Genomic DNA, 144,179 nt, shown 5'->3' with positions numbered 1-144,179 from the left:
TATAGACTTTTCGCGAAGTTCGAACCCGCGAAAATCGAGGGAACACTGTATTTGTTTTCATTCTTTCCAAGAACATATGGCACAAAGGCAATTTTGAGCAGAGAGAAGTGTGCATATTATTTGGCTCATGGAGGGGACACAGGCAACCACTCTATTTTGTTTAGATGCTTTTAGGGACACACTGCAGAAATTTAAATTCTCCACTGAAAATTTGACAACACCCTGGGAAACAGAAGCCTTTAGGGAAAAAAAGCAAAGGAGCCAAATCTGTAAAATCTGTGTATTCCAACAAGCTTATTTTTTAAAAGTTAAACTAAGCTTATTGTGCCATCTCTTTCTGTCTTGTTTGGAAGTCATCAATATGCTGTACAGCTTCATATTCACAAATGCTTTCTTGTTACACATTCGCAGAACAATTTATTTAGAAGAGGTGTAGCGGAAAGTGAGTGGGTGCCAGTTGAGAAGAAGCTACATGCATCTGGGTTTTGTTCTTTTTTTCACACGAATACATGAATAAATGACTAGAAAACAAACAAATATGGCAGAAATAATAGCCATGCTTTTGTAACGATTTTATCACCACAAAATGTCTGCTTAATCCAAGGGCCACAATACAACTAAGAGAGAAAGATTCCCAAGCCCTAAATTCTATGCTTGCAATCAATGCCCATTTTCTCTAAGATTCAAATTCCTACAGAACATGGCCTCCGATTTGCTATTTTCAAAGTGTCCTTAAATTTTGGAATCAGAAAATGGGCATACATTTTTAGAGCACTGAATAGATCCCATTGTGCTGTTTACTTTATGTGCTTATCTCACTCTTAGTAATAATGTGGGAAACAAGAGGAGTAGCAATGGCTCAGCTAGGAAATAGCACAGACATGATAACGAAGCACAACATTAAAGATTATCTTCATATCAAAGAAGACATTTTAAAAATATTAGCTAGGTATGATAATTTATGCTAATAACCTGAACCAACTGAGCAAGAATTCAGATTTAAACTGAATTTTCCAAAGTACTGTATTACTTATTTTTTTCTTTCTTTGCTACAAGTATTTCCCCACTTGTAGATAACATGGCAAAAATCCCCATATTTCATCTTGGTACCAAAGTTCCTCCAGTCTTAACAGTACAGTACCAGAATAAAAATAGTCCCCTGCCCCTTCTAAATCAGCACTGCCCTGCCATATTTTTGAGGCATATATTTTTCTTCTCCTTCCATTCAATCATCAGTTCCCCTGGCAATGTTTTTAGATGTAATTTGCCACTGCCTGCTTCCTGGGGCTGTGAGAAAGAGAAAGTGACTAGCTCAAAGTCAGCCAGCTGGCTTTGGGCCTAAGGCAGAAGTAGAACTCACAATCTTCTAGTTCTAGCCTGATGCCTTAAACCAGTGTTTCCCAACCTTGATAATGAGTGATAATGCTACCATAAATAACAGAGAGACACTATACAGTATTTGTTATAAGAGAGCCAGCTAGGTGTGGTGTTGAAGGCAGTGTTTCCAAACCTTGGCAACTTGAAAATATCTGGACTTCAACTCCCAGAATTCCCCAGCCAGTGAATGGGGAATTCTGGGAGTTGCAGTTCAAATATCTCCAAGTTGCCAAGGTTGGGAAACACTGGTGATTTGGACTGGCTGACTGACTGACTAAATAAACAAACAAGCAAATAAATAAATAATAAAATAAAATAAAATTCCAATCCTGCACCTATTGGGAAACACTGCCTTAAACACCACACCTAGCTGGCTCTCTTATAACAAATATAGTGTCTCTCTGTTATTTATGGTAGCATTTATCACTCTCTTGCATTTTAGTATTTAATGACCACCAGCCTCACAGTTTAAAGAGTGATATTATAAGTTTGATAATACTTAGGCCACGCTGTGTTTTGCTCATGCGCAACTGGCAGATTGGATGCCAAATTGTGGTTTTAATACCATATAGAATTTATATGTTATCTGTTACTTTGTTCTATATTTTTTTACTGGCTATTCCTTGAGTATTTTTAACTTGCTCTGATCTCTGGTCTTTGGCTGTAATAAACAAACATAAACTGTTATAGGTATATTACTGTATTAGCTGTGTTTTGGGAAGCCTTTCTTTCCGGCCATTGTCCAGGATCTAGTATACATGTTATAACTTCTTTCCAGTCTGTTTCCTTTCCTAGTTGTTCTCCCATTTTTTAAACTCAAATTCTCCCAGTGTCTTCCTCCCAACTATACTGTGAGAAGAGGAGAGCAAAGCCACAGCAAATATAATTCTGAGATAATCATATTAAAGGAGAAGATAAAAGTCTCTATAGGTAGCTTCTTCAACTTCTAAATAATGTCAGGGTAAACTCAGAGGCCCAGATCTTTGTGGTGGCTACAGCATTCTGAAAGTAATTCAGAATTGAACAGGTCTTTTACAAATAATTGCCAGTACCCATAAATTGGAAGTAAGGAAGTAAGATGCTGCATAGTCCGTGGATTGTTAGTTTTAGTTTACCAACTTTATAGGGTCTACTAGTCATACATCAAAGGTTGTTTCCTTCCTCTGTGGGGCTTTTTCTGCCTTGGGTCTCCCTCTGTATGTCAAATTATATCGGATAGAATTAGAAATTGCCTGATGCTGCTCTTAATCAATTAAATGATTTTTTTTGGAGGGTAGACGTGTGTTTATCACTGGGAGCTGTTTCTCCATATGTTTCTTCATTTCACATTACTTTAACTTCAAAAAGCACGTGAGAGGATGAGAAATCAACTACTGGAAATTAAGGTGGAGTCTTACAACTGCTCAGTGTTCCATTTGTGGATATTTTCCCATTAGCTGGTGATTTGTCCAAGAGAGATAGGGGCAAAACCAGATGAAAAGACTAAACATCACACAAAACTACTAGCATGCCTGCCAATGAAGAGAATGTGATTTGGCATTAAATTTCAACTGGCAATGTAGGTTTTGGATAGAGAGCTGTTGATTTTTAGACCATTAACTTTGATAGCAGTTATGGAGAAGTGGTTTTTGGAGAACACAACCAAGTAACTAAGTATTCTATGTACTTGCATGAGTTACTTAAAATTAATACCATTATACATCCCACAGTTGTCACAGACTAATATATTTATCATATAAAAATAGAAATTACGAAACTATCAAATCAGTCAAAATATGAGGATCGCCCAGAAAGTAAGGTGTTATGTCCTATTCGACCTATTGAAAGCTGATCGCTGATTGGATAAGCCGCCCCGAGTGTACGGAGTCTAGGCGGAGAGGGGTGGCATACAAATATAATAAATAAATAAATAAATAAATAAATGACGCGGCAAGTCAAAAAAGACTTGCCGCCAAAAACAAATCACTGTCAAATGTTTTCCCGTGTTTTAAAAGGTATAAATAGGTGCGGCTTTCGCCGCTGCCTCAGTTGAAGTTTGTTAGCAGAGCTGAACACTCCTGGTTATTCTCTTCAATAAAATAGCTGTTACCAACTTGTGGTTTCCAGCCTCTGATTTAACAGTGGCGAGGAGGGTGCCCGACCTCCGCATTCCAGATGGCTTCCTCTATGGTACAGGCACCCACCTTCTTAAACCTCAATCAAAACACTTGGACAGCATACATGTCCAAATTCAGAATATTCCTCCAAGCCAGCAACCTCCATGATGCATCCGACGACAGGAAACGTGCTATTTTCCTGAAATATTGTGGCCCCGCCATCTACAGCCTGTCCACCACATTAGTCGATCCTGAATCCGTGGAGACTGTTGCTTGGTCCACCTTCCAGACGAAGCTGGCCGCATATTTCCAGCCTACCACCCCTGCTCGTGTCAGCCGCAACTAGTTCGCCTGCATGTGGCAGGGTGACGGAGAATCCATCAATGACTTCACCACCCGACTCTGAGTCCTTCTATCGAAGTGCAAATTTAAAGACCCAGAGGATCGTTTGTCAACCACCTCATCTTCGGCATGAGCAACATCACCTTGCAAAAGAAATTATTAATAGACGAAGATGCTACCCTTCAAGACATCCTTAAAGCTGCTGAAGCTGCGGAGATTTCAGACGTCTCAGTTTCCGAAATCAAGCACTCTAGCTCCTCTGTAAACTATCTACCAGACGACATTGACACCATCCATGGGGCCATGGACACCCTTGACGACAGACAACATGACCCCCCCGCTGAGGACGACTCCTGCCTGCAGATCTACTGACCCTTCGATCACAATGGCTACGACCGTCGCCAGACCGCCAAATGCAACAACATCAATGGCAACCACTCCCGAGCAAGATGCCCCTTCCGGGATTCATACTGCCGCTGCTGCCAAAATAAAGGCCACATCACCAAAGTCTGCCGAGCAGTCCTCTCCAGAGATTTTTCCCAAACCAACACACGCCCGCCGATGACGTCCAGAAGCGCCAAGCCGTGCCAACTTCAAACCGGCCGCAGGACTCAGAACTGTCAACCACAGAGGTAATTCACCAATCTATATTAACTATAATTCCTCATTGACACAAGGCAAACTTTTTACCTCATTGTTTATTAACAAACAGCCTTGTAAAATGGAAATCGACATGGGATCCAAACATTCAATTATGCCTTGACATAAGTTTTGGCTTTACATGCCTCACATTCAAAAGGCGCCCTTGCGCCCTTGGACTTCCGGGTTGTCTGATTTTCAAGGGAAATGTATTCCTGTAGTGGGTTGTATTGATGTAACTGTTTCTTGTAATTGTTTCAATGGTTCTTTACCCCTCATTGTGGTTGACGGTCCCAAGCACACCTTGCTTGGCTTAGAATGGTTTGCATCCCTAGGCCTGAGCGTCACGGGCATAAATGCCATCGATGGCTCAGACTCTTCCCCTACCTCTCTTGTAAGGGACTTTCCTGAGGTTTTTGAACTGGGTCTAGGCACCTACAAAGGAACTCCTATTTCGTTTAACCTCGACCCATCGGTCACTCCTATCCACCTTAAGCCCCACCGCGTCCTTCTTCCCCTATTACCTAAAGTAGACAAACAACTTGACAGACTAATAGCCCAAGGGATCCTTGTCCTCACCGACCATGCCAAATGGAAGACCCCCATCGTCCTGCCTCTTAAACCCGATGGCTCAGTACACATATGCACAGATTATAAAACCACCATAAATAAGGCCCTGCACCATAACGCCTACCCAATTCCCGTCGTACAGCATTTATTGCACACGTTGAGCAGTGGCTCAATTTTTGCAAAGATAGACCTTGCCCAAGCTTATCAACAGTTGCCCGTGGACGCTATAACAGCAGAAGCCCAGACTATTGTTACCCATAGATGTGCTTTTAAATGCACCAGATTGCAGTTTGGCGTCTCTACCACCCCAAGCATCTTCCAGAGCCTCATGGAATGGCTCTTTAACAAAATTCCAGGCATGGTGCCCTACTTTGACGATGTCCTTATTTCCGCCCATTCAGAAGCCCAATTTTGGGACAGAGTTCGCGCCGTTCTTAACAAATTTAAAGAAACCAGGCTGCGCATCAAACCCGACAAATGCTCTTGGGCAGTCCCAAGCGTAGAATTCTTAGGATTCTGCATAGGCAAATCTGGCATCCACCCCACAGAATCAAAAATAGCAGCCATCCAAAGTGCCCCAACCCCCCAAAACAAAACGGATTTACAAGCATTTCTTGGCTTGCTAAATTTTTACTCCGTATTTCTTAAACAGAAAGCTACGGTGGTGGGACCTCTGCATCGCCTTCTTAAGAAAGGTGAAGCCTGGACGTGGGGACCCACTGAACAACTCGCCTTTCAATCTATTAAAAATGTACTTTCATTTGATAGCGTCCTTGTGCAAAATAATATTACTATGCCTGCTACCCTAACCTGTGACGCTTCCCCTTTCGGCATAGGAGCTGTCTTAAGCCACACTTTTCCTGACGGCACCGAGGCTCCTATTGCCTTCTACTCTAAAACACTTTCTCCCGCAGAAAGGAACTACTCGCAACTCGATAAGGGGGCTCTAGCCGCTGTTGCTGGCGTTAAAGGCTTCCACAGCTACCTGTTCAGCTGTCCATTCATCCTGGTAACTAACCATAAACCATTGTTGGGAATTCTAGCCGAGGACAGACAGATTCCCTCTTTTCTCTCCCCTCGCATGACTAGTTGGGCCATTTTTCTGGCAGGGTACAACTATGTCCTTACCCACAGGGGGGGAGGAAAGAAATAGGACATGCAGATGCCTTAAGTAGATGACCCATACCAGAACTAGTAAATGATCCCGCGCCAGCGTCAAGTGTATTCCTTATTGAAATGTATGAGTCTCCCTGTTTAACTGCTATTGAAATTGCCAGTGAAACAGCAAAAGACCCATTGCTATCCCAGGTGAAACAATGGATTTTAAAAGGTTGGCCAAATGAAAAACAAAATGATGTTTTACAATTGTATAAGAACAGACAAATAGAACTAAGTGTTTTAAGAGATTGTATATTGTGGGGGGATCATGTGGTAATTTCTCAAACACTTCAAAAAAGATCTCTGAAACTTTTGCACCAAGGCCACCCGGGCATGGTGAAAATGAAAAGCCTGGCCACTTATGGTGGCCAGGTTTAGATAAGGACATTGAGTCTTGGGTGGCTGCCTGCTACCCATACCAGCAAACACGTCCAGATCCGCCGGAAACCAAGCCAGGCAAGTGGGAGAAACCTAGGGGCCCATGGTCCAGAATACACATCGACTTTGCGGGCCCCATAGATGGACAATCATTCCTCATCATTGTAGGTGCCTATTCAAAATGGCCGGAAGTCGTCCTAATGAACTCCACCATGACAGCAGCCACCATTAAAGCCCTACGACACCTCTTCTCAATGCACGGCATCCCCAATGTCTTGGTCTCCAATAATGGCCTGCAACTGACCGCTCACCAGATGGAACTTTTTTTGGCCAAACGAGGGATCAGGCATGCCCTGATCTCGCCTCCCTTTCCAGCTGCCAATGGTCAAGTGGAACGAATGGTGAGGGTCACTAAGGAGGTCCTCAGCTGCTCTGCCCCTGGGGACAGGCAAGAAAGGCTGGATGAATTCCTCCTAGTCCAGCACATCACGCCTTCAGCAACCACCAACAAAAGTCCAGCAGAGCTCCTCATGGGAAGGAAGCTCCACTCTCAACTAGACAGAGTACACCCCGAATACACTGCAGAAAAATACAAACCCAACCACATTCCTGAAAGACATTTTAAGCCAGGTGACCCAATATTCGGCAAAGACTTCAACTCTGACCTACACTGGAGAGAAGGGCTGGTCGAGGAACGAACTGGCCCCAAAACATATTTAATAAAACTAACCAATGGCAGAGCATGGCGGAGATACATAGATCAAATAAGGAAACGAGTTATACAAAAAACGCATCTCTCTTAAGCCAAAACTCTGCCTTTTCCAGATCTCGACCTGCCTACTAACGAAGAAAATCAACCATCGTACTCACCGAGTCCTCTTCATGTCTCCTGCGATGACTATCCTGGACCCCTGGAGGCCAGCGATGGTAAGGCTGCATCAACACCCATAGGCCAAGAAAATCTTGGCCAGGGCAGAGCACAGGAGCCAGCCTCACAGGAGGACAGCTCACCTGCAACTGAACTGCGCAGGACCCAGAGGGTAACTAAGCCATCAATGAGATTGCAAGACTACGTGGCTCAATGATTGACAGATATCAGCCACCTATGAGGGGAGGGGTGTTATGTCCTATTCGAACAATTGCAAACTGATCGCTGTTTGGATAAGACCTGGCAAGTCAAAATAGACTTGCCGCCAAAAACAAACGACTGTCAAATGTTTTCCTGCGTTTTAAAAGGTATAAATAGGTGTGGCTCTCGACGCTGTCTCAGTTGAAGTTTGTTAGCAGAGCTGAACACTCCTGGTTATTCTCTTCAATAAAAGAGCTGTTACCAACTTGTGGTCTCCAGCCTCTGATTTAACATAAGGCACCACATTTTTTCTCCACCCACAGTAATGGTATGAATGCGAAACTTTAGATTATTATTTGAATTGTCAGGAGTGCGTGTGTAAATTTTGCGTTTCTTCAGACAGATAGTGTAGCTGCAGCAGTGTTTTGAAATGGCGTTACTTTCTAGGCGACCCTCGTACATATGAAAAGTTTTTGTTGCGGGGAGAAAAGCCACATCTTTACAGAAATATTAAAGAAAACTTTTCTTTTTTCTTTTTAGATGCCAGGTCTTGTTTGTTTCCTATTAATTTATTTTATGGTGGTTGTTGTTTGTATCATGGTGAGATATTTAAATTGAAGATGTTCTATATATGTGTGCATATATTTTCATAGAGGCTTCACTCTTTGTGCTTTGAGTATCCCTCAAAGAAACTACCATATTAGTGATACTCTAAAAAAATGGATGAGATTTGACAAATAATATTCAGCACCAAAGTAGCTTTCCAATTAACTTTCTTTCCCCTTTAAATTATATTAATTTAGAAGATTCAGAATTATTATACTTACTAGATGTACCAAGTGCTTGTTTGGGTACTACACTTCCTATTATGCTTAGAGTTATTATTTTTTTTAAAAACCAAAAGTTCTGAAAATCATAGCATTTGGCAACTGAATATGCATGACACTAGAAAGAAATATATTAAATATATTTAAGGAAATAGTCATTAGGAGGCAAGCTGTCAAAATCTGGATGACTCTTTGCAAAGCAAGATTAAAGCACTCATTTTGATCCTAAAACTGATAAATGCATGCTTCAGTAGTGATCATCTCATTCAAATGCCCATTTTATTTCTGAAAAATGGATATTCCTGTGCTATTTAAATGCAGCCTGAGTCCAGTTGGGGTTTAGCTTAACATCAGAAACAGCCTTAAGACTATTTAAAAATGAGTGTGATATTTCTCTGCAAATGGAACACATCAATTTCCTAGCATGCTAAGCTGTGTATCTTCTGTCCATCTATCCTTTTTTTTTTTTTGCCCATCTGGCTTTTCTTTTGATTTCACCAGAAAACCAAATAGAACAATTTTCTGGTTTGTTCTGCTCTTTCCCCTTGACCCCCTAATCAATTCCAGTTGGGAGACCCTGAAAACCTTTAGCCGGAAGGCGACCCACCAAATCTTCTCCAACAAATGGGGGAATTGGGTAAGACAACTGGTGGAGAGAAATGTTCATAATCCCAGCCTTGGGCACAGGCCCACTTTGCAAAAAATGTAGCAAAGGAAGACCTGCTGTGCATGGAAGAAAAAACCACGCAGTTTTATGTATGCATAGGGAACTGCTGTTCGAGGCAGAAGGGCAGGCCCAAAGCAAATTTGACCACCTCTTTTGGGGAATAAAAATAAGGCTCTGTTCGGTTTCAAGGTTGCTGATATGCGCGAACACACAAACCTTGTCAGATTTCATGTCAAAGGCAGACTCTGAATCATGGCTTATATTTTTTGTGCTGTGACCAGACCATGGACAGGGAACAGAAGCAGTGAGCATCTTCTTCTGGGCAATCCAGAAGACAGGATCGTTACCATCATTTCAAGAGCTAACCAATTGCAGCCTTTTTCTAACCAGATTTGAGGCCGCTGCCTCTTTTTTACCCAAGAGCAGCACTTGAGCCCCAACAATCCCAGTTCGTGTGATAGCACTTGAGGTCGCAACTGTGGTACATGACCTGGGAAAGCTCTTTGATAAATGCTCACCAATAACATCCTTGTATTTATATTTGTATAATTAGTATAATAAATTATAATAATAAACTATGCACTGCATGAGTCAAAAAGAGGGCAGTGAAAATATTTACTAACCACTCGCATCTGGAACACAAACTATTTCAACTCCTACCCTCAAAACGTCACTGCAGAGCACTGCACACCAAGACAACTGGACACAAGAACAGTTTTTTCCCTAACACCATCACTCTGCTAAACAAATAATTCCCTCAACACTGCACTATTACTACTAGTTTTTCCCCATCATTCCTATCACCTATCTCCTCCCACTTATGACTGTATGACTGTATGTAACTTGTTGCTTGTATCCTCAGGATAATATTGTTTCCTCATTGCTTATTTGACCCTATGACAATCATTAAGTGTTGTACCACATGATTCTTGACAAATGTGTCTTTTTCTTTTATGTACACTGAGAGCATATACACCAAAGACAAATTCCTTGTGTGTCCAATCACACTTGGCCCATAAAGAATTCTATTCCATTCCATTCCATTTCATTCCATTGGTTAGTTGCAGAGTTAGTAATAACCATAATACTGTAGTAATAACGCTCTGGTATCACAGATGAAGGAATAGCAGCCTGTTAGTGGAAAGACTGCATTTATAGGCAGACAATTGTACCGTGAATTCTTTTCCTTCCTTTTAGACAAAGCGGTGCTAATTGGAGAGATTCCTTTCTGGAAAGCCGGCCTGGCTGGGACTCTCTAGCTGGGGAAACTCGGCAGGATCAGAAAGATCCACGCGTGTGAAAGAGAGGGGCCCCGCAAGAGAGCAGGGCGGGCCACCCTCTTTCTCCTGTGGCTCATTAATCGCGTGACATTCGGATCAAGTTTGCCAGGCACTGAGAAGGCTAAGACACGTTCAGGTAGCTCCTCTTTTCCTCCTTGGGGGGGGGGGGGGGTTTGATATTAAATATCTCTCTCTCTCTCCTCTCCCCCAAACCCAGAATGTTATATTATTAATTGCCAATTTGCATATGTGTGCAGCTGCTGTTTTGGCATCCGATTAGCTTGCTGGAGGTATCGCGGAGCATTTGGCAGCTTTCCTCTTTCCAAGGGAAGAAAAAGGAGGGAGAGAGAGAGAGAGAGAGAAAGCAAAGGAAGAAGGCGGCCTCCCCTAACTACAGAACAGCTGATAGTCTATCAGCCATAGACCCTGATGGCGTGAATTACAATTACACTACTTTTCACACTAAATCTGGGTGATAGCTAGTTGGAGAGAAGTTTCATCTTTAAAAAAAAATAACAACCGCAAAGTGAGTGTGTGTGTGTGTGTTGGGGAGGCGGTTTGCAGAGAAGTAAAAGGGGGGGGGAGAGAAAGCATGGTCATGCTGTGCTTTTAAAGGCGGTATGGGTCACTTTTGTCTCTTTAACACCTCATTCCGAGGGTCCGTAGGCATCTGGGAGACGCGAGCGGCGCCTAACGCGGCTTGAGCTGCTCTCTTTTCCCCCCGCCGCTCCGCCTCTTTTAATAAATCTACCTCAAATTACATTTATTAACAAGGCGACCGGGAAGTGTGAGAGTTGTGTTAGACGCTTCATTGATTAAATAATTTGTAGGGATTTTCAGTTGTCATCTCCAGAGTCACGGGGGTGGTTGTGGCTTCACTTGTTGTATTATTATTACCCGTGACTTTAAAACAAGGTTCCAGCGATCTTCGCAATTCATCACCCGTCGAAAGCGGGGCTCCCGGCTGCCAGCCAGCTGCTAATGGGAGTGGGGGCTCGGGGTTGGGGCTCTTTTGCAGCCCAGCCTGATTAGCTGGAGCTCCTGCTGCCCCTTACCTGGAGAGAGAGGCTCGGTGAAGTCTTACTTCTGAGTGAGCGCCTGAGAAGCCAGTCGTTGTGCGGAGAAAGACCAGGTTCACGTCGGTAGTCTGTCTGTCTGTCTGTCTGTCTGTCTGTCTGTCAATCTATCTATCTATCTATCTATCTATCTATCTATCTATCTATCTATCTATCTATCTATCCTCTACGCATCATCTATCTATCCATCCATCTATCCTGTATCTATCTATCCATCTATCCATTATCTGCCTGCCTGCCTGCCTATCTCTCTCTCTCTCTATCTATCTATCCTCTATCATCATCCATCCATCCATCTATCCTCTATCTATCCATCATCTGTCCATCATCTATCTATCTATCTATCTGTACATCCACCCATCATCTATCCGTTATCTGTCTATCTATCTATCTATCTATCTATCTATCTATCTATCTATCTATCTATCTATCTATTCTATCCATCCATCCATCATGTACAAGGCAGCAGGTATTGGTATAAATATAAACATTAGCAAAGTAGATGTAGGTAAATTAGATCTGCCCCACCTCCGACTAAGAAGTTGCCCGAAAACTTAATACCGAATAAAAGATGCCCAACCTCGTTTACCCTGCGGTGTTTAATGGGACTTCATTTGGTAAGTTATGACGCATCCAGCAGTTGAAGGATGGAGCTTTCCCAAAGCACAGGTCCATTGATTTCCGTTTAGATTTACACACAACTTTCCGATTGAAGTCACTAAGGAAAGACTTGCGGTGGATTTGGCTGGATCATTCATAGCTATTTAGTGCCGTTTTGGTTGGCTTAGTTAAATTTCCCACGAAGCTAACGAAGCTTGAAAAAGGGTCCCTGGTCTTTCCCCCTGCCGTTTCAACAGTTATGCCTCGCAAAGTGGCTGGAGTGATGATGACATCTCCCACAGGTGTTAGCCAGATCCTTGGTCTAAAGTAAAAGGTGTTTGTGGGTACCAATTATCATCCTTAACAACAGGTCTAAACTCGATGCACTCTTCATAGAAAATAAACCCTGCAGGAACCAGATTCGCGTCCCTAAATTAATCTCCAGGAGCCGGGCCCACCAGCACCAGGTTGGGAGGTCCTCCAAACTTCCATCCTCCAGCTTCAAGAAAAGGGAGAAAAGTGCGCGGGAAAGCTGTTACAACAAGCATGACAGCTCAGCGCGTAAGGTGCCATTATCGCTCCGTCCCTGGACCACAGAAACGAATAGCCTTTAGCAATAGCATTTAGACTTATATACCGCTTCATAGTGCTTTTACAGCCCTCTTTAAGCGGTTTACAGGCTCAGCATATTGCCCCCAACAATTTGGTCCCCATTTTACCCACCTCAGAAGGATGGAAGGCTGAGGCAACCTTAGCTTCTCAGCAAAAGGGTGGCGCCTCCGGCCTCCAGCAGACCTTCCGGACACAACTACAACCCACCCGCCTAAATCGGGCCAGTGGGCTGTCAGACAGGTTTTTCCCTGTCACCGTAGCCGCCAGTTGAACCCTGCACCCCCTTCCTTCCATCCATCCATCCTCTCTGCCTTCAGCAATCTGCCACCCACCATTTTATTCGTAGTGCTTCCATTAATGCAGAATATGCCATTAAAGTTATAAATTTCATATGCTTTTCGTGCGTCGGTAAAAATAGCCATATGAAATGTGTCTGTGTACGGGCGCGCGCGCGGATATACACACACCACCAAGACGCGCGCTAATTTTCTTGCATACGCGGTTCTGGTCCTGGCTCTGCTAACGTAAGAGAAAATAGACTGTTTTCCTTTTCCGAGTTGCTTGCATTATTAGATTTCTCACTCTCACAGATTATCCAAAAACTACCCATTGATTGATCGCCCGTAGAGCTGCATTTGGTGTAAAGAAAAACTTCACAGCTTTATTGGCTCCCAAGAGACAAAACAAACAGAACAAGATAGTCGCATTAATACAAACAATGCAACAACCGGGAGAAACCGTCCTGCGGAAAGCAGCGCAGCCAAGGCCGTCCAGCGCGCCGCAGCCCCACAGCTGACGAGAGAAGCCGGCAGGGCGGCTCCAGTTAGGCGGCTGGCGCGCTCGGAGAAAAGGCCCTCTGGGATTGGCACGAGCGTTCGCAGCGTCTCTCGGAGGGATCCCGGTTCAAAGCGGGGGAGATGCCGCCGGAGGAGCGGGCCAGACTAGGCCAGGGCTCCTCCTGCTCAGGGAGGCTTCGGTGCTACGACGGGCCCGGCTCCAAAGAGTGTCCTAGCAGCTCCAGGTATCTGCTGACACCCGCCTCCCCCCATCTCCCGGTGCAATTTGGACTAGGTTTCTCGCTGCTTTGGTTTTGAAGTGGCCGCGGGCTTCCAGGCCAGACGCCTTGTACTACACCAAGTAGTCTCGGCCGGTTGGTATTATGGGAGTGGTAGTCCAACGCGTATATTGAGAGACGTGATAATTCCTACACACTTCGAGTCCTGCTCCCGAGCACGTCCCCTTGCATCTTTATTCAAATTAATATCCGCATAATTCGACGGGATTTACTCCCAGAAAAAAAACCACAGTCCAGAATTGTAATCTGACCCCAAGTAATTTATTTTTTTGTACAGCATCGCCGTCTCAGATCGGTAGGAATCCCTAGCGCCTCGCAGCTAGTTGCATTTCCCAACTGGAAAGGAGCCGTACGTTCATTTTGCGCCAGGCGAATGGCAGCTCCGCGCCAGAAACCGGATTCTTTAGTTTTGCAGCTGCTGACTAAAGCAATATTACTTAATTCCCTGGATGCATCAAGGATCAAAGCATTACCAACAAAGCGAGCAACCCAGAATACGCATTCAGCTGCACCCTTAGGTCTCAAAGTGACCGCAGGATAGGGTCAAAAAAAGTTAAGATGGAGGCCATGATGGCAGAGAGTTGACGAATCTCCGCCCAAAACAGGCGGGATGGCGGTCGCCATCTTGCCTTTTCTTTTCAACCATGGCTACCGGGTACCCCTGGCTTCCTTGCATTTAAAAAGGTTTTAGAAAAAACGCCTGCCTGCGATTCTACAGGTGGAGTTTGGAGGAAGGTCGCTTTCTGTGAGAGCTGTCAGATGAACAGGGTCAAGCTATTAATAACTCTTTGAAATACTGGGGGGAAGTTGACAGCACCATCTGAGGTGACTTCTTTTTGGTGCCTCTTAATTATTGTTGACTTGTGGTAACTGCTTGGACAAGTCCCTGCAGTGCTCTTTCCAAGTTTTCTTAAATCGTTTGCCATTACCTTCTACCTAGGGCTATGAGAGGGAGGCTGGTCCAAAGTTATTCAGCTGTGTTTGTGCTTAAGGAAGAACTAGAACTCACTGTTTCTCAGAGTTTCTGGCCTCATGCCTTCAACCACTACACCACAGTTTGTGTAATTACCCATCTAAATCAGGTAGGTCAATTTCCTAATTTTTCTAATTTCACTGGATTAGAATTGGGACAGGTAAACAAAAAAATCACCCAAGGTTGCAGACTGGGTGGGAAGGGAATATCAGCTACAGTACTTCCATATTAAAGTTGCCATCAGTTACCAGGAGTCAAGTGAGATTTTCCTCCCTTCCAAAGCTGTTAAAACAGGTTGGCTGGAAGAAAATATCAACTCAGTGGTATGCTGTATAAACATATTAATTTATTTATAAATAAATAAACTTGTGTATTTTCCCAGGTCATGTAATAAAAACTAAATCTTGTATTTTAAGTAGCTGATGACACTAGTAGTAAAGCGAAATCTGTAAACGTAGGCATGCAGCATATCTTCTTGAAAGTGAAATCTGGATTTTACTCTGAAATCTGGATTTTACTCTATTTTCAAATGGAAAATAGAGAGGAAGGCGACCACCCCCACTTAGAGCAGGGAAGTAGGCAGCTTTCTGGACATTTTCAATTTCACTCTCCTCCTTCCCCCTCAAGGGCCAGTGATTGGAAATGGGGGAAGCTGAAGATCCTAAAAAGCACTTCTTGGGCCAAAAATTACCCACTTTATTTTAATTGGAGATTTTGGGTAGTTGAATCCAGTGACCTTTAAACATGTACCCTCAAAAGGTGAGCAGCATGTCTTGAGTAAGTGTTCATACATATATTTTGATTGTCCAGTCATAAGATGGAGAAAGTTTGTGTAGAGATGCTTTGAAAGCTAAAAGATGGATCCCCTAAGAGTTGGGAATCCAGAAGTGGGGTCAATTTCCTCAGGGGGTAATATTGGAGCTCTGCTTTTAAGCATAATTTTGCTGGATTAGAAAGTCTGATGCCATCTAGATACTTTTCATGACATCCAAGAGCAGATGGCAGAGGTGGGTTCCACCTGGTTTGGACCGGTTCACCTGAACTAGTAGTGACCGGCTGATGGCATCACAATGATGTTACAGAATTGGTTCGGTTGGTGACATCAGTGGGCGTTGCCATCTTTAAAAAAAATTACTTTGGGCGGAATTTATTTTCCCATGTTTTTCTTTTGAGTATGCACAGAAGCTGAGTTTACAGCACTGCACGTGTGTCACCATCTTGTTTTGGGCTTTTTAACCCCCCCCCCCCCAGATTTTTCAGTACTGCGCATGCATATATACATGTGTGCCCCCGCAGTGTGGGAGAAAGCGAATTAACAGCAAGGTAAGTCAGAACCCACTCCTGGTAGATGGCCAAGATTTATGGGAATTGTATTTGGTTACAGCTCCAACTACTGCTGCTCCCCTATTTCTTTTAGATATTCAATCTTGTTCATTTTTCATCTCTCTGGATTTGTCAAACAAAAACTGCCTCCTTTTCTATTTGTGTACATCTGCCACTGCCAAATTAATTTGATTTTTCATTCCTTACCCACTTTCAAAATATATTTATGTAGCTCCAGGCTCTTTACATTGAGGCCTTCAAACAGTTATTGAAAGGCAGGTGCAGCTCTTGATTTAACAAAGTTTTCCAGCCATTGACACAAGAAAGTTGTTGCACACTCCAGTTGTTATAGGAAGCTATTGTTAAAATCCATGGGCAAGTAGTGTTTTATAAAAATGTTTAATAATGGGAAGACAGCATCTGAGTTCAAGATATTTTAATAAAATATTTTTCTGTAATAATTTTAAAAGCGTAATACATTTTAGTTCACATTACTGGTTATAGAATTTTGCTTTAATAAATATTTTAAATTTTGCTTGAATCTCTGTAATTCTGAAGTATTTGAGCTGGTTAGAATTTTTTAAAAATCTTACCCCAAAATTTAGCTTTTTCATACACCTTGTCAAGTGCTCCTTCTATTGCACTGGTGTGCAGCCATTATGAGGCTTGTAGCTGCAAATCTAATTCCCCAAATATCAAAAATGGTCATAATAGCAGAACGAGCATTGCTGAACATTTTGTATGAAGGGTTAATGGGGAGGCAGTTTTAAGTACAGTATGGTAATTAGGATTCATTAAATAATCCTGTGCTCACACTATCTGCATAGCTAAATCATCTCTCTCTAATGTGTAAATCTAAAAACCTAATTAATATTAAAATAAATAGAATTAGTTCATCTGGCCATATCTCCTGTCTGATCTACCAGATCAGGACAGTCGTACAAATCAAAGTGTAGCTCTTCTTCCATTCCCTTTATAGCCTAATAAAGCTAAGTGTCAGGCAGTAGCCAGATATCAGAAAATAGGTCTTTTGATAGTAAGAGTCAAAAAAGACATACAATATTGCACAGGTTTTAGGTAATTGTGCAAAAATAGTTTTGTTTATTTCTTTGAGCAATCGTAATCAAAATCTAAATCAGATCACTCTTTGGTGTGACTTTTTTGATTCCAAACCAGCACAAAGTCAGGGATTTTGTAGGATTAGAGACAGGCATAGGATTATCTATCATACCAAGCAGGTGCCAATGATCATCAATTTTATGTGTGGATTGAAACAGTCATTAACTGAAACAGAAACAGCTGTGTAAGATGGGGAGGAATAGCCAAACTCTTGCTACTAAGGTGAGGTTGTGAAGACAATTTCATGTCACAGGTCATACACCATGGCAAAACTCAACACAGGAACAAGACAAGGTAGTTATACTGCATCAGCAAGGTCTCTCACAGGCCAAGATTTCTGAGTAGACAGCAGTTCAAGGTGTTTTGTAGAAGCACAAATATATGGGAAAAGTTAAGGAACTTCAGTATAGTAGTCAGAAATTTAATGCTGCATATGAAAGACACATCATGCTAAATTCCCTTTGACTTCAGAAGGGAGTCCAAGCAATGCCATCACCACAGTGGTACCTAGGTATACCCACCTATCTAGAGAAGTCTGTCCAAAAGTGATCTTCATGGAAGAATTGTGGCCAAAAAGCCAAACCACTAATGTGGTTCCCACATTGCTAAAGCAACTCAACTATACATGAAAACATAGGACTGGGGTGCAGAAAAATGATAACAGGTATGCTAGACTGAAATATGTGGCTGTAGCAGTAGGCAGTTCATTGAAGGGCTGGGAAAATAGTACAGTAATGAGTGTCTGAAGGCAACAGTGAAACATGGTGAAGATTCCTTGCAGGTTTGGGGCTGCATTTCTGCAAATGGAGTTGGAGATTTGGTCAGGATCAGTGGTGTCCTCAATGCTGAGAAATACCAGCAGTTACTTCATGCCATACCATCTGGAAGGCAAGTGATTGGTCCCAAATTTATTCAGTAGCAGGACAATGACCCCAAATACAGCCAATGTCATTAAGAACTATCTTCAGTGTAAAGAACAAAGTCCTGGAAGTGATGGTTTGGCTCCACAGAGCCCTGATAGCAATATCTTCAAATCTGTTTGGGATTATATGAAGCAACAGAAGGATTTGATGTATCCTACATCCACAGAAAGTCTGTGGTTAGTTGTCCAAGATGTTTGGAACAACCTTTCCGAATTCCTTTAAAAACTCTGCAAGTTTCCTAGAAGAATTGATGCTATTTTGAAGGCAAAGGTGGTCACACCAGAATTGATTCGATTTGGATTTCTCTTATGTTCATTTGTTTTCTATTTTGTTAATTGATAAAAATAAACTATTAATACCTCTATTTCTGAAAGCATTCTTAACTTGCAGCATTTTTGTACAACTGCCTAAATTTTTTTGCACAGTACTGTACTGTATATGAATTGATGACCAGACCTAGCAGTAAAGAACCTGTCTAATAAACACTTGATTAGTTCAATGTTTCAAGCCACTCCCACTTTTTCACATTTGGCCAACTTCAAAGGGACAACAATACAGGTAGTCCTCCACTTAATCACCACAATGGAGCCCAAAATTTCTGTTGCTAAGTGAGACATTTGTTAAGTGAGTTTTGCCCCATTTTATGATTTTTTTTGCCTCAGTTAAGTGAATCACTGCAGTTAAATTAGTAATATGGTTGTTAAATGAATCTGGCTTTCCCATTGACTTTGCTTGTCAAAAGGGGATCACATGACTCTGGAATACTGCAATTGTCATAAATGAGTCACTTGCCAAGCATCTGAATTTTAATCTGTTTTAACACTTACATCACAGCAATCTTAAATGTTTAGATAAATATATATGAAACAGCCTATCAATTTTGTGTCTTGTAGATAAAATTGCCCACTGAAAATACTGTGATCACTTCTAATCACTAAATTGCAAAAGTGATTCTGGCATAGTCAGTAGATGGCAATGAGCATGTGACTGGATTGGCTTCGCACATTCACCTTTATTCTGTAATTCTATTTTGTGGTTTTGCAGGATGCACAAAAGTATGAACTGCTATCAGACTTCTGACAAACTTTTCTAGGTTAAAATATGGCTGGCTACTTTATTTCCTGTGAACACACTCAACATGTTACCCTTCCATGTCCAATCTCTGAACCTATTCCCTAGTCATTGTGGTTAGTAATCTCAGTCAATAAAGGTGAAATTACATCCTGAGAGAGGCTAAGATTTGTCAAATAACATTCAACAAAAATCTAGCTTGTGAAAAGAGTCCTGCCTTCTTTCTCCACTCCCAAATTTTAGCAATGGGTTTTCTTTCCACACCTTCACTCAGAATCTCAGCATTAACTCCTGTTGGCTAAGGCTTGTAAGTCAACTGAGTTTTTCCAAAATGGCCTGAAAGGGAAATGATCCATCTTAAAACAGTCAAACAAGATTCAGTTGAGGGGGGGAAGGTGCTGGGGAAAGAGTGGGGGATGAAGATATGTAGCTTTCTATAGGATGGGAGATTTTTCCAAGTTTATCCCCCAATGTTCTCTATCACTGAAAACAGATAGCCTCTATCCTGAATGTATTCCACCCTTCAGTTCAGTCACACCCCCATAGCTGGCTTGCAACGCATACAACTATGGTTTCTTGAGTTAATATAACTAAGCACATGGAGCTGGCTTGGTTTATGTAGCATGCTAAGCTGAAAAATGGCTGGCTTTCTGCTTACATATAGTAATAATTAAATTAGTTCATTGAATTTGGGGTAGGAGCCCTTCCATATAAACAAGTAGCTAAAATCTTTGCTTTGCTACAAACTATGTGATGGGGCTTGATAAATTGATACTTAAAGCTTAAAAATAATGAGTAGTTAAAAAGGGGACTTATTTCGTTAGAGATGATAACCTAAGTTTCTGTTACAGATGAAGACATTATTTGCATAGCATAGAGTTTCAATTTGTCCCTCAAATGAATTTGTCAGGCCCTCCCTGTAAACAACTTTCCTGGTTTTGCTCTCTGGCTGGAGGATGAGCAGGCTGTCAGGTAAACTGACTGTGGAGAATGCCATATAGAACTGGCCATGAGAAAAACAGACAGCTTCCTTTACTTGTGTTTTCCTAATCCCATGTATAACTCTTTTCTTGTGTTTTTACCTCTTCCCTTTAACTGGTGTTATAGTAGAAGGAACAGAGGAGGAAGATAAAAGGGGAAATATGTCTGTCTATTAGTATCCTTTGGCATTAATCCTGTTAATGTGTGAGAGAGTTGAGGGGTGTTTGGAAACTCAAAACAGTATTTGCTGTGTGAGCAAGAAGGAGACAGGAAGGAGTCTGTGGGGCTTAGCTCAACAGTTCTGTAGTAAAGCTACTTGCTGCTGTGAAAGCAAAAGTGAAACTGAAACTCCTCTGCTTGTGTTTTGCATTTGGATCAGATTTCTTTTCAGGTGAGGAGGGGGGAGTAAGATAGATAGATAGATAGATAGATAGATAGATAGATAGATAGATAGATAGATAGATAGATAGATAGATAGATAGATAGATAGAGTTGCCTCTCAGATTATCTTCTGCTTTTACTTATATTAGGAGATTTCTCGGTGTGAGTCTAAAAGCTTTTGGTAAAATTCAGTATTTATGGAAATAAAGATTTGGATCACACCCAATGAGACTGACTATTACTTCCCCAATTCCAAGTTACACAGCTGATCTTGAGGGGGGGTGTAGAATAAGGCCCATAACATCCTTAAAACAATTCAAAAGGAAGTGAGATCTTATGGTGAAAGCTAGTTTCATTGTGGGCAGAGCAATATGGGTTCCTTTTTAGCAGCTGGTACATCTTTGCCTTCCAGAGTCTATATTTTGCTTGCTTTTTCAGAGTTTAGTTTGTAGGAGAGGGGGAAAAAGCATATGAGCTTTCCTACTCCATCTATATGGAAGGGGGAAGAGAGAAATCTCACATGTTAATCTCATCACTCCCTCAGGTATTATTGTCAGCTGCAGAAATTTGGTTGTAAATGCAAGCATTGGTCAGAAAATATTTGAAGATATATTATTGCATAGTTGCAAATAGTTCCTAAATCAGGTATCCACTAAAGAAGAGCTATAACAAGCTTTGCTCACCCAAGACATTCAGCCACACACATTACTGACTGGGTTCAGAGAATAGGCCAAACCCCAACATGCAAGCTTGTTATTTTTTTGCCCACAGCTAACTTTACTCTTCATGTTCACGTATTTCAGCTATTTCAAACTTTCCCACCAAATGGTTTAGCTAGAATAATTGATCAATAGTTAATAATTGTATCTGCAAATTTATGTATTCATACTGTAATACGGATAGCATATCAATCTATTACATCTGTGGCAGGCAAATTATTGGGACGCTAATGGCAGATTTTAAAAAAAACCTCAGGAGCCAACAGGCAAACTACCTTTGTGTTTGGGTTATGGATTTGTAAATTGTGCAACACAATCCTAGAAGAGAAAGGTAGGGAAAGACATACAGATATTGTATCCTGCAACCTGCTGCCTTGCATGTAGTTATCACACTAAACCACAGAGGTGCTTGTTTTGATTGGTCAATTGTATATCCAAGCCCATTGTGCCTTAATTATTTTTTTATTCAGTACTTCTTGGTTACTCAGAAAATAACTAGGTCTTGTAACTTGAGCCCCAATTTGTATTTCCTGTTGCAAAGAGATGAAAAGTTAAATATTGGGTGGCCCTTCACTTGCAAAATGACTGGAAGAGTTCCACAGCAGCTGGGGATTTATGTGTGAGGTGCTTAAGTGAAGTCAAAAGAAACTAGGCTGGTGGCTCCTCCCAGTTGGAGAACAAGCAACTCAACTCAGAGGCTCATTTCCATGTGCCAACAATGGTGCTGCCATGTGGCTTCAAGTGGCCTTTGGAAAACACCTCACTACTGCATACAACTGGCCTCACATCTGGTGGGAGACTGGGGCTCCCCTTTTTATTGTCCTCACCTTTAATACAGAGGTTTGTGTCCACAAACGCTAATATACTTTACAGCTTTCTGGTGTATCCTCCTTAGGACTTCATTGTTAAGGCTGATCTCCAGGGGCTTCCCTTTAAGAGAAGGACCCCACAGAAATACCTACATTTATTGTTTAAGAGCATAACAAGTTTATCTCTTAGATTCCTTGGAGTCCCTCTTGCTTAATTTTAATGTAATAATCAAAAGGGGTACTTAAATTTTTAAATATCCTTCATATCCTTTGATATGAAATGCTTCATACTTCATTCAAATATCCTGAAATGCATTGAAGAACAAGTAGTTGTCTCACCTATGTGTTTACTTCAAAATCAAAAGGGATGTGAAGCTAACTATAACTTAACTGAGTAGTTAAGCAGCCAGCTGAAAAGACAGGCTCCCTGTTCACTAAGCAATCTGGACCCACTGCCTGTTCTGAAGTACGCATTACAATAGGAAAGGAGACGATTGACTTTGGCTTATGTAAAACTGCCCCTTTGTTTTAGCCCTGGTGGATTTGAAGACTTTGGAATTGAGGGCAGAGGAAGGTAGGTTACATTGCTGCCTCAGTGAAAGATAGTTGATGTCACCTATTAAAATCACAGCTCATCAGGTGGGAGGAAATTCCCCAATTGGTCCACTGGTTTTCTGCTGGAGCTACTTTGGGCAACAGGGATAGGCAGTTCCCCCACATGGCTATCAGCTGAGCACAGCCTTTCTCATAGGACTAGGAGTATTTGACACTCCCCAAACTAGCCAGAATTCTAATCCACAAAGTGTTGGGGAGCATTTCCCTTCTAGTACGCTATTCACTCTCATTAAGCTAGTACTAATAGTGCTTTGTGGACAAATGAGTTTTCTCCTATCTGTGAAATGGGAATAATGTTCCATTCAGGACAACTATAGGTTTGCCTTTTATGCTGCATTTTAAGGATGTAATTTAAGGTATTGTTTCACTTGTGCAATATTTAAATATGTAGTGGCAATAATTGTAAGTAATTGGAAAAAATACTAATTTCAAACATTTTCAGATATGGTGGATGCAATTTAATGACATATTGGATGCCATTCAAGTTACACAATATCTCTTTTTGAATAACTCAGTTGGCAGAATTTAAATTTAAAAAAGGTTGTAACCCTTGTAACTGAGACTGGGTTGTATCTAAACACATAGTAATTTTTAGGCAGCTTACAATTGGTCAAGGAGCAGATTGTGTACTGTGCGTGCTGCCATGCATTCTGTGGGGAAAGTTTTATCAGTTGAGCTATTTTTCAGACTGTTAATAGTAATTTTGCTGGGAATACAAGTTTATACCTTGAATTAGAGCAAAAGTCATTATGAACATGTTAAACTTACTCAGAAGCAAAATACAGTTATGGGTTGTGTCAACCAGAAGTGAAAGAAACATTTTTTGGGAAAACTTATTAACTGCTGGGTGGTAGAAGGAATGTTTTCCTTTATTCCAAGTCCTGCTTTCCTGTTAGAATAAAGTAAAGCCCTTCCATCTACCACCCAACAGTTATGACCCCCCCCCCCCCCAAAAAATGTTGCTCTTTCACTCTGGTTGACACAGTCCAAAACTATTTTGCTTCTGAGTAGATTTTCTGCCTTGGAAGGCTGTCAGGTGCATTAGAAAGCATGAAAAGGATGAAAAAAGCCTTTTTTAAATACATGTTTTAAAAAGTTATGAGTATCATCAAGATTAATAGAATTTCAAAGTCCTTAAATTTCAAGAATTAAGAAGTCTGAAACTCTACATATAATGGCTTGTGAGAAAGCCATATAAAACTAGTGAGGGTATTTGTGAGCAAACTTCTTAAAATCAAGTTTGCTCTTTGCTACTAGAATCAGTGGACTGTGCAACCTGGACCTGTATCAAAGGATTTGGTGATTCCTGCAAACAATAAAACCGATGCAGCTTACTTCTACCTAAATACAGCTGTTTCTTCAGCAAAAAGTACACATTGTGTGTGAATTTGTTGTGGCATGCTTTGGTTTCTTTTATTGTAGTCTTGCAATAGCATTGTATATATGGTAGCTTGATGCAGAATCAAATCCCACTGAGTTTACTCCCAGTGTCTTCAGCTGGCATATTTCAGGGATCTTTTCTGCTTACAAAAATAGGGTTTGAAGCAAGAGTGTGCAAAGATGCCAAACCAACAAGCTTACCAAACTTTCACAATGCTGGATAATTTTTTTGCTTGACCAAGCTCAGCCCTATAAAACATTTTTCATTTTGGTTATCAATATTTGCTTGCCTTCTTGGCCTCCATCTCTGACATTATCTTCAGCTCACTATGAAGGAACACGGTCTCCTCATTCCTTTGTTTTAGCAAGTAAAATCAGAAAGGAACACTAGAGCTGATAAACGTATGGGGGGGGGGGGGCGGGACAGCTCCATTTTTCATTGTGTCCAATTGATAAATGGGCTGCTCTTTCTTATTCCGCCTCTTACCGGCTTCATAGAGAAGCAAATGGCCTAGGCTTAAATAAAAATATCCCCAAAGAACCAATGAGGACTTTCAGTATCTAAAATTTATTTCTCAGCATCAGATTTGGTGGACTGTACAGTGGAACCCCGACATAAGAGCTGCTCTACTTAAGAGCAACTCGAGATAAGAGCTGGGAGGGGAGAGATATTTTTGTTCTACTTACAAGCCCAAATTCGAGATACAAGCGCCAAGGAACTGTCTCCTGAAGCCAAACGCTAACTTCCGCGTTCGGCTTCAGGAGACAGCTGCGAAGCGGCGCGCATGTTTTAAAAGGTTGCAGCCGGCCTGGGGGGCTTTCTTTCTCTCTTTTACCTTCCCTTCCTCTATTTCTTCTTTTCTTTCTCCTTCCCACCTTCTTCCCTCCCTCCCTCCCTTCACTCATTCCTCTCTTACTCTTCCCTTTCATAAGTTTTCTTGCTTCCTTCCTCTGTTCCTGTCCCTTCCCCCTTTCTTTCTTTCTTTCTTTCTTTCTTTCTTTCTTGCTCTTTTTCTTTCTCTCTTTTACCTTCCCTTCCTCTATTTCTTCTTTTCTTTCTCCTTCCCACCTTCTTCCCTCCCTCCCTCCCTTCACTCATTCCTCTCTTACTCTCCCCTTTCATAAGTTTCCTTGCTTCCTTCCTCTGTTCCTGTCCCTTCCCTCTTTCCTTCCTTCCTTCCTTCCCACCCTCCGTCCATTCATTCACCCATTCCTCTCTTGATCGCTTAAAGCCGGTCCCTGGTGCAAAAAGGGTTGGGGACCTCTGTCCTACAGGATTGGGTGGCAGAGAAGTTGAACATATGTAAATTTAAAAGTTTAAGAAAGTTTACAAGTTAAGTGAAAGAAACTTCATTATTCATTTATATGTACATGTACATTTCTTCATTAAAAACATGTCTTTCTGCATAATTTAGACTAACTTTGTGAGTTTTTTGAGGGCTGGAACCAATTAAAATTATTTACATTAATTCCTATGGGGAAAAGTCGTTCGAGATAAGAGCTGCTCAACTTAAGAGCCCAGGTCCGGAACGAATTAAACTCGTATCTCGAGGTACCACTGTATAGTCCATTTCATCCGCTCCCCTGAGTGTCATCACTTTTCGGACACGTATAGAAAGTGTTCGATAGAATCCCCTGTCTGGAAACGCGTTCGGAGGCTTCTCAAATCGCTTCGTCTCGAGGTTAATTCCCCCGCAGTTTAAACGCGCCGTTTTCCCGCGCGCTTCACCAGGCCTAACTTAGGCGAGGGGGAACGAAGTGACGTCCCTGGCAGGCGGCTGCGGATCTGCCGCCTCTCAGTTATTTCTCTCTGTTCCCCGGAGCATAATCTGGTGGGATGTCAAGAAAAGCCGTGGGCAGACGATCCAGAGGCACCAACAACGGCGATATTCAGAGCCATCTGGTCAGGGAACGGCACCAGAGTAAAAAATGCGTCAAGTTCCCCCTTCTGTCAGGAGCGGACGATTCGAGAACAAGTTCGACGGCCTTGCTTGTTTTCTGTAGCTCTTCCCCTACTTCAGTTGTTGGATTTAGGTTTTTTTTTTGCAGCCTTCGAGTTCCCGGGCCGCCGCCTTCCAAAAGGCTCGAGCACCTCTCTGAAAAGTATTTCTCCACAAGTAAAAAGACTGAGGGAAAATAACCCACCGACTATACTAAAGCAACCGGATCCCTTCGGTTTTTACACTCGCGGTGCCCTTGGTAGAATGAACAGAACGAGAACTCAAATCAAGGAAGGTGTGCCTTTTTTTTCCAACGGGAGGGAAATGCCCACGGTCTTCCCCAACCTCCCGTGGGGCTTGTTTTGAAGGGGCTTCGCCAGTTGCAATAAACGCTGGCTGGCCGGGCCTAGCCGCTTCGCTTCCCCAAGGGCGTTGGCTTTGCGGGGCTTCTCTTTTGAATTATGCCGGGGAACGCGAGGCTCTCAAGCGCTTCGTTCCCTGGCTATTAATGGTGGATGCCTCAATATGTTGCTCACTCCACAAAACCAACAACAACAAAAACACCCGTGCCGTTTGTGTAAATCTGTAATAAATAATATTTTAATGTTAAAAGAAAGTGTATAGTAATCAAAATCTTTAGGGGCAGGATGGAATGGAAACTGAGAAGGATTTGAAAGTAAACAATCCAACGCTCATTCCTCTGCCTCGCAAGATGAGTAAAAGGCACCGGGTGCTTCCAGTTGCCATGGAGGAAGGATGTGGCTTTTAAAAATAAATAAATGCTAAAACATAAGGAAGATGTTATATGCAGGGATAGAGGGATAGGGATAGCCTCCCAAGGTGAGGCCAGGGGTTGAAAGAGGAACTGGGGCTGCTTTGAAGAAGTGGGATCCTAGTGCAAGCATGGTACCTGTACCATTTCCCACAAGGTCTGATTCTCAGCTAGGTTGCCACCCTTGTGTTTTCATTGTTCTGCCGATTTGTGTAAGTCCTCTGTCATATTAGGCTGCAATTTTTGAGCTCTGGGACTAGAGATCTATCCTGAATTGGGGAGTTTATCAGTGGAAGACTTTGTGGTGCTTGATCTGGAGGAACAGCAAACCCCACCCCAACCTAATACAAGGTACAGGAGCCAAAACCGATCAAATTATTTTGGCAGAAAATTTTACAAGCCTTTTCTTTCTTTGGAAGTTAAAACAGAATAATGACAGATCATATAACTATTTGGTGCCCTTTTCTGACACTTGGAACCAGGCGTGTGAGAGGGTGGGAGTGACATCCTCATGCTACAGCTGTTTTCACACTGTATGATAACTTAGTTGAAACATAGTTGACTAAATTAGTCTAACTGCCTGAATTTGGGGGACCCATTGAGCCGTAAATGATAGATAGAATCTGCATACTTGATATATTACATGTTTATCTTTGTTAGCTTAATATAATGTTCTCCATGTTCTGGCAGTTTTCTTAATAAGCCTGACTGCATTTTCTAGGAATACAGAATTCATTTTTCCTCTCTCCCCCTCCCCCTCCCCCTCGCCCAAAGTTCTAGCAATGCACACTTTGCTAGGTTTAAAGTGAATATTACTAGTTGGTGTCTCAGTTTGTAGTAAGAACACAGCCACTGAACCATGAAGTAACCGACCATATTGTATTGTGTGAGCTCATTGCCCTGTCTTTGGAGAAGAGTTCTGATTAAGGTAGTCCTTCTTCCAGTATGACCTGTAAGCTTGCATATAACCTGAAAACGCCATTGCTGATTTAAACATATTTTCCTGGAACTAGATTGATAACCTGGGGATCTTCATTCTATTTTTCCTAGAACTAATATAAAGTGGTCTGCCATATCCTTCTATAATTTAATTTTCCAATTTGTATTTGTCTACTATTAGCAAATCCAACATTTTTAATTTCTCAATTTAGCTCATAATCATGGCATTTCTCATTGGTTTCCTAATGAGGTATTAATCAGATGTAAGGGAAAGCTTCTGGGAATGCTGCACTTTCAGTATGCAAAACACCCTCTACACCTGATAAGTGATCTGATATGTGGTCTGAAGTTCCAAATTATACTGAAAGTAGCTATGGGCTTTGCAGTTCTCAATGGAGATAAATCATACTTACCACTGCTACAGACACAATCCTTTTGTTGAGTTTATGCAACACAGTCACAAAATAGTCAAGGTCAATGTAATGCAGTATGTTGTCAAAATCAGTCTGTGGTCTACAGATTGCATAATGCAACCTTTCTTTATAGTTTTCCATCAGCACCAGAATATGCTAGCACTTCCAATGTTTTCATTTGATTGTATAATGCTGATCTGTGTCAGAATGTGGACAGTCTTATTCTCTAGAAAGTAACTAGTTATTTCTGCTTCACTTAACAAGGCCCTTCCACACAACAAAGTCTACATCATTCCATAGAGCTTCACTAGCCTTTTTTGGAAAAGGAAGCCATTTGGAAAGATGTGGTCAACTTATCCCCTATGTGACAGGAAAAATGCTTTACTCATGTCACTGGCCTAAAAAGTTAGGATTTCAGATAGTATGGCAATTGTGGATTTGAATAACTAGGTACAACAGGTAGTCCTCAACTTATGACCACAATTGAGCCTATAATTTCCATTACTAAGCAAGACTGTCATTAAGTGGGTTTTGCCCCATTTTATGATCTTTCTTGCCATAGTTGTTAAGTGAATCACTGCAGTTAATGACAGTTAAGTAAATCTGGTTTCCCTGTTGATTTTGCTCATCAGAAGGTTGCAAAAGGTGATCACTTGATCCTGGGACAACTGCTATAAATACATGCAAGTTGTCAAGCATCCAAATTTTGATCACATGACCATGGGGATGCTGCAGTCATGTGAAAAATAGAATAGAATATTTTATGGGCCAAGTGTGATTGGAAACACAAAGAATTTGTCTTGGTGCATATGCTCTCAGTGTACATAAAAGAAAAGGTAAGTTCATCAAGAATCATGTTCTGTCTGGGTTCCCCCAGACCTCAACACCAACTGGAAAAAACAGCCAGACACTCTGGTAAAAGCCAAAAGTATTTTATAACTGGAAAAAATAAGCACAGAGGAAAACCTGTTCTTCCCAACAGACAGGATATAATACGGTACAGCAGGGTCCTGATGTCCAGACAATACAGCAAGCTTCTTGCTGGCACCCCCCCCCCCCCCCCAAGGTTTCAATAGTCAAAGGCACAAACCAGGATTCCAAGACGCCAAAGTTCACAATCAGGTCCCACGACTCTCAAAGATAAAACTCCACAAGCCAGGAAGGGTGGGTCTGCCTTTTAGCCTTTCCCAAGAGCACCACACCCAAACCCAGCTGTTGCCACTTTAATGCTGAAAGTATTTAGCCAATTGATTCCGTCTCTGAGTAGCTCTTCGTTGTCGCAGATCAATTATGGCTTGTGCACTTTCCTCTAAGGAATCCAGGCTGCTTGCTGGGGAGAGCTCCCCCTGGTGGGACTCTGGCTGTCCTCCCTCTTCTTCAGCCTGGGATTCCTCCTCCTCATCTGTCTGCACCTCCTGTTCCTCAGCCTCTCCCTCTGAGCTGGAAACCGACAGAAGGTCAGCCGTTCCCGGAGGGGCCTCAGACGGAACCACAACAAATCATAAGGTACAACACTTAATGATAGTTTGGGTAAAAATAAGCAATCAAATCATATTAAGAACCAGTCAATACAAATTGTAAGGATACAAGCAACAAAGTTACAGTCATACAGTCATTTGTGGGAGGAGATGGGTGACAGAAATGGTGAGAGTAGTGCAGACATAGTAAATAGTTTGACAGTGTTGAGGGAATTATTTGTTTAGCAGACTGATGATGTTAGGGAAAAACTGTTCTTGTGTCTAGTTGTTCTGGTGTGCAGTGCTCTTTAACGTCATTTTGAGGGTAGGAGTTGAAGCAGTCCATTACCCTGGGGGGGGGGAATCACTAATCCCCTCAGAGAGGGTCCGCAACTTGGGCATCCTCCTCGATCCACAGCTCACATTAGAGAAACATCTTTCAGCTGTGGCGAGGGGGGCGTTTGCCCAGGTTCGCCTGGTGCACCAGTTGCAGCCCTATTTGGACTGGGAGTCACTGCTCACAGTCACTCATGCCCTCATCACCTCGAGGCTCGACTACTGTAATGCTCTCTACATGGGGCTACCTTTGAAAAGTGTTCGGAAACTTCAGATCCTGCAGAATGCAGCTGTGAGAGGTATCATGGGCTTTCCTAAATACGCCCATGTCACACCAACACTCCGCAGTCTGCATTGGTTGCCGATCAGTTTCCGGTCACAATTCAAAGTGTTGGTTATGACCTATAAAGCCCTTCATGGCATCGGACCAGAATACCTCCGGGACTGCCTTCTGCCGCACGAATCCCAGCGACCAGTTAGGTCCCACAGAGTTGGCCTTCTCCGGGTCCCGTCAACTAAACAATGTCATTTGGTGGGACCCAGGGGAAGAGCCTCTGTGGCGGCCCCGACCCTTTGGAACCAACTCCCCCCAGATATCAGAGTTGCCCCCACCCTCCTTGCCTTTCGTAAGCTCCTTAAAACCCACCTCTGTCGTCAGGCATGGGGGAATTGAGACTTTCCCTCCCCCTAGGCTTATAAAATTTATGCATGGTATGTTAGTATGTATGATTGGTTTCTAAATTTGGGTTTTAAATTAACTTAAATATTAGATTTGTTTACATTGTATTATTGCTGCTGTTAACCGCCCCGAGTCTGCGGAGAGGGGCGGCATACAAATCGGATAAATAAATAAATAAATAAATAAATAAATAAATAAATAAATAAATAAATAAATAAATAAATAAATAAATAAATAAATAAATAGGATGTGACGGTCTGTAAATATTTTCACGGCCCTCTTTTTGACTCGTGCAGTATACAGGTTCTCAATGGTAGGCAGGTTTTTAGCAATTGTTTTTTTCTGCAGTTCTGATTACCCTCTGAGATCTGTGTCTGTCTTGTTGGAATGCAGAACCAAACCAGACAGTTATAGAGATGCAGATGACAGACTCAATGATTCCTCTGTAGAACTGTATCAGCAGCTCCTTGGGCAGTTTGAGCTTCCTGAGTTGGCGCAGAAAGAACATTCTTTGTTGTGCCTTTTTAATGATGTTTTTGATGTTAGGTGTCCATTTAGATTTTGCGATATAGTTGAATCTAGAAATTTGAAGGTCTCCACTGTAGCTATTGTGTTGTCTAGTACTGTGAGAGGTGGAAGTATGGGTGGGCTTCTCCTAAAGTCTACCACCATTTCTATGGTTTTAAGTCTATTCAGTTCCACATTGTTCTGGTCGCATCACAAGGTTAGTTGTTCAACTTCCCCTCTGTATGTTGTCTCAAATGAATCCGATCCCTGTTGTATCATCTGCAAATTTCAGTAGTTTAACAGATGGATTGTTAGAGATGCAGTCATTGGTATAGAGAGAGAAGTGGAGAGAGCACACAGCCTTGGGATCCCCTGTGCTAATTGTACCAATATCTGGTGTAATTCTGCTTAACATCACCTGCTGCTTCCTGTTTATTAGGATACTTATGATCCACTTACAAGTGTCTTCAGGTACCGCTAGCTGATTTAGTTTAGTTAGAAGAATACAGTATCTGGTATGATGGTACTGAATGCTGGACTAAAATTTACAAAGACCTTTGTGTAGGTCTTTTAAAGGTTCAAGATGTTGTAGGATGTAGTTCAGACCCATATTAACAGCATCATGTGTTGATCTGTTTGCTCAATATGCAAATTTCAGGGGTCTAATAGTGGATCCATGATGGTTTTCCATTGGAATAGCACTAGCCTTTCAAAGATTTTAATAACTATAGATGTTAGAGCAACTGGTTTGTAGTCATTCAGTTCCTTGATGGTGGGCTCCTTCAGCACCGGAATGATGATAGAACATTTGAAGCAAGAAGAAATATAACACATCTCTAGTGATTTATTGAAGATTCAGTTGAAGATGGGGGCCTATTAGTCAGCACAGACTTTTAAGCAAGAACGAGTTACCTTGTCTGGGCCTGGAACTCTTCCTAGGTTTTGTCTGTGAAATAGGTCTTGCACTTCCTTTTCTGTTATCACTAGGGGTTGTGAACCCAATGGTATGGAGTCAGTTGTAGGAGGCTTGGCTGTTGATGGTGTGTCTGAGATAGGGATTGTGGAGATAGGTGGCTGTAGTTTCCTTTCAAACCTGCAGTAAAACACATTCAGGTCATTTGAAAACATGGTCATAAGTCACTTTTTCAGTGCCATGATAACTTCAAATGGTAACTAAATGAATGGCTGAAAGAGCTACCTATATCAACACAAAATAGAAGATACAATCTGGTGAATACTATTGTAGCAGCTTGTTTTATTGGCACAAATGTTGGTTGGTTTTTTTAAGCCACTGGCCCTTTAGAACAGTATAAATAGTTTCTAAAGCTGAAATAAGATACAGTAGGGACAGCATGTACAAATGCTAATAATGTTATAAGCAGTAATGCTAATGGAGAAAAGTTAAAACTGATGTATTCCATCACCTTAATTTATAGTTGGATTCATATACCAGTATAGGACAAAATCTGGTTACTTTAGGGCTCAGTCTTAACACTCAGTCATAGGGTTAATGTATTGTAACCTGTAATCAATAATTTGAAGACAAACATCTACATCAAGAATTGGTTCCTGAAGAATGAATTTGTTCTCAACGTTCACAAGAAAAGAAAGTGTGATGCTATCTGCTAAATTATATTTCATTTTCTCAAAGGCATTTCTGCCATGGTCTGGAGCAAGAAAGGTTCATAATTACAGTACCAGTTTAGGCACTTTATTCAGAAGTAAATCCAATTGCCTAAGATTTATACTATTAATTTTAATGGAAACGAGTCTGACACTTGATATGGGAAACAGTAGTGGTTTCTTAGATTTTGAATTGATTTAAATGAGCCAGTTGTGTTTTTATTCTACTCGGAGCTAGATTATTTAAGACATTTTGAGAAATCGAGGGACCTGCGGAGTGCAAACCAGGACACAAACAAATAATTCATTAGTAAAATCAATTTTATGAATGTTTTATTTGGAAGTGAACCAAATTGAGTTTTATTTGTTTTAAAAATATACAGGTTCTTCAAAGCCAGGTTTTCTGTGAAACAGAAGGCTTTCAAGTAAAGGATTCAATCCCAAATGAAGTTCAAAAGGCAGATATAATATCTTATGTACCAGCTCGTCCAAAACTGCTTGCATCAAAAGATACATCTTGCCCATGGGGCCGAGGTTCCAACCCAATAGCCCCAGCTGTTAATTTAGCCACCTCCAGGTCACAATCGCCCCATCAGAAAAAGGTTCAACAAGCAGGAATTTTTGTCTGGGCCTCACGCAAGGATGTCAACCAGGCTTGCTTCTTTCCCTAGTTAGATAACATGCTCAGTAAATAACGGGGCGCCAGCCGGTTGAAAGTCGGCCTAATTGGTCTGTGGAAGATCAACCAAGCCATTAAATGCTGGATCCCCTACCAACCCTTCTCGCCCCCTCCCCCTCGCGTAATTAGGAACGCTGGTGGCGACGGCTGGGTAAAGGCAACGGGGGATCCCTCCCTCCCCAAATGGGGTTTGGAGAAGCGAGGACCGTGTCCCCGATTCGTGGAAGCGAGCGTGGGCTTATGTGCGGGATGCGCCTGAGCGCGGAAGCGTCGGCGATGAGCTTCGATCTCCGGAGCAGGAGTAAAGTAGGGAAAGCGGGATCGCGTCGAGGCGAGCGAAAAGGAAGAAAAGGAAGGAAGGAAAGAAGGAGGCCCGGCTGATTAGCATGCAGCAGCGCTCCCGAGCCCGGCTCCATTGTTTTAACACCTCCCCTCTCCTCCGCGCCAATCTGTCACCGTTCAGCAGGCGAACGCGGCTGCCTCGAACGCTGCTGCCTCAAATGAGACGGATAATTAGCTGCCCCGCACGAATGGCGCACTCTTCTCACCCCTGATTGCTATCACCTTCTTGCTCCTGGCAGTTTTGACACCTCGTAATCAGCCTGCTGCTTTTCCTCTTTTCTTTCTCCGTTTCTGATCCTCCCCCCCTCAACCCCACCCCACCCCACGCTCCCTCTTTTCCTTCAGATTTTCTTTTATTTTTTTTAATAAATGCAACGCCAGTTGCCATTTGGATTGAATCTTCTCTGTTGAGTTAACCTTGCATGAATTGCAAAGGGAGGAAGACTGGGAGAGGGAGGGGTGCAAGCCTTTCGAAAGCTTCCGACAAATAGTAAGTGGGGTGGCGGGGGGGAGACAAGAGACCGCCTGAGCTCCGCCGCGGGCGAAAGGAAGCGCTTCAGTCGGTGGCCGGCCTCCTCCGGCGAGCCTTCCCGATCCGGTGGGGGTGGCAGTTCTAGCACGCCCCCTTCAGCTCACGGCAGGTCGTTGCAAAAGGGAAGGCCTCGAGGCCTCGGCCAAGCTTGCAACGAATGGCGGATTGGCTCCGATCTGGTGCTTTCTTGGCTGGCTGGAAGGCGAAGGAGGGAAATATAAGTCTAGCTGAGTGTGGCGATAAACAAACCGCAGTGGGAACCTCCAGAAAAGGACAGAGCTTGAGGCCTCAAATTAAATAAGACTAAATTTCCCTTCGAAAATGGCACCCCCTCGATGAACTAGTGGAATCTTGTCACAAGAAGCGTTTCCCGCTCGCCTCTTAACGAGCGGTGACAGCCTAATTACAGGGACGATATCGCAAAAGAAGCAGCTGGCGAGGTAGCCGGTTAGAGAGACAGGGAAAGAAAGAGAGGTGCCTGGCATTGCGTAGGCGATGGGCACGGAGGAGAGGAATCCGAAGCAGGAGCCCCACGTGGCTCCCCCACGGACGAGCTTCCTCGCCCCTCGGTCCCTTTCTCCGGGTCCTGCGTTTTTGTTGGAAGCTGCCCCCCCTCATCCGCGTGGAAAGCGGGCTCTTCTTTCGTAGATTATTGATGCAGTTAACGGTAGGGAGAGACTGGCTAATAGCGCCCTATCCGAGGTGGGGTAGTACAGGAGGGGCTTCTCGTTTTCCTCAATTTCTGCTGCCTTCCATTTATTACTCTGCGTTAAAAACAAGCCTCTGTTGAATCCAGTCATGTCCGCTAGGTTAAGGCCACGTTTATTCCATTTTTGCCGCCTGAGGTTCCTTTGGCAACAGACAAGGATGGCTGTTATCAGCCCCCCTCCCAAAAATCACCTCAGTGACACATTCATTCTTCATTGTTCCCTACCCACCCCTAGCTAAATATCATTGTAATCCGGATAGGGCAGAATGCCATATACTCCCAAAGTCCCGATGTGGGTTTTTTTTTTTTGCAGATTGATTGCATTTATATGGCACCCAATTCCAAATGGACAGGTTACAAGTACTGTAGTTGCTTTCTGCAATGGTCAAATCAAGGTGTATACAGTGGCATCTTGTTAGTCAGCCCTTGGCAGGATTTTGCTTTCAAGATAATGGCCACTGCACTATGGGAGATACTGAAAGGTTAATATCCAATATACTCTGGCTTTGCATCTGTGCTGCACCACAGGCTGAAAATAATTGATGATTGCCATTATCTATAAAATATATTCTACCCTTGAATTCCAGAACAGGATTTACCCTTTAAGGAACAAAGTTATTGTCAAGACAGCACTGTACTTACTTTCTATGTAGTGTACTATCACTCATTTTGCTTAGCTGGAAATTACTGTAGAGGGGTTTTATTTATTTTTTTGGTTCATAAAAACACCTATCTATCTATCTATCTATCTATCTATCTATCTATCTATCTATCTATCTATCTATCTATCATCTATCCATCCATCCATCCATATTTATATGCCACCCAACTCCAATGGACTCCGGATCGCTAACAAGAATAAAAACAAATATAAAAAGTCACACTATCAAAAATAAAAAAGTAGAAAACATAATAATAGCCCTTAAAAAAGCATACATACTCTAAGTCATTCATAGTTTTAGGCCTGTCCGATAGTGTAGGCATAGTCAATTTAGGATGACATACAAGTAAAATCTGATGGATAAGCAGTTATTTCTAGACAGGTGAATTATTCTTACAGTATAATGTTGGCAGTGCGACAAGTAGCTTTCTACCTTAGTGAGGTTGTAATTTAATGATTTGCTTATCTTTCTGTCTTTCCCAAAATCAGATACAATGGGTGTATACTGACATGGATGGGATGCCTTGTGTTTACTTGTGTAAACTAGAGGTCCCTTTTGATAAAGGACAATATAGCTTAGGGTTGAAATGAGGGGTCTTTGGTGGTCTCTGAACTTGGTGATTTTGTTGCAGAGGTTTCATTACCCCAGTGTTTCTCAAATAGTGGGGTGCCCCGCCTGGGGGGGGGGCGCAGAGTGATGCGAAGCACGTGACTCTAGGGAACATGCTTTTTTGCCGCAGAGAGTAGGGGATTTTTGCACCAAACAATAGGCACAGGAGATATGAAATGCATATAACAAACCCTTAAGAGATACCATGGAAAAATATTGAACAGGGATGGAAAGAAAGGAGGAGAGAGATGGAGATGAGATAAACATAAGTCTCCCAAAAGCTAAGATGAGGAAATATGACAAAGAAGCATATATAGCGCTTGGCTTCACTGGGACTATAGTGAGAAACGAGGAAAGACCAGTATGTTGACTGTGTCTAAAAATGTTGGCAGCGGACAGCAGGAAGCCAAATAAATTAAGGTATCACTTAAACACATTACACCCCAATCACACTGATAAGCTTCTTGATTTTTTTTAGTGAAAACGTGAATATTGCAAACAATTGTCCCAGAAGATAGTTCGGTGTGTGCGCGCGCGCGAAATGTTTACTTCTTCCTAGGGGGTACGTAACAGAAAATAATTAAGAAGAACTGCATTACCCAAACTAGGTAACATCATCAGTGTAAGGGAATGGGATTTGCTCTAAATTTATACTCTAGAAGTCTCTTTCAACAAACTAACAGTTCTCTCTCATTTTTCAGTTGTCCAGTTTGATTGTTATTAACACAGAAGCATTCTGCAGATTGAAGGATTACAGAACATAAATACATTAAACATGTATACTCCTGTCATCATAGTTCCCTCTAAGCTGAGCAGTGAGCAATCGCTCACTTAAAAATCATCATCAACTCAGAGTTTTCCAAACCTGCCCAGAAGCCGAGAGGGAAAGGGTGAGAGGGAAGGAGAGAGAGAGGAAGAGAGGAAGAGAGAGAAACAGATAGAAAAAAGAGAGGAAGGAAAAGAGAAAGAAAAAGAATGGGAGTAAGGAAGAGAGAAAGAAAATCAAAATCTAGTTTGAAACTAGCTCAACTATTTAAGTGGCATTTTGATATTGATAGAGTTGCCCTATTATGAGCTCACTGTTATAGACACACAGTACAGTATTTTATTTTGAAATTCTCTGACGCAAAACAGGGTGGGTTTTTTATTTATTTATTTATTTGTTTGTTTATTTTTTCTGTGCCTCCCAGTCCCGAAGGGACTGCCGCTCAGACACTATACTTTTCCGCCCCTCCCCCCCAAAAAATTAGAGGGAACACTGCCTGTCATATATTCATAACTTTAGGATCAGACGCTATTTTCAAGCCATGCTATAATTTTTCTTTCCCAAATATATCCTCCAAACAGCATAAGCAGGCAGGCCTGAAGAGGTCTCTCTGTTCCTGTCATATATACATTTGTAAAAAGTTTGAAAAACCAAAAATATTCTGGAGCACACTACAAGTAAAATTTGTAGAATATTTATTTTAGCACAAAGGTAGTTAACAGCTTGTCAAGCATATCCTAGAGGTTGTAATCAAAATTGTAAAAGATTTTTGCATGACCAAATGAGTAACAAATCGTGCAAGGCATCACTCCCTCAGCCAAGTTTATAACATGGACATGTCACATTTCAACCACACTAGATATTTTGAGAAAGTAAAAAAAAAATTGCATATATTGACAGTTTATTAAAACTGATCACTGTACACATTCTTACATCTGGAATAAAAACTAGTATAGACTGCATTTCTTCATTTTGTAAAGCTTCCTGAAAATTACTACACTGTAGTAGGTAAAATGGATTACTGTAATAAGCTCAATATAAATGACTAATATTGTTTTAAACTGGAGATTGTGGAATTGACCTTAGGTCTTGTGACTCTACTACCTAAAGTACAGTGTCTTCTTAATTCAGAAGTAGGGAAGCTTAGATGTTGCTGATCCATAACTGGATCCGTTACTGTTAATCACGCTGGCCTGAAGTTTTTAGAGGTTATAGTTCAATATCTAGAGCAGGATTCCCAACCCTCAATCCATGGACTGGTCCGAGGCATGCCAGCAACCAGTCTGTGCAAACAAGTGAAGCCCCATCTGCGGTATGCAGGCAGCATGCAAAACCCACGTCCTCTCCAGTCTGCAGAAAACACTTTCTCCATGGAACCAGTCCCTGGGGTCCAAAAGGTTGGGCCCCCACTGATCTAGAAGTTTCAAACTTAATATATCATGTCCCACAATTATTAAACTAGGCCTTTATATAATTCTTTCCTTCCCCCCCCCCCTTGTTTCCAGTTTTAAGATTAGTCATATCACCAGTCAGTTTAGAGTAGCGGTCTTCAAATTTGGCAACTTTAAGACTTGTGGACTTCAAATCCCAGAATTCACCAGCCAGTATATCTGCTGGCTGGAGAATTCTGGGAGTTGAAGTCCACAAGTCTTAAAGTTGCCAAGTCTGGAGACCTCTAGTTTAGAGAAAGATGAAAGCAACCTAGGAGTGACTAGACTAGTGTTTCTCAACCTTAGTAACTTTAAGATGTGGACTTCAACACCCAGATTACCCCAAATAATACTTTTTTTGAAGTTGCTGAGATTAAGAAGAACCACTAGACTAGGCTACACTATTAGGAACTTTCATTTTGAACAATGTAGCAAGATAAATCATAGGAGAAAGGAGTTTTGTTCACTTCTCCCAAGCTTGAACAATTGACTATATTTATGTGCTTATATAAAAGAGGTCTTACACAGAATTGGATACAATTCTGTTCAAAGTTACAATGGCAATGAAAAAAGTGACCTATGATCATTTTTCACCCTTGCAATTGTTGCAAGGTCCCTATGGTCATGTGATCAAAATTCAGGTGCTTGGTAAGTGACTCAACAATGGTTGTGGTGTCAGAAGGTCATGTGATCACTTTTTGCAAACATTTGATAAGCAAAGTAGGGAAGACAAATTCACTTAGCAACCATTTTGCTAACTTAACCAGAGATTCTCTGGCAATAAATTCTCTATGATTATCTATGGCAATAAAAACAGGGTAAAATTCACTGAATAAATATCTCGCTTAGTAACATAAATGTTGGGTTCAACACAATCACAATGTTGTGGTCGTAAGTTGAGGACTACCCTTTTGCTCAATATTATCTGCATTGTCTGTAATGATTCTCCATGTCTCCAGCTCTGGTAATGATGGAGTCTGAATCTCAGTGATACTGTGTGCAAAACTTGGATTTCACCTACCAAGGAACTGAAGTTTTTCCCGTATATTTAATATCTGAATGCCATTTAATTAAAAAAAGAAAAGAAAAGGCCTGTGGATTCTTAAGTAATTTCATAGATATGGCTAGACGTCCCCTATCCAAGTACAAATCAGGTTTGACTCTGTTTTGCCTCACCTCTCGATGTGAACAAAGTCAGAAAAGTGCTGGATATTTATTAAATATTTTTTATGGGGGGCAGTCCAGTTAGGAAAATATTATTGTGCATTGGTTATAAATTCCTTCTATGCAACAGACTGAATTGCAGATGACAGAATCCTTTGCCTTCAATGGCTTTAGTTAAGCACATAGCAGGACATTAATTGCAGAAGGCTGTTGCAACACAGCCATTGCTTTCTTCCTTCTTCATGAAAGTCCATGATTCTGTTCAAGGTTAGATATAGATCAGCCCATTACAAAAGGGGCAATATAGGAAGTTCAATTTCATAAATTGTTCATGGTTAAATGTCTAATATAAGGGTCAGTGTGTACTTGCAAGCACTAAAATGCATAGCACTTATTTTCATGTACTTCTTAACTGGTATACCAAATGTTAAAAAAGTATGCTAATAAATAAAATGTTATTTAGAAATACAAACAATGATACACACTTATCAGTTCTATATACAAAATACGATCCCAATTTTTATTTGTTTACATATTGGACTGGATCATAATCATTCGGCATCACTCTGCAACCACAGATGTAACTCAAGACATGTTGATACAAAAGAAGCTTCAATATATTTATTTTAGGGCTTTGTATCTGATTTTAATTATATTAATATTGGGCATGAACTCGACAGATTGTTATAAATGCCACCTTATATTCTGAATTTTTTTATATCTGTTGGGACCAAGAGCAAAGACAGCATTCACAATTAAATTAAATAAAACTTGTCTGTTTTCCAGTGATGCTAAGACTTCAAGTTGAAATGTGAATTCAGATGCCTGAGAAAATCTTCCCTGGATGTAAAAGATGGTGGGAACACTTTCTGACAGAATTCACATATTCCTGACTGACTGAGTTCCTTGTCTTCAGAAGCAAGTGCCAGTAAGTCAGGGTCTTGAGTGCAGTAAGATATCCACGGAGGCTGTAAGAAATGGGGAAAAAGGAGTGAATGCTTTCTGCATAATCAGTGTTGTGTTCTGACAGTAGTTTAGTGCTGGTTAGTTCCCTTAAGTATGTAGCATTTTACTAAAGAATAAGCTTTGATTTTCTCTAAAGCAACCCACATATTTTTAAATGCTATGGTTGAGAAACACCGGTTAAAGCCTGAAGCATGATAAATATTGGCATTATATTTTACTTCTGCAAGTATCATGCTAAGGCACTGGCATTCAGATTATGTAAGAATTTTCATCATCAGCACTTCATACTTTTAAAACAACCGGAATACATAAATATTAAAGTCTTAAATAAAGAGTTCATTGATTATAGCAAACAAGCCAGAATAATTTGGGTAAGCAAATACTCATTCAGTGTTTCAAGAATGAGGTTGTTTTTAAATATATGTATTTTGAAAATGTGATTATGAAATAACAAAATGGACAAGGGCACAAGACCCATGATATACTTCTAAAAGTTCTTTGTGTTATTTTATTACTTAGGAACATTTGAATCTACATGTTTTCTTTGATATTTAAATACAATATACACAAATATGTATATATCTACTTCTAATCATGTTATTGATGTGTGGATTTTGAAGTAAAGTAGTTAATTTAAAAGAGACGGGGAACAGAAAAGCAGCTACTGTTTCGCTTAAGAGTTAATGCTTTGTCTAAATAATATTTAAGATCTGTCACAGGGCCTTTGCAGATTTATATTGTACATCTTGTACTGTGGTCAGTCATCAATCCTTCCAGGCTAATTAGGTATAATTACATCAAGTTCTAACAATACTTTTTTGTTGGTGTAAATTGCTTTGGAAACCTGTCTAAGCATTGATGCGTGTTTTAAGTATCACTATGGAAGTGGGCTTTTAATTACTTATTTGCAACTCCACCTTCATTTAAACTGGCAGTTTTAATAACTGTAACAGGAAGCATTTCATGCTTTTTTGGTAATATTTGATCTACACACTGACTCTTCTCTTGAGAATTTTTATTTACTAACCTGGTTAACATTTAACACTAAGCCATAATGTGATTTGTTTGGTTTTTGGATAAGTATGATGTGTGAATTCACCCGTGATGTCTTAGTATTCTGTACAGAGTAGGTCACTGTAGCTTGCTTAACAAACCATAATGAAAAACAAGCAATGTGAAACCTTCAACTGAGTTTTATGTTTAACTTCATTTAATATGCAGTTTTATTTATTTAGGAATAAATTTCATTGAATACAATCAAACTTACGTTTGATTAGACATCTAGAATTCTCTCAAATCTCCCCTTAACTTAACAACTTCACTTAACATCTAATGCAGGTCTGTCGAACTGGCAGCCTGTGAGCTGGATGTGTCATGTGCAGGCCACGCCCACCCTGGCTTTGCAGAGACAAAAAATATTGTGATACATCACGATATGTCATGTGACATGATAGGGTTTGACACCCATGATCTAATGAAAATAACACTGCCCAAGAAATTATCTTTGGATTAAATTTGCACTATAGAAAAAATTAAGATATCACGGTAGATTTTATTTTGGATTGCTGCTGATGGTGTCCTTTTTATGTTATGTTGTTATGAATGTTTGCAATAATTGTAATATTACAATTAATTAGTTGCCTTTTAAGTGATTAATGGAATGCATTTTTTTCATTTCCATAATTTCAACATGCATACATGTTTGAAATACTAAAAAAAGACAATTAAAATTTAGTAACTACTAGGTACCATTTCATGTTAAAAGGAAAAACTTTACTTAAAGTGTTTATTTCAGTTGCAAACAAGAATCCAAAAATAATTAACGATAAACAAAGGTGACCTTAGCTTGTAGCCCATTGGTTAAAATAAACAAACTAGCATTTTAATTGCTGTAGCCAACTTCATGCATGGTCCTTGCTAACATAGCTTTTACTTAGAGAAACGGAGTGGCTGCCTGAGTGGCTCATACAGATGGTTAAACGCCATGTATTTGTATTTATTTATTTATTTTTTTTATTTTTTTATTTTGTCCAATACAAAATGAGGGTTTTAGTTGGTATATATATATATATATATATATATATATATATATATATATATATACACACACACACACACACACACACACACACACACAGAAAAATACATGATGAAGGTTATAGAGGAGATACTCATAGTAAAATATATCTAAGAAAGAATAGAAAAGAAGATATAGTAATAGAACATATCAATGAAAGAATAGAAGAAGAGATATAGGAATAGAAGAAAGGTATAGGAGATATAGGAGAGTAATAGGACAGGGGACGGAAGGCACTCTAGTGCACTTGTACTCGCCCCTTACTGACCTCTTAGGAATCTGGATAGGTCAACCGTGGATAATCTAAGGGTAAAGTGTTGGGGGTTTGGGGATGACACTATGGAGTCTGGTAATGAGTTCCACGCTTCGACAACTCGGTTACTGAAGTTATATTTTTTACAGTCAAGTTTGGAGCGCTTAATATTAACTTTAAATCTGTTGTGTGTTCTTGTGTTGTTGTGGTTGAAGCTGAAGTAGTATTGGGACATATATTTCTAAACGGTATACATCTAAGCATATGCTAAAGTACTTTATTTAATAGGTGTGGCATGCCCTTTAAATTTGTGTTCCTCAAAATAAGGAGCAATCCATTCTGAGCTAAAGACCCCTAAATGAGCTACAGTACAGGGATGCAAAACATTCCTAACTGTTCAATTCAGTCTACATTCTTGTTTTCATTATTACAGTTTTCAATCCAGGTGTTTAAGAAACTGCAATACACTAAGAAAGCAGACTCAAGTTTTTATATTTAGTCTGCAAGGAAGAGCTAAATTTATTACATCAACTGAGAGCCACAGTTCTAACGACTTATGGTTGCCAATTACGCTGCATTTAAGTTTCCCCTCCTCATCTTTACTTGTTAACACATGTACTAAATACATGACAGAAATTCTTGTCTGCTGAAGAAAAAAAAAAGGATGGGGGAATCAAGTGTGTAAATCAGCAATATTAGGATGTCAGCAAGGTTAATCCTGTATACAAGGATCCAAACATTTTAAATGCATTTTCATACTGTCTACATTTACTCTGCGGGCAAGATAATGAGGTGCCTCAAGCTATCTTCAGCTGACTCAGGGAGTGAATCTACCTACTTTTATCAGGAGAGTCTCAGTTTCACTGAATGCATCTCAAATCAGGCCAACTTTATTTGTCATTTAAAGTGAAGGATCCTGCCTTCACTTTAATGCCAGCTTGCCAGAGCCATGTTTGCATGCTGAAGGAATTAGGGCCATTATTATTTTTAGCAAAACCAAACTTTTACATTTCCCCCTATTGCTAAAAAGAACTCTGCATTTAATCTTCTTTTCCTGCCTATAATTGAGCAGTGATTTTGATAGTTAAAAACAAATTATAACCAAAGTATATTTGAAAGGAATGCAAAAATTTAAGGATAAAAAAAGGTAATAGAATATTTAAGCAAATACATGTGTGTATCTTTAATGAAGTCTAAAGTAGCATTGGCTTCTTATGCCTACGTTTCTGGATAAGATACATAATTTTAATCAAAGGCCTTATGTTCTACATTCCTTCCTGGATACAACTAACAAATATTGGAACTATTTTCTGTCGCCAGTTGTCTTTCCAAATGTAAACACTTAAGATATCAAGACATCCTGGCTACCACTGAATTATAGTACGGTATTGGCTATTCAGAATTTAAAAATGCATGTGCTTATTTTTCAAAAACAAAAAATTTAGCCTAATATCTTTACAATTATGACACTTTAACTTCTATTTGCCTGTTTTAAACTGCATAATTCTCTATCAACTTAGAATCCCATACCAGCTATTTCACATGCTTTACTATACAATGCAGGGTGCCATCTATTGAGAAATGAATACACAGTCTAACTAGTTAAAAGAACAAGCAGGAGACATATTGGAGAAAAGGGAAAGTAAGAAGTAATAGAACGGATGCTTTGTAACGCCACAGGAATCTTCATAGTAATAGAAAAAATAGTTTAATTTGTTTTATACCAACTCAGCTCAGGATTTGATGCAATGAAAAGCAAAAACTGGTTAGTCATCAAATAATGCAGGTGAAAAACTAAAACCTAGTGAAGGAAAGGAAGAGTTTGGTATGTGCATGTGTATGTATGTGTATGTATATAAATTATATATGATAAAATACTCTCATCAACAAGAGCTTTTCACATGTGTTGTGCTAGGAATACATTGTCTTTTAGATGTTTTCTTTTGATATTGATCATTTGAAAACTGGTAACAGGAGAGTAGACATGGTTATCACCTGCTTTTATGATTGAAAAAAAAATAAGATTCTGCAAGACTTAGTAGACCCATTCTCTGTCAATAATACAAATTGGAGTCATCTCTCAATATTAGAACAAACATTCCACAACTTGAAGGAGTCTTCAGAAATCTATACTGCATGTATTTGCATGACATTATTTATGTCTTGTCTAGAACGTAGCTGATAAATGCTTTTATCAACTTTTGTTCTCCATCCATCAGGTAAATGTGCATTGTAAAAAATTAATCTTCTTGTATGAAAAATTCAAACACTTTAGGAATGTTAACATTGTAAAATTCTCTAATTGGTAAAGATGTACGTATGTAATCTTTAACAATTTAAAGATGAGAAGCTACTGTTTGTAAAAATGGTGATTATATTTAAATTGCATCTGAACCCCTGCACAGTACAATCTGGTGTGAATTTACTCAGATGGCAGCTGCATTAAGTTCAACAGGATCTATTTCTTTAGGGGGCGTGTTTAGGTTTGCAGCATAATAGAAGCCCAATCTGCTACCAGCATATAGAAACAGGGCAGCAACAATATGGCACAGCAGTACGCTAAGACTGTGCAGGGACAGAAAAGAAGTGGATCAGCATGGGAAAAACAATCAGGGCTGAGCCAGTGGATAGAGAATCATAAGACTCATTGTGATGTTATCTGAAAGGTTTAAATATCTTGAGTCACTTCTAAAATAAAGTTGTAAATCATCTGTGCATTGTAAAGAAATTACTCTCTAGCATCTACCTTTAGGTGATTGCAAGGATTGAAACTAGGGTATTTGTAAGCAACATTGCTCTCTACTTCTTGGCTATAGAAGGATAAAAACAGGGAGAAAAAGGAATCCAAGGACAGCATACTAAGTTCTGAAAGCAGACTTCCTATGATCGGACTTCCAGATGTATCGGGCTTCATTGAGCCATCTCTGAAGTCCTATACATCTGGAGTACAAAAAATAGAGGAAGACTGTCCTAAGAATGAAGAAGAATAAAATATTAATAAAAAGTAAATGAGTCGCGAACACTAGATCTTGTTCTCTAGCAAAACTTTAAATAACATTAGAATACTGTTGTTATTATACGTTGGTACAGTAATGGGTTCTAAATTCTATTGTTACTGGTTTGAGCGCGCAAGCATGCATGATGCTTCTGCACATGTGCAGAAGCATCTGGGGTAGGTGGACGGAACTTTCCACCGCTGCCGCTACTGGTTCATAGAAACGTACCATACCGGTAGCAACCCACCGCTGACTGAGTATAATAAAAGCACAGGCAAATTTTGGGAAATTGGCAGTACATTACGAACATATGACCCTGAAAAGGCTGCTATGGGAGACTTGCTGTAAATATGCATTATGAAAAAGTAAATCAGCTCCAGACAAACAATGTCTTACTACTTTACTGGGACCTTGGCGGACCCAACAGCACTTGCATAAATAAAAATTGGTAAAGGGTGGTACTTGGAGGCATGCCAATTTCTGGTTTCATTTTCTTCAAATATAATTTTCTGGTTTCATTTTTTTCAAATGTGGATAGCAAGCTTGACCAAGGCAGATATTTCAGAGCTTATTGGTACGTATAGACCCCCTATGTTGCTGGACTAATGCAGATATTTTTGATTAGGACAGCAAGCAGTAAGTTTTGCCTTTGAAATATATAATCTTAACAGCTTAACAGATCAATCATAAGTAAAAATAAAGTATATATTTTAAAAGATTGATATCAGCTAAGGTGCCCAAACATTTCCCCCATTAACTTCTGAGGAGGGAAAACTAAATTCAGAGATATTTTATTATAGTCTCTAGTTCCAGAGTTATAAAGAAAATAGTTTTTATATAACATGGAGCTTTGTTCAAAATTTTGTCTGGATGAACAAATTTGGGTGAGTTGAAGGTTGGATAAACTTACCTTTGACCTGTTTTGCATCACTGAAGTAGTACAGTCATTTGCTCGTACTCCTCCAGTTAAGAGTTCATCTTATTGAAACTCACCTCCTGGTCCCCAAGGTTCATTTTAAATGGCTGATTTGGGAGCACATTTTCAATCATCAGAGTGTTTGGAATTGGAGTAGTCTCTGGAGAGCTCTCCAAGAATTCAGTATCACTATCTGTAGGTGGGAACTTGACATTGAGCTTAGAAAGGGATTCCACAGAGTTTTCTTCCTCGTCTGGTACCACTCCTCTTGACGCAATAGATGGGAAATGAGGTACATCTCTGTTGGTATCCTTTTTAACCCATGGATTGCAAAGGTCATCCATTTGTTTATCAGTGCACTGGACGGGCGTTGTGAAAGGAATTTCTGGTAAAAAAGACACACAGGAAAATATTAAAAAGACATCCCAAAGATCAGATTAAAATATATACCTAATCCAGTTATACAAATTTCTGGCAAATTCCACCATCCAGAGTCTCCAAATTTAACATATAGATAAAAATAAAAAATTCTTCCCAATGCACTGTGGCAGATCTCGGGTTCTAAAAAGTTTTTTTTGAAACTGCATTATTTCCCTCATTGCCTTATTTGACAGAACAGGCCGGTGTTGGTGTTCCTCCATGTCAAACCATTAATTCCTTTCTTCAGGGATAAACATGTTAGTAATCTTACTTGGAACTAAAGGAAAGTATTACACAATTGCTTTTATGTCTCAAAAATGTAAAGCTTTCTTGATTAGTAGACTAGCAATTAGACAGACTATCAGGTCTTTTTTACCAAGGGCTCAATACTTACATGTAAATATCCTTATTTTCTATGTTAAATTAAATTACCTTTCTATCTATAACTATTTCTGTTATTTCAATTCTTTCATTCAAACCAATATAATTTATTTTAGTGCTCCTACACTGATTTCAACTGTTTCACTCCACTGAGAAGGGGCATTTCATCATTCTTACTCTCAAGATTTCCCCCTTTCACTCCATAGACCCTTTGGGGGGAATCCTTGGAGAAAGAATGGATTGAAAAAGGTCACTAACTATTCCTTCTCCCGTGGTTTTTAATCCTAGCTCAGAGAGTTATCACTTGGCGAGAAAGTATAATACATCCTTTTAACATATCAGATCATATCATTTCAGCCATGTTGTAGAATTTGCTAAACAACAGCTATTTGCACTTACTAGAGACTAAGTTAAGCCCATATTTGTCTCTGGTAAAATATGGACAATTCTGGCAAGTTAAAAGCCATGTCTGAATTAGCTTACCCTATAGCTATTCACGGTAATGACTGGCTCTGTCCAGACTTTAACTTCTTCCAATGCATGTTATACGGTGAAGCACTTACATTAGCTATTTCTAAGCTGCCCAAGCTCTGGAAGTTGGCTATAAATCAGTCAAGCCTAGCAATCAGATGCAGCTATTATTAGAGAACAAAGAATGTCGAAAATTGGGTTATAAGCACATATACTTTGCAGGAGCATCTGATCGGCCCCTGTTGGCTGTCATAGATTAGACAGATTTTGGTTTGATCTAGCAAAGATGGTTTTTACAACTGAGGTGAGGAAAGGGCTTTCGGTAGGGGGTGTGCAAATGTTTCAAATTTCAACTGTTTTAAATTCAAAACCTGAAACAAGTTTGCATTTTAAAAAGGCTCTTTCAATTCCTCGGAAGTGCTCTGAGCTTGAAACAGTGTGTTTTGAACCCGAAAATGGAGTTATTAGAGTGCAAAATTCTCCCAAAATTAGTCCGTTTCAAATGCAAAATAGCTTTCAACTTGAAATTTATTTGCTCAAACCTGAAATGCTTCGCATGTCAGTAGTTTTTAGACATTACATTACACTTCTTATCTCTAGAAGAAAATTAAGTGATAGTTTGCTTCTTTGTCAGTCTGCTCAAAATGTTACCAGCAGTCCAATCCCTAGAAATACATGTGCATTATAGATAAATCCTCTTGTGCCACTCATTTTTTAAAAAAAGAAATCAAGTATCTTAGATTGTGGATTAAATCCGTCACATTATACTATGTCAGGTGATAGTTTGATAGATGTATACATAGAATACATATTAAAGCAAACCTTTACAGTATGCCTTCTTTCCATATACATTACAACAACATGCAAATTCATATCTGTTTAAATAACCAGAGCAGCACATGAGGCTTGTGTTGCACTGAGACTATCTCATTACAATGTGTATTAAAACAAACAAATAAACAAACCCTGATACAATACTGCATCAAGGGAAAATATGGACCTCACTTTCTAGCTCAAACATCTTAATTTAGAGTTCCCAGTCAGTGAACATGTCTGCTTCAAAGATGAAAATATATTCATTAGAATGTGGTTGTAAACCTAATTGACCAAAATCTCCAAATCTAAATTGAAGTCATAGTAGACTTTTCTAGCTATATATGGTGGTTAGGAAGGAGTGAGGTAACACAGACATTGTTGCCTTTCTCTATAGAAATAGACTATTTCTACATAGTCTATTTTTGGAGTGACCAAACGTCTTTAATTTGCCAGTAAACCCATCAAGACAACCACTGCAAAATAGAATTTGTGCACTCAGAGCAAAATGAGCTATCAAATCACATGCCATAAATAAAGATGCACTGGTATTTCCCCCCAAACCCAATGGTTATTGCCATATCAAATAAATGTATTATGTGGCATTCTGCATAACAAAAAGATATGGGTAATAATGATACCAGTTGTAGGTTCTCTCCTTAGGTTACATTTATTCAGCTGGTCCGTCTGTGCTCTTGCCAGTGCACGTATTCGAATGAATTCTTCCTTCATGCCCCAGAAAACGCTTTCCAGTTCATCCCTAAAGATTAATGATTTCAGATATAAAGTATTATCCTGTGCCTTTTCTGTTTCCTTTAGCCCAACAAGCATATCATTAAAAACACCAGCACCATCTGTCTTTGCAACCCAGATTCGAGGCCAGAAATTATGGGAGGGGACCCATGATCCCATCCTTAAGAAATTTTGATAAAACGGTAACTTCATAAGGTAGCTGATGGGAAAGAAAAATTCTCAAACTGGCTGAAACAATACCACACAGAGATGTGATTAAACCTCCCCATAAACTAAATAATCCATACTTATTACAGCCTCCATTACAGAATACAAGAAGCATACTTATTGGGATTTTGCATTTGTCCTTCTGTCCTTTAACAAAATTAATATTGGAGCATGAGGGGGTTATTTAGGGGGAAAGTGTGAGAAATTAAAATAACTGAAGTTATGGCATAAAGATAACAGCATTTTTCCTCTGCTACGTATGTTATTTTTTAAAAAGTAGAGCGATCAAGTATGAAGCCATAGAATATCTTTATTTTGGTATTCAGGATGGAAGCAAAATGAATTTGAGCATTTTCCTGTCATTTATCCTTGAATGGTATGTAGAAAACAGCCCTAATTAATACCATCCATGGATAAAATGTCTCCCCATTTGTAGTGTTTACACATATTTGGATAGTGACGCTTCCGTTAGAGGAGCTTGAAATCAGAAAAGGTTGTCTGAGGACCCAGAACTGTTTGGAGAGAGAAATATGTTCTAAAAGATGCAAAATAGTCAGCACAGTGAAAGGTGAAACAATCGCTTTGTTCTTTTCTCTTCTTGAAGATCATAATTCTGACTTTGGAGACAGTCTGTTCCAGACTGATTCTTTTTCCAATTCAGATCCAGAATTTTTGAAAAATGACCCAGGCTTCAAGTATCATTTAAACCAATCTATGTGAGATCCAGCAAGTAAAGGTTTTAATGCATAGGCATACCCATTTGTTCTTCTGCTTGGACCAAGCCTTTCCTTTCTGTTAATTAAGGAACCAGGTGTCAACTGCAGCTTTTATGTTATTAGTTGTTCAGTTTAGAACACATATCATCCTAAGCCATGATTTTATTAATCACAATTTAGTGGATAAGCCTGACTTATTTGCAATTGCCACTGCCCTTATATTGCCTAAGTCCTAAATTACAAAGCAAAAGGCAAAACCAAGCAAATCAGATTCGTTGTGATATCTCATCCCAGCCTAAAAGAAGTTTTAGACATCTATCTTATAAGTGGGACAGGAGAAGGCAAGATGTAAGAGTAAAATATGTTTTAAAACTAGAAAACAAGGACAAACAACGCATCATCATAGGAGGAGGGGGGGGATCCAATTCCATACCTTTCACAGACAGATGCAGAAGATACCCCTGATGATAATTCCTGTCTAGATGAAAGATGTTTTTCACTCCTTGCCTTTTGAAGGTGATCAGAAGTAGGGGGGGGGGGGAGAGAGAAAATAGTTGAATTATAACATTGTCACAAGAATTACCCCTATAAATTAACAGAGCCACAAAGTACTAATATCCACTTGTAATGACATCTTGCCTTACTTTTATGCCCAAGAATAAAATCCATAAATCGCTGTTTAGAAATATGTACGCTGGAATTCTATTATGGATCATATCCTCATTATTTTTAGGTGCTAGAATACGCCCAAACTATTTTGGATAGCTGAGTTAACCAAGAAGTGCTCTTCACCCTGATTTTCAGTTATACCTCAGAATCAATCAATTTAGCTAAATAAGAGGGACACGTTGAATGCTTTAATTTTTAATTAAAGGCTTTCCCATAATTCAGTCATTTTCATACAAAAAGAATTTGTACAAATATTCTTCCACATAGAACTTTCCCTACATAATGAAACTGGGCAGGGATTACTAAATCCATACATATTTATATATCAGCCTTTGTACATTAACATGCATCATAAAACTATCAAGAAGACCTCCACTTTGCTTTTTATTAAAGCTGATGCAGGGCTAATAAAACATGTTTTTTCAAGCAAGGAGAGAAGTTGTTATATTTTACTACCACCTTGTGGATTAGCCCTGTATTACATGGGCGTTTTATTTCAAATCCTATTAACTAAGATAGAGTCTTCTCCAAGGCCAGTTCGACTTATGGAAACTTCATGGACATATGCTTGAAGTTTTGTTGATAGCTCTAAAAAAGTGGTATTCCACGGTTGTTTTTTAATCAGTTTACCCTTCAAAGCATCCTCATGCATGCCCTTACTGGACCCAGCTTGTTTATATTTAGAGCCCCATTAAGATTGGCCAGGGGTTGCCACATGCTGCTAATCCATCTTTTATATAACTCAGAGTTTAGAAAAGGTCTTCCTGGGTAAATTAAGATGGTATATTATGGACTTTAAAGTAAAATTAGGTATTCAAGGGAATGACAGATTATATATCTGCTTTTCACTCCAAAGGAAGAGGAAATTAATCTGATTATTTTTTAAATAGATAAGACGGTATTCTGAGTACTTTTATTTACAGAAGAGCACACTCCATTTAGTTTTTGGATTATGAAATAATTTCAGCCTTACAGTATCTAAATGTCTTCAGATCTCTATAGTATCTCTGAATTTTCTTACCTCTTTTTCGTACCTTGATACCTGTATGCAATTTTGTACTTCATTCATTTCTTTCAGCTGCCTTTTTAGATTCCTTATTTCATCTTCTTTGGCAGTGATAATAGATTCAAATTTCTTTTCCTTTAAATTGCTATCTTCTTCAGTTTTTTTTAATTTTACACTCTCACTTTCCAATTGTTCCTTTAAAAAAACCCACATACACACAGAGAGAAAGAGAGCACAGTTGGTTAATTTTCAAGCTCTGAGGAATGTCATTATAGAATAGATTGTTATAGGCTAAATTAAGTCTTAGCAATCTGTGAAAAAGCTGTGAAAAGGCGAATTCCATGTTAGAGATCATTAGGAAAAAGATTGAAAAATAAAACTGACAATATCATCATGCCTTTATACAAATCTATGGTGTGACCACACTTGGAATATGGCACAGTTTTAGTAGCTGTATTTAAAAAAATATATTATGTGATGGAGCTGGAGAAGAGGCAGAAAAGGAGCAATTAAAATGATCAAAGAAATGGTGAATTTTTTTATGAAGAAAATAGAAACGATAAGTTAAAAGACGTACAGCATCAGAGTATATAATGTGCCACAATCTAAGTGGGTAATGTATAGATATGTTTTTCATTCCCATTCATTCATTGGAATTATCCAATGGAACTGAAAGATGGAGTTTGCATGATATTCACCATTAAATGATGGCTGATAATATCAGGAAAATTCATCAAGGATGTTGGTAGTGAAAAGTAGTTACTAAGATATCTAAATATGGCACTCAAGGTCCAAGATAGTATGACTCTTTTCAATGGCACCTGCTCAGCAACTGAGTGAGAAGTCCTATTGTCCTTAAAACCAGTTGTGGGCTTCTGAAAAGTCATGTGATTAAGGGATCAGATAGGCCTTTGATCTGATCAGGACTCCCTTTGTGCTCCTACATGGAATCACACTTGAGTAAGTACTATTAGGTTAAGACGAAATCATTATAATTCATTTACTTCCAACATGCAATTAAGTTTCTTGTGGACAATTATTCAAAACAATTGTGCTTTATTTTGAATACATACATAAAAGGAGTCACACCACCACTATGCATATTAGTGCTTAGAAATGCAAGAAATGTTGTCTTATTCCATTTATATAGTCTGTTCACTAATATTTAATTAGTTTCAACATGTGCTAGAATCAAGATAAAATATATTTAAAGAAAGTGACAATAGTCTTCAAGGCTCTTAATTTCTGGAACAGTTAAAATGTAGCTATTTAGCACTTAGGATTTTGCAAGACTCAAGATATTATGCTTCAAAAATAAGCTTAATAGTCTACTTTTAAATTGTCTACTTTTCTCCTGCATCATTAGGATATAATCTATTAATTCTCTGCATATAATGACAGTCTATATTGAAAAGGGAAAAATCTCATCAAGAAAAAAAAATTAAAACCCACAAAGCTATACCACTAGAAGCACCAACATGGTTCTTCATAGTGGGTGGAGCTAACCTCCAAAAATGGGATGACACTGTCCCTTCTGCTAATGAGGACTAAGTCTGACAAATTGTATATCTTTGTCCTCCTGCCTCAATTCCCTCTCTTTGACTCAGTCCTTGGCCTGAACAGAACCTGTGTGTTTCCCACTCCCATTCTTTGAAGTTTACTGTCATCGGTCATTGAGTTTACTTACTATGAGTTTCTCCAGGTGACTGGCTTGCCATCACAGTTGCTAGGTCAAGTGCAGTGCAGGCTTCAGCTCTCTCTGCCAGCTGTGCCTCGAGCCGAAGGCCATTGTGTTCAGGGGATGGGGGTGATTCCCCTCAAGTCAGCCTTGGGAGCTTCACTCTGCTTTCCCTTGTCTGGTTCTTTTTGAGGCATTGTGGTCTGGCCCAAACATTGCTGGGTATCTCAGATTCCTTCCAGGTCTCTGGAGTTGTTGCTCAAGCTAACGCGCTTGCGCGACCACCAGTCAAAAAAGCTCTCATGCTGTTTGACTACTTGGCCAGCAGGTGACAGCGCGACTGGCTTGTAGCAACAGATCATGCTCGTGTGGCTGTCACCTGCCTTCTGGCATAGGGGCCTTTGGCCCACAGGCTGGCATTGCCGCTTGCCAGTTGGCCGCCTTTTCCATTGTTGCCGCCTTTGCTGCTACCAGAGTCCGCCCAGGGTTCGCCTTTTTACCCGACACATTTTTGAATGGCTCGATTTGGGCTGCAATGGCTGCTTCATCATTTGGACACTCAGTGAGGAGATGGCTATCTTTGCAGCCAGTGACTGCTGTTAGCTGGTGGCCGTTTTGACTGCAAAATGGTTGTCTGACTGTATGGCGACCCTTTTTGTTCATTTTGTCTCACCCGGAACTCAGGTGTCCGCCATATTGATTGCCATAGTGGCCATTTTGTCCTTTTTCGGTAGCGGCAACCATTGTAACACTTTTACCTCAGAAATGGCAGAGATAGGCAAAGGCAAGCACAGCAGCCAGCATTCATTGCCTGAAACCTGTCTCAAGAGGCCTCTCCTGCTGCAGCCAGCCCTTCCTCCCACAGGGGGCGGTTCCCCCGCCCACATTCATCAGCCTCTGCTGGGCCAGATAAGGTTTCCAGGGCCCCCCAGTGGTATGAGAATGGCAGGGCCAAAGCACTGGACAAGATTTGCACCACGTCCACTTGTGACAAGCAGGCCCCTAGTCGGGGACACTCAGAGTGGCCTGCCTCAGCAGCTAGGAGTGACCTGAAGGGTGCCCAAGCTGATGTGGCATCTCTTCATCCATCAGAATCCATGTCCTTGGACAACCCAAATTTGAGAATCACTGACAAGGACATTTTGGAGGCTCTGCCCCACCGTGAGCTTTTGGGGGCTTCAGTTTCCCAGACCAGGCGAGTCTTACTCCGAAGACCACTGGGCTGGCTGCCCTGTTGATAATAGCAACCCTTGACCCAAACGTGCAGGTTCTGATAGCTGTCCTGATCAATCAAGGCAATGAGGCGGGTCTTCAACAGAGAGCCAGGTCAGTGGTTTCTGCCATCCAGACAACTGGACCTTCTGACTAGGCTTCTGTCTTGGAGTGTGTTGACTGTGGAGAATGATCTTATGACCATCACTCCCCGGACCAATCTAGGGTTTCGATGTGATCTAGAGGACGACCTCACCAATTCCCTTCATTCTTCATTACAAAATTAACGTTTTTGTGTTGGCTGAGGTGGTGTTTGGTTGCAGAGGTCTTCAATGCATGGTGCCACAGTGAGGAAGCCAGACATATTTATTTATTTATTGGACTTCTATGCCACCCCTCTCCAAGGACCTGGTACGGCTTACAACATATAATAAAACAATATGAAACATCTTAATCCAATTAATTAAATTTGTGATCTAAAACCCCAAGAACCATAGAAACAGTAATTTCATTCAATCAGCTTTCTCTCCACACATTCATTGGCCAGGGGGCAAGAATCTAATGGCACCAAGCCTGGCTGCATAAATGAGTCTTAAGACTCTTGCAGAAGGCAAGGAGGGTGGAGGCAGTTTGACTCTCCAGGGGGAGCTGATTCCAGAGGGCCAAGCCCCCCACAGAGAAGGCTCTTCCCTTAGGCCCCGCCAAACAACATTGTCTAGTTGACGGGACCTGGAGAAGGCTGACTCTGTGGGACCTGACTGGTTCCTGGGATTCATGTGGCAGAAGGGGGTCCCATAGTTACTCTGGCCCGATGCCATGTAGGGCTTTATAGGTCATAATCAACACTTTAAATTGAGTCTGGAAACCAATTGGCAGCCAATGCAGGCCGCGGATTGTTGGAGAGATATGTACATGTCTGGGCAAGCCCATGACTGCTCACGTGGCTGCATTCTGCACAATTTGTAATTTCCAAATGCTCTTCAAAGGTAGCCCCATGTAGAGAGCATTGCAGTAGTTGAACCTCGAGGTTTTAAGGGCATGAGTGACAGTGACGCCCTCCTCGACACAGTTGAAATATGATGTTCTAAAGTCAGATGTGGATCGAGGAGGACGTCCAAGTTGCATACCCGCTCTGAGGGGGTCAAAAGTCCCCCCCTGGGTGATGGACGGACAGATGGACATGTCCTTGGGAGGCAGAACCCACACAGCCACTCTCTTGTTGGGGTTGAGTTTGAGCCTGTTAGCGCCCATCCAGACCCTAACAACCTCCAGACACCGGCACATCACTTCCACTGCTTCACCGATTGGACACAGGGTGGAGATGTATAATTGGGTGTCATCAGCATACTGATGACAACTCACCCCGTGCCCTCGGATGATCTCAACCAATGGTTTCATGTAGATATTAAACAGCAGGGGGGAGAGGACCGACCCCTGAAGAACCCCACAAGGGAAGGACCTGGGAGTTGACCTCTGACCCTCCCACTAATACCCTCCCAATGGACAGACTGCTTTGGTATGTCCAATTCTTGGAGGTTAGCTCCACCCACTATGGAGAAGGGGCATTGGTCTTACCTGATACACCTCTTCTCGTAGAGTAGAGAAGTCCAGACTAGGATTGGAGTGAGCTCCACCCTACAAGAAGAGGTGTATCAGGAAAGACCAATGCCCATAGTAGATGGAGCTAACCTCCAATCCTGCCCAAAGTTAGTTTGGTCTGGACTTCAGGACATCAAATTGTTATCTTCTACTTTGTTTGACTTTGGGAGCTACACGCTGAGTCATCAAAGAGGGGGAATTGAGGCAGGAGGATGAAGATATACAATTTTTCCGACTCAGTCCTCATTGGCTGAAGGGACGGTATCATCCCATTCTTAGAGGTTAGCTCCAGCCTAGGAGAAGAGGCATAAAGGAACAATGCTACTTTTTCAAAATCTCCAGCTCTGATGGATGTGTGATATTTGCCAATTAACTATGAAGAGCAATAATTCAATGTAATCAAATTACATGTTGCATGCGTGTATTTTGAGAAATGGCAGTCCAGAATCAAAACTGGAAAACAGAGTCTCAGAAGTTGGAACATGGTGAAAATGATGAGTAGCTAAAGCCTTAGTTGGTTCCATCTGGTCAATCTGTTTAACTAGTGACAAGCAAAATGCCCAGAATACATTTGCTTTTGTTCACATTTTGAATGGGGAAAGAAGAAAAGTGCAGTCTTATTATCTTCTTAGTGGCTCATACATAAGATTTACTTCTGTATAGATAATTGGGTTGCCAAATGCTATTATAAAGGTAAGTAATTTCTCAAACTGAAAAGAGGGAAAACTGCTGCAGTGATGAAAGCTCACCGGTTACATTTTTAATTCCCCAGTTGAAATTTCCAAGATTTTATGTGTGACTGTATAGATGTAGAAATATTTATATATTTATGATTTTATTTTGATATAGCAAGCTGCTGAGAGTTGCCTTGCAGCGAGATAGGCGGCAAACAAATTTAATAAATATATAAATAACATTTAAAAAGGAAATAAGTAAATAAGGTGGATACCACCAGTATTTTAACCACTATTAAAAATATTGCCCGGTCATTCTCTGGGTTCTATATTTCATTCTTTTCTTTTTGTAAGCCACCTAGAAAACATTTGGTGCTATTAGCTGCCTGCATAAAATGTAAACAATAAAATAAATTTGTGGACATGTTTGATGGAAAGATTTTAGAAGGATGAAATCTATTTTTCTATTTCTGGATGGGTGGGAAAAGCTATTAGCACCACATTTTGCTCAGAGAGGAGCGAAGGAAGATGGTAATAAATAATAAGAGCGAAACAACAGAAGAAGAAACAAATGAAAGATGTGAAAAGTACTGAGACAGTGACAGGTTTCTAAAAACAGCAACAAGCAAGTTGACCTTTCTAAGTAATATATGATTTTTTAAAAAAAGAAAAAACGTTTTAAACATAACAGGAAGCAATACAATGGAATGAGGGCTTTCTAATCCCAAACTTCACACGATAAACTGAAGGAAATCAGAATGGACCTGGAGAAGGTGCATAACTACATCTATTTATGAGACAGAGAATATTTGAACCTAACTTTTATTGATAAAAATAAATCCTAAATCACAAAACAACTAAAAGCACATTAAAAATGCTTAAAGCAGAGATTGACAGTCTATAACTCCCAATGTTATTTTGTCTCTGGTCTTGTTCCTGAAGCTCATTTATGAACTTCTGAAGGGTCCTAAATCTTTGATTTTCAAAGTGAAAATAATGCTGGAAGAATTAAAAAAAATTATAACAGTCACAAAACAAGGTTAACATTTATTCAGTTAACTTGCTCTTTGCCTCCTGGAATTCCATCATTCTAGATTTGCAGTAGTCTTCATTCTTTTGCTGCTGTTTCTTAAGTTTGGAACTGCTTTATAGAATTATCTCTGTTGGGCTATGTTATCTTCCTATCTCCTTCAAACCTTTAGACACGGCCCAGGAAGTGGAGTGAATCCTTGGAAGTAAAGGTAATCCTAGGTCATTTGTTTCCTCTCTCTTTTGTTGTTTCTGTAGTATAAAATTTTAGACTGAAGTCTTCTCATTACATGAGATTGAAAAAGGACTTCATTGACCCTGGCAAATAGTTGAGGGGACACCAGGAAATTCCCAGCTGTAGGCTCTATTGGGAACTTAAATAAAGAAACAATTCCATGCCCACCCCCCCACCCCCAAAAACCTTGAAACCTCCAATCACAAATTACTTCTGTAGTGTTGCTTACACAGCTATACCTCCCTGGAGTTACCATGAGAAGAGTGTGATGTGAAGGAGATTTAATGTTTTATGTAAACAAATAACAGCATCACACTTATTCAAGAGAACACGGGAGAATCAAGCATGAATGTAACAATGGAGAAAAAGAAGTAAAAATAGGAATAATTATTTTCCTATTATTGGCTTGTAGCCTTAAATTTCACATGTGAGAGGAGTCCAATTCAAATTACATAGCCACACCAACAAAACCAAGTGCACACTCAATAGGAATCCTCACTATTACCATTGGGTGAGTGGGACTAAGACCTTGGCAGTTGCTTTCACAATTTAAGGTTAGGTGCATAGCAGGGAAAGCACTTAATTTTTTCTGACTTTCACCCTGCTCTTCCTGTATGTTTCTCAATAGACCTATTCCTTTTCTGATTTGGAGGTGACCTGAAGTCTCCAAGGAGTGCCCTCCAAGTACTTTTTTTAAAAAAGCACGTTGCTGCCTCTTTTACTGAGGTTTAATTTTTCATCTGGCTTGTGTTTAGATAAAACAGGAAATATCTCTTCCGTCCTGAGTTTCAAGTACAATGAACCCCCTCTCCTTTTGATGTATACTGAAAATAATAGTACATTGTTTTAAAAACAATAATGATATTTGTACTTCATATAACATTTGAATTTCAAAGCGCTGGCCATCTTTTATTTTTCCAATTTGTGTGACCCTCTTCTAAAGTAGGTTAGTGTTACCACAAGAACTGAAGCTGAGGAAAGGAAGCTTGATTAAGGTTACTTTGTGAACACAATATTAGTTGGACATCTGCATGTTCCCACAATGCAAACGTTGCTTAAACATAAGTAAGCAAATATACTGAGGATATTTTTGTAGGGGGAATCATGATTGCTATATCCATATTTGCAGTGTGTAAATATAGGTACTATGTTGTTACCAGAGGAATGTAATTTTTCTTTTTGTTTCCAATTCCAAATTTCTGAAGCAGAAATTGCAAAGCTTGCTTAAAGAGAAAGGAGAAAAGAGAGAATGAGAGAGATTCTGAAATTAGATTTCTCCAACATAATTATCAAGTGTCACTAATTTGACAAAATAGGTATTCTTTATTAACAAATTAACACATATGATTAAAATATGCTTAGTTGACAGAAATACAAGTCCCTAGCTCATTATCTGCAAGCTAAAAAAATAAGCTTTCAGAAAAGAGTTTGATATTAGGAATGGAGAAAAGCTGCCTTAATCCACATCAGAAGATTCATTTAGCCAAGTACTAATTTTTTTTGAGCTCTGCAATATTCCAGATTTTCCCCCATTACCTACTAATTCTCTTATGTCAGCTAGGGATGGTAAAAATTGGCCAAAACCCCAAGCTAGCACTACATATAAACCACATATTATTTCATTGAGGTAAGATCCTATTTATTGTTTAGTGCAGTATTTTCCAACCTTGGCCAGTTGAAGATATCTGGACTTCAACTCCCAGAATTCCCCAGCCAGCAAATGCTGGCTGGGGAATTCTGGGAGTTGAAGTCCAGATATCTTCAACTGGCCAAGGTTGGGAAACACTGGTTTAGTGCAAACAGACTTGGGGAACCTTCTATGCTTCATAATCAAGACAAAAAGCAAAAGAACTGTAAATACTACTGGAGACAACCTGCAGGCCTCCAGCTATCTGCTCAACTAGAATTCTTAGCATCCATTACCATTTGACATGATGGCTAAGGCTGCTGGAAATAATAATTCAGGAGCACCAGAAAACTCTTTGTCACTAGTCTACTATGACCAATACGTCACAAAGGAGAGAATCAAAGCTTTCCATTTTTAATTGGACCCTATGTTGTAGTGACTCTTAATTCTGGATAGTTGAAGAGTGTCAAATGATTTTAAGCAGGCCTGTCCATGTAGCTTATCTACATTTTGAGAAGCTTTGAGAAGCAACAACATGCTGCAATGGATCAAAAACAGGTGAATTATTTCCTCTGAGGGACAGTTGCAGGAGAGGTGATGTATTCAAATTCATTCCATTAAATGGGCTTTTCCCCGAGAGTAATATTCCCTTAGAAGTTATATTTTTCTCTTTCAAACTTTTAGAGCCACCATATATCTTAAAGAAAGAATCCTACCCTCAAAAGCTTTTCCCTTTGCACTGCCAATTTCAGCTTTTCTTGGAGCTGATCAAAATCTGAGTTCAACAAGGTACCATTTCTTCTCATTTCATTGTCTTCATGGATTGGAACTTGACTTTGTGCGTTGACTACAAAAGAAAATATTGTTTTGAATTAAAATATTTAGATGGGTGTGAAGAAAAACGTAGAATACATTAGGGTTTTGTTTCACATATAAATTCCAATTTGAATTTAAAAAATACAACGCATAAAATTTCCTATTCCACCATCACAGATAAAATAAAATACACGTTCTAAATAAAACTCTTTTTCATAGATATACAAAAGAAAACTATAAAAAGATTTTTAAAATAGCATTTTATTGTTATTTAATGATACTGCAAAATGATGCAAAGTCTGTTAATTAAATCAAATTATACAATAACAATAAGCAACACAATGCAACTTAAACAGTTACACATTTCTGGCTAAAAGTTATGATGAATCAAAGCTTATTTCTTTAGAGGTATACTTAATCCAATTTGGAGTTCTGAAAGAGGGGTCAGTGACTAAACTGAAGGGTTCTTTCTGAGTAAGTAGAGAGCTTTCTATCTTTCTCCCAAGAACCTTATCTTAATCATTTGCTGCTTCACAAATGCTGGAGATGTTGGGCAGAGTTCTTACTTTAAATACTGGCTTTCAGCTGCTCTTTCAAGTGAACATCTAGGAAAGAGCATCCCTTGAAATCAAGCTTACAATCTACTGGAATGTCTCAGAATGTTTGCATCTAACTTATATCTCTATTCTATAAAATACCACATCTATTTTTTTTAAACTGTCATAATATATTAAAATCTATGTCAGTGTACATAGCACGACATGGACACAGAATGCATGTGTGTGTACACCTACTCCCTCCAAATAGGGTATTTGATTGTTGCATAAAATGGATAATTAAATGAGATAATCTAGGAACAGAATAATGCCATATGACTGAGCATTCCACTGGAAGGACCATTCTCGAACATCTAGTTCAGTGATGGTGAAACTTTTTGTCACCGTGTGCCAAAGGTATGCACGCACACACACACCAGCACTCCCACATGCCAGCACACATAATGCAATGCATGTGCCTCGCGCCGTACATGCCCCCAAACGATGCATGCGCCCCACACTGCACATGCACACATCCACTGCAAATGCACCCCTGCACCTCATTTCGGATCAATGTTTGCCACCGCAAATGGCCTGCCTTCTCCTCCTCCTCCCAGCCTTGCACTCTGGGCAGCAGCTAACCAGCAAACCAACAGGACCATGGAGGAGCGAGCGCCCAGCCTCCTGCGTCCGTTGGGCCACATTTGGACTAATACTACGCTCTGCGCATGAGCGGGCACAGTCCAACCTGCCCCGCTTGGGAACCGCAAGCTGGCTGGCCCCGCTCAGCCTGTCTCCACTCAGACGCTGCTATTTAGGTACTTTTACCCTCTGTGCATGAACATAATGGTTTGCGCATGCGCAGAAAGAACCTAAATGGCTGGGGTTGAAGCCTGGCACGGCCATCGCCACTGCCTTCCTGACCACTGGCAGGCACGCTCGAAGCATACGCAAACACAGGCAGCCGGTGAGGGTGGGGTGGTGGCTGCCTGCAGAGATGACCCTGGCCATGGTCAAAGCGGGGCTCAGATACTCCTCTTTGCTCGCTCCACTAGCCACGCGGGTTCCTTGGGCTGCTTGTCTCCGGCATTTCTCCTGTGCAGCCCCATTGGCCACCCAGCCAGCAAATGCTGCCTCGTGCACCTGAGCGGGCTGGTCGCTCTTCCCCACCCCACCTCAGAAGAGCAGCAGCAGCTGAAGGGAGAAGAGCAAGAGCGACCGGCTAGCTCAGGATCATCTGTGCAGTCAGCCCCCACCACCACCCCGCCCTTGCCCGCTGCTCGTCCACTGGTGCTCCTGACCACCTGGGGCTGTGCATGAAGCTCACACGGGCAGGGAGGGAAGGAGGAAGGAAGCCCAGCTTACCTTGCTCTGCTCCCTTAGGAAGAGACTGCTGGAATCCCCTCTCCGCCTCTTTTGGCACATGCATGAGTACCATAAACCAGATCAGGTGGCATGCGCACACTGAAGACAGGAAGATCAACTTCCTGGAGGGCGCATGTACAATGGGCAGCTGCTCTTCTGGTTTCTGGCATGCCCATGCACATGAAAACCAGCTGGCCAGCACTCTGGAGCCCAGAAGAGCAAGGGGCAACGGCTCTGTGTGTCATTTCCGGCACGTGTGCCATAGATTCGCCATCACGGATCTAGTTCTACTCACTGTTCATTACAGGAAGCCATTAAATTACTCCTGCTCTATTTGAAAACCTCCACTGTGAGAATCTATTACTGTCCTAGATAATTCCTTTTCTTACTGTCAGGAAAGTCATTATAACGCAGGTGTCAAAGTTTAAGTTTAATCAGATTTGTATGCTGCCCCTCTCCGCAGACTCGGGGCGGCTCACTGCAATAACAATACAATGTAAAACAAATCTAATATTTAAGTTAATTTAAAAAACACCACAAATTAAAACCAATCATACATACTAGTAATGGTGGTATGCAGCCATCATGTGATGTTTTGCAATGTTTTTCCCCTTGGGGTGGGCGTGGACTGCATGTCATGCATCCAGCCTGTGGGCTGCCAGACACCCCTGCCTTATAATGTTTTTTTCATTTCAGTCCAGCGATCCTTGGCTCGCCTTCCCTTTTTACAGAAAATTAGTCTGCACCTTCTTGCAGGTAATATAAATAGCCTACTTCTTTTGCAAGAGAAAACACTTTTCCATTTCCCTATTAAAATACCCAAAGCTTTTATTTTTCCTTATTATTTTCTCATTAAAACGAATTATTTCCTTATTTTGTCTAAGCTTTATTTTTTAGTTTTTTTTCACTTCCCTTTTCACTCTATCTTCCATTCTGTCTCGCAATCCCTTTGGCATCTGCAACCAGAACTAAATAGGACTTTTCAGAACATGCTCTCACATACAGTACTATAGATATAAAGGGATGGCGTTTCAAGGAGAAAACCTGTTCAATCTATCACCACCAGAAGAGCTGTGGTAGAGTGCAGTGGTTAGAATGCAGTATTGCAGGCTAACTCTCTCTACAGCCAGGAGTTTGGTCCTGATCGGCTCAAGGTTGACTCAGCCTTCCATCCTTCCGAGGTCAGTAAAATAAGGGGCCAGAACAACATGCTGACATTTGTAAACCACTCAGTTGCTATGGAGTGGTATACAAGTCTTAAATTCTATTGTTAGAAGACAGTTCAAGAAGGCAGCTACTTGAGAAAGGAGATGTTGCTTCTTGTATAGCACAATGAAATGAGAATTTCAGGCATGGGGGACATCAGGGATGGCCTTATTGTCCATTGGCTCAGTTTGCCACTTGAAGTGGTGGCTCTCCTTTAGCTAAAGGTAGAGCTAGTCCAGACAAGCTACAGTCATTTATTGTCAGTAAGTCAACAGCTCTATCCTAGATAGCACATCTGGCTTTACAGAAGAAAGTAGTCAAAAAGACATTAGATGTCAGTTCTGTTTCATGTTTTACAAATACTGTTCAGATTATCTTAAGTGTAAAATATACCAGTTTAAAAAAACCCACATTAAGTCATAGCCAACCACAATTGGCTCCATGTCCACATTACACTAAAACACAAGGATAAGCTCTTACACAACTCTAAGTCAAAATCAAAAATCAAACAAACCACATAAGGACTTAGTGAATCTCGGACAGAGACTTCATATAGATTACTTAAATATGAATCCTATTTCTTTAGCTGTTATCCGTAGCTTCCACAGTTAAACTTTTACATTTTTAAAATGCTTTCCAGTAGTCAGAGCATAAAGCATTTTTAAAATTCTTTCCAGTAGTTGTCATTGGTGTATATGCTCAGAGTACATAAAAGAAAATATACATTTGTCAAGAATCATGAGGTAGAACACTTAATTATTGTCATAGGGTACAAATAAGCAACCAGAAAACAATCAATATTAATATAAATCATAAGGACACAAGCAACGTGTTACAGTCATACTATATTTAAATTTCAATGCAACATATTAGCAATGAGCCGGTATGAGTAAAATGAGGACCCAGATTGTTGGGGGCAATATGCTGATTCTGTAAAGCAGTTAGAGAGGACTGTAAAAGCAGTATGAAGCAGTATATAAGACTAAATGCTATTGCTAATTTTAAAGGGAAAGATCCAAAAAAGTGATCAGGCTGCAAAGTTGAATACTTTCAAGATTGGATGGATGAAAGGTGCTAGCTGGAGGAAATGGAAATAAAGTCCAGAATGAACTACCAAAAATATTCTTGATACACTTGCAGAGTTTTCTTTTACTTCCTCCATAGTTAGGATTTCACTAGATAACCCATGACTCCTTGGATCATCCTTTCAGATATTATTTCCCTGCCAGATTCTTCAATGCCTTCAACAATTTACTGACTCCAGTGGAAAATTTGGAACACATTCGTAAATGTATCTGCCTTGAAAACAGCTCACACTGAGCTGTTTAGCCCAATCGAACATCAGCACGGGGAATTCCCAAAGCTGCTTTTTTCAAGAGGCAACTGGACTTCCTTGTTTTTCTTTGAAGACATTTCCTCTTCCAAAAAACTTCTTCAGCTCTGACTGGATGGTGGGGAATGGAAGGATTTATATTCCTTTCAGGCAGCTGGTCATTTGCACTTTTAGAGTCCTTGAGGCTACTTGGGAGTTTCTTCTGTGTCCTCAGATCTGAGTAGTGAAAATGGGTGTGGTACCTTCTTGGAACTGCTGAAAGTACTGTTTTGTGGAGCTATGCTTTCTGCAGGATGTTTTCCACCCTGTTTTCTACTCACTGTTGAACACAGGCACAGGCTATTGGGGATGGGTTTGTGTTGTTTGCATCTCAAACTGAAGCACAAATGGTTCCTGCTGTCCGTAATTATTATGGAAATTTATTCATACTCTTGCACCATGTCTATGGTCATCCAAGTCACCCAAAAGTTTATGTCATGTTTTAAAAATTTGCCAAATTTTAATTCCATGGGAGTTATGGGTCCTGGAGTTTGAACATATTCTGTAAGTGATATTTGAAGTATCTTGGTTGAAAATGCTTTGCCCTTTGGCACATAACTTTACTCATTCCAATTCCTTGTTCAATATTCATACATCAACCTTTTATGCTATAAAATGGTGAGCAGAAATTGTTTCTGTAATACAATTCTGCATGGAGACAAATCAGGTTATAAGAGACTGCCTGTTTTTTTTAAAAGTTTTTAATGTAGATATTTCCAGTATAAGAGATTCATGTGAAAATAACTAGAGTCCCGTGACATCATACATACAATATAGACACACAAACATATAGATACGCAAGGATGACACAAACAGGAAGATAGTCAATAAAATGCAGGTTGAAAACTACCTACCTCTGTTGGCAGTCATAGAAGCCAACTGTGATTGGAGTTTTGCAACAAAGCTCATTAGTAATTCATTTTTTTCCTGCTGTTCAAGTATCTGCTTCTCATAACTCTCTGTCTGTAACGATAGTGTAATTGGAAGCAATCATTTTATGTTGATGAATAGATTTTACCCCAGACAGGTCCAAAGATTGGCTATGCCATGGCATTAGTGCTTAGATTTACTGCCTCAAACTCTAAATACCCTAGTTTGATTTTATACTCAAGGAGCTAGAAATGTTTACGTGTTTCCATTCTGTTTATTTATTGTATTCTCATTTGCTTGTTGTTCTGAGGAACCAGGGTGGAATATAAGACTTTGTTTACACCCAACCCCACAATATACTTCACAACAATAAAGGCAGGTGTGGCTGCAAAATAGTGACTTGTCAAAACACCAATATCATAACGATGGCTCTACTCAAGTTTATCTAGTATCCTGTATTGTACTGCCATTTTAATAGAAATTGATTTTTTCCACTTTTGACAAGACCATTATGGACAAGAAAACAATTAGATTTCTGGCACAGACAGATGAGCTGAATAATAGCAGTCACAATTTCATTTTTTGTCTCATTCTTCCACTCCTGAAAACCATAGCTTTCAGCAGGCAACGGAAAGGGCGCAACTATCTCAAAACACAGTAAGAGATCAGTGTCAAGGTTTCAGGCAGCATCCAAACTAAATCAGAGTCCGAGTCAAAGTACTCCTCAAAGTTCCAATTTATTGCCGGAGCCAACCTGGCACCCACAATGAGAAACCTGGACCTGATTCCCCACCTAGTTAAAAGTTCACATCCCTTCTCTCCCATCCACAAACGTGTCACGTTGCCCACTCAGATTGTGCCAGCGTGGCAAGTCTTTCCTCCACTTCCGCCCAGGTGGGTGGGCATAGGATGGCCTTGAACCATTCAAAAGAATGCTTTGTGGCTGCATTGGTTCCCTCATGAAAATCACCCCTCCCAAATTCCCATCAGGCCTTCTATAGATAGTGGGGCAAGCCGTTAATTTATCACCAACCTCTGCACCAGCTTGACACTCAGCAGATAGCAATAGCTGTATTATAAGCCCATTAAAAGGCAAAAGGGTCAGTATATTGGAGCAGCCTGGATGACCTCAGGAAGCAGAAGGAAGAGAAAAAGTCATTAAGACCCAAATCAAAAATGTACAACAGCAATGTCTTGTCAACACTTCTGTACAGAGCACACTCATGACAGCTAAAACAGACAGAAGAAAAGATGCTTTTGACAGCCAGCGTGCACAAGTGATTCTTTTAGAGTCAGATGGCAGCAACAAGTTAGTAACTACAAGATATACTTGACAACCAAATATCCATCTGTATTGAGTACCATCTGGCCATGATGACTCCGGCTTCTACGCATTTGACACAGCTTTGATCTGCAGAGTCTAGCAAAACAAGTGGCCAACCAGAATCCTTCATCAGCCATAAGCTGACAGATGCTCCAACCAGTCCCTGAGACCATAGAGTAAAAAGGAAGAAGGTCACCGGAACAAAAGCCTCTTCTTTTAAGTCATCCCAAGTTAAAGAGGAGACACTCCTAAATTGACAAACTTTAAGCAACTGCCTTATACTTTGCCCTTGGGAATTTAAGGAGAGAAAACTTCAAATCAATGAACTAATTAAGAGAGAATATAAATGGCATTTGACATACACACACACACACACACACACTTATTTTGTTAATGTATTAAATGATAATCAGGATATCAGAGAGGCACAGATGCATATAGCATAGGGACAGATTTTGTCCTTTGCATTGGTGAGACCAGTGAACTGAGGTCTGTCAAATTGTTTATTGTACCATTTAGAAGTCCTTCATTCAGACTAAGAAAAAGAACCACTTGACTGTTCAGTAAACAAACTTCTCTAGGCAAAAGCTTTGCCTGGAAAATGTTTACAAATAATGAAAACAGTCAGCAATAAATTAAAAAGTTATCAAGTGAGATGGATAACCAGTGGATAGATCATTGCCTGAATACTTCTTAGATCTCCTCAAATAGAAGGAAGACAAACCTGAGTTCTATGGTGTTTCAATTGAAATAAAAAGTGAAAATCCAGAAGGGTGTGAGCAACAGCACAAAAGCTTCCTGCATAGCTGTAGAACTATAGATGAGACTGATCTACAGCCAACCCAATAAGGGACAGTACAGGTGTTTAGCGACCACAGTTGCGACTGACAACTCGGTCGGGAAGTGAAGGGATTGCTATGAAACTATGTGTTTGTGACCTTACTTCAGCTTTCCTATAATTTATTATTGGGTTTTGTTTGATGGTTTTTATATAAAGATGCCAACAATTGAATTAAGGAGCCTTCTACATGCAAAACTACTGAGCTATAGTATATTATACTACATTCCATGGATTGAAATAGGTTGAGAAACACCGCATTAGACTATATTTTAAAATTTCACACTACTTTATAGTTTATTTCATCTTTATCTTCTGTAATACAAAGCACCCCAAAAAAAATCACATGCTGTTTCCTCATGCAAATGTGGGAGACCTCTTTCCTTACTATCAAGCTCCTGACTATCTGTCTCCTTGCTAGCACAGTATCCTTTGACAAAGGCAACTGGTGATACCTGTCAAAACTGCCTAAGAGTTAAGAGAAAGGCAAACTATCCTTCATGTTACAAAATTCAATTTTATAAGCAGACAAACAGTACCACTGACCCCCTCAGAGAGGGTTCGCAACTTGGGCGTCCTCCTCAATCCACAGCTGACATTGGAACATCATCTTTCAGCTGTGGCGAGGAAGGCGTTTGCGCAGGTTCGCCTGGTGCAACAATTGCAGCCTTATTTGGACACGGAGTCATTGCTCACAGTCAATCATGCCCTCATCACCTCGAGGTTCAATTACTGCAACACTCTCTACATGGGGCTACCTTTGAAAAGTGTTCGGAAACTTCAGATCGTGCAGAACGCGGCCGCGAGAGCCATCGTGGGGCTCCCCAGATTCGCCCACGTTTCTACAACACTCCATGGCCTGCATTTGCTGCCGATCAGTTTCCGGTCACAATTCAAAGTGTTGGTTATGACCTTTAAAGCCCTACATGGCATTGGACCAGAGTACCACCGGAACCGCCTGCTACCGCATGAATCCCAGCAACCGATAAGGTCCCACAGAGTTGGCCTTCCCTGGGTCCCGTCGACTAAACAATGTCGTCTGGCGGGCCGCAGGGGAAGAGCCTTCTCTGTGGCGGCCCTGGCCCTCTGGAATCAACTCCCCCCGGAGATTAGAACTGCCCCCACCCTCCTTGTCTTTCATAAACTACTCAAGACCCACCTATACCGCCAGGCAAGGGGGAGTTGAGACACCTTTACCCCAGGTTCTTTATATTTTATGTTTGGTATGTACGTGTTGTTTGGTTTTTAAATATGATAGGGTTTTATATGCTTCTTTTTTAATATTAGATTTGTTTCGCTATAATATTGTTTTTTATTATTGTTGTGAGCCGCCCCGAGTCTTCGGAGAGGGGCGGCATACAAATCTAATAAATTATTATTATTATTATTATTATTATTATTATTATATTTAACTTGGCACATCTTCATACCTATGATTTATTTATTTATTGGATTTGTATGCCACCCCTCTCCATGGACTTGGGGCGGCTCACAACATATCAATAGAAAATACAATATATAAATACATGAAAATCCAATTAACATAAATAGTTAGTTTAAAATTCTAAAAAAGTAAACATTTAAAAATTATTCAGTCAAGTACACACTACAACCACTCTATAGATTCAATGGCCAGAGGCTGGGGTCTGGTGGCATAAATAAGTTTTCAGATTTTTACGAAAGGCCCAGGAGGGTGGGGGCAGTATGAAACTCCAGGGGGAGCTGATTCCAGAGGGCCGGGTCCCCACAGATAAGGCTCTTCCCTAGTCCCCGCCAAACAACATTGTCTAATTGACGGGACCCGGAGAAGGCCGATTGCATGATTTTGGCTGATAATCAACAGCATCATTGAACTACACAATATTTCAGGGATAAAATCCATTTTTAAAAAACTACCGGTTCTGTGGGCGTGGCTTTGTGGGCCTGGCAGGGGAACGATATTGAAAAATCTCCATTCCTACCCCACATTAGGACCAGAGGTGGTATTTGCTGGTTCTCCAAACTACTCAAAATTTCCGCTACTGGTTCTTCAGAACTTTGGAGAGGGGCGGCATACAAATCTAATAAATTGAATTGAATTGAATTGAATTTCACCTCTACAATATTTCTGTTGTGTGGGAAAGGTGAGTTGGCCTTTCTTTCAGAAGCAATTGTAAAGGAAATCTGAACTTGTAGGGTTAGATACTAAAAACATAACGTACCTTTTGCTTCAGTTCTTTTCTAGCAAAATCTCTCTCCATACACGCCTGTCGAAATGCTTCATATGCCTTATTAAGCTGCTCTGCAATGTTTTTATCCATACTTCCCAGCAATATTTCATCACTGAAGAGATTATGAATGCAGCAGATCTGGTTAAATCACTATTAAAAAAAGAAAAATATTATTACATTATTTATTCAGAATCTATGCAGGCTAGCTCAACTCTTAAGAGTTCAATTCTGAGCATCTCGAGGTTGATTCAGCCTTCCATTCTTCTGAGGTCAGCAAAATGAGGACTCAGATTGTTGGGGGTAATATGCTGACTCTGTAAACCACGCAGAGCAGGCTATAAAGCATTGTGAAGTGCTATATAAGTCTAAGTTCTATTGCTAGGTTCTAGTGCTAACCCACTAAAACAGTCCAAAAGGCAGTAACATTCCCCCCTTGTCCAATCATCCCTGCTTCCCTCCAGAAAGAAATAAAAAAGCTACAAAGCCATCTATATTATTTGTTAACCTGTATTTCCTTATTGTGTAAGAATGCTCTCTGTGCCTGCTTACAGAAGCAATGGTGCTGTCCCTGTTTTGCTGCTAGGAGTTAGCAGGAAGTGATGGATGTGTGTATGCAGGTGAGACTGGCCACTCAGGTGAACATCAGCTTGCACTGCATCATGGGACTTTCCAGATGAGTGAAGGGGAGATCCTAGTAATGTGGGATCAGGTGGGTGGAGCTGTGGCAACGCCTCTGCTATTGCCATATGGCTTTGGCCCCTCATTCTCCAGTGAGAAAAGGGGCTAGAAGAAGCTACTAGTGCATTGCTGAGAATGAGATATCCCATGGTGATGAGAGAAAGAAAAAAAAGAGAGTTTGCAATGGAAGGAATGTGTGAGAAGCCCTGGGAGGGTAGCTAGGAATATCAAAATACTGCACAATTGGAGACCCCATGGTGGTTATGGGGCCACGGAAAGGAATGAGTGAAGGTTCGTAAGGGAAGGAATTATGGGCTATAGCAGAAGAGACCCTTGAGTCCAATGGAGGAGATAGTATGAGAAAGAAGGTGACTCTGCCTTAATTACGCTAAGTATAAACTGAGTTGGAGAACTGCTTTGGCAGGCTTTTATGATTTAGTTACATTATCCTACAACCAATAAAGTTATTTCCAGGTTCTTTTTTCCTGAGCTTGCCATCCTCACAGGGCTGGACAGTCTTCGGAGAGGGGCGGCATACAAATCTAATAAATTGAATTGAAATTGAATTGAATTGGACAGGTTGTTAGGGAATGGGAGCATCCATGGGCAGCTTACAGGCATCACAGCCTGAAATAATGGCAGCCATGCATACACTGGGTATCATGGGAGGGACAGAAATACTGCCACTGGCCAGGAGGCAGGGAGGGAGGGAGGGAGGGAGGGAGGGAAGGAAGGAAGGAAGGAAGGAAGGAAGGAAGGAAGGAAGGAAGGAAGGCAGGCACAGAGGAAGGAAGGCCACTGGCCTGGAGAGAGGGAAGGCAAGCAGTCAGAGAGCCGCAGGTAAAACCTTGCCAAAACACGGGCACACCTGCGACTCCATGCGCAATTTTGCTACCTCCACAGGTGCAGCAGCAAAATCGCGCTGGCCCCGCAAGAACTTACAAGCGACGGCGGCGAGCTCAATTTAGTGTTCCGGCTCATAGTCCACCACTGGTCCATGGCCTGGGTATTGGGGACTGCTAGTTTAAGCCATAAAAGTAAGTGTTTGAGCATAGTAGCTTGTGTGAATACAGCCATTTGTAGTTTATTTAAGAAAGCATAGGCAAACCCTGGCTTATGAACCAGGTCAGAGGGATGCAAGATTTGCAAGAGTTTGAATCCAGAATGTGCATGAATTGCAACATGTTGCCCTTTTCTGGAAAATAAAAATTAAAAAGCTTGATATGCATTCAGATCCTATACACACCACTGTACTTTTCTTTTAAAAAGCTGAAAAGTGATGAGGAAAAAAAGCATTAGTTACTGCTAGAGGGCTTATAGGAAGAGAGCAAGAAGAAAGGAAAAGCAGAGAATTTATCCCAAAGGAAAGGTCCATCTACACCAACAATTTGTTTTCTGATGGTGATTAGTAAGAGTTGACACTTGAAAAGTTATAAACAAAGGAAAAACCCAACATCAAATTGTCATAGGCACAGCATCCTTTGTCAGTCTTTAATGTTTACATCTAGCAATCTATATATAGACCATTTATTTATTAAAAATATTTTTTTCTTTTAAAAATGGTAGTAGTCACTAATGTAATTATACAGTTTAATTAAAAAAATCAATAAAAAGAGAATGTGACCTGATTAAAACTCTCTTCAACAATCCAATAAACGCTTAATAGAAACATCTCTATTAACAGAGAAAGAAATAGACCAACCTTGGAGACACATTTCAAGACTTGGGGAAAATCATTCAAAAGGTCTTTCTTAATTTTTCTCAGTAAGTGTGATTTAAAAAGTCAGTGAATGAAAAAAAAAACCTTTCCAAAAACCCTTAACATCTAGATAAATTAATAAGATGAAAAAACAGCATTTCAAGTTAATTTAATCCAAGTCACATATGCCTTAAAAGTTACAATGAGGGTACCTTATAAACAGACTGATAAATATTGAAACTGGGCTATCCAAGAAGCCATCTGTAATTTGCAACTTACAAAATCCTTTGCTATTACAATCGGCTGTCTTTTGAAATACTGAATTTTGAGACAATTTAACTAGCTAACTAAAGCAGTCAAATATAATGTCCCATTTAATAATACCCCATTACAATAAAACTATAATGGAATAAAAATTGTTAAAAATTGATGCGTTATTTTAAATCTAAATGATCAGTGGACAAAGCACTTAAGAGTATTTATCTATTAGCTAAGCTTGTTTGCAGCATGCTACTATGTGACAACACAATTAGTGTAAATATGTAAGGAAAATACTCAAGTTGTCACTAAAATTCTTTTAAAATATGAGACCATCTAATGCAATACCAGTAATGAAGGTTACCATGGACTGGAACAGTCCTTATTCCCTGTGTAGATCAAAATGTTGCACAATTCTCTTTAACCACATTTTTAAAGCTAGTTGAAAAACCAAAACCAATTATCTTTCCTCAGATTTCATACCAAACAAACAAGAACAGCTTCCAGAACATAATTAATTAAATGTGACAAATTTCTAATTTAAACAGAGTCAACTTTGGCACCAGCATTCTTTTGCTTCCCTATTTATCATTGAAGGAAAACCATTTTTTTAAGGAGCCCTTACTCACTCCTGCTCAGATCCTTTGCATTCATTTTAACTGAAACATAATGGTTTGTAAATTTTTAATAGTGCATTCCCAAACCAGTTAACTCATAAGCATAATCAAACTCAAGAAATCTACTGCAATTTGTAGGCTCAAGGTGGTCGCTTAAGAGATTTGAGTTTCCAGCTTTTAATCGCTTATATGAATAGATGCTTGATAGAACCTACTTTCAAACAAGCAACTTGATTTCAGGAAAAAATTATCCTACAATCTACAACTACTACACTGCAAAAACATATGGACTTCAAAACTTGACCAGGGCAAAGCAATAGATGCAATTTATATAGACCTCTGTATAGTCTTTGACTCAGTGGTTCATGATAAACTACTTCTGAAACTAAAATCCTATGGCATCCCTACATGACTGGATAACCACGTTCCTGTCAAACAGACTACAAGTGATCAAAATAGGGATTGCTCTATCTAATCCCTTTTCCGTTAACAGTGGTGTAGCCCAAGGCAGCATACTAGGACCAATATTCTTTATACTCTATCTAAATGACTTTTGCGATCACATTACAAGCAACTGTATTCTCTTCACTGATGATTTATAACTCTTCAATACCACTGACAACACTGCTACCCTCCAAAAAGATCTTGACTCTGTGTCAAAATGGTCAAACTAACCAGAGTGTACAAAACATTCGCCAGACCAATCCTTGAATGCAGGTCACCGGTCTGGAACCCACACTGCATACTGGACATAAATACATTAGAAAGTGTCCAGAGATACTTTACTAGAAGAGCCCTCCACTCCTCTACTCGCAACAGAATACCTTATGCAACCAGACATGAAATCCTGGGCTTAGAAATCTTAGAACTATGTAGTTTTCAGCACGACCTAAGCATAGCTCATAAAATTATCTGCTACAACATCCTATTTGTCAACGACTACTTCAGCTTCAACCACAACAATACATGATACAAACTCAAAGTGAACCACCCCAAACTTGACTGTAGAAAATGCGACTTTAGCAACAGGGTGGTTAATGACAGGAACTTACTACCTGACTCTGTGGTTTCGTCACCAAACCCCCAAAACCTTACCCTTAGACTGTCCACTGTTGACCTCACCCAATTCCTAAGAGGTCAGTAAGGGGCGGGCATAAGCACACTACTGTCCCATCTAATTGTTCCCTCTTATCAGTACTCATCTTATGTATATAAACAATGTTATATCTATGTATATTACAAAAACGTACTTGACAAATAAAAATAAATAAAATAAACAATAAACTCACAAGAGGCTAAAGAGTAATTCTAGGCGACTCCATCCATTGCGCAACCATCCTGAAGGAGTGGGATCTGAATGAAAGGCCAAAAATTACTCAGTATTTTTACAGACGACTAGTCAAATGCTTCACTTGGTGTGGCTAAAATGAGCTCTCCTCTCTTGTAAGACTGAGAAGACATATTGGCCTTATTGTCGACTCTCCTCTTTCTATGCTCTTTCATGGTCCAGCAATGCTTATGTTAATTCAAAAGTGAGCTCCATTGAATCCCTTGAGAAAAAGGTGTAGGATTAGAGCCCTAGGAAACTATTAATTCTATATTTATGACAACTGTTGCCATGGTGTTATGTTTCTACAATTGCTGAGCTTTCCAACCCAACAGTAGCCAAATGTGTCAGAGTTTGATAAATGTCACAAATTGGCATCCACATCGTAGTGGGGGAGGGAAGACACTATAAAGATATTTCTGTTGTTCTGTGTTCTGCCAAATGTTGTGTCTTCAAAATGGGAATGAGAGTATCTTCTTGATAATTAATGCATCAGGTCACTCAGCCAGGCAGGACTAGAGCTAGGGAGAGAAATGGATGCTTAGCCTTGATTACGGCAGTTGCTTTGCAGGCCTTCCCTGTTAGGTACCGGTATTCCTTTTATAATTTTTTTGAAATAAACAAGCATAAAAATATACCTTTTGGGAGAAAAATGGGGATATTTTTTTTTTAGAATAGAATTTTATTGGCCAAGTGTGATTGGACACACAAGGAATTTGCCTTGGTGCATATGCTCTCAGTGTACATAAAAGAAAAAGATACATTTGTCAAGAATTATAAGGTACAATACTTAATGATTGTCGTAGGGTACAAATAAGCAACCAGGAAACAATCAATATTAATATAAATCTTATTAATATAAATTATATTAATATAAATCATCAAATAAGCAATTTGATGTGCAAATACAGTATAGGTAATCCTGGACTTACAATAATTTCTTTATTGACTGTTCAAAATTACAGAGGCATTGAAAAAAGTGAACTTATGACTAATGGATGTATACACACTTGCAGCCATCACAGCATCCCCATGATCATGTGATCAAAATTCAGATGCTTGGCAAGCGACTCATATTTATGACGGTTGCAGTGTCCCTGGGTCATGTGATCACCTTTTGTGACCTTCTGACAAGCAAAGTCAATGAGACAGATTCACTGAACAACCGTGTCATTAACATAATAACTGCAGTGATTCACTTAACAACTTAACAACGGCAAGAAAGGTTGCAAAATGGGGCAAAATTCATTTAAGAACTGTCTCGCTTAGCAACAGAAATTTTGGACTGGTTGCAAGTCAAGGACTACCTGTACACAATCTGCGGGCATTGTTTCTCCTTGAAAGCATCCAAATGTATACTTCATCACAGAAATCAACATTGGAGGTAAACAAGGGGGAGAATTTAGGGGACCTGAAGATCGCAACAGGAGGCCATAGCTTCCAGGTTGCCGTCCCATCCTTTTGAGGGAAAACAACTGATCCCAACACAGAGATAAAAGAACCAAGAACCCTTGGTAGGACAGGCAGCTCCCCAAATTTAATTCTAAATAAACTACGCACCTGTCTGGAAATACAAATCTCAAAGTAATATGCATGTGATGAGTTAAATTTATACTATATGAAAGGAAGCTGAAGTGCAGGTTTTTATCTGCCCATCCCCTACCCCCTTGAATATAACGTCCAAAAGGAGGCATATACCTAGGATGTGCTTGAATATGGGGTTGAAAAACAAAAAGTATAATAATGGGATGGATAAAATTCGATAAGTAAAGAAATAAGCTGCCAGTATGTCATAATAAACATTTAGTAGAACAGTGTTATATCACTCCGGGAAGGAATAAGGAGGAAGAGGAAATAGAAAGAGAAGAGGGAGAGAGGTGGTGGAGAGGAGAGGGAAGGAAGGAGGAGAGAAGGTGCAAGAAAATAGATGGGCGAAGAGGCGAGAAGGGGAGAGTGAAGAGATAAAAAAAGAACAGTCTGGCAAATAATAATAATAGTAAGACCTTGAAGCTAAATCAATTAGTGTTTGTATAGATGTATTATTGCGGTATATGTATTGTGTTGTGTACACGAGATATGTGGAGAAAAAAATAAAAAATTAATGTCGGAGCCCTGCTCACAGAATGCCCAAGTGGGTTTGGAAACTTTTCCGTGGAACCTTAAGGTCCTGCAAGAACTTAATGAGGTTCTGGGTGAGTTTAAAGACAAGCCAAAAGCTCAAAAACAACCAGGGGCATTCGTACAATTTTTCTCAAGTAGAGCAGTCATATCCCAATCACCGAATTTCGATTTACATGGTTGAAACATCTATTGTGTAACTAGAAATGTGTAGTTCTAGTTTTAATTTTTGTATGCTGAAATCTTTAATTTTTCCATTTAAAGTAACAGAGTTTCTCAATCTTGGCAACTTTAAGATGTGTGGCCTTTAACTCTCAGAATTCTCCATCTACCATCTCTTCTTAAAACTGCCACGGTTGAGAAACATTGATTTAGAATGTATTTCTGGGTCAGTAACTTGGGTACATCCAACTTTCTGAAATACATAAATTTGCATAAATAATTTACAGTGCACACAATTTAATTTTATTCCCAATTTTCTAGCATTAGAACTTTGCCTAATCAGGAATTCTGGGATTCCTTTTTCTTAATAACTGGGTCCATATCCTGTAAAAGTTTGAAAATCCCTGTTGTAATGTTCCAAAGGTGATTTTCAAGAGGCAACTGGACTTCCTTTGTTTTTCCTTGAACATGTTTCACTTCTCATCCAAGAGCTAATGTAATGGACTTAAAACTTTGCTGGAGGTGGAAGAAAATTGGGCTTTGATGCCATATTAGTTACAATTCAATACAGATGAATCAAATGGGGAAAAAAGTTATCTGGGACGTATCCTCAATGACCTCAGAGATTAGTAAGCAGATGTGAGATGGTAGTGGAAGCCTTTAAAACTGTTTTTCCAAACAGGATACTTTCTGGTTGTGTTGGAGCTCAAGTTCCATAATTTTCAGATGGTATCGGCCACAGATGATATTAGCTATAAATGGCAGAAGTCAAAGTTCCATCCATTTGGAGGGTACTCAGTTGTGAAAGGTTGCTTTTAAAACCATCTAACATTAAGTCAATACAAATTCTCAGTCATCCAGGTAGAGTTGAATGGAAGTTAAATCATGACAATTGGACTTGTTTTCAGTTTAAAGCTATTCACTGTTTATTCAAGTCCTATCTAACCCAAGACTAAAGAAGCTACAGTACTTGGATAAGCAGCAAAGCAAAGAAGTTCAGTTGCCATGGCTCAACTTCCAAACATCTAAAGCTAAATCATTATACAGGAGAATCAGAAGCTGAGTCAAAACAGTTATCCAATACAATTAAAAGTTGAAAAGGAAGCCTCCTCCTGTACCAGATCCCAAAACTCACTTCTCTTAATCACTAATTGCTTGGTCCCTGAAGAATTATTACTGTACAGTTTTCAGATAATGGGAACAATAGAAATATTTTAGCCACACTGTATTAACTGAAAGAAATGAAATCAATCAGATTGGATTCTTTTCTAAATTTATTGTTTTACTGGAGCTTCCTTTAAAGAAAATGCTGGACAACTGTGCCAATGCAGCTTTTTAGAACTGGAAGACAATTCTTCAAAATAATAATCCAAATTAGACTTAGTGAGATCCTGATGAAACATTTCTCATTTTTGAAACTTATTTCCCACCACTTTTCTTTCAAAGATGTGAACAGTAATTTAAACAGAAACAAAAGTGGCTGGTTTTTATGTTTCATGCCATGAATTGAATATTACTTGGGTCACATCTATCCACTTAAAGTATGCTATTTAATGTGAAATCTCTCGATAAACATGGTTTATTGTTTGCATTTGAAGCTGCCTCATAATTATCGTAAAAATACTTATGTATGCACTGCTTAGCAATTACAAGTTTTCTTGAACAAATGAAAAGAAGTAATTCTTACCACAACCTACTGAAAATCTAGGACATCCCCCTCCACTCTCAGTTGTAAGAGACAGATAAGACACATATATAAAAGTAATGGCTGCATTGCAAAATAACGCTTTTCATTATTTCATTTTTAGCACATTGTCTAATATCATAGAGCCTCCTTAAGGACACTCTTTAAAAAACCCACATCATTTTTTAGATACAGCATATTGCGAGAAAGGTACATTGCAACAAAAATCAAAGTAAATAAAATAAAATAAAATAAATTAGAGATTCAATCATCTGGAGAAGAAAGATTCATATGGAGAGATTTTTCCATACTGTCATAGCTTTCTTACATTTTGGGACCCCAAAGCATCAACATATCATCTCATTCCAAGAAAAATGCCCCAAATCTTGCATGTTCATTAAATGCTGCATGGTTTTATTAAGCACGACTTCTAAAACTACAAAAGAAATTAAATCAAATCTCAGCATTCTCACTTGAGTGTTTGGCAATGTTTAGAAAATGTTTTTAATTTAATTGTTAGGGTTTCTGGAAGCTTTTGTGTGTAAAATGAATAGTATTCTGGAATATGCTATGCAGAATTGCCATTCTGGGGTCAGCATTTTTCCCCTTGAAACATGAGTATTCTTTTAAAGAAAAGCTCCACAACTTTAACCTGTCCAGAAGAGAAAAATGTATCTCTTTCTTTAAAGAAATTGATTTGTCCAGTCAGAAGTTCTATTCCCAAGCTATTTAGGAGTAGCCTTTTTTTTGTTCAACAACATAAAAAATACAAATATTGTTATTTATAACAAAGAATATAAGGAATGTGCACCACACCAAAGCTCACCAACAAAGATAACAAAATAGGGAGAAATATTTCACTGGATTAACCAGGTCCTTGAACCAGGGGAAAATATAATGTCTCAAAATCAAAGTAGCTCATTGAGATGCAAAACCTGACAGGGGAAATAACATACCAATGTAAAGAAGTATGGGGAAAAGAATGGCAGGTATATAGCCAATATACATGTAAACAATCTACAATTGTTGGACATGGAGATCGAATCTGATTCTCTATTTAGTCATGAAATTCAGAGTTGATTCTGAGTAAGTCAGAATCTCTTAGCTCAGACAACTCAAACCCCCTGAATTGTGTTATTCTTCCAAAACCTCTAAAACCTAACCTGTAACTGCCACATAACACCAAACAATTATCAAATTGTATGACTGAGGGATAAAATTGTTCAGAGACTGGAGGGTAATAAAGACATTGAAATGCATAATAATAGAATCAGAGTTAAGTCTTCATTCTATCCATCATTTTTTGCAATTGTGACTGTCAAATCTGCCATGTTAAAGCCAGGTTCAGAAGACGTTCCTAAGATATTTGGGGATACAAGGGGGCAATTATAAAGGCTATCTTGCACCCCATGGAAATTGGAGCAATGATTGTATTAATTAGTTTGAAGTTTTCTCTAGTCATATACTATATTCCATCTTCTTTGCAGGAATTATGAAATAGAAACCTTGCTTTAAAATATGTTATTTTCTAACATGCATATATGTGTGTGATGAATTTATTTTTTTTAAATATCTAAGATGATCATACTTAACTGAAGTTCTTTAATTTTGCATAAAATGAATTATAATTAGGAGAGCAAGCTACAGCCTTTCTCTTTTGTTCATTGCTGAAAGTAATTCTGACATGTTTTGATAGAATTTAATCCTAGCATCAGAACACAAGCAGGTTTTTACACTCATATATGCCTTACTCATCAGTGTAGTAGTTGAAGTGATAGAATAAAAATCTCACACAAATTTTTAACTCCTCCTCTATGGAGTTTTCAGCATCTACATTATTATGACAAATGCTTAAATGGTTTAACTGTTTGAACAGATTCTTTTCAATGGCCATTTTTCGGAGGCGAGATATTGAATTGGGCAGGGTTCAAAAATCACCCAAAGCTTAGTTGGCTGAACAAGCACATAATATACTAAGCAGAAACTAAGCAATCTTGATTATGACTGAGAATGATATGTGAGTTCTGTCAGTACCTTTCAGCCCTATCCTTTTTCTAATACCAGATTTGGAGAGTGAAATTGACTTTTTTTCAAATAACATAATTCAGGATTTGCCAGCATGTACATCATGATTGTTGAATAAGCTGGTGTGGTTTGCATGTCATCTGATGCACACAATCTGCTGCAATCTTTTCTTTGCCCATGCCACCTGTGGCTTTTGGTTGTACAGACACAGCACTGCCCCCTGGCACAACTTCTAAAGTTGCCAGGCTCTACAGGTGGTCCTTGATTTATGTCTGTAATTGAGCCTGGAATTATGGACATAGGCATAGGTCATGCTGCTCATTAAGTGGGTCAGTGTACAATTACGCTTGATTTCATTACTTTTGCAGTGTTTGTTAAGTGAATGTGCTGGTCGTTAAGCAAATCCATTGTTCTTTTTTTTTTTTTGGATTGGCAATCAAGTAAATGCCGGCTTCTGGCAAAAAAAATAATAAATCATGATCACATGACCAAGGGATGCCGCAAACAGCCATGAATGTGGGCCTGTCGCTAAGCACCCAACATGTGATAAACTTGATTGTGGGGGGCAAACCACTTCCAAAATCTTGCCATGAAAACTGCAGGGATTTGTTCAGACAGTTGCCAGAAATCAATACTGATTGGAAGGCACCATACATGTACTGCATTTTAAAAACTCTGCTGATTGTAGATTTTAGAAGGAAAGGCACAGCATTTTCATCTTGAGGAGCAGACTAATGTTTTTGAATCCAAAGAAAGGGGGGGGGGCGAAGCTACTCTTGTATATCATATTCAGAAAGCAATCTTCGGAGAGGGGCGGCATACAAATCTAATAAATAATAATAATAATAATAATTATTATTATTATTATTATTATTATTATTATTATTATTAATCACAGCATATTTTTTCCTGCTCTTCCCATGAATCTAACTAAAATGGATTCTCATCACTTTAAAGGAGTTTTCTTCTAAATTAATGTACACAAGAATACAACTTAGATCTTTTAGTTAAAACCTACACATTTGATTAAAAAATTAATCCCCACTGATTTCAACAAAACCATATTTTGTTTATCTATGACTTCTCTAAAAACTCCACCACTGACTGCACTGGTATAAAATAAATAGCATACAAAGTGTATAGCTGGATCCACACGCTACACCAACTCTAAACAAACACTTTGCCTTAATTAGAGGTAGTTCTGTTATTTTCAGAAAATAGTATCCACTGAATAAGTGTGAAAAGGCTTCAGGAGGGGCCATTTCCACCTCTTGACACTACAAAAAGATGAAAACTTTTCATTAAGGGAACCTGGAGGAAGAGCTTCCCAGCCTTCAGGGGTTCTATTCCAAATCCAAATCCTCCTAGGGAGAAAGAGCAGACTTGGTTTCCCCAAATACTCGCCCTTTGGCATTTCTCGGGGTTGTAATTTCCGAATTAAAACAACAACAACACTTCCACGGTCTGGGTTCAAGGCTTCCGGAAGAGGAAGTTTTCTCCGGTCCTCGGCCCCTTCCGCAATTAGGTCGTAAACACCCGGAAGCTACGAGACACCTTCAATGTGTTTGTGTGTTACTTATAAGAGGAAACGAACCGGCGACTTCTTTACGCCAGGGGTGTAAACTGGTTTTAGATAAAGCAGCCACCTCCCCCCCCCCTTGAGCCTCCGAATATTTTTCCTCCTTTGTAAGGGAAAAAAACCAACCGGTGAATGACAGGACGCGCGGAAACCCACAACCTTTGTGGATTGTTGTGACCCCCCCAAAAGGCCCTGTCAAAACCGGCCAGGAAAACGCAGGTTAAGCCGCATCTCTTCGCCCGCACCTCAAATCCGGGAGCCCAGATTAGGGGAGATCAGCCCAGAAAGCAAGCTTGTTTACAACTTGCACGGTTTAGAGGGTTTCTAAGGCGGCTTTCCAAACGCGTCAAGGTAAAAAGTTTTTTACCGGGCGAAGAGATCGCCCACCCGAAAGCGAAGAAGTCACGGGCGGGGGCTTAAAAATGGAAAGAAGAAAACGGAAGCAGAATCGGTAGCTGAAGTACAAAGAAGTGAGGTGGGGGAAGGAGAAGGAAGAGAGAGAAAGTTTTCGGGGGGAGCCGAGAGGAAAAGAACTTGAGGTGTGAAATGTGCCTTGGAGCAAAGACAAAGCAATGCACCGGCGAACGGGCTCGGCCGCTTCGCGGGGCGATATCTTTATAAAAGGCGAGAAGAAACTTACGAAGCCCCCACCGCGATCGGCTACTACGCGCTCCAACCGCCTCGGAGCGAGACCGAAACTCCGACGCGCCACCCAGGAACAGAGCGAACTTCCTGCTGAGCCGCCGCCATGTGATCCGCCGCGTACGGGCCCTTGGCAGCTCGGAGAAAGCTCGGCGGGGGTGGCAGGGACGCGGATTTCGGCCTCGCCGCCCTCCCCGCGGGCTTCCCTGGTTCCCCGACGGGCTCTTCTTCTGCCCGTCCTAGTCGGAGAAAAGAGGGCAAAATGGGCTCTTGGCGCAGCTTTCCCTCACCCGTCGTCTTCTTGCCTCAGCCCGGTGCGGGGGGATTTTTTTCCCGTCCGTCAGCCCCGCCGGGAGAGGAAGGGACGGCGGGGCGCTGCTGGTTTCCCGACCGGGAAGTGAGGCGGGAAAAAAACAACAAAAGTGGCCCGCTTGCCCACCGGGAGAATTGGGCTGCTGGTGCGGCCTGGTCGCTGCACCGCCTAGCGAGAGGTTGAAGCCGACAACAGGAAGGCCGTCGGCCTGCGCTCCTCCTTGCGGCTGGCTTCTCTTGTTTCCCCTACGAGAGAAGCTGGTAATTCTCCCCTAGGCCTCTCGGAAGACAAGGTCGGGGGACCACCCGGAAATCCTGCACTCTTTCCCTAGTCTGGGACAAAACAGTCTGGGAAAACACCCTGTAAGAAAGCACAGCCTTGGGACATTATTGCATGCAATGCATAGGTGGCTGTATTCAGGAAAAGTCCAGCGTTTTAGTTGGAGTGAAGCCACTTCATCTTCCGGCTAATAACAGTGGTTGGGAAGAGCACGGCTTAATCCAGTTCCATATCCAAAGAACAGCAGGAGGCAGTGATCCAAGTGTGCAAATTAAGGCCTACCCTAATTAACTAATTTCTAAAGTAAGCTGCAGGAAATTTCCCATCATAATTTATTATATTTATTTATTCGATTTTTTTATGCCACCCTTCTCCTTAGACTCAGGGTAGCTTACATTACAACACGTTAGCGATAGCACTTTTTAACAGAGCTAGCATATTGCCCCCACAATCTGGGTCCTCATTTTACCCACCTCGGAAGGATGGAAGGCTGAGTCAACCTTGAGCCGGTGATGAGATTTGAACCGCTGACCTGCAGATCAAGCAGTCAGCTTTAGTGGCCTGCAGTACTGCACTCTACTCACTGCGCCAGCTCGGCTCATAATAGGCTCATAATAGACATCTAGAACCTTGCATATGTAGAGTTTGTTACTTACTCTAACAGTTATTTGTTCCACTTATTATATCTGGGCTACAAAAAATCTGGATGACCACCAGATAGCAGACAATGGGTAGATATTTCTGTTATCTCTGCTACCCTGGAACAGTTGTTGGAATATTTGGAGCCTGCACATCTGTCCTTGTCTCGGTTTTATGGGTTTGGACCTCCTATTTAACTATAAATTGATATTAAACATAGTGAACCATATGGGGATAGGGGTTATACATCATACTAGATTTAAGATGTGGCTGACTATGATTTAGTGCAGTGGTTCTCAACCTTTCTAATGCCACGATCCCAGTTCTTCATGTTGTAGTGATCCCCAACCATAAATCTAACACTAATTCTCCCAACAGAGCTTTAAGCTGACTGGCAGGAAAGTCTGAGGGACACCCCTATTGTAAACACCTGATTGGTTGGATTGTAAAAATATGTTCCAAGGCACCAGAAAAGAAGCTTCAGTTCCTAACACCATGGGAAATTTGTCTTTTCCCATGGTCTTAGGCGACACCTGTGAAATGGTCATTTGAACACCAAAGGGGTCCCGACCCCCAGGTTGAGAACCACTGATTTTTAGTGGGTTCTGTAGATGCAGTTTCACAGATGAACATTTATGAAACAAATCCACAGTAACTGAATTTAAACATGCCTGGGATAAACATATATCCATTGTAAGATAAAATACAGGAAATAGTATAAGGGCAGACTAGATGGACCATGAGGTCTTTTTCTGCCGTCAGTCTTCTATGTTTCTAAAACTATTTGCATTTTTAGTATTTCCCATTAACTATCTAGTTTGGTGGCTGATAGTAGCTTTAATTGCAACATAAAGACTAAACTTTTGGACAGTGCCTTGTATAAAGTTTTATTTTATTATAAAGGTAAAGGTTCCCCTCAACATACGTGCTTGTTATTCCTGACTCTACAGGGTGGTGCTCCTCTCCGTTTCTAAGCCGGAGAGCCAGTACTGTCTGATGACGATACTATGGTCATGTGGCCGGCATGACTAAACACCGAAGGCACACAGAACGCTGTTACTTTCCCACCAAAGTGATTCCTATTATTCTACTTGCATTTTTACATGCTTTCGAACTGCTAGGTTGGCAGAACCTGGGGCAAGTAACAGGAGCTCACTCTGTTACATGGTACTAGGGATTTGAACTGCCAACCTTTCTGATGGACAAGCTCAGCCTCTTAGCCATTGAGCCACTGCATCCCCACTATTTTATTACATTGGTGGCTAAATATTTGGCTTCTGCAACAAATATGTAAAAAAATAAATGTGTCTCTGATCGCCAGAAAAGCTAGTAATGCTATCATTGCAGGAAGAAGGAAAACAGATGGATCACAGACAGATTCAGTTGGGAATAAGGGAAACTGCTCAACTTTCATATATGTTTGCAGCCTACCTTGCTTGCTGCAACAGAATCCTGAGAAAATTAAGCCCGTCTTGATTGGCAGATCTTATGGTGGCCTAAAGTGGAACAATTCTGCTCTTCTGTGATCTAAAACCATTACTCCTGTTTTACTGAAGAAAACAGGTGGTTATAGTTGATGCCATTAGAACAAACAAGACCATATATAGATTTTGGAAAGATTCTTCACAAGGAAGAGGATCTTACCACAGGAAAAAAACCTATCCTCTATCAAAGTGTGTAGATGTATATTTTGCAAAAAAAAGAAAAAAAAAAGGGAAAATAATTTGGTGTGTTATCACAGAGCTGTGATGCCTGGTACATTATATATAATTATGCATTGATATAATGATTATGTATATTGCAAGGTGTTGTACAAATGTTAAAGGCACTAAAGTGTACCCCCCCCCCAAAAAAATTAGAATATATGAACTCTATGTAACAGGTCCATTTTGGGAAAAAGGCGACCAGCAGATTGTATGAACAACATATCTACGTTCATTTTAGACACTTTTTAGGCTTAGAGAATAGAGAGAACTTTCAAAGCCCGAATTTATTATCTCTTACCATACAGGATACCTCTAGTCGAGCCTTTTCTTGTACAGTCACCTTCCCTTAAACACAAAATTATATTAGCGAATCTTGTGATATTGTTCAAATTAATAGCTGGGAGACCTCATTCTGTAGAGATGGTTGTATTGCTTATTCCCTTAGTAATAATTAAAAGCCAGCCTGGTTGTTCCACATGCTTTAGACATTCACTTGTATCAGCATGAAAGAACTTTTCTATTGTATCATTCTTTCTTTGAAACACTCTCTGCTTTAGAAATTGAGCCCATGCCAACTTTGCTGTGGTTGAATAGCAATTGCTGTGAAATGAAAATCTGTTTATTTACCCCCAGCATTTGAAAGCTCATGATGGCATAGCTGAACTAGTTAACTAGTTATTATTCTTGCATTATTTTGTTGTGCTTAATCATGTTTCTTAAGAGTTTCTTCAGTACCAGAAGAATCATTGCACAAAAGGTAATAATATTTAAAATACATTTTTAAAAAGCTGATTGCCTGTATTTACAGAACTTCCCTCTTTGTAGATGGTTCTCCTGTTACCTTAGTTTTTTAGGGCTACTCGGAGGTAGGTTCCTCTGTTCATGGAAATATAATTTCCAAGTTAAGATTAAGGGTGAATACTGGTTAATTTTTTTTCTAATTCTATCTGTCTTGTTTTTCATGTAACAAAACATTTTCCTTGGGTGACAACTAAGTTAAATCTTTACTTGGGTATAACTGGGTAAAAGGAAGTTTTCTAAGGAAACAAATTTGAGCAGCACAAGAAATATTTCTGTTTCTAATGGGCTGAGTCTACTGCATTTATATTGATGTTGTCAACATTGAAATACAGTTTCCTTACAGATAAAACTAAGTCACCATTATAAAAGGTTTACAGTTTTTTGTGCCCAGCATGATAATAGCTGAATAACAACAACAACAAGACAGCTTGCATCCTGCAACTATATATCTATAACACCATCAAACATCCTCATTTGCTTATCCCAGGTCCTTGAAGAGGACTCAACAGGTAGACAAAAATGGCAAATCCAATTGGAACATCTGGCTGACTGTGTGACAAATCATAAATTAATAATCTACTAGTTTGTGTGTTTCAGATTAATAAATGTTTGCAATTCGATTTAAAGGAAGAAACCAAAAATTCCTGTTGCAAATGGAAGATAGAAAGCAGAAGGAATTGGTATTCTGATGAAAAGAAATACAGTTTAAAAATCATGTATTAATTTTAGCATTCTGATTGGTTTAACAAATTGTGATCCTTTTATTTCGGGGATGTTGTTAAAGAACAGGTTTTTATCAATAATTCCAATTTCAGGGTTAATATTTGTATTACTTATAAGATTTTGAATGGACAGAATAATCTCAGATAGCCCAACTGTAATTATTTTACACCGAAGCACGTAGAGGAAGTAGGCCCTAAATGTAAAGTGAATTATAAAACCCACACCCTTTTTAATACATGATTTTGTTGCGGAGTACATACCTTCTATCTTAGCAACAGCAGGCTTTGCTTTCCAGAATATTCAAATCATTTGGCAACACACCTTTTTAGTCTGCTTCCATGCCTGTTTTGCTATCAGAAAGTTTTCTCAACAGGAGCTTAGAAGTACACTTCTTTCTTGTTCAGCTAATGACTGATGTTAGCTGGGAACTTCCACTGAAAAATCCCCTACATGATACTTCCTTGTATGTAGCCACCAAGAACTGATCATTATAATTTGTACTCTCACTAAATCAGAATTTAAAGTGAAAACAGAATATAAACTAGTTGTAGAACTTTAACATGCTGTCAATAATGCCAAGTACTACAGTAAAACTTCTGCTCTATGGATGTGAATTGAAGGATGGAGGTGTTGATTTTTAATTGGCAGAGACTCAGGAGTATTTTGTAAGGCTTGTTTTGACCAGATGTATGAAAATAATCACAAATATTTTCTGGGGGGAAGATGCACATTTTGTTCAGATTTGAGAGGCCACATTCCACCACCAGGTTAGGTATATTTTTGTTGATAAAAGTTTTGCCATTTTCACATTTTGAAAAGTGGTGTTGTATGCTCCGAGCCATATTTTTGTGGTGGAATTTGAGCCTCTATGTAGCTATAAATCAGGTGGCAAATTTGAATAGTTTTGCATGTTCTGGATAATTGGAAGTTTCTGTAGCAAAGTTCTGTATGAACTTTTAAAATTGGTTGTATGGTAGAAAATAAATAGTTGTTAGTGCTTAGCTAAAAGCCTTTGCAATTTTACAGAATAAAAGTGCTGATATATAACACTGATGCGTACCCTTTTGCAGAACAATATTAGAATATAAAACACAAATCCAGTTACAAATTTTAAATATCAATTAATCAAATTATAAATAGATAATCCAGTAGATTACCCAAAAGCAAAATTTCAAACTAGCAAATAAACAACTAGTCTGCGGAGAGGGGCGGCATACAAATCTAATAAATTATTATTATTATAAATCTAATAAATTATTATTATTAAAAATCTAATAAATTATTATTATTATTATTATTATTATTATTATTATTAGAATAGCTTTTTGGGTGAATCTGAGTGACTGCAATTAAAACAATGAAGCTACTGTTTGTATTTTTATTATGTTGGCCAATAAGAAAACATTTCTTGCTGGAAAAGACTTCTTGCCTGTGTGAGTTAAAATGACTTATGAAACTTAGTATAAGTTTTCAGAACAAAGGACAGAATTAAAAGATTACAGGGAAAGTTTATTAACGGCAGGGATCCACAAATACACAGCCTGCACCAACTATATCAGTTGTATCATCCATCATCATGGTAGACATAATTCATAAACAGATGGCTGTAAAAGTTTGTCTACACTTAGCCAAATGTGGAACGATGATACAGTCTATTTTATATAAGTTGAACCATTCAGAGAAAGTAAATTTAAAGTCATCAGCAGATCTGATAGTGTTTGGTCAAACAGTCTTGAAGATGAGTGCCAGACAAAAATATAGGAGACACAGAAATAGAATTACAGTTTTAAAAGCCGCCGAGAGTGGGAAAAAAAACCCCCCTTGATCTTTGGTATTTACTAGCGTAAGATAGGAATAGATCCTTTTTTTCATTTTCCCAATTAACTGATGATTTGGAGGATTTAGGCAAGAATACAGTGTGTGGAGGATAATACAAATCCTATTGCGTGAGAAGAAATCCTGTTGCACAATGTTGAATAGGCAGCTATATTTGTAATATTACTATCGTGTTTTTATACCAAACAGGAAACATAAGGTTTTAAGTTCATATAGAGAATAGATGTAAAATTGCAGGGATTTGATTTTCAGCCTCTCCATAGCAGATTTAGGAGATTTGGGGGCAGGAGATGGTCTCCGTAATCTAGAAGATTTTTGAGGACATTTGGTGGATTGAATGAAACCATACATTGGATCAGATTGATTAACTATTACAGGTAATCATAGTTCCCTCTAAGCTGAGCAGTGAGCAATCGCTCACTTAAAAATCATAATCAACTCAGAGTTTTCCAAACCTGCCCAGAAGCCGAGAGGGAAAGAGTGAGAGGGAAGGAGAGAGAGTGGAAGAGAGGAAGAGAGAGAAACAGATAGAAAAAAGAGAGGAAGGAAAAGAGAAAGAAAAAGAATGGGAGTAAGGAAGAGAGAAAGAAAATCAAAATCTAGTTTGAAACTAGCTCAACTATTTAAGTGGCATTTTGATATTGATAGAGTTGCCCTATTATGAGCTCACTGTTATAGACACACAGTACAGTATTTTATTTTGAAATTCTCTGAGGCAAAACAGGGTGGGTTTTTTATTTGTTTGTTTGTTTGTTTATTATTTCTGTGCTGCCCAGTCCCGAAGGGACTGCCGCTCAGACACTATACTTTTCCGCCCCCCCCCAAAAAAAAATTAGAGGGAACACTGCAGGTAATCCTCGACTTACAACCACAATTGAGCCCAACAATTGTGTTGTTAAGTGAGAGATTTGTTAAGTGAGGTTTGTTGCATTTTATGACCTTATTTGCCACAATTGTTAAGTGAGTCATTGCTGTTAGTAACCCAGTTGTTAAGTGAATCTGGCTTCCCTATTGACTTTGCTTGTCAGAAGGTTGCAAGAGATTGCAAGAGTGGAACTCAGGAGGCCCGTTATCTCTGATAGAGCACTCAGGCCACCACAGGTGCTCCCAACATGAGTGTCGTTGAGCTGGCCATGCCCACCCCAGCATCGCCCACTCCACTCCCCCGAGGTCAAACACAAACCTGATGTGGCCCTCAGTGAAACTGAGTTTGACAGCCCTGCATTGGACCAACCTATGTCTGGAAGACTTTAAATAGTGGGATTTAAAGCAGTTTTTGAAACAACACACCTTATATGGGCTATCTTACCTAATGCATTCAAAATGTGGAACCCATGACTCCTGTGAATCCGTAATTTGGGTGAGTTTTGGCCGCTTCAGCGTAATCATCAGCGGTCATATGATTGTTATTTCCAATGTCATTTTTCTACAGGAAAAGTCAACAGAGAAGCCAGTAAGAAGTCAGACTCCCCCCCCCCCCCCCGTTCTCCACATATATATGGAGGGATCAAGGTCTGGTGGCTCAACTGCTAATTCTCTGCTTTACAAGGCAGAGGCTGCCAGATCGAATCCCAGTAAGGAAGGGTGTGGCTAGCTGATGAGGCCAGAACAAGGCCGAAATGGTACCATCCTAGTCTCCCTTAATTTTAAAATTTCAGCTAAAAACATTTGATACATACATACATACATACATACATACATACATACATACATACATACATACATACTATATAGATTTGTTTTCATTTCGACGAGTGGGACCTCGTCGAAACGTCACCAGAAATTTCCAAATCCTACACGGGAAGAAACCCGAATATACCAAGACCGTCATATATATATACATATATATGTGTGTGTGTGTGTGTGTGTGTGTGTGTGTGTGGAGAACAGGGAAAAAAAGTCTGACTTCTTACTGGCTTCTCTGTTGACTTTATATTTTATATTTTATCTGCCAATGGTTATTCTGTTTGGATAAGGAAATTTCTCTGAAAAGAAGATCCAGTGGGCCATGGGTTGTGTAGTTAGATTTATACTAATTCTTTCACTGCTATACCTTGAGTTATGGCATATAAGGGGAAACTATGTGTTATGTACTATCTGTGTATATGGTTTCACTCAGGTCCAGTGTTTGAGAGACATTATTATTATTATTATTATTATTATTATTATTATTATTATATTTATATTTATTAAACTTGTATGCTGCCCCTCTCCGAGGACCCGGAGCAATGCTCAAATGCTATTGGTTGATGCATTTGATAGCGCCCTATAAAAGGACAAGCTGTCAGACTGCAAGTTGATGGTTGCACATAGAAGTTGCCAAGTAAAGAACTTACTTTGAAGTCTATCTCCTGTCATTATCCCCACAACTCAATACTATGAATATAACATCATGCTACAGGAGTATCTCTTTCAACGTGCAGGGGTGGGCTGCTGCCTGGACGGGGAGGGTGGAATACAGTGGGGTAGCGAAAATGGAGCTCCATCCCAGAGCACCCAATTTGCACTGAAAGATGTTGAAAGAAATGCAGGGCGTCCTGCATAAGCTACGCCCAGTGTGATAGTAAAAATGTTGGTAGCCCTTCACTGGGTGGGGGGGGATACATTTTAAATTAAAGCTTTAGAAGGGCAGCCTCTCTCCCCCCTCTCCCTCCCTCCCCCCCTCTCTTTGTTGATAAAAAATAAAACCCAAAGGGGATGGGAAGCATTGTTCTACAAAAGCACCTGAAAGCAATTCCTGCCAGATAACAGTTCTCAGATTTATTTAATATTGTCGGTGATATTTCAAAGTACCATAATACATTACTCTTGCTTCTTATATTGATGGGTGTAGAACAAGCCCTCTTTTGAAATTGTTTAAACATGAAAAATCTGTTTCTTCAAAATTTTTGAGTGGTTACTGCTTTTTTCTGTCTATTTGATTGCAACCGGATCATCGGGCTTACTGGCAATTGTTTAAGTTGGCAGGCAGCCCAATGTTGCAGTTCTTGTGAGGATTTAGGGTCTAGAGAATAGCAATATTTGGCTCTTTAGTGATAGGTCTCCAGAATAAAGACATTTCCACCCTACCCCTGCCTTTGATCATGCTGCAAGAGAATGTGCTTTTGCAACAATGACAAGCATGTAAACTTTCAAAGGAGCACTAAAGATGCCAAACTGTTTAGGCCACAGAGAGATCCTGATTTATGGTCCACAGTCAGATGTAGTAGCAGGGATACTTTCCAGGTCAAATCTGAAGATTGACATTAGAGATGGACACTGCCTTCTCCATACCTTGCTGAAAAAGTTCACAGTTACACAGGGTGAAATGCTCCTGGTTCGCTCATGCCTCTCAGTCGTTGGAGAGCTGGTCATGAAGGCAGCGTGAGGCTCCGCCCACCCAACTGGATGCCACCATTTGGATTCTTTTACCCTCTGTGCATGGGCATGCACAGAGGATAAAAGAACCCAAATTATGCCATCCAGGCGGGTGGGCAGAAACCTGCGCTGCCTTCACGCCCGGCTTTCCAACGACCGACAAGCATGAGCAAACCAGGAGCATTTCACCCTTGTAACACCTTCAAGAGGTGACAGTAGGATGATCCAAAATATTTCTGTACTTCTTTAAGAGCTTTTTAAAGGAAGAATATTATTTTCATTTCTTTGAGCTGGAGCTCAAGATAAGATCTAGAACAGTGATGGCGAACCTTTTTTCCCTCAGGTGACAAAAGACCGTGGGCGTGCACTATCACACATGCACGAATGCCCACACCCATAATTCAATGCCTGGGGAGGGTGAAAACAGTTTCCAACGCCCCCCGGAGGCTCTCTGGAGTCCTGAAACAGCCTGTTTCCCAACTTCTTGTGGGCCCAGTAGGCTCATGTTTTGCCCTCCCCAGGCTCCAAATCCAAAGGCTTCCCTGGAACTGGGGGAGGGTAAAAATGCCCTCCCCCGTCCTCCCGGGGGTGCTCTGGAAGCCAAAATTGCCCTCCCAGAGCCTCTGTGTGAGCCAAAAATCAGATGGCTGGCACACACATGCATGTTGGAGCTGAGCTAGGGCAACGGCTTGCATAGCAGCAGTTATGGCTCCATGTGGCACCTGTGCCATAGGTTCGCCATCACTGGTCTAGAATGTGTACAGATTGTCCTTGAATTATGCCTACAATTGAACCTAAGATGTATGAGAAATTAGTTCAGTAGTTTTGCAATATTTTCCAACTTTTCTTGCTACGTTTGTTAGTGGTTAAATTAAAAACATGGTTGTTAAGTAAATCTGGCTTCCCAATTGACTTTGCTTGTCACAAGATTGCAAAAGAGGATCCCATGACCCTGGGACAAAGCAAGCATTATAAATACGAACTAGTTGTCAAGCAGCCTAATGTAAATTATGCGATCATGGGGATACTGCATGAGTCATAAGGGTGAAAAATGGTCACAAGTCACTTAATAAATGTCAAGATGGCTGCCTTCCAGAGTCTCTTTGTCACAATAGACAAGTGGACTAGACACAGGGGTGGGCTACTGCCTGGCAGGGGGGGGGACGCAGTAGGGTAGCGAAAATGGAGCTCCACCCCAGAGCACCCAATTTGCACTGAAAGATGTTGAAAGAAAATGCAGGTTGTCCTGCATAAGCCACGCCCACAGTATGGTGGTAAAAAATTTGGTAGCCCTTCATTGACTAGACACCGTTAATATCACAATTGTAGGGGGAAATATTTTGGTCTATGTAGAAGAGATGGCAACATGAAGGAAACTGATCTAAAATGAAAGCAGAAGCCAATTAAGTTTATTATTGCTTATTAAAATATCTGCTTTACAGCTCCATCAAACATTTACAAGATTGCTAACAACACACAAACAAACATCCAATGCCATAATCAAATGTGTGGTAAATTGAAAACAAACCAATCAAAACATAATTTACTGACTTAAACCCATTATAAAGGCTTTTGGCTTTCTTAGTCACATTGTGATCTCGCAGAAAAATCAGCAACAGTTTCATATTGTCATGAATGATTGCTTTGAGAATATTTGCATAAGAGCTGCAGTGGAAGCAGCTTATTGAATAAGCCCCAACTTGTATTTCTCAAGCAAATTTCTCTTTTGATTTGGAACGTGTCTTTGCAAGGGATGTAGTCAGGCTGAACCATAGAATAACTTTTAAAATAATTTCTTTGAAAATGAAATGTCACTAGTGCATGGTTTTTCCAGTTGCTGTTATAACGGTTGGAAAGAAAGAAAAATATCTGAAGCATTTCGGGTGAAGAAACATAATGTAATTTGCACATTTAATTCTTAGACAAACTAAAAAAGGGAGTGGTTTTTTTTTCTAGAATTAGGTGATTCTGGACAGCAGGTGTTGGGAATGTCCACCATATGTTCACTGCACAGCAGGGCCATTGCAGCTTTGAAATTCCTCATCATACCAGCTGCAATTTTACAGAGCCAAGTCTAGAAAAACAGTTATGATTTGTGTCACTGCAACTGTGAGGAGGCTATGCAAAGGTGGCTTATTGGAAGGAGGATGTGCTGTCTTTTACCATTCCTGAAATAGGCCAAATCAAAACAAAATTGGCAAACTCCATCTCCATTCAGCTGCTTGGCTGTTCACTGGCCCCACCCATAAGACTCCTAATTATGCCATGGCAACCTAGACAGTGGAGACCGATCACTGGAGGTCTGTGGAGAGACATTCAGTATTAAAAGAGGGTGTTGCCAGTTTTCTGAGCACAGTTCAAGATGTTGATGTTGAGCTCTAAAGGTCTCGTGCAGGGGTGGATTGCTACAGGTTCGGACTGGTTCTATAGAGCCAGTAGCGGGAATTCCTCTCTGCTTGCCAAATGGGGAATGATCGCCAGTGGGCCATGCCCCCAAACCGTCCCTAATGGCACCGCCATCTTGTTTTCGGCTTCTGCGCATGCCCAGAATTGTTTTTTGCTTCTGTGCATGCACAGAACCTTGGTTTTAGGCACTGCATAGCTGCGTGCACTTGTGCGGCATGGCCACGTGGCATGCAATATGAGCGAACCGGCGGTGAAGTAAGTTAGAACCCTACTCTAGGTCTCATGTAATGGCAACCTAGGAACTCATGGTGTGGCTTTGGGCCCGCTCCCTTCTTTAAGCCTCTTATTTATTGCCCAGAGGTATTATAGGAATAAAGTGAAGCTTAATTGTTGAGATATTCATGAACTGTGAGAGCTCATGTTGACAAGCTCAGCCAAAGAATGGGCATGGCAACTGGGTCAGCCAATGAGAGCTAAACACATCTGAGACTGTGCAGGGAATCGAAACTGGAAACTTGGTCTTAAGCTGGGCTTGGCTCACTCTCCACTCTGCATTCTCTGCTCTGAACTCTCTGGGCTTGTCTGATGCTGAAATGAAACTAACTGTTCTCCGCTGTCTTTAATTGCTTGAAGAAGAACTCTGCTTATGGTATTGTAAATTCATCTGTTACTATGTTTATAAAGATGTTATTGAATCCAGCTGAATCAGTCATCTCTGTGTGCTTCTGTTTTTGGTTTTTATGCAACAAACTTTAATATTAATTAACCTCATCTTTCATATATACATCGAGATTAGGAGCTACCGCAGTTTTATGACCATCAACTCCCAGAATTCCTGAGCCATCAATGCGGGTTCAGTTGGCCCAGGAGTTGTGGAAGTTGAAGTCCACAAGTTGTAAAGTTGCTATAGTTGTCCACCCTTGGTATAGGTGATGATGATAGCAAAAGGCACGGGTCTCTTCCTGGATGGCCTTTAACGTGTGGAACAGGGCTATAAAAGTTAAGGGGAGTTTTACTGCAGTGTTGCTTCTGAGTGCAAGAATCCAAAATAAAACCAACATGGGAGATAAATGAGACCCCGTGGGATGTAGAGGTTGAGGAGTGTTGGACTAAGAGCAAGGGACCCAGGTTTCAGTCTGCTCTCAGCCTCAATTACTGGGAGACTTTGGACCAGACAATCTCAGTCAGCCCGAACTATTTGACAGGGAGGTTTTGGGGGATAAGAATAAGAAAGTGGGAAGATTACAAATATTTTCCTATCAAATTCATACTTATTGGACTAATAGGCAAATTGAAATGTATGATCTTTTGGGTTTCATTCTTTTCTGAATTTTACAGAAATATTTTTTGCTCAAGACATCCCCTAAAATTCATAATTTACTTAAAAAATCATTTAGAGAGGTATAGATTTGGATGAAGTATGCTTAGAAAGTCATTCTTTATGTGAAAATATACTTGATATAAAGTTGTGTTCAAAATAAACATAAATGCATTTGCATAGGTGTTTGAAATTTGATACAAAATTTAACGGGTCCAAAGACGGGCTACAAGAATGGTGGAAGGTCTTAAGCATAAAACGTATCAGGAAAGACTTAATGAACTCAATCTGTATAGTCTAGAGGACAGAAGGAAAAGGGGGGACATGACCGAAACATTTAAATATCTTAAAGGGTTAAATAAGGTTCAGGAAGGAAGTGTTTTTAATAGGAAAGTGAACACAAGAACAAGGGGACAAAATCTGAAGTTAGTTGGGGGAAAGATCAAAAGCAACGTGAGAAAATATTATTTCACTGAAAGAGTAGTAGATCCTTGGAACAAACTTCCAGCAGACGTGGTTGGTAAATCCACAGTAACTGAATTTAAACATGCCTGGGATAAACATATATCCATTGTAAGATAAAATACAGGAAATAGTATAAGGGCAGACTAGATGGACCATGAGGTCTTTTTTTGCCGTCAGTCTTCTATGTTTCTATGATACATTCCTATGTAATGGTAAAGGTATCAATTCCTACATAAAAGAATTACTGTTCTATTACATAATTTCCGATGACCCAATCATTTTATATTTCTAGTATTTAAAATTAAAATTTGATGATGTGTGATTGACTTTTGCATTAATTATCCTTTCACTTCTTGGTGGGGAATCAGTCCGCCATTGCACCTGTTCCTTGTAAAGTGTGCTGTTCTTATCTCTGCTAGTCCAAATAATAGATGAGATTAAAGTTTGGTATAGATGGGGAAAAAATCCCAAAGAGTGAATGAGGTCCAAATCAAGAAGCTAATTGCTACGGATTAATTGCAATACTTTTTCCACTACTATTTCCGGTTTAAACCAGCCATAGGGGAAGATGCCATCTGGACAAGCCCTTAGTAAATGAAAAACGTGTATGCACGCTCTCGCTCTCTCTCTTTCTCACACACACACCAGTTTGCTTGGCACAAGTTCAATTTCTTTTATTCACCAGCTGCTAAGTCATTTTCATATATCTTGCGGCTTCTTTCAAATGAAAACACACCTGTTCTTCTAACACTGTACCCATTTTCTGTTGGCTGCCTGCTCATAAGAAATCCAAGATCATTTTTATAAGAGGATTGTCTGACAATTTCTGAATTTGTTACCATTTAAAAGAGCTTTGTGTTGAAATTTTGTGAGTGGTATGCGGGGGTGGGGGGGGAAGCAAGAAAGGTATAACTTTAGCTTGTACAGTTTAGTCTGCAGACCCAACCTGAAGGTAAATAAGAATTCTCGGGAATTCCTCTATGAAGGTGCAATGTAAATTAAGGAATTGAAAAACTGTTCCCTCCCACCCCCAATTAGTAGTTCTTTTGCTGATAGTGTAATCTTAAGCCTATACCTGAAGGTAAGTACTTTCCTCATTCATAAGACCTAGTTCCAAGTAAAAACGCTGATAATCAAATGAAAGTAAACTTAGCATTATTCATCCTGACTTAAACAAATTCTGTTGGCACTTGAAATTACAGTAAAGACATATTCTTAAAGAAAATAGTATAGGGCAACTAGTAATTGAATGGCCACTCATAGAGCACATGTAAAAGCACCACTTCTGTGTTCATGCACACAGTTTGATGACACAGAACAATGAGAAAAGAGAAGACACAATCGTGTAGACAGTGTTTCGGATGTGTGCTTTTTAAAAATAATGATTTGAATGGAAACAGGAGCTAAACCAAATTCCTATCCAAACCATCTTAGTAGATACAGTACACCTTGCAGTTCTTTGCACCCTTTTCCAGTCACCCTAATCATGGCTCTTGCCCTCAAGGTAGTTTTTAAAAATGCCTTCAGTCACTCACATTAGGGGATGACCCAGCAGTAATAACTATAAATATATAGAAATTGAATAAATAATTTCAGCCAATGTTCCTTGGCCATTTACTCAGACAGAAGTCGAGTATAATTCCCCTTCTTCAGGGTAAAGCTATTTTGACCATTCTGCCTGGCATTGTTGTGGTCCGCCAATGGAGCTGGCAGCAGACTCAGACAGTGAGTTTGGTGAAGAACATGCGCCAGTCCTAGAGTCTGGGGAAAGCTCTGAAAGTGCTCTGCGTCAGAGGCAGAGATGGGGCCAGGGAAGTCTGTCAGTTATCAGCTGCCTTTGGAATTAGGCATCAATGAGGCAGATGAACAGTTGGAGCCTGTTCCAGTGCTGCGAGACAAAGGGAACAGCTAAGGAACAGGGGTCGACTTGGGAGGGAGTAAGGCAGTGGTTCAGCCCAGTTCTGCGAACCCGTGGCAGTGGGCAAACTGGTAGCAATGGGTTTTAGAACCTACTACTGGAGTAAGGCCACAGATGGAAGATAAATGGCTCTGCCCATAGGGGGCATGTGAAGATGCGCTTGTGAGTGAGATTTTGGTGATTTTTGGCCATTTTTTTGCTTCTCTGCATGCATGGAATCAAAAATACCGCCGAAAATTGCCAAAATCTTGCTCTCATGCATGTTCTTACATGAAATTTGACTTGCTATGAATGCACAGAAGTCAAATCTCACGCTGATGTGCGCATGTGCAACCAATGGGCATGCATGTGACCGCGACGGCCTATGAGGGAGCTTTGGTAGGAGGTAAGAAGAGCAGCCCTTCACTGCAGGTAAGGCTTGTGACTGTAAATTCACCCTTGAAAGACTTTGCTGGATGTGAATGAGAAGAATTCACAGGAACTTAATAAAAAGGGTTTTTTCCCAGGACAAGGAGTCTGCTTTGTGGTTTGTGGAATCCTAGGTCAGAAGAGGCATCATTGCTGGGGTGGCAGCTTGTATAGCTCCTGGCTGCCTCTTCAGGTGGCAAAAGGGGCAAGAGAATATCATCTTTTCTTCTTTTCCTCTTGTATGATTTTCAGCAGGGTGACATAAAAACACCCACCCACCCATCCCATCTTTGTATAATTTTGAGCTCCGCTTGGCAGCACCACTTCTTAAGGGTGAAACAAGCACCTGATTGTATTTGTGTTAGAAAGGAGAAGCTGTTCTCTGCTAGCCACAATATTTATCCCCAGTTCTCTCAGTGTTCAGTTTCCTAGAATTTTGCCCAAAGTGTGAGATAATCACAATGCTGTGAAGTCAGGGACGTCTGTATAAAAGAAGAAAAGTATTATGTGGGAGAGTAAAGGCAATTCTGTAATTGGGGCTGTAATTCTTTGTCTCTGTTAAAAGAGATGATCATTGTAATGTTTGAGAAGGGGAAGATTATTAACTTTTAGGAGAGGAACTTTATGTACAATAACAACATTGGTTAGGAAGAGTTGGATTAGCAATAGCACTTAGACTTATACAGTGATCCCTCGTTTATCGCGGGTGTTCCGTTCCAGGACCACCCGCAATAAACGAAAATCCGCGAAGTAGGATTTCCGCTTTTAACCCCACACGCATTGTCCCTCACTTCCCACAGTGGTCACCTCCTGCACCCGGAATACCTGCAGCTACTCTCCTCCAGCAGTGGCAGAGACGGGGGGGAGGGGATGAAAGAAAGACGCATTGAGCTCTTCGGCGCCTTCTCCAAATGTGAACTTTGCGCTGCGGTTTAATTCTGCTGTGTCTTTCTTTCATCCCACCACCCTGGTCCCTGCCATCAACAAGCCGGCCAGCAAAATCAGTTTGGCTTAAAGGCAGCAGGGATCAGAGATCCCCGAACTAAGTAGGGAGGAGGAAGGAGAGTCAGACGGGGCTCCGGAAGCGCCATGGCCCAGGGAAGAAGCCGGGCAAGGAGTTGGAAGTGCATGTGGCCGAGAGGCAAAAAAAAGAAGAAGGCCCAGCTAGGCAGGCAAAAGGAGGCTCGGACTTCACACTGACCTCGATGGGGCTGACAGGCATGGAGGAGAGTGGTGGCTGTAGGTATTCTGGGTGCAGGAGGTGACCGCTATGGGTGCTCAGGGGAAAGACCTGTTGGGTGGCAGGGGGGAGGAAGATTTCCCCATTGGCTCGTCACTTCCGGTTCCTTCAGCAACCCGCGATGCACTGAAACAGCGGAAGGTGAACTGCGAAGTGGCGAGGGATCACTGTACAGTGGTACCTCGAGATACGAGTTTAATTCGTTCCGGACCTGGGCTCTTAAGTCGAGCAGCTCTTATCTCGAACGACTTTTCCCCATAGGAATTAATGTAAATAATTTTAATTGGTTCCAGCCCTCAAAAAACTCACAAAGTTAGTCTAAATTATGCAGAAAGACATGTTTTTAATGAAGAAATGTACATGTACATATAAATGAATAATGAAGTTTCTTTCACTTAACTTGTAAACTTTCTTAAACTTTTAAATTTACATATGTTCAACTTCTCTGCCACCCAATCCTGTAGGACAGAGGTCCCCAACCCTTTTTGCACCAGGGACCGGCTTTAAGCGATCAAGAGAGGAATGGGTGAATGAATGGACGGAGGGTGGGAAGGAAGGAAGGAAAGAGGGAAGGGACAGGAACAGAGGAAGGAAGCAAGGAAACTTATGAAAGGGGAGAGTAAGAGAGGAATGAGTGAAGGGAGGGAAGAAGGTGGGAAGGAGAAAGAAAAGAAGAAATAGAGGAAGGGAAGGTAAAAGAGAGAAAGAAAAAGAGCAAGAAAGAAAGCTGCAAGCACCCCCCCGAGCCCCCCAGGCCGGCTGCAACCTTTTAAAACACGCGCGCCGCTTCGCAGCTGTCTCCTGAAGCCGAACGCGGAAGTTAGCGTTTGGCTTCAGGAGACAGCTCCTTGGCGCTTGTATCTCGAATTTGGGCTTGTAAGTAGAACAAAAATATCTCTCCCCTCCCAGCTCTTATCTCGAGTTGCTCTTAAGTAGAGCAGCTCTTATGTCGGGGTTCCACTGTATACTGATTCACAGTGTTTTTACAGCCCTCTCTAAATGGTTTACAGAATCAGCATCTTGCCCCCAACAATCTGGGTTTTCACTTCACCCCCTTGGAAGGAAGCTTTGGAAGGCTGAGTCAAACTTGAGCCGGTGGTGAGATTTGAACTGCTCAACTACAGGTAACAGATAGTTGAAGTAGCCTGCAGTGCTGCATTCTAACCACTGCACAACCTCGGCTCTAGTTGAGTCACTTCCTTAATATGTGTCAGCAGGTCGGGGAAACCAAACTAACCAGGATTATATTTTGTGGCATGTGGCTTGATGGAGGGAGAGATGAAAGGCATTACCTATGCAAAGCCTTCTGCAGGTGGCATCTTATCCTATAAGTAGCTCTGGGACCCAGTACTTGCATTTTTCTGCAGATTAATGATCCAGTTCGGTGCAAGCTCTTCTCCTCATCTTACTTGCCTTCAAATTCTGTGTCGTCTCTGTCTGGCTCTTAGGAGAGCTTTTAATTATGCTTGTGGTGTATTGACCATCATCCAATATATCCCGAATGCCTACAAAATCATTGTTCTGATATTTTCATTTTATGTATTTATTTGTTTTTCCTTTCCATTTTTTTAAAAGTTCCAATCTGCATTTCTCCCATCTGGTTAGTCCAGCACTCTTCCTAATTAGTAAAATGCCATCCTGTCAGATTCTCTTCTGCCAGGAAAGTCATTCAGTTACCAGATCACTTCTTCACCTCCATCATATATCAGTACATTTTAAAACTGAAACACATCATATTCTCTCTCTCTCTCTGTCTCTCTCTCTCTCACACACACATACAGAAAGAGAGAGAGAGGGAGAGAGAGGGAGCAAAAAATAAGAGACAGCAATACTAATTAAGGATAATTTCACAATAGTCTCAACTATCACAGTCCTTGGAATATAATATTTAAAAGTATAATAAAATACTTACCTGAACTCCATTTCAATTAACCTTTATTTACAAATTACAACAAATGCAATAAACAAAAATAACTTCCTTCTCATTCCCTGCCCCCATCAGTCCATTTTCTGTTTTTATTCTTCTGTAGAGATAATCATGCAAATTCCAAAGAAATAGTCCTAAATACTAGGTGAGCTATATAACAAAGGAAAGATGTTATTATGGTTCATTATCATTATAATTATTGTTGCTACTGTTATTGTTGCTTTATTCGTTTTTTCCCCTTAAGGAACCACTTAAAGAGAACATGTTGGCTATTAAATCATAAGCCTTATGTTGAATGTATCAGTTATATTACAAAAACATAATTATTTTGCTTCCATCTACCAATTACACCAAATAGAATGCCAACCATTTTCAAATTACTGGATGAGAGAAGTTTATTTATTCATAAACTGAAGAAATAAAACTTCAGCCAGTCAAACAGCCCAGCATATTGGAAAAACAAAACAATCTTTCTTTATTAAAAAAAAGCCTATTAATGTTATAATAAAATGATAAGAGCCATTACAAGCATAAGGGGGCATATGGGGCCATTCAATTGCTCTGTAAACAATTTGCAAAAAATGGGAGATCAGGCTTAAGGATTGAATTGGGTCTTCTGCTACCTACCAGTGCCTGTCTTAACAAGAAGGGAGGGATGGTTTATTTTATTTAACCTTTCCATAAAGGTTAAATGATAGCCACTAACTGACCTTACTGATGTAAAAAAGAGAAGCCAGGTTTAGTTCAACAGAAGAAAACCTATTGCTGGAAGTTGATTCAGAAATCAGAAATCAGAAAAGAAAGGAGTGGCACTGGCAACATTCTATTGCTCCCAACAAAATGTTCATTATTATTTATTTATTTATTTATTCATTTGTCCAATGCACAAATACATAGGAAGAAAAATAGACATGTGGTAATATAAATGAGGGAGAAAGTGAACTTAGAGGAGAGGATATATGAAAGGAAGAGAATATATAAGATAGGTGAAAGAAAGGAAAGACAATTGGACAGGGGACGAAAGGCACACCAGTGCACTTATGTACGCCCCTTACTGGCCTCTTAGGAACCTGGAGAGGTCAATCGTGGAGAGTCTAAGGGAGAAGTATGAAGGAAACTTATAGCAGGGCATGTTATGGATTGTTTGAAAATCATTAATAAAAAGAAAATGCCATTTTTAGTAATCACAGAATAAACTTTACTAAGCCTTAACTTAGAGGGTTAATTCATGCTTTGCAATTAAAATCTGAAAATAAACTCACCTATTTTCTCCCATAAAGGGTGGGAGGGGAATCAAAGCCATCTCTACTGGGATTAAACTATGAATGAGCTTTTATCATTTCCAAATTTCTTCTTCAGACAAGATAACACACAAGGGTTTTTAGGGGGTGCAACCTTTTTTTTGCAACTTTTTGGAGCTTTAATGGTTTAATGGATGCTGTGAGTAATTGTTGTCCATTTCTCCAGTTGCTCGTGGGGTGGGCAGCATTCACAATGTAGTCATTGCATAAAAGAGCAAATTGGAGAAGCTAAAAGACAAATGATTTGTAATTGAACTGTAATACAAGCAGCTGGCAGGATATGAGCTGTACTCTATTTGTTACAAAATGTTTTTAGGCTCACCCAGGATCTAGAGGCATTCGGCACAGTAGTGATGGCAGCACTGGGAATCTAGCTTTTTACAGGAAGCCCTGATTGAAGATCTATTCACCAAAGAGATTCTTCTTTCCTTTCATCCTAGTTCCTTTGTATATACAGGTGATTGATCCTGCACATAGATTGTTTTTTGAAATATTGTGGTCTTTGTTTGCCTAGCAATTGCATATTAATAGATTGATGCAGAATAGATTAATACATTGCACTACAACATGGTTTGCTTAAATGGTAGGATTTCTACATCACATTAAGCTATTCATTGTGAGGATTAGTACCTGAGGTACAGACCAGAAGTAGAAAGGATATTAATAAAAAAAAAACAACTGGAGAGGTTTCAGAATGAAGACACTACAGCAGGAATTCTTCAGAAGACTTTTACTTCTTCTTAATATCAAAACTATACTCTATATTCTAGAGTCTTCGGAGAGGGGTGGCATATAAATCTAATAAATAATAATAATAATAATAATAATAATAATAATAATACAGAACGCCAAACTATCTTAGTAGATGACTCTACCAGTACTAACCATACACTACAACAAATCACCACTGACCACAAACCACACACGCCACAAGCCACACCTATGCAAAGGTGCATTACAGTATATACAGATCTTGACCAATCAGGTCATAGCACATTCTGCTGATCCACCATGACTCAGCATTCTTTTTACTTTACACTAATTACAACCTTTTTCACTGTAACTGGAATATTACGTGCTTCACAAACTGCATGATCTCATAATGTATAAACCTGGCCATTAGTTTCATTTAGCACTAACTCAGAATTGACCAGTGTTTTTGGCAAGGAAATGACAACTCATCCTTCCAATAGAACAATGCATTTCTAAAGATGTTAGATAAGCCTCTACAATATCCATTCATCCCTATCCAAAAACTCTTTCTTTAACTTTGATTTCTTGAAGAAATCACAGTTGACCAGTTTACGCTTCATATTAAGCTACAAACCATAGCCCACAGACCGCAATAGTTGGGTTCATATGTTACACTAAGCCCAAACTAAAGAGGTCACTTTAGGTTCTAAAGAATTATTATTATTATTATTATTATTATTATTATTATTATTATTATTATTATTATTATTTATTGGATTTGTATGCCGCCCCTCTCCAGAGACTCGGGGTGGCTAACAGCAATAACAAGACAATATGCAATAATAATCCAAAATATTAAAAACAATTAAAAACCCATTATTGTAAAAACCAAACATACATACAGACATACCATGCATAAAATTGTAACGGCCTAGGGGGAAAGAGTATCTCAGTTCCCCCATGCCTGGCGGCAGAGGTGGGTTTTAAGTAGCTTACGAAAGGCAAGGAGGGTGGGGGCAATTCTAATCTCTGGGGGGAGTTGGTTCCAGAGGGCCGGGGCCGCTACAGAGAAGGCTCTTCCCCTGGGTCCTGCCAAGCGGCATTGTTTAGTTGATGGGACCCAGAGAAGACCCACTCTGTGGGACCTAACTGGTCGCTGGGATTCGTGCAGCAGAAGGCGGTCCCTGAGATAATTAGCCATTGTTTCAGGTTACTTCTCAAACTTTGATGGGCGACTTACTTTTTGCATTCATATATAGCATCTTTTAGTTTAGTGGATTCCAGAACTATACAGAATTAGGATTCCCAGCACAATAGTCATTGAGTCTCCAGATCATGAGATGGAGGTGCATCCAGAATCAAGCATGTTCCTGAAAAATAAGCCTATTTATTCTAAAACACAAAAGAGTGTGACCACATATGGTGGTACTATAAAAGCTATAGAACAGTGATGGCGAACCACTTTTCCCTCAGGTGCCGAAAGAGCGTGTGTGCATGCTATTGTGCATGTGTGAGTGCCCACACCCCTAATTCAATACATGGGGAGGGCAAAAACAGCTTCCCCCTTCTCCTGGAGGCCCCCCGGAAATGGTCTGTTTCTCAACTTCTAGTTGAGGCTCTTGTTTCACCTTCTCCAAGCTCCAAAGGCTTCCCTGGAGCTGGGGGAAGGTAAAAATACCCTCCCCATCCCCCCAGAAGCTCATTGGAAGCTGAAAACGCCTTCCCAGAGCCTCTGCGCAAGCCAAAAATCAGCTGGTTGGCACACATGCACATTGGAGCTGAGCTAGGGCGGTGCAGCAGGTAGAGTGCAGTACTGCAGGCCACGGAAGCTGACTGTAGATCTGTAGGTCAGCGGTTCAAATCTCATTACCGGCTCAAGGTTGACTCAGCCTTCCATCCTTCCGAGGTGGGTAAAATGAGGACCCGGATTGTGGGGGCAATAGGCTGGCTCTGTTAAAAAGTGCTATTGCTAACATGAGTCTAAGGAGAAGGGCGGCATAAAATAATAAAATAAAATAAAATAAAATAAAATAAAATAAAATAAAATAAAATAAAATAAAATAAAATAAAATAAAATAAAATAAAATAAAATAAAATAAAATAAAATAAAATAAAATAAAATAAAATAAAATAAAATAAAATATAAATAATATAAAATATAAATAATATAAAATATAAAATATAAAATATAAAATATAAAATATAAAATATAAAATATAAAATATAAAATATAAAATATAAAATATAAAATATAAAATATAAAATATAAAATATAAAATATAAAATATAAAATATAAAATATAAAATATAAAATATAAAATAAAATAAAATAAAAAACAGCTTGCATGCCAGCAGATATGGCTCCGTGTGCCATCTGTGCCATAGGTTCGCCATCACTGCTATAGAATCAGACTGGAGCAGCTCCCTCCTATATGTGACTCTATGAAGTTTCCAGATAAACTAGTCATCCAGATACAGATTTGTTTAAAAAAAAAACACCTGTCAAACCTTAAAAAAAACAACACATAACAAAAAGTGGGATCTGCTGTTTTTTGTCAAAATGGGACAGGACACAAAACAAAGCTGAGCTTAGTGAGGGTGCGTATAGCTAGAAATGTAGCAACTGAAGCTATTGCTAGGAAAATACACTGGTGTACAGTATCTTTTTATCGTTTCTGCTAGACAGCACATTTCCCTTCTCAAATGCTTCTAATTTGGTAAGGTGCACATGAGGTTCTGAAAGAGAAAATGTGCGGAAGAACACTTTAAACGCAATGTTTCTCTGTAACAAAAGGAAGGAAAAAAAGCTCTGCATCCCCCTGGTTTTGCACAGGACATGTGGAAGATGGAGAAACCATGGCAGGATTTCTTTAGTAAGTTGAGACAGCAAAGGATTTTCCAAGACCCATAAGCTGGGTACAGTGTAGTTACAGCAAAAACAGCTTCCCCCATCCCCTGAAGGCCCTCTGGAAGCCAGAAATACAGCTTAGCTTGTATTTCTCTCTAGCCTGAAATGGGATTCAGACCTGAAGAATCCACACAGATAAAGATAGGGTATATTTTCTTTACCTAATTGTTAAGAATTGGAACCTTCTATTAGTTTTGGCCTTCTTCTACTTGGACTTTATTCATGATTCAATAATCAGAAATTACTGTTGTACTTTCTTCCCTCACCCCCCCCCCCAAAGGCATTGTTTCAAAGGGGAAATTTATTTATTTATTTATTTATTTATTTATTTATTTATTTATTTATTTATTTATTTATTTGTCCAATACACAAGTACATAGGAAGAAAATAGACATGTGATAATATAAAAAGGGTGAAAGTGGGCTTAGAGGAGAGGAAATATGACAGGAAGATAGATAGATAGATAGATAGATAGATAGATAGATAGATAGATAGATAGATAGATAGATAGATAGATAGATAGATAGAGCCGGGGTGGCGCAGCAGGTAGAGTGCTGTACTGCAGGCCACTGAAGCTGACTTGTAGATCTGAAGGTCAGCGGTTCAAATCTCATCACCGGCTCAAGGTTGACTCAGCCTTCCATCCTTCCAAGGTGGGTAAAATGAGGACCCGGATTGTGGGGGCAGTAGCCTAGCTCTGTTAAAAAAGTGCTATTGCTAACATGTTGTAAGCCGCCCTGAGTCTAAGGAGAAGGGCGGCATAAAAATTGAATAAATAAATAAATAAATAAATAAAATAAGAGAATATATAAGATAGGTGAAAGAAAGGAAAGACAATTGGACAAAGGACGAAAGGCACACCAGTGCACTTATGTACGCCCCTTACTGGCCTCTTAGGAATCTGGAGAGGTCAATCGTAGAGAGTCTAAGGGAGAAGTGTTGGGGATTAGGGGTTGACACAATTGAGTCCGGTAATGAGTTCCACGCTTCGATAACTCGATTGTTGAAATCATATTTTTTACATGGCGCGGTTCGTATTGAGTTTGAATTTGTTGCGTGCTCTTGTGTTGTTGCCGTTGAAGCTGAAGTAGTCATTGATTGGTAGGACATTGCAGCATATGATCTTGTGGGCAATACTCAAATCATGTTTTAGACCCCGTAGTTCTAGGCTTTCTAGGCCTAGGATTTTAAGTCTATTTTCGTAGGGTATTCTGTTTTGAGTGGAGGAGTGAAGGGCTCTTCTGGTGAAATACCTTTGGACATTTTCAAGGGTGTTGATGTCTGAGATGTGGTATCGGTTCCAGACAGATGAGCAGTAGTCTACGATGGGTCTGGCAAAAGTTTATCCTCTAAATTTGCTCTCCACCAGTGTTGGATGATGATGGTAGGTTTTACAATAGGAAAGGCAACACAATGAAATTGGCAGGACATACAGGCCAGTTAAGTTCATGAGGATTTGTGTGTTTTTTCCTTGGAGTTGGGATTCCCTAGGTTTCTCTTTTATAAAGCGTAAGTCTATTTTAGCACTTCTGCCACAGCATTTGAACCTTTCTAGCCTGGTGTGAAATCAAATTATCATTTTTTCAGGAATTATGGGTTGTGTGAGCTTTGGGGAATTAAGCATATTAGGACAGTAGAAGCTGATTTTGAACAGTCAAAATCCTTAGCATCCTCCATCTTACAATAGCCAGAAGAGATTTCAACCCAGGCACAAAATAGAATCTCCTTTGGCTTTTTAAAGTCTCAGAGGAGGCTGCAGGATAAGAGATAAGTTTCCAAACTGCTTCCACTCCCAAACTGTATCTCCCTTGTTTGAAAGATGTCTAAAACTCATGCCACTGATTTTTAGTACCTCAACATTTGAATTTCTATGGAATGGTTTTGGTTGTTTCTTAACAGGAGTCTTCTGCTGAAAGTTGGCCATTCTGCCATCAATTTCCAGTTGGTTTTGGGATGTTAATAAATAATAATAATAATTTATTGGATTTGTATGCCGCCCCTCTCCGCAGACTCGGGGTGGCTAACAACAATAATAAACACAACATGTACAATCCAATAATAAAAAACAACTAAAAACCCCTATTATAAAACCAAACATACACACAAACATACCATGCATAACTTGTAATGGCCTAGGGGGAAGAGCTATCTCAACTCCCCCATGCCTGGTGGTATAAATGAGTCTTGAGTAGTTTACGAAAGACAGGGAGGGTGGGGGCAGTTCTAATCTCCGGGGGGAGTTGGTTCCAGAGGGCCGGGGCTGCCACAGAGAAGGCTCTTCCCCTGGGGCCCGCCAAACGACATTGTTTAGTCGACGGGACCCGGAGAAGGCCAACTCTGTGGGACCTTATCGGTCGCTGGGATTCGTGCGGTAGCAGGCGGTTCCAGAGGTAATCTGGTCCATTGCCATGTAGGGCTTTAAAGGTCATGACCAACACTTTGAATTGTGACCGGAAACTGATCGGCAGCCAATGCAAGCCACTGAGTGTTGAAGAAACGTGGGCGAATCTTGGAAGCCCCACGATGGCTCTTGCGGCTGCGTTCTGCACGATCTGGAGTTTCCGAACACTTTTCAGAGGTAGCCCCATGTTGGTGACCAGAGGAGGGTTTCAGCATTTTCTGACCAGTTCTGGAGAACCAGTAGAAGAAATTTTGAGTAGGTCGGAGAACTGGTAAATACCTCCTCTGACTGGCCCTGCTGGCCCTATTTTCTGCCTCCTGAGTCCCAGCTGATTGGAAGGAAATGGGGATTTTGCAGTATCCTTCCCCTGGAGTGAGGAGGGAATGGAGATTTTACAGTACCCTTCTGCTACATCACCAAACCATGCCACACCCATCAAGCCACAGCCACAGAACCATTAGTAAAAAAAAGTTTGAACCCCACCACTGACATGGGCTACAAGCTCCTATTACCAGAGGCATAATGGTCAAGGTGTTAGACTATGACTGGGGAAACCAAGGTTCAAGTTTGCTTTCAGTCATGAAAACCCATTGACCGATTTGAGGCTATAATTGTTGTAGTATAAAACAAAGGTCCCTATGTAGATTATTTTGCAATTTTAGAGAAAAGGTGAGTTCTGAATCTAAACAATAGTAATATTGACAATAACAAGAAGAATTTAGGGTTGCACCATAAATCTTGCATTAAATAATTTTAATTTTAAAAAATACTGCTCTAAGCTAAACTACAGAGGGGCATTTTACTGCTCCATGTAGCCTCTCTTGCTAGGCCTTCTAATTATGTCCATGTTATATACAGTAGAAAGACTACGGTGGATCTGCCTCAAGATCCAATCTTGCCTACAATTTTCCTTTGGTTCCTTTCATCTCTCCTTGTGGAGTCATTTATACCATCCTGCCTGTCCTGAACTTTATTGATAATAGCAGAGTAAATTAGGTGTGGGAATCCTGTGATCCTCTAAATCTTGCTCAACCACAACTCTCAGCATATATTATCATTGGCATCTGGCCATTTTAACTGCATCAGATGAAATAGTTTAGTCTTAGAAATGGGTCTCGGACTGCAGAAAGTCAGGAAGTCTATTTAGCCAATGCTAGATTCGATTTGATTGGGGCAGTGCACCGTTGCCCTTTATTCCTCCCTTCAATTATTCTCTTCTTTACGCCTGTTCTGCACCCAGACTGAGGATCAGCTCTTAAAAGAACCATACTGCCAAAATTCATCAAATCACGCAGTGATCAAATTGGTCCTGTGCAATGCAGACATGCCTATTTTAAGAAATGTATTATTAGTACCAACAGGCCTTCCAGATAAATATAAAGCTTTGGGGACACAGATACATCCATCTCTAGCTCTTCTCCCCCGTACACCAGCTTGGTAGTGGGTGATCCTGGTATAATTATTTGCAAAGAACTGTTCCTCCACCCCACCCCCTGGCTGTTGTTAACAGATGTAACAGTAAAACAAGGAGAAGAAAAAACCAAACCACAGTGCTAACATTAGACAATAGAAAGTCTTTGCAAACAATGAGTCAACTACTTTTGAACAGGGTGGGTTACTGAAGATAAAGGCAAACAGGGGCAGTCAGAAACTTCAATTGTTTCAGAAAACAGTTGAACAGATGAGCCCCTTCCTGTAACATCTGAAGCATTCCTTGGCAGTTTACTGGATACCCTCACAATATTGCATGCTGTTGTTGCAGAACAATTGCTTACTTCAGTGTTGCTCAATCTTGGCAACTTTAAGATATGTTGAGTGTAGCTTCCAGAATTTGCCAAGGTTGAAAAATACTGGTGTAGTTCCGGCCTATTTCCTCCTTCTGCCAAAGATTTCACATTATCATCTTTAGCCAAAGGTGAGAATGTACTCCAGTGTTGTTTTTCTAAATTGGTAGGTCAGTTTTTCTGTTCCTTTGCTAACACCATGGGTCATATTTCCATCCCCATGCTTCCTTTCTTTCAGTCGTCTTAGATCATTGCAGAGTTATACCATTTCATTTCTCCTCTCCCCAGACTACTGAGTAAACAGCTGTAAGCATTACCTTTTGTAGTTGGGCGGTCAACAATATGTAGCCATGGTTTCCCTTGAAGCCTTTCCCCATTGCTAAGTTGCTGTTTTTCATCTATCAATGAATTAGCAGAAAATCATCCTGGCATGAAATTTGCTGCCCTATGGCTGGTCTCTAGCCTATCTCTATTGACTCACAGATTTTTCTTGAGGATAATGAAAGACAAAATCTGACCAGTGCCCTACGCATTGAAGCTGTCTTTCGAGAGAGTTGGAATAATGGGAGAAAACACAATTTTAAAACCAACTCTATAACCTGATCTATTATAATTTCAGACCTATTTCCTTAATCATATTTCTCAACATCTTCCGCAATGAAATTTATAACTTGAACATTTGAGAAGTTACATTCAGAGATGCGTCTCCCTTGGGATTAGCCCACATTGAACTGTATAGCACAGTCAAACATCAGCATAGAAAATGTTTTGTGACAGTTTGACAGTTTATGTCAAAGTTTTGACAGTTGATGTCATGAACTGTTTCATAAAAATTGTCAGTTTTTCAATTCCATGGGAATCATGGATCCTAGATTTTTGACAAATTCTGTAAGTTAGCCCATTTGAGGTAGCTTGGTTCCAAAGTTGTTGCCTTAAGATACACCATTTCACTTAATTAAAGGTTACAGGAACAAGATTTTTAGTAATAAATAGCAGATACAAACTCAGGGTGACTTGAGGACAATATCATGGAGATATCTGCAATCAGCCATTTTGCAAGGAACTAGACCAACTACAAAAATAGTGAAATACCGCTCGCCCAACACCCTAGTAAAAAAGCCAGCGCATAGGAGGGTTTTTTTTTTTTTTTAAAAAAAGGATGGTGGGGCAACCATACAAATTACTTAGGTGACAAATCTGTCTGTTTATATTGTGGTATGATCCCAACTAGATATATCATAAAACTGCACTTTGTATTTCCATTATCTGGAAGGAACCACCCAGCTGCTATAGAATTCAATATTTGGAATAAATGTAACCCTTCTACATTGTTTGCTAGATACAGTACAATGTGAAGTGCTGATGTTGATCTACAAAGCTCTGTTTGACTCAGAAGCAAGAAATACACAGGACCATCAATTAATAGAAAAATTGACATGCTTCTTTAGATCTTTATCAATTCTCTTCAAAAGGTTTCTAGGCCTTTTTGCTAATGACTTCCCAATGAAAGAATGTTTTTCCCAAAGTTATTTGTTGAAATACATATACAGTGGTACCTCTACTTAAGAACGCCTCTACTAATGAACTTTTCTAGATAAGAACTGGGTTCTCAAGATTTTTTTGCCTCTTCTCAAGAACCATTTTCCACTTACAAATCCAAGCCTCCAAAACTGTAACCGGAAAAGGCAGGGAGAAGCCTCCGTCGGGCTTCTCTAGGAATCTCCTGGGAGGAAACAGGGCCAGAAAAGGCGTGGAGAAGCCTCCATGGGGCCTCTCTAGGAATCTCCTGGGAGGAAACGGCTGGAAAAGGTGGGGAGAACTTCCATGGGGCCTATCTAGGAATCTCCTGGGGGGAAACAGGGCATCCACCCTCCCTCTGGTTTCTCCAGTCGCACACATTACTTGCTTTTACTTTGATTCCTATGGGGAAAATTGCTTCTTTTTACAAACTTTTCTACTTAAGAACCGGGTCACAGAATGAATTAAGTACATACTTTGTTTTTTACTTGTCTATACCTTATAGCAGTGATGGCGAACCGTTTTTGGTTTGTGTGCCAAAAGGGTGTGTGTGCATGTGCTAGCATGCATGCACATGACCACACCCATTCCATTCCCCCTACATGTGCACCCCCCTGTGTTGCTCCTGTGCATGCGCACAATCTCCCCCATCCCTGTGCATGAACACAGACCTCATTGAAGCCTGGAATGATGAAAAAACCGGGCAAATGGGCAAACAGGAAGTTTGGAAAAACAGACTCCCAGTTTGACTGTTGTGCTGTTTTTTACACTCTGGGCTTCAGGGAAGCTTCCCTGAAGCCTCCAGAGGGCGAAGCAGCCTTCCCCAAGGCTAAAAATCAGCTGGCTAGCACACACATGCTTATTGGAGCTCACATGGGGCAATGCTTCAGATGCCCTCCGATATGGGTTCGCCATCACAACCCTATAGTAAATACAGTACAGTACTGCTCTCTTTTAGATCCCATAGCATATGCTTCTGTCCCCAGCCTCTACTTGCAAGAGATGAATTTAGCAAAGGCGTTACAAGGAGATGTTTTATGTCTTCCCCATTTATTCCTAGTGCTGTCATTTATGATTGGTATGATCGGTATGCTTACAGTGAAAGCAAATAACAACAGGAACCACTCCACAGGAGGACAATTGAATCTTGTGCATTCAACATGCATAGAATGTTGCACATATGGATATGATACTAGACCAAATATTTAACAAAGTGTCCAGTTTTAGTCACATGTACTGTTCTTATTGCTACAGTTTTATAGATAGCATTTGATAGCAAAGAGCTTGTTTTACCAATGCATATTCTTGTGTTTACTTTTAATTTTATGATTGGCAGTTTCCATGTTAATGCTAATTGAAAGATGGCTGTAGGAATATTATTTATGTTCCCCTTTTCTCTTCCTTGCACCTTTCCGTATTTTTTGCAAAAGATTACATGCACTAATTTTGATATGAAATAAATCCATCTTTGATTTAATTGGTAGGAGTTTTGGGTAGGCAGGTGATTCATATAAAATGATAATCGCTTATAGAAACTTGCTTAATCAAGCTTTGAACAAGCATTGGGGGAACACGAACAACGGGGTGGGTTTTTTTTGTTTTTGTTTTGCTAAGGATCTTTAAGATTTGCACACTATTTTTCAGATTCCTTTTAAAATATTGTTCCCATTGTTCTAGTCTCATCTTCTGCTTTTAAATACTCGAGCAACCAGACGTTTTTATTTAATGAATTTGTATCTGACAAAGGAAATGGTGAGATGATTTTTTTGGGGGGGGGGAGGGCGTAAATATCACAACATCTTACAAAAGTTCTGGGAAGAGTTGAAGTGCTGTCAGCCGTGGCCTGAGACATCTGTTGGATTTCCATACTACCTGCCAGCATTCTTCTTTTGAAAGCTTAGGCAGTGTCTGTAATTACCCGACTCAATAAATATGGAGGCATCTGGGTTTAAAGTACATTTTGAGTAGTTGAAGATAGTGTAAAAGAATTTCATTTTTCAATGTTTGTTAATAGTGCACCTAGAGCAGTACATTACAGATGGTGTTGCTCAAGATATCAAATTTAGGTTCTTATGTTTGCATAATTATCAGAAACAGCCCAACTGATTTAAGTGTTAATGTCCATATGGATGGACTTTACTGGTAACCAGGAAAAAAATATCCTCAGTTATTTATACAGCATTTACCTGAAAAACAAATGATTCCCCGCCACCCCAAATAATTTAACAATAACATCTGAAAGGTGCTGAAGACTCACTGAAGATTTAACAGAGGCAGTTGTGTTATTTTTATCTAATATCCTTTTGGGGGAGGGATTGTTTTATTTTGGATAGATATGGTAAGTAATCAGTTCTGGGTATCAACTTAGGTATCATAACTAAACAGTCTGCTTCTCCTCTTTTCTCCCCCTTTCTCACTTTTCTTTTTCTCTCACATGCTGTTCCAAATTTAACCGTTCAAGTCACCACAATATCCCCATCTTGCAAATAGGTGGTGCGTAGATTTACAATACCTCTTAATACTTCAATAGTGTTAAAATTAAATCTTGTACGGTACTTTAAAAAAAATACTAAATATGGGTGCTGCTTTCAGAATGCTATTTGTATAAAATCATACTTTTTCATAATGTGTCAGCTTTTGGACAGATTTGCTGTCTCCTTTATATGAATCACATATAACAACAACAACAACAAAATCATCCTATGATTCTAAGATCCTGTGAATTGATCTGCTGCATTCTTCTGGCTCTCTGTTTTCTACAAGTGCCTCTGGAAATAAAATTAGCAAAACCATGTTGAAAAATCTTATTTTTTTAAAAAAATCCAGAGAATATTACTTGCTTGGAACTGAGTGATGGGAGTTGTGATTATCAGTCTCCATTCTAAACTCAAATGTATTTGCATGTTTAACAAGTCAAGTCACTGTTTCACAATAGCATTAATAAAATTGTTACCCATTCTTAAACAGTATTGCTCAAGTGAAGAAAGCTTAGAGATTATTAGGAATGATTTTTTGTGAGAAAGGACTGTTGAGTTTCATGAATTTCTAGTATTTAAGCCAAATTCTTAGAGTAGGTTTTGTTTCAGGCTGTGCTATCTTCAAGTTCTGGGAAAAAGAAAAGAAATATAATGCATCAATAATCTGTCTGATATATACTAATTTAATAGAACCAATACCATCATCCTTTACCAAAATACCAAAGAGCAACATCATGTTCAGCTATTGCCACAATACATTTTCAGATTGAGCTTTTCCTGTGTTTAAAACCACAGTGTCTAAGCATTGGATTTGTTCTTGTACTTTAAAAACAAGAATATATTTTTCATCATTGTGAAATGAGACAATATTGGAAACCATAATTGTTTAGTAAATAAACCTAACACATTATTCTGTATGCGGAAGAAAAACCAAATAAACAGGAACGGGGAGAAGCAAGCGGAATATCACTCAAAATACCTCTATGCAGCTGGAAGACCATAAGGATGGTGGGACTGTAACTGGCTGATAACGTACACTTTGGCATTTCACCACAAAAAAAAATTAAGAATGGGAAAAAAATAGCAAAAAGGAAATTTAGTCAAAAATATATCAGATTTTAGAGAAGGCATGAATATAGTATCCTCACTGTGTGCCCACAATTCACAGCAACCTAGCACCATAATATTTGTGTCAAATTTGGTCTGTGATCCTTACTTGCATCACTTCAGTTTGAAGTAGAAAATCAGATTTTTAAAAAGGTTCTGCTGAATTGTGCAGATTAACAGAACTGAATCTCTTACCTCGTATTTTTAAACATTTAGATTTAAGAGATGTCATTTTTACCAAGAGATGTCAGTCTCAAAAGCAGTGTGAGCTAAAATGTTGTTACAACAGTGAACATTGGTACTATTCTATATATAATTATCAAATGCAAACATTATGCAACTATGGGTCTTTAACTAATACACATATAACTCTTATGCTTTTAAAAAACCTACTGTATTTTGTATAAGTGAGTCCCATATATCATTAAACTTATCCATAGAGTCTACATATATATAGGTAATCCTCACACAAGTAGTAAGTATAATCAGGTTTTCAATCCATTGAGTGAAGGGTCCATACATTTATGTAAAATAATGCACTTGGGGAAAAGGAATCCTCAATCTGAGTATTGTATTGGCAGCTAGCAAAAATTTCAGAAGGATTTAGGGGTAGTGATTTCTGACAGTCTCAAAATGGGTGAACAGTGCAGTCAGGTGGTAGGGAAAGCAAGTAGAATGCTTGGCTGCATAGCTAGAGGTATAACAAGTAGGAAGAGGGAGATTGTGATCCCGCTGTATAGAGCGCTGGTGAGACCACATTTGAAATACTGTGTTCAGTTTTGGAGACCTCACCTACAAAAAGATATTGATAAAATTGAAAGAGTCCAAAGACGGGCTACAAAAATGGTGGAAGGTCTTAAGCATAAAACTTATCAGGAAAGACTTAATGAACTCAATCTTTATAGTCTGGAGGACAGAAGGGAAAGGGGGGAAATGATCAAAACATTTAAATATGTTAAAGGGTTAAATAAAGTTCAGGGGGAATGTGTTTTTAATAGGAAAGTGAACACAAGAACAAGGGGGCACAATCTGAGGTTAGTTGGAAAGATCAGAAGCAATGTAAGAAAATATTATTTTACTGAAAGAGTAGTAGATGCTTGGAATAAACTTCCAGCAGACGTGGTTGGTAAATCCACAGTAACTGAATTTAAACATGCCTGGGATAAACATATATCCATCCTAAGATAAAATACAGGAAATAATATAAGGGCAGACTAGATTGACCATGAGGTCTTTTTCTGCTATCAATCTTCTATGTTTCTATCTTTCCAATGTTGTGAGATCAGTCTTCTAGCTATAATAAAGACATTGAGCATCCTTTACATTGTCCTGTTGTCTTAGTTCCATGTGCTAGGTATTGCAATTCAAAAGAATATTATCCTTTGAAATTTTAGCTTTGTTACACAATTACATTTATGTAGTCCGTTACTCTCTCCCAACGTTTAGTAAGTATAGCACATTGTAAAAAAAAAGTGCTTTAAAGAATTGCCTCCAGCAGAATGCTGTCTTAGACAATCCTTTACTATACAGATGTAATGAAGTCCAGTAAATTGTAAATATCATTGCTGTATAATTCATAGTTAAAACTCCATTGACACTCTTGCTATAGAAGAGTGCACTAAGAAATGCTGGAGAATTGTAATTATTTTGGGTTGTAATGACACACCCTACATTTTACTTTTTCCTTTTTTCTGTTGTATTTTTCCTCACTTATTTTAACCACTTGTACTTTTTCTGATAATGTATATATGTATCTTTGTGTTTTGTTCCCTTTGTTTGCCCTCCTTTTTTCTATTGTCCTAAAAGCAATAACTACTGTGAGTCATTGGATTGAAAGGTGATCAAACAGGTTAGTCCCAGAGGAGATCAACCCTTACTGTTCCTTAGAAGGCCAGATCCTGAAGATGAAACTCAAATACTTTGGTCACCAAATGACAAGGTAGGACTCACTGGAGAAGATCCTAATGCTGAGAATGATTGAGGGGAAAAAAAGAATGGGACGGCATAAGAACATAAGAAGAGCCATGCTGAATCAGGCCAAAGCCCATTGAATCCAGCATTCTGTGTCACACAGTGGCCCACCAATTGTCCATGGGGATCTTGAGCAGAAAGAGAAGGCGAAACCCTCCCTTTCCCCTGACCCCCAACAAATGGTACTCAAGGGAATCCTGCCTGCCTCAACCATCATAGAGGCGGCACATGGACATCCGTTTCAATAACCATCGATACACTTGGTATCCATGAATCTGTCTAATCCTGCCCTGAAGCTATCAAGGTTGACAGCTGTCATGACCTCTTCTGGAAGTGAATTCCATAAACTAACGACCCTCTGGGTGAAGAAATATTTCCCTTGATTTGTCCTCACTTTCTTACCTATGAGCTTTAGGGAGGGCCCCCTTGTCCTAGTATTGTGTGATAGAGAAAATAATTCTTCTCTATCCACCTTTTCTACTGCATGCATGGTTTTATACAGTTCGATCAAGTCACCCCTTAAACGCCATCTTTCAAGGCTGAAGAGACCAAGGCAGAGAATGAGGTGGCTGGATGGAGTCGCTGAAGCAGTCAGCATGAGCTTAAATGGACTCCAGAGAAAGGTAGAAGACAGGAAGGTCTACCTTCCATGGGGTCACGATGGGTTGGATGCAACTTCATGACTAACAACAACAGCAGCAGCAGCAAAAACAACAACAATAAAATTATATATATAAAGTTCATGATGAGTTGGACTGCCTCATTTAACTGTACTTTTACAGGGGTTCATATAATCAATTCTCAGTTTAGATAAACTATATTGCCAGCTCTGTAACATTCAAGAAATAACCCAGCTGATTTGGTTCTGTCTTCTAACTTATGGAAATGGATTTCAGCTATGCTGTTTTGCACTGGAGCAAGCAGGAGCTGTTGGTGCAGTTGATTAAGAGATTTTTCCATTCACAGTGGCAGTCATAAGGCAAAAATAGAAAGGGTGTCCTGTATATTATTTAATTCAATTCCACAATATAGACTAGACTTGAGACTAGCTGTACTGTCTCCCTGTCACAACAGTTTATAATCTGTTAAAATAATAATAAGTAATATTTATAACCAAATTGCCCACTTCTTTCCTTGATCTAAAATCTCTTTACACAGTCATCTATTAAAAGTATGTAATTAGATAGAGTTGATAAAAACCAGGCAAAAGTAGATACAGTACTTCTAAAATGACAATAGAGAAAATGATCTTGGGTATTTTTTTCTCTCTCTCTTTTATATGAACTACCTGAAAGGAAGGAAGGAATCTCTTGGCATTTTTATGGGTTATTTTTAAGACCCATCTCGCTTTAATAGCCATTTCAATCACCTCAAACAGATTCCTGAACTAAATATAGTTTTTAGAACAGAGATATTTTTCTTCTCTGTTTCAAAACCGAAGTGACTCTTTTGTCTGTGAGGGATGCCGATGCCTAAGGAAGAATAAAGAGTTGGTGTATTTTGATGATATTTTGGAAATGTCAGATGGAGTAAGCCTCTTTAAATCCTTTTCATGATCACAGATTCCTGTCTTTTTCTAGAGAGTTCAACTTGGAGATATCTAAATCAATAACTTTGTGCATGTATGTGTGTGAGAGAGAACACAGAGGGCTTCAATTGATGCATTACAATGACACATTTAGCTAAATGGTTTGTTTGTTTATTCTTTTAAGAAAGTACAACACCACAGTACAAATGTGTCTACAAGTAGAAGTCATAAAGGAAAAATTTAAACATGGAGAATATATGAGGACAAGCAAACATACAGATATATCGTTTTTGCATTAGATCGTAATATGATAAGAAGGGAAAACCTAAAAAGGAAGAATAGAAAAAGAGAGGAATAAGGAAAAGAAGAGGAGAAAAAAAGGAAAGAAGAAAAAAGGATGAAAAGCAACTGTACTTATATACAACATGGACAGGTCAACCTCTTTGTTGACTTCCATTTCTCACAGCCATTATAGTCTTGTTGCATTTCGGTTGATGATTAAAGTTTTAGGTAAATGGTTTAGAAGAATCCTTTTTGCCATAAACTGCAGAAAAGTAGAGATGGGGCAAAGGTGGATTTGGATTATTAGATGAACCAGTGTTCTTCATACTGAACAACAATTCAAAATGGTGAAATGAAGAAAATCTCAATTCTTCTCAGACACTGAAAACAAATGTTTGGTTTAGAAGGAGCTTGAGAAGACCAATATTAAAGTGGCCATGGCCAACATCCCAGCGTTATGGATGTATTAGTTGTATATGTGTATATAATTAATTAACATAATTACCATGTTAAAAGTTTTTTGTATAAGTTAATAATATGATATTGGATTGGTACATGATGGTTTGAATTAAATTTTGCTGCTGAAAAGGAAAAAAGAATAAAGAAAAGAAGGGAAATAAATTAAATTATAGTAGGCCAATTGTTGGAAGATAATAAAACTTGAATAATCACAAATTTTCTTTATAAGATCTGTTTTTATATAAGATTTGTATAATTTATAAAATTGATTTGATGTTGAAAAGGATTTACATAATTACTGAAATTGTTGGAAAGACATAATTATTATTTTTGAAGGTCATCATGCAAGATTATATACTTTAAAAAATTTAGAATTGTTTTACATTTAATCGTGTCAATGCTATTAGCTGTGTATAATTAATCAGCATAATTATCTTGCTAAAAGTTTTTTTTATAAGTTAATTCTATATTAGATTGGAACATGATGGCTTGAATTAAATTTTAATGATGAGAGGGAAAAAGAATAAAGAAAATAAGGGAAATAAATTAGACTGTAGTAGGTCATGGGTATAAAATTTGAATAATTACTATTTTTATTTATAAGATTTGTTTTTATAAAAGATTTGTATAACTTATAAAATTGATGGAATGTTGAAAAGGATTCAGATAATTGTTGAAATTGTTGGAATGTTATAAGACCTGTAAAACTATTATATAACAGATTATATAATTTATAAATTGGAGTTTTTGCTATAGAGATTTTACATAATTGGGGGTTCTTTTCTTTATTATTGTATATTGGGAAGTTGGTAATGTTATTAACCAACAGATTGAAATATAGTGTTGAGATTAGAATTCGTTTAAATATGGAGAATGAGTTAAAATAAAATAAAAAGTGTAATAACGTTGAAAGGGAAATATGACATGGGAAAAGAGATCAGAAATTTAGGGCATTCAGAAATGACAGAATTAAAAAAAAGATATAATTTGAGGTAAGGGTGGAATACGACCTAAAATTGAGAGGTAGAAGAGATAATGCATATGTCTGGAAGACAAGCTAAAGCAATTGATTTGGAAGAAAATTGAAAATTAAAAGTGGTAGACCCAAGTGGCAAAATTAGGAGGTAAGGAGGCAACGTTGGAATAACAGTAGATAAACTTAGAAGAATCTCTCTCTCTCTCTCTGACAACTTTAAGGCTTGTGGACTTCAACTCCCATTTCTGAGCTAGCATGACTGGTGGAGGAATTCTGGGAATTGAAGTCCACAAGTCTTGAAGTTGTCAAGTTTGAAGTTTGTAAAAAGGGTATATGTTTTTAAAAAGTATACATGGGTTTAAAAAGTATACATGGTTGTAAAAAGTATTCTGCTACACTGGTATTTTATTAAATAATATAATACTACACCATTTGGTTCAGAATACTTTTTTCCTTGTTTTCCTCCTCTAAAATCTAGGTGTGTCTTATAAACCGGTGCGTCTTGTACACCGAAAAATATGGTATATATCCATATATATATATATATGGATAAGGGAAAAGATATAGGTTTAAGAGTAGCCTTGATGTTGGTATGAAGTTAGGGTTTTGAATTGTTTGTCTGTTAACTATAAAATGGATCAGAGGTACTCAGGGAAGGCTAATAGGGAGGAAGAGGAAGTAGAAAGGAAGGGGAGAAAGGGAGAAAGAAGGTAGAAGGAAGAGAAGGCGATAGAGGGAGGAAAGTAGTATGAAATATAGAAGGAAAACAGAGATAGAAGTACAAAAGGTGCAAATATAGGATATTTGTTCATGGCATTTTGAACCAAAGTGTATAATTATATGTTTTGATACTGGTAAAGGTATGGATGTTTATGTAAAGATGGTGAAAAAAAATTAAAAATTGAAAGAAAGAAAAAAGAAGGATGGAAAGAAAGAAAAAGAAAGAGAAAGAAAGAAAGAAAGAAAGAAAGAAATCTTTCTTTCCAGGAATGTACTTTTTGTCCATGAAAGGTGAGTTTAGAGGTTTTCATAAAGACAGCAAAAATCAACAAGTAGAATATTCTGAGTGTTGATCTTCTTAAGGCTAACAATCCTTGGCTTAGAAAGCTTAGAACTACGTCACCTTAAACACGATCTAAGCATAGCTCATAAAATCATATGCTACAACATTCTCCTGGTCAACGACTACTTCAGCCTCAACCATAACAACACACGAGCACATAACAGATACAAACTTAATGTAAACCGCTCCAAACCCGACTGCAGGAAATACAACTTCAGTAACTGAGTAGTTGATGCATGGAATTCATTACCAGACTCTGTAGTATCTCCTAACCCCCAAAACTTTGCCCTTAGACTTTACACTATTGACCTCTCCCAATTCCTAAGAGGTCAGTAAGGGCGTGCATAAGTGCATCAGTGTGCCTTCCATCCCCTATCCTTACTGTTTCTTTATTTTTACTTGTTGTATGTATTTGAATATTTAGACATTTACTTGTACCTTGTATTTTAATATTATTGACAAAATAAAATAAAAATAATAATAATAAAAAAGCTGAAGCAATTTCGTGCTTCAATAACAGGGAGAAATACCCACTCTTATAAACAACAAAACTGCTTTTCAGCAAAAGCCAAATCTGAGGCAGAGAAAGTAAGGCAAAGAAATGTCAGAGTTGCTTTTGTCTCTCAGCTTCAATGCTTCCTTTTCAGTAACCCCCCTCCATTAAAGCCATGTTGCAGCCTCTACATCCCCAGTTTCTTTGAGATATATCCGTCTGTTATATCTTATATATTTGTTACATAATGTAACACTATCTCATACTTCTGAAATAGAAATAGAGATAGAGATAGAGATAGATAGATAGATAGATAGATAGAGAGATAGATAGACAGACAGACAGATAGATAGAATCAACTTCAATCTTGCAAATGGAGATATCCTCACTCGTTTGCCTAAATGTTTGGAACTACAAGTGGATTCCCTCCTCCATCTCAGCTATAGATATATCCAGCAATATTTATAAAAGAAAGCAGGCATTTCTGCAGAATGCTAGTATGGCAGCTTTCGATGTAGCAGGATCTGTTATGTGATTTTTCTCATCTATTTCTCTCCAGTCCATAAATGTACTTGACCTCTTTATTTTACTTACCAGATGGCAGCAGCAACTACTTTTTGCCGACTTTTTTCTAAATTCAATCATCTCAAACTGCTTCTTTGGTGATCTTGTGCCCCCAGCTAGTAATTTATCATCGTTGAACAGATTTACAGAATTTACATGGAAAATGCTCTTTTCCACTCCCTCTCCAAAACAAATGGAAATATTTTCTTCTGCTAAAACTAACTCCCACCCCTTATGGTGTTGATTCTCTAGGCTCAAATGCTCTAATACAATCCCGCAATCACTACGTAGCAATGGATTGAGTCATAGCATTTGTGTCTCACTTAAAAATGATCTGGTCCTTAAAATTCATCACAACCACTATAGTCGATGAAATTAATATTGAAAATGATAGGTGTGTTCAGGAGGAGAAGAAGTTATGGAAGAGAAGGGCCATCTGCTTATAATTATTTATGTCCAGGTATTTCTGTATCACAAATGCAGGATAAAAGACAATGCTTGTAGCACAAGAACCCATCAATTTCTTATACAAATCCATATCAAATGGATATGTTATTTCATATCACATATGTGACAACTGTTGTATCTTCAACTGCACAACCTTATCTGAGAAACAATATGGAAGTCCTTCAATTTAATTATGTATCATTTCATTGCTGATTGTTTTATTTCTTTTTAATTGTTCAAAAAAGGTGTCTGACCCTTAATGAGATTAACTCTATTGCACTGGCACTGAGGCTGTTGAATTTAGTGAAGGGCTTATCATGATCCTCCTCAGAAACTTTTCAAGTTTTTTTCCAGATTTTTAAAAAATCTTGAAAGCATCTTCTGCTAAATATTGTGACATCTTCTTTGTGACCATTGATGCGGTTAGCTCACATGGCCAAGTTGGTGCTAGAGGGAAATTAACCCAGAAGCTGTAGTTCCTTATCCTACGAATCTGTCTTCATGTTTGATCCCAACTATTTGCAGTATATCTGTATCACTTGTAAGACAAGTTCATAAACAAGGACACATAATATTAAAATATTAAAATATTGAAGTATAAAGTTATTTATTTATTTGTTTATTTATTTATTTATTTATTTGACTTCTATGCCATCCAATACTGAGGGACTCAGGGCAGCTAACAACAGTAAGAAAAAATATAATAGTATAACCCTGATTAAAACTCAAACAAGGCAACTCGCAACATACATATACAGTATTTAAAACAACATCTGCATATGTGAAACTAATAAAATGACACCAATGCTAACAAAATTGACTAACATAAACAATAGGCAAATAAGCTTCATTTCAAGCGCCTGGTAGAATAAATATGTCATAACATATCAGGGAAGAAGACAATACAATATTTTATGTAACCTGTGACTATATATAAATTGTAAAAGCAGTTAGGCAAGCTGCATACAGAGTTAGCACTGCTGTAGATTTGTGTTGTAGAATTTTAAGCCAATTCTATTGTGGTGTACAAGAGATACAGTATATTTGCTCTAAATATAAAGGATTTATTCTGTATGTGTTCTTTGGATTGTGAACCCATTTGGTTTCATTCTTTCATTTTCATAGATGAAGCAATCTTAGCTTATGCCCACAAGCACTTCACTTTAAATGCAATGTACTGGATCAATATATTGCAATGAAATGCAAAACTAATTATGGAAGGATTGATGAGTCAAGAAAGAAACCTTAGAAATCCATTCATACCATATGCATGATAGTCATTAGACAGTCTTTCCCTCTCTTGTTTTGTGGACTTCAACTCAGAATTCTCTAGCTAGAATAGCATTGCTGAAAATTCTGGTTTTAGAACCCTCTATATTTGGAGGGCATATTTGTTTGTTTGTTTGTTTATTTTTTATTTTATTTTATTTTATTTTATTTTATTTTATTTTATTTATTTTATTTATTTTATTTATTTTATTTATTTTATTTATTTTATTTATTTTATTTATTTTATTTATTTTATTTATTTTATTTATTTTATTTATTTTATTTATTTTATTTTATTTTATTTTATTTTATTTTATTTTATTTTATTTTATTTTATTTTATTTTATTTATTTTTTAGATTTGTATGCCGCCCCTCTCCGCAGATTCGGGGCGGCTCACAACAATAATAAAAAACAATGTATCACAAATCTAATATTAAAAAGTCTCTAAAAACCCCTTATTTAAAAAGCAACACACACACACACAAACATACCATGTATAAATTATATAGGCCTGGGGGAGATGTCTCAATTCCCCCATGCCTGACGGCAGAGGTGGGTTTTAAGAAGTTTATGAAAGGCAAGGAGGGTGGGGGCAACCCTAATCTCGGGGGGAACTGGTTCCAGAGGGTCAGGGCCGCCACAGAAAAGGCTCTTCCCCTGGGTCCCGCCAGACGACATTGTTTAGTCGACAGGACCTGGAGAAGGCCAACTCTGTGGGACTTAACTGGTCGCTGGGATTCGTGCGGCAGAAGGCGGTCCCGGAGATATTCTGGTCCGATGCCATGAAGGGCTTTATAGGTCATAACCAACACTTTGAATTGTGACCGGAAACTGATCAGCAACCAATGCAGACTGCGGAGTGTTGGTGTGACATAGGCATACCTAGGGGAGCCCACGATTGCTCTCGCAGCTGCATTCTGCACGATCTGAAGTTTCCAAACACTTTTCAAAGGTAGCTCCATGTAGAGAGCGTTGTAGTAGTCGAACCATGAGGTGATGAGGGCATGAGTGACTGAGCAGTGGCAGCAACTGGTGGACCAGGCAAACCTGGGCGAACGCCCCCCCTCGCCACAGCTGAAAGATGTTTCTCTAATGTAAGCTGGGATCGAGGAGGACACCCAAGTTGCGGACTCTCTCTGAGGGGGTCAGTAATTCCCCCACCCCCAGGGTAATGGACGGACAGATGTAATTGTCTTTGGGAGGCAAAACCACAGCCACTCTGTCTTATCAGGGTTGAGTTTGAGTCTGTTGACACCCATCCAGACCCTAACAGCCTCCAGGCACCGGCACATCACTTCCACTGCTTCATTTACTGGACATTTAGGCTAGGGAAAACCATTTTAAGATAGAGAATATTTACTCTTGGAAGTTCTTGTGGCAAAGTTCTGAATAAATTGGTGGTTTTGTTACTCTTGTTGGCTGGTTATTTTTTCCATGTTGCTTCTAGGGACAAAATCACCTTGTTAGATATTCACAAAGGTCATTGCCTATTCTTTCAAAGGCACACAACACACCCACATAAAATTATGTTCATATTGTAAAAAAAGGGTTGTCAATCTTTTTTTCCTAGTACAATCAAACCATTTTTTTAAAAAAAAAGGAAACCTGAGAGTTGAATTTAGCAAATGAATTTTATGTACAGATCAGATCATTTCCTGTTTTGTGGTCCTACCCTTTGACCACGCTATTCTTCAAAATGAATTACTATATGATTTTCTATATTAGAAAAAGAGCATCAACACATTTACAGCTTTAGTGATCTTGACTTTCCCTCATGGAAGTGATAACATCAAACAGCTCTCATGCTTTCACACTTAAGTTGCAATGCGGGTCAATGCTGAATTTGTGTACAGCAAACTGATGCTGAAGTGCTACAGAGCCTTTGCTATATACTTCTTTCATGGGTTTCCACTGGTGGTGTTTTAATCGCTGATTCTGTCCTGAAATGGATCAGGCAAAATCTCACTGAAATAAATCCATCAAATTTTGTCTTGAAACAGATAAACAATGGTCTGAAACAAAACACTGAAACTTTGGATGACTAGTTCATTAAATTGTAGTTTCTTTGCTTCTCTTCTTCATGGTAAAGAACTATCCATCTTATGTGAACTATTGTCAAGCCCAGTTTTATTTTCAGACTTCAACCGCTTCCTTAATCAGTCACTTAAACACTTTGCAAGCTCAATGGTAAATGCTCAAATGGCTGGAAAGGTAGTAGGGTTTCTATCGTGAAAAATTCTGTTCTTCCTTGATAGGCCTCTGTTAAACTGCTTCCTCTTTTTTTCTTTTCCTTTTCAGATTTGCATTCGTTTACACTGTCACATTGCAGTTGAACACAGTCCTGCTTAACTTCTCATTTCTAAGCACACAAGGCACGGCAAGGAGGGAAAAAAAAGAATTCTCATAGCTCAGGGGTAAGGCAATTTTTGTCAATAGATGCATTATCTCAGAGGTAATCTATTGAGAATGAAAAAGTAGATAAAGCTAAAATAATGAGTGATGCCACAGTTTAAAGTCACCAGGGACATGCACATTTTTTCTGTTCTCATCACTTTTTTTTCTCTTTCAGAAGTCCACCCCACCCAGAGCAGCATTTTTTTCTTTTTCTTTTATAGGGAATACAGGTAGTCCTTGACTTATGACCACAACAGAACCCAAAATTTATGTCGCTAAGTGAAACATGTGTTAAGTGAGTTTTGCTCTGTTTGATGACCTTTCTTGTCATGTCTATTAAGAAAACCACTGCAGTTGTTAACTTAGTAAATCAGTTGTTATCATGAATCTGGCTATCTCACTGACTTTGCTTGTGCAAAAGTCACAACGGGTGATCACATGACCCTGAGACACTGCAACATCATAAATATGATCCAATTGCCAATCAGCTGAATTTTGTTCACAGGGTTGCTGTAATAGTCATAAGTGTGAAAAACAGTCTAAAGTTCCTTTTTTCAGCACTGTTGTAACTTCGAACAGCCACTAAATGAACGGTTGTGTAGGTTGTTATCAATATTTGTCAAAGAATGTGGAATGTCTGTCTTTGGCTAATATTGACTCCATCCTGCTTAATGTAAAGATTCTTTACTTAGCTCTCTGTTTATCTAAGGTAATTAAACATTCTTCTATTTGTCTAGGCTAGGGTAAAATGTTAATTAGACACTCTTCTGTTTAGTTAGAAAAACACCTTGATATGATTTGTCTGTATACTATGTGTTATACAGTATATTAACCATTTACCATTGTAACTAAAGTAGTAAAGTTAATCTTTTATACTTGTGTGCACAAAGAAATTGCTATAAAAATAAACGCATGCCCTGAGCAAGACAGATCTCTGAACAGCATATATATATATATTCAATAGTCAATATATATATTTTCAAATTCAACAAAAACATGTGACACATACATAATATAGTTTGTTGGCTATGAATAAATTAACTGCCTTGGAAATGGCCCTGGGTTGGGCCAAGAGGCCAAAAAGGAGCTATGATGTTCCTTCAATATACCAGGGTGATTCGACACAAAAAACATGTAAGCCTTCCCTGGTACAGAGCTGAAGGGATTGGATACTGTAGCCTAGAGGTTAATTCTATGCCTTACAAGCAAGGCAAAAGTTCAGTGAGGGTATGGCTAGCTGATGAGGCCAAAATAAGGCCAAAATTGATCTATCCTAGTCTCCGTTATTTTTCAAATTCAGCAAAAACATGTGATACCCATATGCAGAGAGAAGGTCTTCCTAGCTCGGAACTGCTTTGTTCAGAAAACCATGTCTCCGTGTCTATGATTCCTACACTGTTGTAAATCAAGTACTATCTGTACATGGAAGGAGAAACAGCTACTATCAGATATCTATAAGATTCTCAGGTCATGGTTGTTCCAAAAGTGCTTTTTCAAGAGACGTGTTATACTGGGTTTTCTGGGACTTTCTGTGTTTTCTTTGAAGATGTTTTGCTTCTCATCCTCTTAGATGAAAAGCAAAACGTCTTGAAAAAGCACCTTTGGGACAGCTCTTACCAGAGATCAGAACTGAAATCTTATAGAGGACTAATGAAATGTGGCTGAGGTAGGATAGGCTTAGTATTGCAAACAGATACTGAACTCTCTTTTTACAGACTTTAATATGCTCTCCTATTACAGTTGCTAAAAATCGGAGGCAACATTTCTGACCCAGCTCCCCAAACACGACCAACCATTTGAAGTTAACTCAAAGATTCCTTTATTAAGAGCACCAGCAGCCTCCGCAAAAAGTGTCTCTCTCACAGCAGGCTAACAAGTCTGTCCATGCAGAAGATAAAAAGTTGTCTGCCACAGCTATTCATCTCTGCCCCGCTGCCTTTTATCCCCAGAGCAAGGGTGGGGCTTTGCTAGCAGCAGTGGCTCTTCCATCCCAAGGATCGGCCCACAGATTTCCATTGTTCTCTTCTTCTCTGCCTTCTGCGCATCTGTGTGTAAACACTGGACCCAGAAGTCCCCCCCCCCTCCTCCTTCAGACCTGAAATTGAATTGGAATTGAAATGCTACTTCACTACTTCTTTATTGACTTTCACCAAGGAAAATAATATTGTACTCAGTTTAGAACCTCTTCAGTGCCCAGTAATCACCAGCCCTTCTTTATTCTGCAAGTATGCCAGTGTTTTCATAAATGCAGCTCAGGATAGTTTCATTGCAATAGGAAAAGATGTCTCTGATTTTATGTTCACTGCTATATGGAGAGAATTAGTTGGTTTTGTGAAAATTGCAATTGAATCAGGCAACAGAAGAGATTGGCAGAATTCAGACGTATTAACTATGTTGCTGCAGACTTTTAAAAAGCATTATTTTGCCAGTATCAAACTCATTAGTAAAATATTGTGGAATGGAGGAAAATGCTGGCCTGGATGATACAGAGAAATCAATTAATGTCATGAATGATACATTTTTCTCTGCAAATGGAATAAGGGAGATCCTGCAAAATATTGCAGAGGATATTATAAATTTTTAGAAAACTGGAAATGGATTAGGCATACAGTATTATCTAGTGTGGATTCATATTGGCTTGCTATTCACATTATGTTATATATTTCTCACCTTTATTGTTTTTACAAATAAACAAGTTAGCAAACATATCCACATACCTTCCTCCTTCCACTTTCCTCACAACCATAACTCTGAGCTGAGTTGGGCTGATTGTCCCAGCTGGCTTTTATGACTAAGGCAGAACTTGAACTCATGACCTCCAGTTTTCTAGCCTGGTGGCTTAATCACTAAACCAAACTGGTATAAAATCAAGACCCTAAGCTTATGTGACCTGTACTAGGATCTTTTCTCTCCCCACACTTTTTTTTTAATTTGTAAGGGAGGATTTCTACAAATAGGACTCAAGATTAAATTTATATCAGGAGACCGGATGACTCTATCCATTCGTTTGTTTGTTTGTTTTTTTAAAGTACGTCTCTGTCCCTGTTTAAACACTTGCCAAGAACTGTTCAATGAAATCCAAGCTTCTGCTATAAATCCTCACAATCCAATTAAACAAAACAATTCATAGATATATATTGGAGTAAAACAGTAAAAAAAAGTAAAAAAAAAAGAGCAAGAGACACCTGGCTGACTCACGAATCCCTTGACTGAGGAGGAGGAAAAGAATTTGCAGCTGAGATTGAAAACTCTTTTTCTCAACTTCCCACATATTCGTACTGAAAATTTGAAGTTGAGCAATGCAGCTTTACAAACTTTAGGATTCTGTGTGTGTAATCCAAAGATTGCTTTCTTATGTGAAATAGAAATACATAAACTACTATAATAGCTGAAAGAATTAAAAGAATTTTAAACAAAATTGTTCATCCTGACCAAAATGGTTTTTTACCCACAAGACAAATTAGAAATAATACTAGAACAGTTTTAAACATACTAGAATACTAGGAGGATAACAGCGATAAACAATTGGCAATCGTTTTCTTAGATGCACAAAAGGCATTTGATAACCTAAATTGGGACTTTCTAAAACAACAAATCAAAATTATGAAATTTGGCTCCAAATTTGAAAAGATGATTGATGCGATTTACACAAAACGAAAAGCGAGAGTGAGGATAAACAGAGATATGATGGATGAATTTAATATCAGCAAAGGCATAAGACAAGGATGTCCACTATCCCCTTTATTGTTTATCTTATCAATTGAAATACTGCTTAATCAAATTAGAAATAATACCAAAATCAGGGGCACTAAGACCAAAAATGAATCATATAAAACCCAAGCATTTGCAGATGACCTGGTGTTCTTCCTTGAAGGACTGATAACCTCACTAATAAATTTATTACAAGAAATAGAAACATTTGGGAAAGTTGCCAGATTTAAAATTAAATAAAAGTTAAATAAAGACAAAATAAAAATTCTAGCCAAAAACTGTACCCAAATTTAGATTAGGGAGCTAGCTGAAAAATCATGTCTTCAAGTAACAAAGAAATTTTAATATTTAGGTCTATGGCTTACAGCAAGATATACCTCAATAAAAGAAGATAATTATACAAAATTGCTTCAAAGCTGCTTGTGGAATGGAGGAAAATGCTGGCCTGGATGATATAGAGAAATCAATTAATGTCATGGATGATACATATTTTCTCTGTATGTGAACCTGAGGTCTCCAGTATAGGGGAGTTATCAGCAATAGACCTTTGGGCTCAGGTTAATATTTAAAGCCCTAGTTTTGTTGTTCTGACTAAATTTTGAAGTACTGTATTACCAAAAGTGATACAATCTTCCAATTGATAGTCGTTTGGAAGGTACTACTTTTATAGCTCCATTACCATATTAAGTATGGTGTTTCACTAGCATACTAAAAATATCTCAATCTTTTCTATAGGACACAGTCTATTTTTTTATGAATGTAGAAAAAAAAAGAAAAAAGTGTCAGTACATAACTCCAATAAGTAATTCTCAGGATCTGACCACATGCTCTTTGAATTTTTATATACCACAAAGGTTTTATTTGCCCCATTCATGAGTCCTATATAAACTGGATATAAGAATACTTTTGTATATTATGCATAGATGTACTAAATGCAAATGCTCTAAATTATAACTGTATGAAAGGCAGAGTCTAACATGCTTGAATGGAAGGAACTTTGTATAGAGCATATTTGTGCTTTTTCAAGTTGACCTAACACACACACACACACACACACACACGCACACAAATGTATATTTATAAATATATAAATGGTTGAATTAAAAAAAAGAACAGGAAAGATGAATTATATTGAAAACCAACAAGTATAAATCTATATGCTCCTCTAAGGAATACAAACATGTGGCTTGGCTGACTTCTTTTTTTCAAAAAACAATTCCCATAGCGCTATGCCTGCAAACATTCTTCTCTGAGCCGTGCAAAATCTCCCTGCACACAAAAGAGGGCATCCAGTACAAGTATTTTCCTGCTGGTTCGTAAAGAGGAAGAAAACGTGACACAGAATGCTCCAATCTTCTGATTTGTAAATCAGAGAATTGGAAGGAATTTCAAGAGCAAGCCTCATCCAAGTCCCTATGCTGGCAAGATTTCTTACACTTGAATAACCTCTGACAGATACTTAACACATATCCTCCAGAGCAGATCTCACAACTATTTGTTCTATTGTTTAAAATGTTTGACACTTTCACATTTTCCCTTCTGCACAATTCATACACTTAGATCTTTCTCTAGTTGGTTTTTACTTCCTTTGTTCTGACTACCAATAAAAGTTTTGTGGATGTCACACAAATGAAGTGTAGAAGGGAGGCCACTGGTTTTATTCTGGTCCTCTGTCCAGGTGTCATCCATTCTTCAATCCCACTAGTAGTTTGTAATCACCTCCATATTCTTAATGATCTGGGATTGTAAATTTTATTTTGGCCACTGAATTGGTAATGCCTTCCAGCAGAAAGATTTCAAAAAGTCTGTCGTGATTAAACATGTTGCTATTGTTTACTTGATCCACTTTTTAAGGTTTACTTTATCCTTCTTTCCAATTATTCTTCTGCAATACATTGCCTTCTTCAAATCTAGTCATTAAGTGAGCCTACAATCTAGCCAAGACCATAATTTTCATTTCATTCAAGGAAGCTGGAATAAAAAAACAGACTTTTTGATTCCCTGATTCCCATTAATGAGGAATATTTGGAACTCTTCTCCATTCCACTATACTGCTTCTTCTCTTCAGCCAAGCTGATACTAAGAGCTCATCTCATGGCCTACTCCACCTTTACTCAGGAGGAAACCATCCTAGAATAAAAACTATACTGTACCATGAAATCAGTCAGTATTGTTCCTCTCACACAATTGGATACAACTTATTTTCAGGATACAGGTAGTCCTCAATTTACAGCGGCACCAGGAAAAAATGGTGCTTATGACTGTCACAGCACATGTTACAAATAGTCCTCGACTTATGACCACAACTAAGCCCAAACTTTCCATTGCTAAACAAGGAAGTCAATTGAGTTTTGCTCCATTTTAGGACCTTTTTTGCCACAATTGTTAAGTGTTAAGTCAGTAACATGGTTGTTAAGTAAATCTGGCTTCCTCATTGACTTGCTTGCCAGAAGGTTACAAAAGATGGTCACATGACTCTTGGACACTCTAACTGTCCTAAATAAATGCCTGAATTTGGATCACATGACGATGGGACTGATTCAATGATCCCAAGTGTGAAAACGGACACTTTTTTCAGTGTTGTCATTTCAAATGATCACTAAATGAATGGTCGCAAGTCAAGAACTATCCATATAGAACTATTTTCTCCTAAATTTGTTAGTCCTCTGGCCTAGTTAAGGCGCAAACGGCACTTAGGTTTATTTTTGTGTAATAGTTGGAATATCGATCTGTTTGAAGACTTGTATTCAGTCTTCAATAAAGAAAAGAATGCAGCTGCGAGAGCAATCATGGGCTTTCCCAAATATGCCCATGTTACACCAACACTCTGCAGTCTGCATTGGTTGCCGATCAGTTTCCGGTCACAATTCAAAGTGTTGGTTATGACCTATAAAGCCCTTCATGGCACTGGACCAGATTATCTCAGGGACCGCCTTCTGCTGCACGAATCCCAATGACCAGTTAGGTCCCACAGAGTGGGCCTTCTTCAGGTCCCGTCAACTAAACAATGTCTTTTGGCGGGACCCAGGGGAAGAGCCTTCTCTGTGGTGGCCCCGACCCTCTGGAACCAACTCCCCCCAGAGATTAGAATTGCCCCCACCCTCCTTGCCTTTTGTAAACTCCTTAAAACCCACCTCTCCTGCCAGGCATGGGGGAACTGAGATATTCTTTCCCCCTAGGCCTTTACAATTTTATGCATGGTATGTTTGTATGTATGTTTGGTTTTATAATAAGGGTTTTTTAATTGTTTTAGTATTGGATTGTTACATGCTGTTTTTATCATTGGTGTTAGCCGCCCCGAGTCTGCGGAGAGGGGCAGCATACAAATCCAATAAATAAGTAAGTAAGTAAGTAAGTAAGTAAGTAAGTAAGTAAGTAAGTAAGTAAGTAAGTAAGTAAGTAAATAAATAAAAGTGTCAGTCCTGGAAACCATCTTGGGCCTTGGATCTTCAGGCCTGCCACATTTAGTGCTATGGGAAACAGGGGAGATTGTGGGAGTGGGGAGATTTAGTTAAAATAACATTCCTTTCTCAAAGAGTCAAGGCCACTCTGCCCTGCACCTGGAGGGCTGTGACTGGAGAGCATCTCCAATTGGGACAGTGCATTGGTTGGATCATGTGATGGACATGTGGGTGCTGGGGCAGGGACTTGAAGTTTCTTTTGAGTGTGGAAAACCAGAAGCTTTCAGATTCAGATTTTCCCAGATGTGCCAATAAGACATCTCTAATAAGATGGAACTTTGAGGAAACTTAAGCCTCAGAGTGTTCTTTCATTGGGGATGTTACTGTAATCTTGATTAATGATATGGGGCAACACAGACGGGACATTCAGTATGTAAAAGACATCTTGGCCCATCGAAGGGAGTGGGTGACATAGAAAATATTTTAGAAGGGACCTTCCATATTAAAAGAAGAAAAAGAGGAGAAATACATTTAGCTTTGTGAGATTCTATTAATGTGACCTTACAATAAAGATAGAGGTAGCATTCCTGTTTATGCTACCTATCTGGACTACTTTTTCAGGCTAACACAGTATATTCTTTCTGCAGTTAGTTGCTAATAATTTTTCTTTTGGTAGATGATACTGAAAACAAACTTGGTGAGAATAAATTGCTTGGGGAGAGGAGGCAGAATAAAGAGTGATGATGATGAAAACCCCCCCAATAAGAACCTATTCTCACCAAGTAGGGCATTTCTTTCACTATAAACACAATTCTGCCACCCGCAAGCAAATTTGGAATTTAAAATAGGGGGCAAAGTCTTACTCTCTTAGTCTCTGGAGGAATTCTTAGTACAAAAAGGAACAACCTTTTGTTAGTGAAGAACCAACCTAATCATTTGAGGAACAGTGATGACTGAATAGTGAGCAATTCTTTAATGTTAATTGGTTATTTCACACTATGTCTGGGCCAAGATTTTCTGCTTTAGCCTGATTCAGGGGTTTCTTAGCTGTATCTCCTCTGAAAACGGTAGGAAATTGTTATGTATTCAACTCAGTCTTGTCTGTCATTAAGGCGGGAAAATACTTGAATATGATTGGCTGACAATCTTATAGCTCCCTTAAAATGGCTGGCTGACAGGACGTTTGCTGGGTTACTGACTGTTATACAATAAAGAGCTGTTTGTTAGCAAGTTACTGAGTATCCAGCCTCTTCCATCAATGGATCTAACAAAAATGTTAAATTCTCGAATTATAACCCCACCAGAAATGCAAAATCTTCAATTTATGACCAGCCAGGAAGGTTGATGCTGAAGGCTTATGGGCTAAGCACGAGAGGCCTTTTGAGCGGGCAGTTAAACAGCCACACTATAGAAGTCTGTTTGCTGTTTTATTTAAGCTGAGCTGGAACGGTGCTGAAAATGCCAGAATAAAAGTTCCCTGTTTAAAAAGTTAAGCCTCTGCTGAGTTCTGTCAGCCCAAAGACTCACCTATCTAACAGTGTTGTGGCCTGTCAGCCACTGGCCCCTCCAGCAGCTGAATCAGATGAGGAGAAAGTGTCGGAGTCAGGATCAGCATCAAGGCCTGAGAGCCCTGAGGGGGAAGACTGAATGGAGCTGTCAGAGAGAGAGAGAGAGAAAAAAAACAGAGGCTAAGCCTGGGCCTATGTCAGCCCTCAGATGGAGAATCAACAGCCCTCCATTCTGAAGGTGGCTGAAGAGGGAAAGGAGGAACAGCTGGGCCCAGTGCCTGACACACAGATGCGCAGAAGGCAGGGGAAAGGAGAACAATGGAAATCTGTGGGCAGATCCTTGGGATGGAAGAGCCACTGCTGGAAGATCAGTTGGAAGATTTGTATCACTTTTGGTAAATTAATTAACACTTCAAAATTTAGTCAGAACAACAAAAGTAGGGCTTTAAATATTGATGATGCATCAAAGCCCTTTGATTTAAAATACTTAACATTTTAAAAAATATCCTGCTCCCAATTGTGGCATGTTTTACAGTCATTGCTGCACATCTTTACCACATATTTTGAAAAATGTGCATAGCAGCAATTAAAAAAAGAAAACCTAAAAATACAAGTCCACAGAATTTAGAAGTTTAAGAATTATATTCCAGTGCTGTATTTGCTTCAAGTTACAGGAATCCCTTTTACTTAGAATATGTACTGAAACTAAATATTAATGTCAAATTTTAAATTTTGGATTGTAAAAACAAAACTGTCCTGCAATCAAATGTATCCTTCAAATATGTTAAATTATTTTATTTATTTATTTATTTATTTATTTTGTCCAATACACAATGAGGGTTTTAGTGGGTATATATCTATATACACATAGTAAAATACATGATGGAGGTTATAGAGGAGATACTCATAGTAAAATATATCTAAGAAATAATAGAAAAGAAGATATAGTAATAGAACATATCAATGAAAGAAGAGAAGAAGAGATATAGGAATAGAAGAAAGGTATAGGAGATATAGGAGAGCAATAGGACAGGGGACGGAAGGAACTCTAGTGCACTTGTACTTGCCCCTTAATCTGAGTAGCTGTTGTCATAGTTCCCTCTAAGCTGAGCAGTGAGCAATCACTCACTTAAAAATCATCATCAACTCAGAGTTTTCCAAACCTGCCCAGAAGCCGAGAGGGAAAGAGTGAGAGGGAAGGAGAGAGAGAAGAAGAAAGGAAGAGAGGAAGAGAGAGAAACAGATAGAAAAAAGAGAGGAAGGAAAAGAGAAAGAAAAAGAATGGGAGTAAGGAAGAGCGAAAGAAAATAAAAATCTAGTTTGAAAGTAGCTCAACTATTTAAGTGGCATTTTGATATTGATAGAGTTGCCCTATTATGAGCTCACTGTTATAGACACACAGTACAGTATTTTATTTTAAAATTCTCTGAGACAAAACAGGGTGGGTTTTTTGTTTGTTTGTTTGTTTGTTTATTTATTTATTTATTTATTTATTTATTATTTCTGTGCCGCCCAGTCCCGAAGGGACTACCGTTCAGACACTATACTTTCCCGCCCACCCCCCCAAAAAAATTAGAGGGAACACTGGCTGTTGTTATTGTTTTTTTATTTTAAAAACAGTGGTTTCGCCAGATCTCAAAAGCATCCAACGGGACTTCAGAGTTTTCATGACGCAGTCTATCATGCTATGAAGCTTCTCTTGCATTTCAAAGAGTTTTTTCCCTGAATAGTTCCAAAGTCTTTCACAAGAAATTTGGTAGCAAGTAGATTAACCTGAGCCCAAAGGTCTATTGCTGATGACATACTGGAGATCTCAGGTTGACATACATCTGCATTTTCATTGGAGAGAAAAATGTATCATCCATGATATTAATTGATTTCTCTGTATCATCCAGGCCAGCATTTTCCTCCATTCCACAAGATTTTACCAGTGAGTTTGATACTGGCAATTCTTTTGACAAAATAATGTTTTTTAAAGTCTGCAGCAACATTCAACATATTCAAATATACGTTTGAATTCTGTTCTGAATTAATGGTACACAAACCTGTACAAAGTGGGCTGGAAGTTGAGAGCCAAGCCTCATTAATAAATACTACCAAACTTCAAGCATGGTCAGTGCCAGAGTTTCAGTTCTCACACGAATAGAGGTCAATGGCTGCATTAGCAATCTTAGCCTTTTTGCACTACATAATATATCTGGATTGAAAGCAAAGTTATCAATCAGACTCTTCCATGCAATTAAAGATATTTTCTTCACCAATGGGGAGCCACTACGAAATCCAAGTTAGAACATAAGAACAGCCAAGATGAATCAGGCCAAAGCCCATCGAGTCCAGCATTCTGTGTCACACAGTGGCCCACCAATTGTCCAAGGGGATCTTGAGCAGAAAGAGAAGGCAAAACCCTCCCTTTCCCTTGACCCCCAACAAATGATACTCAAGAGAATCCTGCCTGCCTCAACCAACATAGAGGCGGCACATGGACATCCGTTTCAATAACCACCGACACACTTGGCATCCATGAATCTGTCTAATCCTGCCTTGAAGCTATCAAGGCTGACAGCTGTCACGACCTCTTCTGGAAGTGAATTCCATAAACCAACGACCCTCTGGTTGAAGAAATATTTCCCTTTATTTGTCCTCGCATTCTTACCTATGAGCTTTAGGGGGTGCCCCCTTGTCCTAGTATTGTGTGATAGAGAAAAGAATTTTTCTCTATCCACCTTTTCTATCCCATGCATGATTTTATACACTTCGATCAAGTCACCTCTTAAACGCCCTCTTTCAAGGCTGAAGAGACCAAGGCGTTGCAATCTGGTTTCATAAGGGAGGTGCTCCATTTCCTTGATCATACTTGTTGCCCTTTTTTGCACCTTTTCTTTCTAAGTTCTTCTAAATGCAACAAGGAATTGATAAAGCTTCCACTATGATGCAGTGTCTTTCCAATCAGCTTTACAAACAGGGGCCACCGTTTCAGAATATATGTTTCATGTTTTGAAAAAGATAGCTTTTGGAGTTCTGGAATTACTTTAGTAGTCAGGAGTTGCTCAGTCTCTGCTGTCATCTCTTGATGCTGCTGAAGAAGTGGGAGACCCATTTCCAAAGCACTAGCGGCTCTTAACTGTACTTTATGAGCTAAGTGAACCAGCAAAGGAATTATCATCTTAGCCCACATCACAGCCTGTTCCTCCATGTCAGATGGAGACTGCTCTATCAGCCGGATTATAACATTTAATGCTTCATGTTCAACTACCATGGAGTGTGAATCTCCTTTATGGAATACTGTTTCTAGTACAGCAATAATATGGGTACCAACTTTCCAACTGTATCTGGAGGAAAGGACTGCTTTGCAATCACCCAGAGTGCTCTTGTGCGAATGTGTTTGTCTCCTGAATTTATAGCAACACTGTTCAATACAGGCAGTAGTTTATGTATTTCTATTTCGCATAATAAGAAAGCAATCTTTGGATTACACACGCAGAATCCTAAAGCTTTTAAAGCTGCACTGCTCAACTCCAAATTTTCAATAGGAATATGTGTCATAAATATCCTGTAAAGCTGGGGAAAAGAGTTTTCAACCTCAGCTGCAAATTCTTTTCCTCCTCAGTCAAGCGATTTGTGAGGGTCAGCCATGCATCTCCTGCTCTTTTTTTTTTTACTCCCTAGACTGCCTCCAATATATAATAATTTAACAATAATTTATTAGAGTTATATGCCGTCCCTCTCCGAAGACTCAGGGTGGCTCACAACAGCAATAGCTATGAATTGTTGCTATGGCTATGAATTGTTTTGTTTAATTTGATTGTGAGGATTTTAGCAGAAGGTGGGATGGATTTCATTGGGCAGTTTTTGGCAAGGTGTTTAAACAGGAACAGAGAGATGTACTTTTAAAAAAGGAGCGAATGAACAAACGAACGAATGAATGAATAGAGTCACCCGTCTCCTAATATAAATTTAATCTAGAGTCCCATTTATAGAAAGCCTCCCTTACAAAATAAAAAAAAAAGGTGCTGGGAGAGAGAAGATCCTAGTACAAGTCACATTAGCTTAGGATCTTGATTTTATACCAGTTTGATCTAGTGATTAAGCCACCAGGCTAGAAAATTGGAGATCACGAGTTCAAGTTCTGCTTTATCTATGAAAGCCAGCTGGGCCAGTCACTGTCTCTCAGCCCAACCCAGCTCAGAGTTATTGTTGTGAGGAAAATGGAAGGGGGAAGGTATGTTGGATATGTTTGCTACCCTGTTTATTTGTAAAAATAATAAAGTTGGGAAACATATAATGTGAATAGCAAACCAGTAGGAGTGCACACTAGGTGTTAAATCACTGCACCGGAGAGACTCTTGCTGTTCAACACATCTTTATTGCGGAGAGCATAACAACCAACAGATCCTCTCAACAATAACTCCCAACAAGGGCAACGGCTAATCCGTTGCCCTATTTATACTTTTTCTTACGCGCGGGAATTTCCTCTGACAACTGTTTATTTTTGGCGGCAACCTAGAACTAGCTGCGTCTTAGCCAATCAGTAATTTTCTCTTATTTCTTTAAACGAACACAACATCCCTCCCCTTTTAGTTAAGTGATTGGGTGTTACGTATTTATCCAAGTGACGTAATCCTGTAACCGGATTGGTGGTCTCACGGTTCGTTGGGACCTGCGCAGTTCATTTTCCTGAGAGCTATCTCTCTGGATGGCAAGCAGCTTTTCTGCTCCGCTCAGGTCGGTTTCTGACTGGCCTGTTTGCGATGGTGCAGCCGGATCCTCGCTGGCCTCCAGGGGTACCAGGTAGCCATCGCTGGGGTCCTGAACAGGTTCGGGTAAGTGTTCTTTTTTATTTTCTAAAGTGGGTAAAATGTTAATATTAGTTTGAATTCGTTTTCTGATTTGATCTATGTGACGATGCCAAATTCGGCCATCTTTTAATAAAATTAAATAAGTTTTAAGACCGATTCTTTCTTTTACTGTTCCTTCTTTCACTTGTTTTCTGAATCGTAATCTTTTGCGAATAATAAATCGCCGATGTAAAAACTTCTTTCTATTTGTGGTTTCGGTTCATTTTGTTCAATTTGGTAGTCCGGGTGTATATGGTCTAATTTAGATCGTATGTTTCTCCCCATAAGTAGTTCCACCGGGCTTTTTTGGGTTGAGGCGGATGGCGTTATATGTTGTATAACAAGAAATTCGTTGATTTGTTGTTGCCAGTCTCCAGGTGGTGATTTGTTTAATGCTTCTTTTGTTATTCTTACCATTCGCTTGTGGAAAGTGAGCAGTATATGTTTAATGCCTAGATCTGCCAGGAATAGTTCCATCTGGCGTGCTGTTAATTGTGGACCGCTGTCTGAGACTAGTATGTCCGGAATACTGTGTGTGGCAAACAGTTTCCTTAAAACTTTAATTGTGGCGCTTGTTGTAGTGGATGTCATCAGTTCAACTTCGAGCCATTTGGAGTAGGCATTTACTACTATTAAAAAGGATTGGCCTCTGATCGGGCCGGCAAAGTCAATGTGTATTTGTGACCATGGGCCCCTTCGTGTAGGCCATTCAGATGGTTTCATTTTTGGAGGATTAGGTCTAGCCATTTGGCATGGGGAACAACCAGCCACCCACATTTCTATGTCCTTGTCCAAACCTGGCCACCACAAATGGCTCCTTGCTAGGTTCTTCATTTTAACTATACCAGGGTGGCCCTGATGCAATAATTTTAAAGCCCTCTTTTGGAGATTTTGGGGAATCACTACCCGATCTCCCCATAGAATACAATCCTTCAATACGCTGAGCTCTACTTGTCTATTTTTAAATTGTTGAAATTTTTCCGAAGGCCTCTCTGTTGGCCACCCTTTTAAAGTCCATTGTTTGACATTTTTTAAAACCGGGTCTGTTCTTGTCTGTTCTGCGATTTCCGAAGCTGTTAACAGGCCTTGATCATTTATTTCAATAAGAAGGGTGCTTGAAGCTGGAGCAGTGTCATTTACTAATTCATTTGTGGGCATCTGCTTAAAGCGTCGGCAAGGGGAAAGGGGCGGCATACAAATCTAATAAATAAATAAATAAATAAATAAATAAATAAATAAATAAATTTCCTATGTCTTTCCCCCTCCTGTGCTTTAGCGTATAACTATAGCTGGCTAGGAAAATGGCCCAGCGGGTCATACGTGGGGAGAGAAATGTGGGGGTTTGCTTATCTCCAGCGAAAATACCTAGGAGAGGCTTGTGGTCGGTTATTAATGTGAAACCACTTGACACCTGCTACGGCGGCTAGAGCCTCTTTGTCAAGCTGGGAATAGTTCCGTTTGGCGGAGGAAAGTGTTTTTGAATAAAATGCAATTGGGGCTTCAGTTCCGTCTGGTAATACGTGGCTCAATACGGTGCCTATGCCAAATGGGGAAGCGTTGCAAGTTAGGGACACTGGCATGGTGACATTGTATTGTACTAGAACACTTTCAGAAGACAACAGGTTTTTTACAGAGTTAAATGCAGTGTGTTCTTTAGGTCCCCACGTCTAGGCAATGTCTTTTTTGAGGAGATTATGAAGAGGTTCCGCCACCGTTGCTTTCTATTTGAGGAAGACAGAATAAAAGTTCAATAATCTTAAGAAAGCTTGCAATTCTGTTTTGTTAGTGGGGGTGGGGGCTCTTTTTATAGCTTCGACTTTCTCGTCGGTGGGGTGAATGCCAGATTTGTCAATTTTAAACCCCAGAAATTCAACACTAGGAATGGCCCAGGAACATTTGTCAGATTTTAAATGGAGGCCTGTCTCTTTAAATTTAGTTAGAACAGCTCTAATTCTGTCCCAGAGTTCTGTTTTTGACTTGGCGGAAATAAGCATGTCATCAAAGTACGGAACGACCCCGGGAATTTGATGTAGGAGGCATTCCATAAGGCCCTGGAAAATACCCGGGGCTATGGAAACCCCAAATTGGAGTCTTGAACACTTAAATGT

At 39.5% G+C, this 144,179-nt stretch overlaps 2 protein-coding genes across 10 annotated transcripts; both read right to left on the bottom strand.

Moving 5' to 3' along the window:
* Positions 1 to 40,111: 40,111 nt before the first annotated feature.
* On the bottom strand, positions 40,112 to 88,573 carry TANK (TRAF family member associated NFKB activator). Of its 9 annotated transcripts, XM_070731631.1 has the most exons (11): positions 83,642 to 84,201; positions 75,396 to 75,459; positions 70,846 to 71,004; positions 66,467 to 66,575; positions 61,034 to 61,164; positions 59,848 to 59,913; positions 52,279 to 52,458; positions 51,022 to 51,095; positions 49,554 to 49,672; positions 46,905 to 47,212; positions 40,112 to 40,587 (listed from the first exon to the last, which is right to left on the bottom strand). In XM_070731631.1, exons 3-11 carry the CDS (start codon positions 70,942 to 70,944, stop codon positions 40,411 to 40,413), a joined length of 1,263 nt encoding a protein of 420 aa, XP_070587732.1. In that variant the 5' UTR covers positions 70,945 to 71,004; positions 75,396 to 75,459; positions 83,642 to 84,201; the 3' UTR covers positions 40,112 to 40,410. The 9 variants fall into 9 exon arrangements, with proteins under 9 accessions (XP_070587732.1, XP_070587734.1, XP_070587733.1 ...); XM_070731633.1 differs by lacking the exons at positions 75,396 to 75,459; positions 83,642 to 84,201 and adding an exon at positions 88,365 to 88,465; XM_070731632.1 differs by lacking the exon at positions 75,396 to 75,459 and having other exon boundaries at positions 83,934 to 84,201.
* Positions 88,574 to 128,022: 39,449 nt separating this feature from the next.
* LOC139168785 (telomere-associated protein RIF1-like) lies at positions 128,023 to 143,651 on the bottom strand. The gene is given in 9 exon segments (XM_070754521.1): positions 128,023 to 128,162; positions 129,018 to 129,126; positions 139,282 to 139,523; positions 140,126 to 140,174; positions 140,265 to 140,545; positions 140,548 to 140,841; positions 140,844 to 140,881; positions 141,834 to 142,077; positions 143,483 to 143,651. Coding segments are annotated over 9 exon segments (1,566 nt in total).
* Between the last annotated feature and the right edge of the window lie 528 nt (positions 143,652 to 144,179).

Source organism: Erythrolamprus reginae, chromosome 1 (assembly GCF_031021105.1).
Source record: "Erythrolamprus reginae isolate rEryReg1 chromosome 1, rEryReg1.hap1, whole genome shotgun sequence".
In the NCBI taxonomy this organism is placed as follows: Eukaryota; Metazoa; Chordata; class Lepidosauria; order Squamata; family Dipsadidae; genus Erythrolamprus; species Erythrolamprus reginae.
Note: the sequence above shows the minus strand (reverse complement) of the source record. Positions and strands in the feature narration are given on the sequence as shown.

Coding starts and splice junctions, on each gene's coding strand:
- TANK (XM_070731633.1), bottom strand. CDS start 70,944: ATGGATAAAAACATTGCAGAGCAGCTTAATAAGGCATATGAAGCATTT. Junction 59,914..61,033: donor AAAGGGAAAAGCTTTTGAGG/GTAGGATTCTTT, acceptor TTTCTCTTTAAG/CAAGCTTTGCAATTTCTGCT. Junction 47,213..49,553: donor AAGGAGAGAACCTACAACTG/GTATCATTATTA, acceptor CTTTTTTACCAG/AAATTCCTTTCACAACGCCC.